The sequence below is a fragment of the Tinamus guttatus genome, unplaced genomic scaffold, assembly GCF_059628265.1.
Source record: "Tinamus guttatus ecotype Peru unplaced genomic scaffold, ASM5962826v1 Tinamus_guttatus_pri_ptg000246l, whole genome shotgun sequence".
NCBI classification, from domain to species: domain Eukaryota; kingdom Metazoa; phylum Chordata; class Aves; order Tinamiformes; family Tinamidae; genus Tinamus; species Tinamus guttatus.
In genome coordinates this window covers 9244132-9388310 of record NW_028288780.1, presented here as the reverse complement: position 1 = coordinate 9388310, position 144179 = coordinate 9244132, and the positions used below count along the sequence as shown (strand labels likewise).

Sequence of the window (144179 nt, the reverse complement as noted above, 5' to 3'; positions counted from 1 at the left end):
CAATAGGAGGTAAGAGGCTAAGGTGAAAAACCCCTGCAGTACACACAGACAGCTACCTATGTCACTGTTAAGACTAAGATTGTCACATAAGATATGGGAAGAAATTGTTTCCAGTTAGATAAATAGTTTGAGGAAGAGGTTATAAGTTGATAGAGCACTCAGTGCAGGGAGGATAAATCCTTTTCTGGGGACAGTAGAACAATATTGTCCGTGAGGGTACTGTTTATAAGACCTAGAAATCTCATGGTTAATGATTAACTGTGCTGGTTATAGAGAACTGAGAGACATATACATAGTGCCTAACGGGATGCACATTAAAATCCATGAAGGGAAGATTAAAAAAGGTATCCCAATATCACTTTTTCAAATAAGCAGTCATTCGATACCGAGTATTACCTTTGAAAGACCTAATTCTAAGGTTATTGCATCTGCCCCATGTCTGACAATCAGCACAAAGCAGGCTTAAAACTTAGTGAATTCAAAGAGCCAGGGAAGATGGAAGATTCCCCTGCAAGAGGGGATCCTCTTGTGGAATAGGAGAGCTGCAGCTGCTCCTTCCTCAGCTCCTGCTATAGGACATGCAGCTACGGCAGGTAGCAAGGCCTGGTGAGTATGCGGTACCACCACTTGAAATGCACCTGCCAGGAACTTCTGCAGAAGGCAAACACCACAAATAAGGTTCATAGGATATTTCTCTAAAATCAGAAGATCCATTTCAAGCGCTGTAGAGAGCATTTGTAGATATGCTGTGCAAATGCAAGTCCTGTTAACTTGGTGTTATAGTCACTCAAAAGAAAAAGCGCTGTCCTATTTCTATTTACCAGTTAAAGTCCAATCTTATGGTGATGAGCATTTTTTTTTGCTAAAGATTTTAGAGAGGCTTCTCTAGCAAGAGGGAGCACCCGCAGTTTTGTGTAATGTTGTTTATCTTCCACCCATCCCACCAGCCTGAATGTTCAGCATCCGCTCTTAACTGAAGCGGGTTGCTAGGCTTCCCTTAGCCAGGGATTTCTTAGTTCCCCAGCCTTGGATCCAATTGCTGGGAAAGCCACACGAGCTTTGTGCAGGCCGGCACCAATACAGGAAGAGCACTTGAGTTTCCAAGCCCTGTTACAGCCCCTGGACGCAGGCACCTGCGCTGCGGCAGCCACGCTCACCAGCGCCCGCTGGGGAGAGCGACGCACCGCACCGGGGAGCGCGCCGGCACCACAGAGCTGGAGCGTGAGCAACATCACAGCTCTCAAACGAGATTATGCAGGAGCCCATGGTTCTGCAAATTAGGCTCTTGATGGTATCCACCTGTCTAGGTTTTACAGCTCTCTTCAGTATTCATTTACACTTTGCTCTTCTCTATCTTGTTAGCAGTGCAAAGAAGTCCTGTTCTGGATTCAGCCAAGAACACAAGCAAAAAACTAGACGGGACAGACAGCAGAAAAAAAGACATAAACAGCAGAGTTTAAACATTTGACCTTAAAGAAAAAAAACATGTTTCCAGCTGAGCTGTGAATCAACCCTTCTTGGCCTCTATCAGCCTCTCCCTAGCTAAGGCTGTCACGTTCTAGCCCATCTGAGACAACTCTTGGGGAAAGAGGAAGAAATTTACTTGTGAGGGGACTCCACTGAGTTTGCAGGACTAGGCTAGGTGTGAATTAGCCCAAGCAGTTTATCCTCAAACAATGCATCCCGTTCTCAAACCACTGTGTCAGCCTCTGCCACCAAAGGAAAACTGACTGCCAAATCTAATCCAGTACTTTCGCCTTGCTGTGTACCATCGTGCTGCATCTTGAAAACCCATTCTGGGAGAAGGGTTGGGCTTGGAGATAAACAGGATAGGAGAGTTCAGTGCTATGTGGCCACTCCTCAGTTCCTTCCAAAAATAAAGCGCTACACCCTTTGAAACAAAACCTTGACCACGCAGGATACTGAAGCCCTGAGCTCGAGCACTCTTTGTGCGCGGCAGGAGGAGATGTTATCAGACGCGGGCGGCCAACAGAAACAACAGCTAAAGCTCCATCCTCTGTGACAGGCCCCTTGTTTCCGAACACCCAGCGAGAAGCAGAGTGGCTCCCTCCCTGCAGCAGAACCACCCTCGCAGCAGCGAGGCGCTGCGCAAACATCGTTAGCTACCAGCCAAAAGCAGAAAAAAAAACTCCACAGCAGCACTTGGGTTTATCACCCCTCTGCTATTCCCTCTCCATGGCACATCCGCTGCCCTCAGCAACGAAAGGGAAGGAGGCTGCATCCAGGCTGGAGCAGGATCCTGTGCGGCAGGACCTCCTGGAGGCAGGTTCACAGTTAAGTGAGGCAGCTGCAAGATGCACAGCAGGAACCTGCAGCCAGGCTGAAGCTCTGGCTGCATCACTACAGCAAGGGCAAACAAGGACGTTTATCACTCCTTGTGCAGATAATCTGTATTTTGAGTAATGCTGCCATTCCCATGCCTTAGGGCACAGAGTTGAGCACAGGCTGGTTGGTTAGTAGAGTAGGAAAAAAAATCCATGGCACTTAGAGATGGCTAACACCTACTGGAGCAAGAATGAGCCCCAGAGACTCACAAGAGTCAGGTGACTGGCCTTGAGCACACCATCAACACAACAAGCTTCAAGCAAAGCATAGGAAAAAAGCCACACAGAAACCAAACAAGCTACAGCTCATACGGCAGAACGAGCAGAGGTACAAACCACTCCTGTAACAGGAGAGTGTAAGAAGATCCAAGATGGAGCCGTCCCACCCAATAATGTGCTGCCAAAGTTCTAAAACAGGAGCTCGCGCGGCGCCCGCGCCACGTGCCGGCTCGCAGGGCGCCGCAGCGGCCGCGCTGCACGGCCAGGCACTCGCTGGGGCTGCTCCTCTCCCGCCTTCCAGCGGCACGACCCCGGAGCCAGCTCCGCTCACAGGCAGCTCCTCCACGCGGGTCTGCTGGGAGCGCTTGTTGTCTCTGCCTGAGAGTTGCACTGGGATATCAGCTCAGCAGGAATAACCCAAAGTGGTGCTGGGGCATCTGTGCAGGGAGTGAGGCTGATCCATCCCTCAGCGTTCCCTTTTTCCCTTAACCTTCCAAGACCAATCTTCCAGTAAAGAGGGTTCATTTTTAAAGCAAATTCAGTTTATTCCTCAAAATTACTTGCCTGAGCTTAAGAGATGGTTGAGCAATAAGCAGAAAACGCAATCTCATCTAGGAAATAACCTTCCTTTTCCATGAGTTGGGGTTCCTTGAAATTTCTATGAGCATCCTCCCAACACAGGGCTGCCCCAGACCTTACAGACTGACAGATTTTTATCAAGCTGGATAAGAAAGCCTCAGCCTGCTCCTCCACAAGCACCTTCCCTTTAAGTGCTCACATGTTTCCTGACCACTTTTTTGGCTTCTCAGAAACAGGAAAGATTTAAAAACCACTGCAGTGCAGCCAAGCTCATCCCCATTCTTGCCAGATGATGCACTGTAGGAGGAACTTGCTCTTAAATCACCTATCCCAGTTCTCTTCTCCCACGCACATAGATGACTTGTATCATAACTGGCACCTACTTCTGCTGCAGGGATTGCTTTACTGGCCCCAGCCACCTAACTCCCCTTCACACTTGTATCCTCCCACTCACACAGCAAGAGAAAACACGGTTCAAACCTGCAACTTGAGACAGCACCAGCTCCGATCCTTCCCCCACTGCATCCCAGCATCTTCTCTGCCAAAACCTACACTAGCTGTTCCACAGGTGTCTGTTGCCCTTATTGATAAAGCAGGGGCTGGTTTTCAGGGTTACTAAATGCTACAAGGGAATCTACAAGAACAGATGAAACAAGCAGTAAGAACAGTAAAAAAATCCCAGTTTTTAAAACATTTTAAGTCACATGACAGATGCCCCAAAATCAGAGCTAACAAGCTTTTTTCTGCTCAGTAAAACGGAAAAAAAAAAAAGAATGTGCCTCATACTCTGCTTTTGCTTTCCAATACTTGTTTGTCATAGACAGATAACATATCTAATTTGGTACTTTGCTATTTAATATGAGGCCTAATTAAAAGATTATAATATATCCAGGAAGCAACATACAGACCATGCCCTGTGAAGGATTTCTTGTAATGAGAGAATTAATTTTGTATAGGTCTAAAGCGATTAATGAAAGGAAGTTAGCATTATAAAAATAAGAAAGAATCAGAAAAATCCAGGAATGTTGGCAAAGACACGAAGAGGTCTATCAGAAAATAAAAGCAGCACAATCATCTGGGCTGAAAATAGTTCCTTAAGAAAATTTATTATCTTTGGTGCATTAATATAAATTCATTACACAGCATTCGGGAAATGGTAGACAGTGCCACTGAAAACACTGGTAAGAAAAACAGTGTGTACACAGTTTGGTATTCAGAGTGATCAGGTTCTTCATTGCAGAGTGAAGTAAAGATGACCTTGTTTCAGAAAACAAAAGTGGATTTGTGCTCTGTGCAGCATTGTTACTCATGACAGGCAAAAATAGCAGAGACCAAACTCCTTATTCCCAGATGTTCACCTGCAATCTCACACTCTAGTAAGCCAAACTTGTCCAAAGGGTCAAAACTTACAGTCTGAGGGGGCTAAAAGTCATCCTTAGCATCTGTATCAGTCCACTTTGATCCCTTGACAACCAGGAAAAGCAAACCCGGCACTATAACATGCTGGATCCTTCCCATAACATGAGCCCAAACACAGTGACGGTGCAGCCTGAGGCAGGTGCCAAGCTTCCCTACAGCTTGCCCCACAGGCCACAACGGCCAGCTCATCCCATGGCTCTGACCCCTCTGCTTCAGCTGGGCTCGGAATAACCTGTTACTGGCAGCTGGAGGCCGAGACTCACCCGATACAGGCCGGTCACAGAAGCACGAAGCAGTTCTAGGAGATGTGCTGAGGTCCTGGGCTTCGAACCCCGGAGCAGCTGCCCCTGCCAGAGGCTGCAGGCTGGGGCAGACGCGAATGTGCAGCTGCAAGGTGCTTTGCTCTGCAAACTCCAGTTAACACCGTGGACATCAAGCACTTTTTACTCTTCAAACGCCATCAGACTTGTACTCACTGTAGAAAATTCCTTACTGGAAAAAAATCTATATTCACTCTATCATGTTTTTTGAATAGTAGCTACTAGGAACCTGGATAGATAGCAGAAAAGCAAATGTATTTTTTTTCTTTTTTTTTTTTTTTTCATAAACAGGAGGAAAATTCAGCTGCATGAGAAAAACTAAGTTCTGGCTTATTTCAGTGACTCCACCCAACCAACTCCCTGCAGAATTTTGAATGGCTACAAACTGCACCAATTCTGGGCATAACAGCACTTGGTTAGAAAACTTCAGTAACAGCACTTCCCCTGCACTTTTTTCTTTTTTTTTAATACAGTGATCTTGTCTAGTCATCACTTGCATCACATCTAACTTTTTCCTTAAACTTTTGAATTATCAACTGTGTCTTCATCATACCAGTAAAAGATTTTCAGCTGTTTAGCACTTTTAATTTTTTTTATTGAACTAGTCACAGTCAGCTTAAAAGCTTTATCTGAACAGTTTAATACAAAACATCCAAGCTGGCAGGTCTTAATAACTCAGTGCAAGCAGTATGCAACATTATCCTCTTTATGGGCTTCTTAGCTACAAAAAGGTGTTAGCTAATCACATGGAGGGAATATCAATTTTACAACGAGGTAGGTAACATTTTTTCCAAAAAATTTATATATCACACAAACACAGATATTTTATAAAAGGTAAATGCACCTCTAACCAGCTAAGATATCTTTATAGCCAGGAAGGCATCTGTGCTTCCTTAAATCCAGCTTTAGAGAACACTCGTCAATTCTCCAAGTTGGGAAGCAACAGCCCATGACAGAGCAAAGTGGCAGCAAATTTGTGTTGCTAGTGGTACAAGGTGCTTTATGCAAAAAGCATGGACAGCACAAAAGGAGATTATAGTGAGCTGTAATAAGTATTTAGAGGATCCGATGATCTCACCAGACCTACATACTGCTATGTCTGCAACTCTTGCCTCAATCTGATGTTCCATGCCTGTGTTTTCCTAGAGCATTTGCAGGATTTTCCCACCGTGGTCTCAGCGTTAGACTGAATTTTTATTATCCTGTAAACAGCCTGTTGACTTCAGAATTGTTGGAAGTGGTCAACTAAATTGGGAAAGATTCAGATAAATCTATTTGCAAAAGTAGTTATGATTCAGAATTTAAGCGTGCTGTGCTAGAAAGCCATGTTTAAAATAAATTTTGCAAGACATACTGTCAAAACAGATATAAAAATGTGCTTACGCCAACAGAAAATTCAACATTAGATTTTTTTTAGAAAAATATCTGACTGAAGTTGGAATTTAGAGTGTGTTCCTGAATCCCTACTTGAATTCCTAAAAGCACGAGTGAATTGACAACTTTGTCAGCCAATTCTAGGCTGTTTTACACCTACAGTACACTTACTCTTCATCTTCACTCTCCTAACCTATATGATAACCCTTTGTGGCTGAGTCAAATCACAGTAAGTTCATAAATTCAACGGAAGAACTTGTGCAAACACATTTGGCAAAGATTTTAGAGCCTTCCTTTTGGAGGAAATGTGAGCAGAAACTTCACATGAGCAAATACTGGTAGAAACTAAGAAAAATAAATTCAAGGGCTTCCTGTTCCCCCCCCCCGCCTTTCTTTATACTTCCCGAAAAAAGTGGCGTTTTCCCATTTCTGCCATGTGCAGATTTACATCTTACACCATGAAGGGTGTTCCTGAGCTATAAAACCATGCCCAAGTGCAATATGGAGGCCAGCTGGGCTCTGTCAAAGCCTAAGCTGGTGTCAATCACTGCAGCTCCTTGGATTCAGCTGGGAGAACTAAGACAAACAGAGAATTTGGCCTTTCACACACTGCCCAAGAGGGAGGAGAGGTAAGAGATTCCCACAGAACCAGGGCTTCAGTCACATCTCCTGCCTTTCTTTATCTGTAGCTTCCCATGGGTCTATTTTATAAAGTTATGAAATGTGAGTCCAATTATACTTGCTTTTATTTTATATTATATAATCCCCCTCCCTCATGCTCCCATTAACAGTTGTCCTATGTGAACAAAGTAAAGTTTTGAGTATAAACCCTAGGACCTCCAGCATTTATGCACCATGACTTATATGCCCTTCTATTTCACAGTAACTAGCTGGCTTCTCAAACAGATGCAAAACACAAAATGACTGCAGAAGAACAACATATTTGAAGCTTCCCCTGCTGATAAAGCAGAACTATCACAGCAGAAACTAGTCTAGACTTGCAAAATAACGGTAGCACAGGGTACCTGAAGTGCCCACCCTACTACTGCTATGCAGTTTAACAAATACATGGAATGGCAAGAGGCAGTGTAATAAAAAGATACCTCCGAGGACAGTTCCAGGAACTAAACAGTCACTGGACCATTCCTGCAAACTGCAGGTTTTTTGAAAACCTCCATACAGAATCAAAGACTTCTGCATCAAATGTTCACTACTACAAACAATCCAATTTTTATATGGCTTCACATCCTAGGTGGAAACAGTCTCAGAGACCAAAAATCTCCTTTCACCGTATCCATTAACTCCTACTTCAGTTAGATTTTTAAAAAACATGTTTTTTTTAAAGGCTCCTTGCCATAATTGTGCTCATTTCACTTCCACAACTCTCAGACAGCTGAAATACTAGGTACAAGACCCTCCAAAACAGTCAATTACAAGACACGTCACTCAAAACACAGAAGTTGTTTTTAAACCCTGTCGACATTTACGGTTTATCATAGAGGCAGTCCTAAGCTCATCACTGCCCTCTCAGGGAGTGTCTGCACCAAGGCATCTTCCCAAGGAAGGCATCTGAGCTGGATCAGGAACTTGCATTGAGCTAATGTGAGCAGCAAATACATGAACAAGAAATAAGTTAAGCTACTAAAAATACTAAAGTGACCTCCTGAAGAGGAATCTTTAGAATTCTAGCACTTCTAAAGGGCAAAAGCATTTCCCAAAGCTTCTGACCTTTCTAATACATCATTTTTAGAGAAATAAAATAGGCTCACATGGAGTCATGATTATAGCCCCACGTGATATTCAGAAGGGCTACAAGACTGCATTCTAGATTGAAGAGAATTGGCATCTACTTTGTTCCAAAATCACTAGCGTAAAAACAGATGCAATTTCCAAACTTATGCTAAATTGTAGCCACTTATTCTGAGAACACGACCTTTTCTGCTGCCAGTTATTCCTTCTTCCCTCTGCCCCTTCTTACTTCTGGCACACAGCCCAAGACCGCATGCTACAGCTATGCTTTTGTAACACTCCAGTGTTAGTCTCCATTAAGTGATAAGAACAGCCAAAATGCACATCAGAGGTCCTTATAAATAGTTAAAATCTGAACAACACTCTTAGAAGGCCATATTGAAAAGGCAGCCAGGGGCTGGATCTCACATCACACAAGTTCAAGGAATCAAACTCAGTAATCTAATTATATTTCTACATTAATAGCAATGATTTCATTAAAATATTATACTTTGGGCAAACATAAGCATTCAGCAGTAGCAAACATATGTTAAACAACAGGCTAACAGTTTCAGAGGGATTCAGTTAACTGTTACTACATAGACCTTGTTAATCCATGGTTGCCTCATCCAGATGTCTAGGTATCCAGAAGGCTTAAAGTGTAAGCAAACCAATAGGTCAGCACTGCAGGCTTTTCTGTTAATCTAATAGGGGCTTTAAGAGCTATTTGGATTCTCCAGCCTTGACTGTCTAGTCATCATTTAAAGATTTTGCTGTCTTTTCATGCCAAATCTCAGATTCCTCCAGGACAAAAGTGCTGAAAAGAGCAACTTTGAATTAACTTATGGCTAAGTGTGTTTGCTGCTCTGCCTGCAAGCCCATTTATAGAATCAAAACTCCATTTTTTCTTTTCTTTCACTTTGAATAGAACAAAAACAAAAATAAAGATATATATTTTTAAAAATAGTGAACAGTATATAGGAGTGCACTATGCACAAGCACATTCTTGAACTTGGCCTGTAGCTGCTGAAGCTGCTTATAAGCAAATGCTAAGTACCTAATTGCAGCCTCTGACTCCCTACATGCTACCTGCAACATGAGGCTGCATGGAGCCATCCCTGGCAGTTTGCACAACTGTAGAGCTAATCATGAACAATCCATTTCCAGTCGATGGAAGTTATGAGGTCAAAAGAGGAATCACTTCGCACAGCCCTTGTTAGTGGTTCCCAACTGCTAACACATCCCCAAAAGGCTTAGAGCTAACCAGATACCACGGGCTGGACTCTGCAGCAGCTTCCAGGGTTGCACTTCCCATCCAGTTTCTATGGCAACCGGATGGTGAATCCCTGTGGGTTATTCCAATCACATTTGACAAACCTTGTAAGCTACCAATTCACATGTGATTGTTTCCTTGCTTGGCGATATGAAGTGCCATTTTCTAGGCTGCAGGTATTACCTGGCTTTTCACATGCCATTTTTTATTTACAAAGATCAAAAAACAAATACTTAAAACGGAGCTTTACTAAAGTGTTAAAGCACTTTGTTCAGTGTTCATTGAAACTTGGCTCCATACTAGGACCAGTCACTAGCACCTTATCTAACACAAGCATGTTTCCTTACAAATAAAAGGCATTGCTTTCATTCTAAGAAGCTTTTTTAGAGCAAATGTACTGCCTTTAAGGTATGGTGGGTATTTTCCCCCATTCAAAATCTTTTTTACTGACTTCAAACTATGAATTACCTTAAACTAATAAAGCTCAGTTATAACACTCCAAAATACTGTAATCCATTTAATAAGATTGTTAAATCAAAAGTGAAGTTCATGTGAAGCCCAGTCCTGAAAAAACACTATTTAGCAGTGTTGTGTATTTAAGTCATAAAATCAGAAGTAGTCAGATTTTTACAGTAATTAGTATTTGTAGCATAATTACAGTTTGCCTATCATTTTAGTAATCCTTAAAGAGCTCAGCTGCAAATAGAGAGTCCTTATCTAATGTACAAGGATGTTTCTAACCAGCACGAAACACTCAAAATCCTTTCAGCTACAGAGTTTAGAGACCCTCATGGGGGAGTGGGGGAAAGGGATATGAAGACAACTCACCATTTCCAGAGAGTCAAGGCTTGCAAAATAAAGTATCCACTAGCAGAGAAGAGATTGAAAACTTGATTTCAAAGGTCGTGTTACAACTGGATGATCATGAATCCTTCATTGTACCATGTAGTACAAAAGCTAATATTTACTTCAAGTTAATTTCCCCTTAAATGTGGGATATCCTTAAATTAAGGGCACTTGATAAGATACACACAGGGTCAAGGTTCAAATCATACAATTTCAGCAGACCTTATATATCAAGTATTCACTACATTACTATCTTGAATCTAACCAGAGAATTGAAAGGCAAAACAGTCTTTCTATAGGTGTTCTGCTTCTAGCCATAACATTTTGTTATTCCATGGCTAAAACAGTGCCTGTGCAAGACGTGAGAGATTCCCTTTCAAACACTGCTCCAGGGATGGGCAGTCTTTATTTTCTGCTGTCAATACACCTCGCTCCTACAAAAGCTGGATGTATCATTCTGAACCGTGGGTTAAACTTACCCCGTGCTACGTAGCTTGAGATCACAATCAAGGGCATCCAGAGATGCTCCACCATCCAGAAGTTACCTGGGAGAGCAAACATTCAGGGCTTTCCCAATACGGGGAAAGACTTCCCAAGACTTGTATAATGCCTACTGCTTAGAAACTCCTCCAAGTCAGGTGCTCAGCCTACCTACCTCAGAGGTAAAGTTGCCTCTGTGATAGCCTCTGGATCCAGATCAAGATTTCCAGAAAGCCCCTACCTAGAGCTCTGGTCTTGTTAAATAAGTTATTGCAGAGAGACACCCCCAAGCCCTATCCTGGGCACGATATTACCTGGAAGATTTGAGACGTGATAGTGTCTGCTGTCGGTTTACATATTAAGGAGGTTTTTCAAAGGTTTGTGGAGTGTCATTTCCTTGTCTGATTCAAAAGTACAAAACATAGTATTACCCTGACCTGTAAACTCAACAAGTCTCAAATACATCCATGAATTACTGCACCCATGCAATTTCTGCTGTTTTAAGTGCCGTCTTTGGAGAATATAAGAGGAATAATCTAACATAGTATGGTTAGTTTTCTTAAGATCACACAGAAGATCTTTTCAAGCTGAAATCCACACTGAGAAGAGTGTGTTCTGTAACTATATTTCTTTGTGTTCTTCTGCATAATTCTGTGAATTACTGAACAGTTAAATAATTCATTTTATGAATAAGACATTCCTCAAAATACAGGCCTTTTCACACAGGGCAGTGTAAAACAGTACAAATCTAATGTGAAGTCTGTTCAGAATAGTACTTTAGTTCCAGGGACAGATCTATTTTCATGGAGTGGAAATTCCATTAACAAATCCATGGCACTCTGTACTTCTGCTCCCTCCTAGTCTGCCATAGCTCTGTTACTTCAGTGCCTCTCTAATCTACAACATCCTTCCAAAAGCAACATTTCCTGCTGACCTTTGCATGTAGCATCAGTCTTAAATACCTAAAGGCAGGAACTTTAACCACACTGCAAAACTAGAGAAAAATGTATTCCTCACACAGCTTTTCAACAAAGCTATATAATTTGCAAATCAGTTTTGTTGTGCCAGTCTGAGTTGTGCTATTACACTATGATGTGTTGCGATGCATCCTGAAGTCTTCTAAAAAGAATCCTTTTCTCCATCCATTTCTGCAAACAGACTTCCCTCCAACATGGAGGGTTTCCTTCGAAACAGAAATTGGCTCTCAAGAAGCTCAAATCTCTCATTCTCTGCAGTGGCACTGCCTTAAAGCTCCATTGAGGGGAGACACTACGAGATCTCTGCCTGCTGCCCTTTACTTGGTTACAGCATCTGCAGTTAACCTGTTACAGCACCTGCTTTGCCATGCCAGGAAAGGCCAGCGGAGTGCTCTGGCCTGGCCCAAGACGTGTTCCTCCTGCGCTGGCCCAACAGACCCACAGAGCGTTCCCAACTGCTTAAGGGAACAGATCTTCTTGCAGCAGATGAACACCTAGCAGCATAGAGAAGTGTGTGGAGACAAGAAGGGACCAAACACACAGAAGTTAATGGCGTAGGCTATCACGTTTCCAGGAAACAGCAGAGAACCTTCTGCCTTTGCACCCTGTAATTCACTGTGCTACCAGCAAACACATTAGCAAAGATGAGAAGCAAATAGCAGAGATGGGACCACACATGAAACCTAAACTCTTCAGGGTGTGCTGACCTTGGGCAGTCTAACACTGTTCTTTGCATCATATGGGAATGAGATGCTGGCACAAACACAAGCTGCACAGCACCCTGCCTACCACCCGCTTCGGTTTGTTTGTTAGGACCACTTTACTCATCAGTCTTGCTCCTAGCAACATTGGATTCCACTGTAGTACAGAGCTTCCTTCTGCCACTAAAAAAATACCCTCTGTAAAAGGTAAAGTAGTCCTGTAATCTCAGATTCGCTCAATTTTAATATTTTTTGAGCATCTTTGGTGGAGAAATCTCTACTGTTTAATTAACAGATTCCATTTTCAGGTTAATTGCTACATTCATCACTTGTCTAACAATAAGCAATTATCAGAGTTTATACAGCAGACACAGGTCAACCAAGCAGACATTCTCTGCTTACAGCTGGCAAGAGTCCCCAGCACCAATTAATAGTTTTTGACAAACAGATGAATACCCTTGTCATCACTCAACACTCCCTAGCAGTCATCAAGACAAAGGACTTCATTAACAAACAGAAAGCTGTACCTAAACATTTGCATTCATCCTTATACAGAAGTGTCACAATAAGGCAGAATCCTTCAGTTCAGCCTGGCAGAAATGAAATGGGAAATCTCCTAGTCGTTTTTTCTAGTGATTCAATCTGCAGACAGAAGGCAACTAGGTGACCTCAATTCCAGACACAGGTAACACTTTATAGCACCTGTGTGGCGAAATTCTGCCATCACAGTCCCCCACAGAACATGGAATAGTGGTTAAAGAGTTATTAAATGTGTTGCTAAAGAAAATGATCAAGTGTGAGGCTTAACTTTATCTAGTATCCTTATTATATCCACAGTAGAGAGCGATTACTAAGAAGCAGTGATAATCACTATGCTAACTGTTACTCCAGCGGTTTTGCAGTACTTACCCTGGTTTTGAATCAGAAGTGCTGGGCATCCACAACTCCAGAGCTGAGGTTTCTCAGTCCATCTGAAAAATAAAGCACATAGTTACTGGACAGTTGCAAAATTCAGGCTTTGGATTTGACAGAGCCCACAAATGGCACCACAGTCAGTCAGTCTCCAACCCTTGATCAAAACTGCCACTATGTAGCGGTGAAGGGAGGGCAGACAAGCAAAAATGCGAGGCTGGGAAACGTGCTCAGGCAGCAGACTGTGTCATGCCATCCTCCACAGCTATAAGACTGAAGAGACAGGAGCTACAAGAGACAGGAGCAAGGGCTAAATAAAATAATTTCACAGCTCTAAAATCTTCCCCAGTTCCCCCTCCAACAGCTGTTTTCATACAAAGGCAATCTAAGGGGACAGTGTCTAGTACAGAATCATACATATATGTTCTCATTTTATAATATTCCACTGGTAAGATTATTTGTTAGAAATTAAGCTTAACTGATACCTAGAAGTCATTTCAATAACGCCTACATCAGCATACATAGGGAGATGACATGCCAAATTTGCCCTTTTGATTATGTTAAATTCAACAAACGTGATCCCAAATTCCAACGCTATCTCTATTTTTAGAAATAATTTGAGCCAAAGGTAACAAATCCAAGCTTCCCAAGTATTATACTGCTTAAAAGCTGTGTTATTTTGGGTTTCAAATGGAGCTGAGTTAATTGAATCACTTATCTTTTAGATAAATATATAATGGCAGATATAAGCGATGCCAAAACAGAACTGTATATTCCATGTAATCCTCAGTTATTTTTGGAAGCCTGTTAATTTCACGCCAGTAGAAACTGCATTTCCAGAACAGGACATTACAGCTAGATGAGACAGGGTGATATTTTTACTTGCTAATGCACCAGGTAATACTCAATCCAGAAACACACAATAGATAGTGTCCTTCTTCCCATCCCTCAAATTAGGACAGGCAGGAATAAACAAAATGCCCTAAGAGTATTTGGCTAATGTTAAAAATAGCAAGAAACAGTGCTCTGGGTGACACCACGAGCTCGTTTAGGATGTTTCCTGCAAGTGTCAACTTTGATCCCACTGCTTGACTTGGATAATGAACCAGTAGCCAAAAGCTTAAATCATTTCATGGGTAAAACAGCGTTAATATTGTGCCTAAAGGCCCCAGTGGTCCTCTGAGCTGCAAGGTCATTATTCTGAAGAGCTTAATTATACATATGACAGGAATAAAAAAATATTAGCTGCATTTTGTAGACAGGAAGTGAAGGCACATGATTATAACATGATCCCAAGTGGCTGTATCTCCATATTTCAATGCAAACGATAGCTGGAATGATGGTCCCCTCCCTTGGCCAGCGTGACAGGGACCGCTGTGGCAGAGCACGAGCCCAGCACAGCCAGTGCAGGAATGGCTGGGAACTCAGCACCCAGGTTGCCATAGCTAGGAACAAGCATCAGGACCATCTTTTGTGACCATGATTTGAACGAATGGAAAAATTATCCAGCACAAGATAGCATAAGATTGAAGGAAATGCACAGCTGGTTAACACTGTCACAGAAAAGTCAAGATAATTCTTTACAGGGCCCTAAACACATACAGAAGAGATTTGACAGGCAAGATTTTCTGAGGAACAGCAAGAATTACCAAGTAGTTAGGCTAAGCTTGCCAGCCACATCAAGGCTTCTAGCACACCAGCTCCTTGAACTTGCACATTCCCTTCTTTCACAACTTCATTTTCTTGCTGTTGAAATGTCTTGCACAGCTGTATTTCCTGTTGCAAATATCCTCAGGTTTTGCTTTTTATTAATATCAAGCAGCATCTGCAAAACTGGGGGCTGATGAGCTGACTGGTGATCTTAACTTAAACACATGCTGATATTTTGAAGATCTGTCTACATATTTCTACCAGCGCCTGGTACAGTTAAAAGCCAATCATGTATGTGGATAAGCAGCGTGGCCTTGCAGACAAGAAGTACAACTTGTAAAGTTCCTTATATGCTGCAGCTCAAGCTTCTCAGGTCCTCAGGATTACTGGGTGCAGCCTGGTGCACCTCATTATCACTATATGCTGCAGGAATTCTTTCTTGTTAGCTCTTAGCAGGGCCACACACTATCGTTTTCAAAAACTGCTTTAAAAAGGAGCTCAGGAGCTACTACATTTTGCTCTCCCTTGATATATAGGGAAGGCAGCCAGAGTTCAAAGTGCAGGCAAAAACGTTTTTGCAGGGACTCTTTAGAGAGCTGAGAATATCAGTATCACCAAGGGGAAATGTTCTGAATATCTGCATGCTCAGGTTGCATAACAGACTGGGGAGTGTGATCCTGGAATTGGTTTTCTCCCTCTGAGCACAGGAGAACCACCCAGAGATGTTTGGATTGAGGGTGGATCTATCAATTCTTCAGATATTTGTAGAGCCAACCCTCAGGCTGCACCCCTTAATGTGAAAACGGAAACGATGACATCCAGAAGAATGTTATTTCCTATTAGCGTTGGTGGTTTATCTAAAATTTCCTCCCTCCTTGAGAAAGGCACCATCATGAGGCAGAGGATCTTCCCATTCCTTGCAATAGTCTAGAAGGAATTGCGAGTGTGCTTTACTGGAGCCAAGAGCGCCAGCCTGCAAATCCAAACTAACTGAACATGACAGTTCCTATTTACTTGCTGTTACACATGTACAGAAATCCCAACGAGGCCCACTTGCTCCAAACAAAGTCCTCAGCACAACTGTAATAAAGTCATCAACTTTTATCTGGTCAGACTCGGTCACACATACAGAGAGATGGAGAGTTGATGCATAATCCTCATTTCTTTCCTCCTGCAACTCAATAGTGACCTAAAGACCCAGAGTTTGAGGCTACCCACTGCAAAATAAAGGTGAACTCCTTAATTGATCTCTGCAGGACAGGAATACCACTAAAATCCATCAGTAAAACAAGACATGTCAGGTGGAGCTAAACAGAGGAAGCAGCATAAAGCCATTAAAAAAAATGTGGTTTATTCAGCTCAGTGGCACCGGCTGACTTATCCTGATATTCTACTCGCAGGACCAGGCTAAGGCACAACAACTTTTCATGAAAATCCTCTTGCAATTCTGCACAGAAAACAGTTGCACACTTCTGAGTAAGATTTTAAAGACCCTGAACAGCCAGGCTACGCTTTACAAAAAACACAAAACCAAAAAAACTATATTGGAACAGTATCAACCTGAAGACTCTCAGGCCCAACTAGTTTCCATTGGGAGGGTAAGTCTTGGCTCAAAAGCAGATGAAATTCTTTTACTAGCTGGACCATTTTAGAGCTAGTGCACCAAAGACTTTATTGCCCTAAAACATTTCTCAAAACACAGTAACTAACTCTCAGTAGGAAAATTCCACTGCAGACATAAATTGCATAAATATGATCTGAAAAAAATGCTTAAAGGCACATTTGTTATTACCTTCTTTTAACTGAAGAACAAATTGACTTGGTTTCCTCCCAGACTTTGGTTATCATACACTGTCTCGCTGCGAGCTGCAACAGCAAAGCAACCTTTCCACTCCTAATTCAGTGCCCTTCCCCCTCACAACCAACCAACCAACCCCAGTTACACAGGATCACAGGTCCCCGGTGTGAGCACCCACCCGAGCCAGGCACACGGCTGTGTCAGTCCTTCCAGCTGACGGTGGGTTTATCTGGGCTAGAGCTGGACTTGACACCAGGCCTGAGAACACCAAGAAATCCAAGCCCCTCTTCAAGTGAGGACACGTACAGCACACAGAGAGCACCAGTGGAGCCAGAGGACAGTCCAACTTGGAGGAATTACTTAAAGCCAGGTCAATTGGAGATTTATTCCCCCTTTCACAGAGGCTGAGCAACTCCTGATATACATTGTACCAATAGCTGCATCCTACAACACATAGCTATGGTTTCATTCACTTAAAGCTGAAGCCAACACTGCAGTTCTTTACCACAAACCACTAAGGCTTCTTTAAATATAAGACAGAGAAAACCATTTCTCCTGCCAGACCTCACAAGGCTTGGAGCAGTAAGCAAACCAGAGCTCAAGTGCCCAACAGCTGCTCTAGGCAAGCTGGACCACAGGCCATTCACAGTGCAGAGGTCTCGCTCAGACCTACCCGAGCTGAACCCTGGCAAGCCCTGGAAAAAGAGCTTTCCTGCCTGTGTCTTCTCCTGAGGTTTGACTATTTCTTAAGCCCCACTCTTGTCTCACAGCAGTGCTGTGTTACCACATATTTAGCAGATATTGGGGTCAGTATTCAATTCCAAAGATATCTTCTCACCACAACAAATATTCCCTGGCCAGTAATGACACTCTGATTTGTGGTATGGTATCTGAGCACTGTGTGCTTTGAAAGCAAGTCCTGTACATTTAAGTGAAAAAAAGAAATGCTGTTGTAAAGTGATCCATCTTCCTCCCTCAACCCTATTCTCCCCTTATGAACTTTGAATTCATAGGACAGGAGCTACAGTCATGGAATGAGATCCTTGGATCCTGCTCCTTGGATTCAGCCACGCAGAGTTTAGGCAAAGGAGGGTCAATCTTTTTGTGCTGTTTCCATAGTGGTAGGGACAGCGGTTTCACAGAAGCAGTTTAGGCAAAGCCCCTTCCCACAGACCCATGAGCATTATGAGCGCAGGTACAGCCAGAGCAGCAAAGGGGAAGGAAAGGCAGCGCCGTGCAGCACATCAGAGCAGCCGGGACCATCCCAGGACGGCAGCTTTGGCAATTCACAAATCTCACTAGCACCTGAACCTTTATTCCTTGCAACCTCCAGCATCAGGCATGTTATGAAAAGTGCGACGAGAAGACCGCAGTGGAGCCTCCTGAGCCAGAGGGGTTCCCCAGTGCAGGCTGGCAGGCAACCCCAGTGCCTGCTCCGCAGTTTTCCGAGGGGAAGCAGCCATGGTCGACCAGAGCAGGGCTCCCAGCAAAAGCTGGAGCGAGTCCAGGACCTGGAGTGAGGTGGCAGCCAGACGAAATGTCCTCTAGCTGGCAGACCCGGACAGAAGGGACGCAGCTGAGCCACACAGCAAGTCACAACCAGACCAGGAAGCTGCCCTGCCCTTTTCTTGCTCCACTCTTCCAATTTTTAGCCATTCAGTCTAGTGCTTTCTAGTCTGAGCATCTGTTAGAGCTTATTTTGGCTTGGCTTCAACTCTCGGTCTTGTTCTTGGGAAGGTATTTTGCCAAATTAAATAGCAACCTTTCGGCTCCAGTGCTTTAGAGCAGATATTCAAAATACTGTTTTTGTCAAGGACAACTTCTTTTGATAGGCTGCAAAACAGCCAAATTCCACTTGAGAGATTATTACAAACATTATTGGAAGCTCTGTTTGCATTTGATTAAAAGACAGTAGAATCTGAAGTTTTCCTCCTAACTGAGCTTTCCTGAGCCTTTCCAAAATTTTAGCCAAAAGCATGATCTTCTCATATGGCAGAGTTGGACAAAGAACATAAACCAAGTGATTTAAGTGCTCTGTTTTGTTTGCATAGTATGACTTTTGTCACCATGGTTCAGCCAACAAATGTGTTGAGCAACAAGAAACACTCAAATTGCTACTTTTATGAACCGACAGAATTATGTCTTAGGAAAGGCTTACTAGCACACAGGAAATACAGCTCGAGTTCTCCTGCTGAATAAAGATGATAAAGACTGAACGACACCCTTAGTAAACCCTGTTAAATACTGGCCTATGTTCAAAGTCCCTATCGATGCAGACAGCCGTATTTTCTTTGTCCAAGTTCCTCACCAGAAACATTGCACTGAACTGCAGGTTCCAGCTGCAGGGACACTCTCCCAACACTCTTCACATGAAATGTAGCAGCAGTGAGAGCTTCCATCAGCTAACAGGCTTTAAAAAGCACCTGGATTAAGAGTTTAGGAAAAAGTTATAAAAAAAGAGAAGCAAGAAGTGTTCTAACTGCAAGAATTTGTGCAAAGACCTCACTAGCACCCTGTCTCTGCAGCTTGGAGGACCTTTATCGTGACATTCACAGGCACCCAAGGGTGATGGACATACCAAGGAGAGGGTTTCACTAACTTGCTGTAGCCAAAGAGCTGCAACTCTATAGTTCTCTACTATCAACTCATGTATTTCTATGAGCCTCAGTACACCTATAAAGTACACTGCTTACCACAAGAGGGAAAAATACCTTCCACAGCCCACCAGCTTGTCCCCACAACCCCCAGGCTTGCTACAAATGCTCTGTGACTTACCATTTGCCTACTACCTGCACACTGTCTGTGTTTTAGGAGATTCACACCAAAAATAGAATTAGCTGGCTCTAGTTACCATTATTCTTAATGAGCACCCTGTTGCATACTGAAGCTATCCACAGTCCAGTGCCTTAGAAAGGAGGCTGAGTGCATTAACTCAGAGCCTGGGATCTCTGCTGAGCAATGCGGTTTGCTCTCACGTTACTTCTATCTATCTGTGAAGACACATCCCTGCACCCCAGCCAGGGCATTCAGGGACAGCAGAGGCATCTGAGTTTGGGTATGGGGAGCAGTGGAGCACAAAAATAAGTAGCCTCCTTGAAAAGGCTGCGTTAGTGCAGGGATGGTGCTCCACTGACCCAGCTTCCAGCCTCTCACACCTCTGCTAGTTTGCGTAGGTCTGCACTGCAGTGTATTTGCCACGCAAGGGTCTAGCTGCAAATCTAATTTAATTGTTATTTTCTTCTCAATGACGTTCCTAAATTGGTACAAGCTTTTACCACTCAGATATCCTAAAGCTCCCCCAAATCATTTTAAAAATCAAGGTCAGTGTGTGAAAATTTTTGCACCGTCAATAATTGTTTTTGCTTTATAGTGCTCACATAGTCAGAATTTTATTCTGTAATACTAAGAATTAAAAGCATAATTTAAAAAGCTCTGAAAGATAACATTCTCAATCACTTGGACTCCAATGTCTTGCCTTCAACAACAATGACAAAAAAACACAATGCACCAATTATTAGAAGGCTTGGAACAGATCCAGTTGTTTGGCACGGTGGCAATACTGCAGTATGAAAAAAGGAGTCCAGGGCTCAGAACAGCAAATGGGTGTAAGTGCAGGTGCCTCAATGATTTTGATGCCCAGAGGCTGCTAGAAACTACATTTAGGTTTCACCTTCCTGTCACCTAAAGGCATAGGTAAGCCCAGCCAAAACCACTAATTCCTCTTCATTTCTATCTGGAATGCAAACTCTTTGGAGCCATATATGCCTTATGTCTCTATAGCTCCATCTGAGCAAATCATCCAGGCTGCCAAGGAGCCAGACTCCCAGCTCAAGAAGGCTACTGAACCTTTACGGTGCTACAATCCAAATCCTGCTGCCAAAGTGTGTTCCTTGCAACTGCCCTTTAGAATCACAAAGTCCTGCTTTCAATAAAGTGCTTTTTGATGCGTTTTATGCATTTTAGAAAAAAATCCTTAGTTTTCAGAACACTTAGAAGAGATTAAACAAAAGTGATGAAAATCTCCAGAAAGCAGTTAGGCCTCCCAAAAATTGATTGTTTACATGAATAAACCGTGGAACAAATAAAAGGCCAGGCTGACCACGGTAATTACTCCCAATGCTGATTCAAAGAAATGAAAAGCAAGCCAGGGAGCTTAAATCTAAATGTGTTTTCAATTGATCTTTGTTCCTGACTGTGTTTAACACTCAGCTGTTTGAGCAGCCCTTTGGGGTTCTACTAGTTGATTTCAAACTGTGAAACAGAAAACAGTACCAGAATTCAATGCTTTTCTTTTCAGGAATGGATTTAAAGTTTGCTGAAAGGTTGAAGATTGAAGGTCTGAGAAAATGCTTTGCAGAAGAAATGCAAAGAAGCTTCTTTCACTATTTTTATCTAGAGTACTCAACACAGGACAGAATATCTGAGCTTCTAACAAGCTTTGATTTTAATTATCATCATGGTTTTCCTGCAAAGAAATTGATGATATTACCGTATTTCAGTCTGATTTAGAAAAACCCAGAGATACATTCAAATAGGCAATATTTCACCTACGCCTCTGAGCTTAGATATGTTAGGTACATCTTTGAAGGCCGCAAGACTCTGGATGCAGAGACTGAGATAAACTTTGACCACTTGGGTACAGACCCAAGATACGAGCCTTACGTTTCATGGGAAGCTCACGGTAGTGAGGGGAAAGGAATTCCCATTTACCTGGGTTGAACACGAACTCAGCTCAGTGAAAAAGCTACTTACATTTTCTCATTCGAAGACAGTTCAGAGGCTGTTAGCTTCCCTCTCCTGCTCAGGTTCCCCCTCCACCATCACTGGGTGAGGAAACAGATTCCTCAGCTTCCTCTCAAAGCTGTTTGCTCAGAGTAAGGTCCTTCCTCAGCTGGTCATCCATACATACAGACCTAGTCAGTAGAGTATCATTAGCCACATTTTACAGATGTAGAAAAGAAGCATACATAAATGTTAAATAACTTTCCCAAGAAAGCAGTTTGGAAGAGCTAAAATGTTCCCCAAAGCACAACGCTCCTACAGAGAATTGCCCTCCACCTCTTATTATATTCATTCCTTTTCAACTCCCATTTCTGTAGGCAATTATCTTCTCCCTAATCCCCCCCCTGTTCATTTAATGCATCACAACACAGCTGCTTTATACTGGAAACAAAAGGAACATAGGATTGGAAGGAGACCTACAACACCGTCAAGCTCCAGCAGGATAGTCTAGATAATCCTTAGAGTCCACGAAACTTTTGCTATTCTACCTCTAGACAGACTTCTCTGCACTATCAAATAAAATATATATTTTCCAGTCTAGTCACTCCATCTGTGCAAGCAGATTCCACTTCAAAACCCACAGCAGATATTTTGCTTGCTCACATGGGTAATAGCACCAGCCCCACAGGTCCAGCTCAAGGCTAATGGGGTCAGAGGCCATTTTTGTCTGGACTTGGATGTACTTACAAGTACAGAAGCAAAGCTGTAAAATAATTCTCTTAAGAACCCAAGACTGTGAGAAGACTGGGTGTTTTCCCACAAATAAAACACTGATGCATTAGCAGTTATGAGAATTACAAGTTTCTAATCTTCAAGACCAGCCTGCACACGGAATTCACAGCCACCAGTGACATTATATCTCTTTCTTCGTGCATGCCAGCAGGTCTTCGGGGACCAGCACCGCTGTTGCGAGCGCCCTGAAGCCGAGTGCAGCAGCGGCGAGTTGGCAGACACGGGCGATCGGGCTCCCTTCCACACTGCCCCGAGACCGGCGCTTCTGCCCCAAGCTCCCCGGGAGGAAAGAAACGCCTCGAGTCCCAGGTAGGGTTCCTTCATTTCCCTCTGCACGGGCTATAATGTAGTATCACAGCACAAGGTTTGATCTTGCGAGGTGCTGTGTGTGCTTGTGACCCAGCAGAGCTGTTATGTTCTTAGCTTTAAGCCTATGAGTGGTCTTGTGAAATTAAATGGGAAAGAAGAATGCCAAGCTGTTCAGCATAGTGCAAAGTAAAGCAAGGTTTTATGGAAAAAAAATATGAATTTTATGAAAGGAAGATTATGGGTAACAAGGAAAGTATGCACCAGCTTTCTTTATTCTGCCTATGGCTACTGATAGGTGAAATGCCTCTCACCTGAAACCTGACTCTGAGCATGATTTGAGCCATAGGAGAACGGGCACAATCAAAGATCATCAAGTTACAGGAATGTCCTGAAAGATGTTGGAGGGTTTGTTTTCAAAGGCTGAAAACACTCTTTATTCTCATTTCGGCAGAATCAGGGGCTGTACGGCAGAGGCCAGGCCTGCACCTCCACGGCACCCCTATGCACAGCTCTGCCAGGGCTCAGAGCCGTGCGACAGGGCTGGCTGACGGGGCCGGCGCGCGCAGGCTGCCACCTCGCGGGCACCCGCCCAGGCCCGAGGGGAAGGAGCCGAGAGCCGGCTCTGCTTCCCGGGTCCTTCATTTGGTAGCCAAGAGTGCGCACGGCCTCGGCCACGAGCTGAAAGCAACCAAAACCTCCAAAAATCATCCAAGGGCTTATTCATGCAGTATAAATTCTAAGAGGGCTTTTATGAGTTCAGCCAGAGGCACAGTTACAAATGCGAAACAGATCGTGATAATATACTCCAATTCATCAAAGGAAGCAGTGGGACTGGTACACAACAGAACTCTGACAGCTAAATAGCACTTAGCACTTACCTGACATAACTGTATTTCACCATTTACTGTTTGCTGGGGCTTGGGTGCCCCACCACACAACCGAGCTGTTGGCTCAGTTTGTATCGCTGCTTCTTCCTCTTCAGTGAGGACAAAGCTCAGACTGTGAAAGTACCTCAGTACAACTGCTCGAGCACACCAGTCTCTGCCACTTTTGTGCAGCTGCCTTTATTTTAGCTAGAACTTCTATATTTTTACACAGCGACTAACAAGCACATGGCAATCCTCAGAGTGCAAGTTTTGAGCACCATCACCATGATACTTCCATCACCAGGCTCGCTTTAGAGAAGGTACAAGTCTGTGCCCATATGGCAGGCAATTAGCACTGGGCCTCATTTATTTGGGTAGTATTTGAATTTTCCCTCTAGCACTACTTCTCTAAGTCCCAGATACCAGTACCATTTCCCTCATAATTGAAGTAGCCCCATAAACATTATGCAAAAGTGCTCAAATTCTTCTTGCTAGCGTGGAGATAAATCACTTGCTGGGAATTATGCTAATGAAAATTATAATATCTCATTATGCTGGGAATGACACAGCTGCCAAAAACTGTCCTTCATCTACTACCAATCCCAAATGCATGGGAAGCAGACAAGTATCTAAGACATTCCATTCTGATTAAATAGGAGACAGAAAACAAAATAGAAAACAAGAGTAGCCACTGCCTGCCATGATACCACAGAAAGCCCTGGACCCTGGACTGAAGGTGGGCCCTGGAATTGTCCCTGGAAAACACTTTAACCAAGAGATTACAAAAGTGGTCTCAGCCTGGTATGCCAGAAAGCAAGGGGGGCCTGAGCACTAGGACAGCTGGAGACAGAGACAGCCAAGGAAGGAACCCAAAGCGATTCAGAAAGTGAGACCTGACATTCAGGCGCTCCTAAATAATTAGCATTATATATTACATACAGGAAGCTCAGCAACTGATCTTTTCTTGGCAGAAAAAACTGAAAGATTAACTTAAGAGTGCACAGTAGAAAACTGTTACACTAACAAAATAAAAGCCACTAGACCTAATCCCGTGAATCTAACCAGATAAAACTACTTCCTGAAACAACAAATAAAATTTGTAAATATTTTACTTTGCATGTACCACAGGAAGGGTTTTGCTTTGTGCTACAGATGATGTTGCTTCCAGTAATATAAGCAAGATGAGGGGACAGCTCCTGATCAGGAGATTATACGTTACTTGTGAAAATGCAGCTGATGTGACAGCACATGCAATATCAACAACACAACCACACATAAGAAAACAAAAAAGCAGAGCTAAAAGGTCATTATATTCACTGTCTAAAGAAGAGGGAGGGAAACCATGCAGCAAAAATTTGAAGTTGTATCTGTGGTACCACAGTGATCTGTGCTAATGGAAAAATGCATCTTTCATCCCTCTTTTGGGCAGCTAGATTTTGCTGCAATATCTAAACATCCTTATCACTTCAGAGATGGACATTAAGTTTTCAACAACAAGCAGCAGTGACGTGTCACTGTTAAGTGCCCATCTAAAATAAAAAATAATAAACTAAAAAAACCTAATGTTTATTAGGGAATTAGTTAAGGCGGCCTACATTTGCCTCCAGCCACACTAGTAAATAGTTTTATAGCTCAGACACCCTAGCTCCTAGCAGCAGCACAGGTGATTTTCCTACCATTAGGCAAAAAGATTTAAACATTCTTTGTACGAATGGGGCTTTTTGTGATCTGGTTGCTGATCTTTGATTTCTGAAATCCAAGCTGTCCATCCTTTATGCACCCACCCTGGCACACAGGTTAGCAGCTTGACCTCAGTGTATTAAGGAAGGCTGCCCCATGCACTAGCTTCAAAGCACAAGCACTGCTCCCAACCAAGCAGACCAATTTCAAAGGCTGGAGCATAAGGGTATAATAGTCAGGTCTTCAAGAGTCCTGTTGGCTTCACCTGAGTCAGCAGCTATGCCAAATTAAGCATAAAGGCCAGGCTGATGCAAACAAAAGCAGGCTGGAATAGCCGCTCGCTAAAACACCTCACATATTAGACTTCCCAATGACACATCAAAGCTCCAGGAACATTTTAAGACTCACGTGTAACCTTACAACCCATGCAGACCCACAAGGTTGCAGGGTGAAAGCCTAAGAATAGGAGACACAACCTTTACTGTCATGCAGACCAGCAAGTGCTCCTAAAAAAAAGTCAAGATGTGTGTGTTCCCAACACCAGGGCATAAACTCTCCTCTGTAGCTTTGATGGGGCACCCTGCTCATGTAAGAGCAGCAAAGTGCTGGCACAGGGGAAGAACATGCTCACCCTGCTGAGCTGCTCTGTGTACCTGCTTACATGGCCTTCAGCAACCACAGGAACCGCCTCTCATCTGCTCAAAATACCCTTCATGAGCTCCAAAAGCCTCCAGTCCTGATCAAATGCTTCCCAATGTTATAAGGGCTTTATCTGTTAACCCAGAATTGAGAAACTGCATCTCAGGAACACAGAGGGAAGCTGCATAAGAGTATATTTAAAAAAAGAAAAAAAAAACACTTCATGTAACCAGCACAGCACTTCTCCCTGTTGTATCTAGGAAACAATTACTTTGAAATATTCTGTTATTCAAGCATTCACTTAACTGACAAAGCGCTTGCAAAGAACTTACATAATTTCTTCCTGACATAGCTTTACTGGTCTAAACATGCTACCAGGATGTAAGACTTCCAGATGAATCATTAACATGTGAACAGTATACTTTGAGAAAAGAACAACTACAAACACCACCCAAAAAAGCTTTTTTTTTTTTTTTAAAAAAAAAAGTCCCTTAAGGATCTTCCAAAGGAGTTTCTGTAAGGAAAAAATTTTGAACTCAGATGCAGGGCTGAGATAAACATTTTGGGGTTGCGGTAACTTTTGAGACAATGGCTGTAAGCAGGAGGCTTCCAGGCCAACAGAGGGAAAACAAGGTGCCACAGGACTCCCATATCCTTCCAAGTCATCCCAAGGAAACAGTTTGTCTTACAACCATGCCTGCCCAACACACCCTGTTTCTGCCGAGGGTACACAACCAAGCAGTGAGAATGGACCCACCACAGCACTGGGCACAAACACCTCGGGGGCTACCTGCAGCCAGAAGCGACGCAGGCCCATAATGCGCCCCAGCACGAGCCCGGCGAACGCAGCAAAAAAGGGCGCGCTGCCGCGAGGGCCTGGCCAGCGCGAGGGCCCGGGCGCAGCAACACAGCCGAGGCCACGGGGCGGCCAGGGCCTGGCGGGCGCCGAGCTGTGACACCTACCAACCGCGACACGCTCCCGCGCTACTGAGGCGAGCCCGTGCTTCGCCTCCGCCTAATAACCGTGCGAGGGCGGGAACAGGAGGGCCGCAGCCAATAGCCTGGCCTCTAAGCGCTGACAGACAGCAGCGCGGAGCCAATGAGGGAGCGGTGGGGGTCCAATTGAAAAGCTCCCCAGTCCCGAAAGAGAGTTCCCCAATCAGAGAGCCCATTTCCTCACGGCTTTCCCTGGTTGGTTAGCGGACGCGAGGCGGGACTCGCTGGGCACGGCCCTCCCCAATGGGAGCCAGCGCTGCGTGACAGGCGTGCAGCTTAGCCAATGAGTGCAGGCGCAGCCCCCTCTCCTCCCTCTCTTCGCAAGATGGCGACGACGGCTCCCGCGGCGGCTCCGGTGGCTCCCGCGCCGGCGCCGAGTCCCCCGGCGGCGCCCGCGGCCCCGGCCGGAGGCGCCGCCCCGCCCGCCGCGCCGCCACCGCCGCCCGCCGTGCCGGCCCCGGTGCCGCCGCCGCCCGCCGCGCCGCTGTCCGCCGCGCTCGCGGGCCCCTTCCCCGGCGGGCGCGTGGTGCGGCTGCACCCGGTGGTGCTCGCCTCCATCGTGGACAGCTTCGAGCGGCGCAACGAGGGCGCGGCGCGAGTCATCGGCACCCTGCTGGGTAAGAGCCGCCCCGCGCCCGGCTGCGGCGCCCGGCCCGGCCCGCTAACGCGCTGCCCTCCCCGCAGGCACCGTGGACAAGCACTCGGTGGAGGTCACCAACTGCTTCTCCGTCCCGCACAACGAGTCCGAGGATGAGGTAGGGGGCGGCGGGAAGCGGCTTCTCCCTGCCCTGCCTGGCCCATTTGGCACTCGGTGTCCCCGTAACGGCCGCTGTCCTCGCGCATTTTCCAGGTGGCCGTGGACATGGAGTTTGCCAAGAACATGTACGAGCTGCACAAGAAGGTGTCTCCCAGCGAGCTCATCCTGGGCTGGTAAGTGCTCGGGCAGCCGTGCTGCTCTGCTGGGCGGCTCGGAACGCCCCGCGCTCCTGTCACAGGCCAGGTGCGACACGCGCAGCAGCGCGCTCTGCACGTGCTTGGCCGACCGCTGCAGCTCCTCGCACACAACGCCAGAGACAGGTACCTAAGACCACTGGAGGAGTCTGACTTCAGCTTGAGCATGGAGGAGTTCCAGGCTGGGAATAGGTGGAAATACTGCAGTAAGGTGCTATGGGGCCAGAGTCTTGGTCTGGGCCTCGGGGTATGCGGATGGAGGAGATAGTTTCTCAGTCTGTCTGTGTCTTCTCTGATCCTGGAAAACAGCATATTTCTATTCCTATGGATCATAATTCTGTAGGCACAGCACAGTCTCCTCAAAACCTTTTAATGGCACCATGACGTGAGTTAGTTATGCATGTGTTTTTCTATGCATAGAGGAGGCTAGTTGCGGAGCAGCTAAAAGATCTAGATTAACAAGTCCTGTCTCCAGCTCTCACATGTTCCAGTTGTGGAAGATCTACGTGATTGTTTATGGCTGGGTTCAGTTGGCATGCTTTGATTTACATTGAAATAAGGAGTTGGTCCAGAGCATAGTCAGAGATGCTTGAATCTTGAGGGTCTGATAGCAACTGTATTGACACTGTGGCTGCTAGTAAAACATGGGCCATAGGCAAGTTTCTGGTATGCCTGGGCTCACTCTGCAGTTCCTACAATTCCAGAGCAGCTGCCTATAAAGCTCCAAATTACCTGGTTGAAACACTGTATCTAGCACGATTCTGCAGCTCGGTGTTTGGAAATCAGTGTTTTAGGACACAAACTTGTTAAATATCCTCCATATACAACAAACCTTGGGAACGTGAGTGTTGGAAGCAGGGCTCCTTACGTTTGTGTTTCCGCAGGTATGCGACAGGTCATGACATCACTGAGCACTCGGTCCTGATCCATGAGTATTACAGCCGGGAAGCGCACAATCCGATCCACCTCACTGTGGACACCAGTCTCCAGAACGGGCGCATGAGCATTAAAGCTTATGTCAGGTATTCAGGGAAGCTTCATTTTTGGGAAGGTTGTATTTGGATTACTAAGAGGGACCACATCATGATAACAAGTGCAATGGGCTGCAGCGTCCCATGGAGACAGTGATGTGCAGTAATTAAAGTTGTGAGTCGGAGTTCATGGTTTTCTTCCCACTGGAATGCCTTGACTATCATTAACAAGCTGAAAGACCTTTCATAAGCTGGCTTTGTTAACTTTATTTCTGGGCATTTTAGTTATTGGTGTGATTAAAACATAATTAGTACAGCATCATCTTGGTTAGTCTTTCTAGCCCTTATCCTCTTCTGTTTTTATCCACTGATAATGGAGACTAGATACTGAGAAATGCAACTATTCCACCTCACTGTTCTTCCTTGTACTGAGTGAAGATCTCTTTCTAGAATAGAGGCCTGACCTCTCTTTGTAGCAAAAATCATCCTGCTGCCTAACTATGTCTCTCCAAAAAAAGCTGTTCCACAGCCTCTTCCATACTGAAAGCATAAATTAACTTCAGATAGATTGTAAAAATAACAAAGGTGTTAAGAGTGCGTCATAGCTGAATTTTTGTCATCTTTGTTTTTGTTTCTTAAGTGGTTTCTCAAAGACCACCATGGAGTATTCGGGTTAGTGTTCTTGCTCTACAAGCAAGAAGCAACTAGACAGTATTTAACTCTTCATGCACTCATACTGACAAATGTCAGGCTAGTTAATAATAAGTCCATGCCCAGTTCCTGTCCCCAGTCATCCTTTCAATTATTGATGCTGAAAACTTGAGTGTTTTCACCCTGTTTTTTTTTTTTCTAGTGCTCCAATGGGGGTCCCTGGTAAAACTATGGGTGTGATGTTCACACCTCTAACAGTGAAGTATGTTTACTACGATACAGAACGGATAGGAGGTGAGTTTTATTCTTGCTATTTCAGTCCTGGTGCTTGTTTTCTAGTGGGTTGGGGGAACCAGAGAGATCCGCAGTTCTGGCTTTTATGGTTGAGGGCTACATTACAAGGATTGCTGCATATTCATGCACACAGATGCTTCTACTTGGCTTTACTGCCCCACATAGCAAAGATCCTGTTTCTTCATGCTGTTGTTGTTAAAAGTTGTTTGGGCAGGGGTACCATCACGCAGTATGGTGAAGATTGATGGAGGTGGAATAATATTTTGAGTATATGGTAATATGACTGCAGAGCAGAGTCACACTGTAGTAGCATGACTATCGGTCATCAGTCAGGAATCAGTCTGGAAAAAAGACATGATCACATTAATTGTAAGGTGTGAGCTAACAAGATAATGTTAGCAAATGGAAATGACAAGTAACTGTAGAACTGGGGAGAGGGAGACAGAGGCTGAGGGCTCCCTTCACAGGGATGGTAGATGTATCATGTTTCAAGAAGTTATGAGTATTTTTTTCTGTTGGTTGTGAAACAGTGTTTGATTTGCTGATATTCAGGGATCACTCTCACTTCTGAGATTACTGTAAAGAAAAGGGATTAAGAGAACTCTGTGTGGTAGAGTAGGTCTGGCAGCAATGGGGGAAAAATGCATAATTTTTTTGTGGCAGTCATTTTTTTCTTCATTGATACCTCTTTCACTTTCAGTGGATCTTATAATGAAGACCTGTTTTAGCCCTAATCGAGTGATTGGCTTGTCCAGTGACTTGCAACAAGTGGGATCGGCCTCAGCCAGGATCCAGGATACCCTGGCCATGGTACTGCAGTATGCAGAGGATGTGCTGGTAAGGCAAACTTTTTGTGAGCCAGCAGACATACTTGGAGGAAGCTTGTATATCTTGTTTTTCATTTGTGTCTTTTCTTTTTTGTGCTTTAGTTTTGAGTTTGTGCCATGAGTTTTGCTCATGGTGTAGTTTTGTTTTGTTTTGTTTTTTTCCCATCTGTACCTAGTCTGGCAAAGTGGCTGCTGACAACACTGTTGGGCGATTCCTGATGGATCTTATTAATCAGGTGCCAAAGATTTCAGCAGAGGACTTTGAGACAATGTTGAACAGCAATATCAATGTAAGTTTGTTTTTTATTTTCTTCAGTGTATTGCCAGCAATTTTGAATGTTTGTCTTGCAGACCAAAGTTTATCCGTGCTCAAAGCAAACTATCTTTTCATATCAACGTTGTAATAGCAAATGCAGCTTTTTCTCTAGTTTTGATATTGTAAAGCTGACTGTCGATAAAGTATCACCATAATTCTGCTAACAATTGAGAGAATGAGTGTACTTAAGAACTGATTTATGAGCTGACTTAATGCAGTATGTATTTGAAGGATAATTGCTGTCTTGTCAACTCTATTTATCTGAGCAGAAGTTCTTCTGTCTCATATAATGGCCTCATTAGGTAACACTTTAGGCATGAACAAGGTTTTAGTGCTATCTTGTCTCCCTAACAACTTTTTACAAAACTAAGTTTCTGAATCCATTGTTCACCTACAGTCTGAAAGTCTGGAAGTAATTTTTAATTTTGCTCCTACCCTTTGACTTCCCTGGTTAACATGGATGAACTCAGAGTTAAAATTTCACAAGCAATGTTTCAAGTCCTGCAAATACCAAAACATTCTTTCTCCTAGGAAAGTATTTGTCAGGGTAGGATCTTGAGGACTAATTGACAATTCCTTTAGGTGTTTGTAAATTGTGCTAAAGGAGTTAGAAATTCACATCTTTCTGACAGGCTACTGTCTTTGCTCTTGCTAATACATGTATATTTTCCTTCTCTTTTTCTCCTCTCAGGACTTACTGATGGTGACCTACCTGGCAAACCTCACACAGTCACAGATTGCTCTCAATGAAAAACTTCTGAGTTTATAAAGACCCTTCTGCCATCCTTTACTTCAAAGAACTCGGAAGAAGAAGCAGACGCTCTTCTGTGGTGGTGCAAATTTTTGTTGGACAGTAATTTAATTACCTAAATGACTTGGTTTACATCTTTATTTCCATTTCCTGGAAAGTCCCTAACATGATTTAGGAAATGAATTGAAACTGCCTAACATTTATTTGAGCCAAGTGTTTTAAAGTGGAATAGGTGCATCTTTTTCTCTCTTACTTTATCTATTTGTATAACAAATACAGCTTTACTCTAAGAATGTATTGGAAATAAAAGTTCCATTCCATTGGCCAGAATGCCTTCTGTCAGTGATACCTCTTCTCACTTATTGTATAGTATCTTTTAGAAAGGAGGGAAAATGATTTCAGAAAAAAAAATAGATGCAAGGTAACTCAAATCTTGTAGATTTTTTTTATTCTTCTTCCCACAAACTTTAATACGCAATCCAAGTGTGGCTTCTCATCCTGAACAAAATATGCTTTTTGGGGGGGACTGCAGAATGGCCTCTGGGCCCAGCAGTGGTGCTCTGTATCGAGCAACAAGGTGGTGGCAGTGTATGAGACGGCAGAGTTTACACTGTGTTTACATTGTGGTATTGTTGCTATGCAAGTCTGAACCTTTGAGAAAGGGCTGCATTTGGACATGCTAAATGCATGTGACCAAAGAAAATTTGTGTTTACCCATGTGTCCCTGGGTAGGGGATGAATGTTGCGTTGCTGTATTTGGTGCATTTAGCAGACACTGTGCTGTTGTTGCTCTTTTCTCGGATTTCCAGTATCCACTATTTTTTTTAACCTCACAATGGAGTCTCTGAATCAAAAATTCAGTTTTTTCCTATCTTGGACAGCCATATCTTGATTTGTTTTAGGCATACTTAAATTAATTTCTGAGATTCTTCATGCTTTTGATTCCCCAGTCATCCTTTGGCTTTACTAAAGTTCTTGTTTCCTGCTCTTCCTGGTATTTATGTATGACCTGTTACAGTTAGCCATCAATACTGCAGCCTTTGTTTTGCTAGATTATCTCCTCTCTTGCGATGCACGTGTTAATCACGTAGCAGCCCACTTCATCTTCAATCCAGTCTTTTGGGAACTTCAGCTGATACACTGATATGGATATGGTGTTTATCAAGCAGTGGCCAGAAAAAGACATTAATACTTTTCTGTCATTTCCTTGTTTGCTTATTGGTTTCTGCTGCTTAGTGGGACGAATATCCTAATTCATCAAATCTCTTCCCACAGCTGTCATTTGCAGATCAGCTCCACTTTGCAGTGGAAAATATTAAATACATGACTTGGCATTATGACAGGTTTTAATTGAAAAATAATCTTTTCTAATATACTACAATCATGCCCACTTTTCTCCTTGTTTGCATTATTCTCAGTATTGGCAATATCTCATAGTTTTGTCAGCAGATATTGGCTTTTTCATAGCTCTTGTTATACTCTTTAAGAAAAAGATTTGGAACTGATACCAAACCAACTTAGCAGAATTCTACAAATTCCTATTTCAACATGGCCTGTGTTCTTATTTACAAGTTCTCTCTCCTTGTTCATGCTAATTTCTGTCTTCTCTAGTTTAACTAATTATTGGTTCTTGTCAAGTCTTCTGTGAATGCCCAGATAATTTATACTGAATTCCTCCTTTAGAATGTACATTGCGATAAAGTGACCCAGTATGTCCAGTGAGGGTCTTTGATAAGCCATATGTTTGGTTGTGAGCCTTCTAAAGTGGAAAAAACATTAACTGTTCTACTTTTAAGAAAAGCTTTTGTTGTTGTTGTTACTATTTGCAGTTTGCTAAATATAAGAAAAAAAAAAAAAACACCTTGCGGCCAGAGTTACAGTATCACTTACTGATTATTTCACTGTACTAGGATGAAGGTCACTAAGTTTGCCTTGCCTTGTTGAATCATAGATTTCTTTGCATTATTTTTATGTCTGCTACAAAGAGGAAGTAGTGGCATATTTGGCATATGGTTGTGTGATGCTGTAGGTATATGCCATGTATTCGTCACTAAACTTAAATGCACCGTTTTAATCATTAGGGTTAATAAATTGCTGGTGAAAACTGTTGGACATGCTGCTGTTTTCAGGAGTAAAGCGCAACCATCTGCTCTGCTTCCTTGCATGCCTGGAGAAGGGTGCGGTTTTATTTTTGGTGTGGTTCCACCCAACAGAACCAAGAGATCGGGGCTGTAGCTCAGCTGTAAGATCTGTCCCAAATCGAGATGTTGGCACTATAGCGGGTGGAGCCCTAACACGCTCCAGCGCGCAGTGACTCTCACTTGAGCCGCTCACCAAACACATGGCTCCTCCTCAGGTGATCAGAAGTTGCTTTACTCCCTGTTCCCATGGAAGGTTAACTCAACAGCTAACTTTGCCTATCCAGATTTTAATTACTGCAGTCACAAGGCAGTGTGACAGGGAAACTTTTTTTAGTACACAGTATCACAGCAGTATCCTGGTTGGTTTGTTGTACTTTGACCTGTGCTTCAAGGATGAACAAATCTTGGTGCTTACTGCAAAGTATGCTTTTTAGCTGCACTGACTGAAATACAACGTCCAAAGTAATGTTTTGTATTATTCAAGTGTTAAGCAATAATCCAACCAGGCCTATATAGCATAGGAAAGTACCATTGCAATGTCATCTATGCCCCACCAGGAAAGGTGCTTTGAAACAGAAGTTTTGTTTTTGCTCTGCTATTGATAGCACCCAGGATGGTTATTTATCTAAGAGAAAAATCCCTATATGCCGGAATTCTGTCCAATATCATATGTCTCAGCAAAAGATATGAGGATATTCCAAAAGAGAAGAGCAGGAGTGTTTGTTTCACTAAAGTGTTAAGTTTTTCAGTAGTGGAAGCTTGTCTTGATTCTCTGCGGGGACTTCAGCAGCTTTTCTGAAAGTGCTGATTTGAGCTATTGTAGCAAGTCAAGGGCTTTCCCTGAATACAAGGAGTGAAGTTAGACAACCAAAATGGTTCCATTCCATGCTGTAAAATAAGTCATTCTGGGAGATTCTTGTTAATACATAATCAGACAGTGCATTTAATACAGACTTTTCAATTTCTCAAATTACTCTTTTTAAATGTTTTCTCTTGCTTTTTTTCTCACTTGTTTGTGGAAACAGATTCCTTTCCTGAATAGCTCAAATTCAAGCAGTCTACTAAATCAGATAAAGAACAGCGTATTTTATACATGTTTTTGGTTCCCAAGGAAACCAGGATTTGAACATATACCTGGCCTGAAATAAGTGAGCTTAACAGAGGGGAAAATAGCGTAGACACACACTGGGAATGTCAGTTGAAGAATGCTGCAAGGATTATTAAATTCTTAAAATTGTTGCTAACATATTCTGGGCAAACAAGGGAGATAACAAGCCCAGTGGTGCTGAAGATAGGTCACTGTTCAAATTCTGCTGTTATGATGCTTTTCATCTGAAATGGGCAAGCATGGTAAATTATTACCAACCTATTTTCTGCTGCCTGCACTTAATGCCATTTTACAGACAAGTAGTACAGTGGCTGTTTTTTTCATCTAGCACTCATGCACAGCACCAGATTATGGAGGAAAAACAGCTTGCTTTTTGCATGGTCTCTGAACTGCTTGCGTATGTTTATCATAATATATAACAAAATGCAGAGAGATATTGCCTTGAATAGTTACAAGCATAATATTATGGGTGCATCTTTCATAAACTGTATCTTGCTGCTCCATTTTTCTTCTGAGTAATTAGCCATAAGGTAAAGGAAGGAATAATTACAGGTATTGTAATGCTTATTCATATTATACTTAGAACAGAAAATAGATTTAAAACAGTAAGTGCACTTCCCACAGTAGTTAGTCATATACAAAGGCCTGCAACTGAGATCCCTTTCTAGAAAAATCAGTCTAGTAGTCAGGACAGTCCTACCTTTATGCACTGTGGGACATAGGTGGTGATCCTCATCAACTACATAAAAAAAGACCAACTCTTCCAGCTCCACTAGTGTCCTTGATGCGTTTTGCCAGTTAGACACTAGTGTGGGGACCTGGATATCTTGGCTGACTACCTGTCAGTTACTGGAGGACAGGCCTGATTTACAGCCTCATGTGTTACTGGATAATAAGACCTGACTTAAAGCCTTATGCAGAGGGCTTGAATTTCATTTCAGTGGTGTTGTAGGGAAATGGCAATGTAGACTGGAGATACTCAGCACCGCCTGGATGTGATTCTGTGCAAGTGCTTGAGCAGGAGAGTTGGACCAGATGCTTTCCAGAGGTCGCCTCCACCCTCAACCTGTGTGCGAGTGATTCCTTTAGAAGGGAAGGTGAAGGGACCCTGGTGGATGTAGTGTGTCGGGTGCTGAACGCCTCCTGGCAGAGCTTTGCGCCGCGCTGTGCTGCGTTTCTGTGGCACTTGTGCATGGCACTTACCTCCTCGCCGCGAGGGAGAGCCGGCGCCGCGGCCGGGGGCAGCCTGCGCGCTGCAGGGGGCAGCGCCGCGGCCAGCGGGGCCCGGCCCGGCCCGGCCGCGCTCTGGGCGCGGCGCCCCTGCCCGGCAGCGGGGCCCGGGGCGGGCCCGGGGGCGGAGCGGCCGGTGCCGCCGGCCCCACAGCCTCCATTTTGCAGTGCAGCTGCGGGAGAGAGGCCGGAGGCTCCGCAATTTCGTTCAGGTGAGGCAGCGCCCGGGAGGAGGGGGAGGTGGCAGCCGGGGCGCGCGCGTGCCCCGCCGTCCGCACCAGCCCAGCCGCCGCTCCACGCACCGCCCCGCCGGAGCGAGCGGCTGCGGGGCGCGGGCTCCGGGGAGCGGCAGGTGCCCGGAGTGCTGTGCGCTGCGAGCCGCGTCCCGGCGTTCGCGCCACCCCGGCGCAAGGGCAGGACTAGGTCGGTTTGTACCTGCCGCGGCCGCCTCCGGAGCGGGGCCGCTCCCGCGCCGCCGCCCTGCCCCGCGCCCCGCCGGAAGGGCGAGGAGCTGCCGCTCCGTGACGGCCGCGGCGGGGGGCGGTAACGGCCGGCGCGCGGCGGTAACGGCCGGCGGGCGGCGGTAACGGCTGGCGGGCGGCGGTAACGGCCGGGGGCGCCGCCCCGAACCTCGAGGGGCCGCTTCGGACTGGCCCCCGGAAAGGGCAAAACCCCTGAGCGAGGCGCCGAGCCGAGCCGGGCTTTAAACGTCCCGAAGCGGGCTTGGCCAGGGCGACCTGATGACTCACTGGGCAGGTCTTAAAATGCCCCAGATGTGCGCAGCGCAGAGCCGCTTCGCGTGACTGGCTCGCTGCTGAGGAAAAGCGGCGTGGAAAAACTGAATCTGTTCAGAACAAATTCTCCTGGGCAAATGTGTTCTCGCTTCGGTTATAAAAGTAGTACTGGTAGAGCCTCTGTTTTCCTTCTGGGTACACTGAGATAAGTGAGGCTTTGTGCTGTGGAAGTAGCTGGATTATAGCTGATAAACATTTAATATTGTGTGATTTACTTGATCTCCTGAAGAGCACGTGTGTATACAGAGAGCTGTTTCAGTAATTCTTAAGTAAGAATCAAAAATATGGGATAGCTCTGATAGCTTCTTGATTGAAAATGAAATGTTGGAAACGTTCACCTTAAGCATTTTACATTATCTTACTAATAAGCCAAAACTTCAGTGTACTTAAAAATGTAATTAAAATGTAAAATCAAAAATGTAAATTAAATGAAGTTTAATTTACAGCCTGCACAGTTGTACTTCTATAAAATCTTGTTTCAGTGTTTATTTGAAGTAATGTACTCTCATTTTCAATGTCTTCCACATTAATTCTGGGATGTTTACTTCTCGAAACAACTGTTGCCTTCATGGTACACCACAATAAGAACACTGTTTTCAGATCTGCACTTTGGTTCAGGGAATACCTGTGAACACTGAACAATCATTAGCTGTATTGTGTCCTTTCTTATTTATCCCGTTTCCCTTGATTTGTGCAGATGTTTATGTGTTGTCGTATGAACATAAAGTAAGTAATTTCCAATCCCTGATTGGGGGATCTTACTGGTCAGCATTAACATGATTTTTTCCTTCTGCCATTAAGTGTTCATTAGCTGGGCTGATGACCTTGAAACTGCCCAAACAAATGGAAACATGGCCAAGCCCTATCCTCTCCATTCCTTCTCTCTCGAGTCCCTCTATTAAAAATGGGCCTTACTGTCAGGAAACAGACGTTTTCTACACAAATGGAATAATACTGGGTATGGCAGATAAAATATGGGGTAAAGGGGAATGTTTTGGAAGTTGACAAACTGGGTTTACCCTGATACTTCCTGGTTCATTATTTCTGTTCAAGCACAAGGGTGTTAATATTTGGAAGTAAAAGAAAAATAATTCCAGCTGCACAGAGTACTCATAAAGAGGTTAAACTCACTCCTTGTCCAGGAAGAGATGATAAAATAACAGCCCTAGTGACCTTTAAAGAGTCTTTAAACAGAGAACTGACCGTCCCTTCCCAGCCCGAGCAGCTCTCCACCACTTTGAAGGTGGTTTCTGTGCAGGGATCTCTCCACCCCAGCATGTTTTCCACTCACTTTCCCTCTCCAGGGACCCTTAGGTGAGAAATGTGAATGTTTCCCATGTAGGAGGACATTTTTGGCAGAAGAGTCAATTAAATGATGAGATTCATGCATGCTGAAAAAGCAGGCATTTGTCTTTTGCCTGAACTTTTTCTCCCATTTCTTGCATGCCTTTCATGTAAGTTTACGTTACGCCGATAGCTTTAAATGCATATAGCTAATAAACTGGTATTTATGTAGTTTTCTTATTTTTATATAGCCACTTTGAATTAAGAGTCAGATCTTTACACCCCTTTTAATAAGGCACTTAGCATTCTATGGTGCAGTTTAATTCTGCAGGAGGCTCTGTGTTGGTTACAGAGTCATTTCTTTAGTTTAGCAGGAATCAGAGGGATTGTGAAATCCTGAAAGTAACTTAAAGTTCAAAGTGACTGAAATAAGGTTTGTGAGTCACCCTGTCCCTCGCATGCTTGAGCACACAGTTATGACTTGGTAGTAAGCCTATTCTGATGACGTTCTTGTAACAGCCGGGCTGATTTTTGCTATGTTTGTTTTCACCCCCCAAATTGCACTTCACTGGGTGGTTTCTGAACTCCAACTAATCTCATTCTGTGAAGCTTCTCAGATAACCATTCTGCCACAGCCCAAAGCTTCCTTGCAAATTGCACAATGTAAGCATTATTCTACTTTTTGGTTTAATCAAATTATTTGATCTTTCTAATTGTTAGTCACTATTTAGCACTGCATGCATCTATTTCATAAATGTAGACAAAAGCAGTTAATAATTAAAACTACATTTCTATCAAATTACCTTTTTACACGGGAATAGGTAGGATGCTACTCTTCCAGGAAATATTCCCATGAAGGAAGGCATGCAGGGTGGGAGAAAATGAGTGCTCAAAGGAAGGGGGAAACACCCAAGCCCTATGGTAGAACAGAAACAGAAGTGTTAGACTTGAAAAAGGCCCCACTTCTGCCCTGCCTCAAGCACTTCAAGGTCCATAACCCCATATTTCAGAATTTTTCGTGGAGGCCTCTTATGATACTTAGGGTAATTAACTGACCCTAAGCAAGGATGGCAGGTAATAAGAGAATTGATGATACTTCTCTTCTGAATCCTGCTTGCTACTTGCAAGCTTGCTTGCCATTTGTGTAAAGAAAGGAAAGGTTTTTGTGGGGTTAGTAGCTTAGGAGTACTCCTGAGTACTACTGAACATACAAATGTATTAATCAAGTGATGTAACAGGTAATTAATTAGAAAGCAATCAATTCTACAAACTCATATATAGTACTGTACCAGTGAAAATCTCTTTCTTTTCCAGAATGTCATACCCAGGTTATCCCCCTTCAGGCTATCCTGGTTTCCCTGGTTATCCTGTAAGTATGGTTCTTAAATGTGTTGCATTCCTAATATACTTATATACTGTGAATACCCACTCTTGCTGTGCTTGTGTAAATGCCAGCTGTCAGTTCACACAAGGTATGTGCCCTGTAGATTATGCTCTTGCTTTTCATTCCCACATCCCTGAAGATGACTTCACATTTGAGATGAGCCGGGGAACTGGAAGCAGGCTTTTCTCAGAGGTGCAATGTGAAAGAGCAGCAGGCAGCAAGCATGGGCTGCAGCAAGGGCAACTGTAATGGGATTCAGGAAAACCCTGTCCACACTGGAGTGGTTGAACTCTAGAAGCAGAGAGGCTGTGGAGTCACTGTCCTCGGGGATTTCAAGTTCAAAACTTGCCATGGCCCTGAGCAACCTCCTCTAACTTTGGAGCTGGCGCTGCTCTGGAAGGGGATGGGGCCAGCAGCTTCCAGAGGTGCCTCCCCCTGCAGCTCCCTCTGAGTGGGTGCAAGGGCTGTTTCAACCAGGGGGGCACAGCAGGAAGCCCTCCCGTGCAGGCCCTGGGAGTTCTGCTGCTGCTTCACGTGCTTAGTCTGATCCCATGATGATGTATGCAGACGTTTTGGTAGCTTGAGCAGTTTTATCCTCATGTCCTGTTAACAGATACACAAACACCCCATTTTTCTTCCAGCCAACAGGTCAAGAGTCTGCCTACCCGCCAGCCGGCCAGTACTCCTATCCGGCCGTTCCTGGAGGATACCCTCCAGCAGGAGGGGGGGCCTATCCTGCGGCCCCACCGAGTGCCGGCTATCCCGGGGCAGCAGGATATCCCGCGCCAGGGGGCTACCCCGCGCCCGGGGGCTACCCCGCAGTGCCCCAGCCTGGAGGAATGCCACCTTACCCTGGAGGTAGCGTCCCTCGGCGGCAGTTCTGTTGTAGCGGCTCCCTGGGGCCGGTAGGAGGAGTGAAGAAAAACAGATGTGCTCAGTAATCACCTCGCGGGGTAGTGGTTAGACAGCCAGGCAGACTGACATGCACCAGGAAACACTTGTTCGTTGACAGCAGGAGCTTGACGCCTTTGGGTTGCTGGCCACTGCAAAGACAGAGAAAAGAAGTGATAGGTTGCCATTAATCTCTTGCCTAATTCTGATCAGTAGCCCAGCTTATGGGTGAAACAGTGTGCTAAAATCTTTCCTGTTCTCCCAGCTCCTGCAGGCCCCGGCTTTGGCGTGCCTCCCACTGGCCCTGGCTTTGGTGGCTTTCCTCAGCCTCCGGCCCAAAGCTATGCTGGAGGCGGACCAGCACAAATCCCAGGTACGGCGTGTGTGTCACTATTCTAGATAAGAAATTTTAAGCATCCCAAGTTGCAGCAGGATATTCCAAGATAGGCAGTTACAGATTAGGCCCTCTCTTCTAGCTGGTGAGGTTCATGTGCTGTACATGGCCTGTCACCTTACTTGACAAGACTTGGTATATCTAGGATACCAACATTTAATGAGGAGAGATCCTACCAGCTACCATGGCATCAGTAAATTTAGCATTTTTAGCATTGCTTTGCTGATGTTTATACCCGAACGCTTCTCTAACTTGTACTTCCAACCCTTCTGAAGGGCAAGAACTTCGGTTACTGATCATTATAGGTTTCATTACTCAGGAAATTTGGGGTTTGTGCATTGCCACAGCTATCACTTCTTAGTCTATAAATTGTTACATTTTCAATCAGATAGCATTTGCATAATAATAAGAAACATAATTAATTCCTTTTATCTTATTTCTAAATTTCTTTTCAGTAGCATATGGTGGGGGACAAACACCATCACCAATGCCTGGCCCGGTATGTGCTGTATCCTCTTTTACAATCAAACTTCTGTGGCTTCTGTAGTTTTCTCACCTTCTGTGGCTTCTGTAGTTTTCTCACCTTGTTATGTCTGCTGGAAGAACAGCATATCCACAGCTGGTTGTGTGGAGGAAAGTAGGGACAGAAGGTAGGGATATGGGCATGGTCTGTGTGATAGAGGATTGTATTTCTCACTGGTTTTACTGAGGCTTTTTGTTAAAGGCAAAAAGGATAAAGATGGCCCAGAAAACTAATTTGTTGCTACTGCTTTCAATAGGGTTTAGATTTACTCCTTTCTAATCTGCAATTTGAAAACATAATTACATTTAAGCAATCAGAGTTGCATACAGGCAATTTAGCATAGCTTTTCCCACAAAGTTTGGTGGACTTGGAAGAGTATCAACTGGTCCTAGTTTTATCAAATGGCTTACAGAGGGACCAGCTTTTCTTTAGTGTAAAAAGATCTCTTTGCAGCAGTGAAGTCTGACACTGCAGCTAGGAAAATGAAAAACTATTTGGTCTGTTCTGTGTCAAGATTTTTCAAGCCGATTTAGATGAAAATTATTTTCTGTGAGCTGCAGAACAGTTCTTTTCTCAGACCTGCACTGAGAAAGTCCAAATGTCACACTCGGAATACAACCTGAACCAAATGGTAACACAGTATCTGTGATACTCTGCAGGACATCTTTATCCATAGCACAGATAAGCACCGTCAGAAGCAGGATGACATGCAGTTTTGCTGACTAATGTTTGTATTAGAAAGGAAGCAGGGAAATAAGGTTAACTCCTCCAGCTGAAATTGTAAAGTTTCAATTCAAATTTGTATTGTGAAGAATAACCAGCTATACATGCCTGCCTTATTCTCAGCCTGCAGCAGCAGTTCAGTGTACCCAGGGCACAATTCAAGCTGCTCCAAACTTTGATGCTGGAAGAGATGCAGAAATTCTGCGCAAAGCTATGAAGGGGTTTGGTAAGTACGTAATAGAAACGTACACTTCTATTGAGCTAGTGTGTTTATTCCATTTTCTTTCTTCAGTTTTTATTTAATCATATTTGAGCTTTTGAGTCAAAATGACTTGGGTTCTTTGGCAGAATGCGTTACTAAGATAATTATGGGAAAAAAAAGAGTAGCCATGCATTTGTATAACTATGCCAAAAGGTATAATTACAAACTGGACAGCCTTGGAGGGTTTATTGAGTTCTTAAGTGAAATTGCCCTTCCGTTTGCAAGGAACGGACGAGCAGGCAATCATTGATGTTGTGGCGAACCGCTCCAATGATCAGAGGCAAAAGATCAAGGCAGCTTTCAAGACTATGTATGGCAAGGTATGGTCACTAGCTTTTTGAATCAGTAAATAAAAGCATAATCCAGCTGCTGCTGCAACTGCCCCTTCAAGTAATTTCTGATCAATGAGCTGCCCCCATATTGTGACTCTCTTCTTGTGTTTATAATTGGACAGGATTTAATTAAAGACCTCAAGTCTGAGTTGAGTGGAAATGTGGAAGAACTGATTCTAGCGCTTTTCATGCCTCGCACCTATTATGATGCCTGGAGTTTACGTCATGCAATGAAGGTACAGTTTTACTGTGAACAAATTAGATTAGAACCATCTTAAAATGCTCATCTAGAAAAAATAAGTACTTCATCCCTATTCAGAAATGTGGCAAACAAATTTGGGTACTGTGGGGTTTAGATGTCTTTACTGCTGCATCTTCCAGTTCCAGCGAATTCCTGCAGGCCTGGCTGTGGGGAGCACGGCTCCAGCAGGGGATCCAAGCGCTGCAGCACTAGGCCTTAGTAGGAGTCTGGGAGCAGTTAACTGTGTATAAATTGAAGGTATTGACCTCTCCTTGCTAGGAACAAGCCGCTGGTTTTGAAAATATTTCTAGAATATTCCAGCTCAGCAGGATGCTAAAAGTGTATTTTCTTCTGGTCAGATGATGAATGGCAAGAGCCATTCTTGCCCTCCCTGCCCCCCCCACCCCCTCCTTATTTTTTCCATTTCTAACACTGCCTAGAAGTCCCCCATAGATCCATTGCTATCTAATCTGTGCTTGAATAGAGATGACCATGCCAACATGATGTGAAACAAACAACAGTTAATTTCTATTCAGGGGACAGCGAGGCATCATCGAAAAGCTCCTGGTGATGCTCCATGTTGAGGAAGCAGCCATATTTTGAGTCAGGAATGCATTTGTAAACTGAGTAAAGCAGAATTTAAATGTGTATTTGCTTTAAGTTTGTATCTGCCTTAAAGGCTACCATAATGCTTTACCTTGCTCCAGCACGCTCCCAGAATATGACTGCCAAAGAATTTATCTCCTTCCTATATCATCTTTCAGTTAAATTTGGCTGATACCATCATTGTGGAAGCATATTATGTGGGTATTTTTTAAACTGATGCAGAACTGAATGGTTCAGAAATCTTAATTCCATTTTAAATATACAGAAAGCCGTGCATTCACACTGGAAGGGGGCTGGTCGACACTGTAGATTATACTAGTCTTTAAAACAAAAAATGCCTGCTTTATTTTACTGTTAAACATACCTGGGGAGGGAGTGCTCTGCAGCTTGCCTTCTATTCCTCTGTCTGCAGGGAGCTGGCACTCAGGAGAGGGTGCTGATCGAGATCCTTTGCACAAGAACAAACCAGGAAATTCGAGAAATAGTGAACTGCTATAAATCAGAATTTGGAAGAGACCTTGAGCAAGACATCAGAGCTGACACCTCAGGACACTTCGAACGATTATTGATATCCATGTGCCAAGTGAGCTTTATATTCTCTCTCTCTCTCTGTGTGTGTATATATATATAAAGAATCTATCTGTATAAAGATATATCTATAGATAATATATATTATCTATTATCTGTATGTATTTTTGTTTGTTTTGGTACAGTAATGATGAACAGTCTGACTTTGCATATATTCATAATTGCTGCACAAATGAATTGCCTGTGCATGCTTAGCCAGAGTCAGGTTCTGTAAAAAATTAGCACTGGCCCATTCATTTCTTCCCTCGTGACCAGATCGGGTCCTTTAGTCCCTCTTGAGGGATGAGAGATTTTTCATCTAGAAATCTGCAATGAACTGAGTAACCTAGTTAAAACCCCTGTATTCACCTCAGAGAATGTATTTTTGAAATACTTTGTTATGCAAATGCAATCAAATGGTACTAGAAGAAAAGCTCCCACATGCTGATGTATGTTTTTTTGTGCGTGTACTTTATAATATATGTATATTTTTTAATCATTTGGGTGTATTTGATAGGATCAGCTTTAGGCTACGTAGAAACGGGTACGGCAGGCCAAAACTACCTGCCACATCACGAGAGCCTCCCTTTTTGAGATCACTAGAATTAGGTGTGTGCTACTGTTGAAGTCCAGTGAACTGGGGAGCCCGATTATACTGTATAGTTTACTGGTATTCTTTTAGATAAAGAATAGAAACAACAGTGTTTAGAAAGATACATGCAGCAAATACATCTTCCCATATTTCTCTAATAATCGTCTCCATTCACTGCTGAAATTTCTATGACACTTCTCTGTCTTGTTTGCCTCTACCTTAGTGAGAGTTCAGCTCATCACTAGGTATTTGGATTAAAAAGTCAAAATCCACAAGAAAGCAGAACTTGAGAAGCTCATGCTGCTAATTTTTATTTTGATAAATGCAGTACTTTACAGTAACTGACAACCACATCAATTTAAATAATGTATTAACCACTATAGATACCACAGTACTTGAGAATATGTATTAAGTCTACTTGACCAATATATTTAGCAGTATCTATCCATGCATCAATTAGCGAAAAGACAAACCTCGAAGCACACAAACTGTCACATAAGCTCTGCTGCCACATTACAAATACAGGAAGTGCTTTCCATAGGCATTCTTACTTGAAATGGGCAAATTCATAACAGAAGACCTGAGCTAGCTGAGATGTGCATATTCAGTAAGATAAGTCGTTAGTTCATTTGGGAAGATTTCTTGCAACTTGAAGCCTAGAAACAAATCGAGAGAAAGTTTGTATTATTAAGAGAATAAGAGAATTTAGTACAGTTCCTGAAAAAAGACTAAAATTAGGAGAAAATATATAGAGGTGAAACTATCCTGGTCAATATACCTAGTTTAAAGCATGCCCTGGAGACAGAGAGTTCCAAGACATTTTCCCATTTTCTCTTTGTAAGAAATATTGAACAAAAGAGTAGATGTAAAGCAATTTAAAGTATTTTAAAATGATGCTATTCTCTCAAGTTGCTTAATTTTTTGAAGCTAACGGCGTGGACGTAAAGCATAGCCTGCTCTGGATAACTTCATTCCACCTCTGATGTCTTTGCTTCAGGGTAATCGGGATGAGAATCAAACTGTGGATTATCAGAAAGCTCAGGAAGATGCTCAGCGTCTGTACCAAGCAGGAGAAGGAAAGCTTGGGACTGATGAATCTTGCTTTAATATGGTGCTGGCAAGCAGAAGTTTTCCTCAATTGAAAGCAACAGTTGAAGCATACTCCAAGGTAGGGGTTCTGCATTGATTACAAATGAATTTGGCTGGTCTATTTTGAATTAAAGTGTCATTTGTTATTGCATTTCGCTAGTCATATATTCATTTTACTTGTTTTTAGATTGCTAATCGGGATTTATTAAGCAGCATTGACCGAGAATTTTCTGGAAATGTGGAGCGTGGTTTGAAGGCTATTTGTAAGTGATAAGTTTTTCCTTCCCCTTACTCCTTAGGTATTCAAACATCACTCCCTTCTTTAACATCATTGAGGAAGAATCCCACTCAGCGCTGGCCATACAGAAAAGAAATACATAATCTGAGAATCTGCTAATAGAAAAGTAATTTTGATTATTCAGATTACTCACTTTGCACCTAATTGGAGAAAATAAGTGTTCATTTCATCCATTTTGCTGGCTTATAACAGTAAAACATTTTAAACGTAGCATGATTTACTAGTAGTTCAGACAAGCGACCAGTACTCTATGGAAATCAGTCTTGCCAACACTTATGAGGATGACACTATAGCTACAGTTGGTAGGAAACCACTGAATTAAAATTCTCTAGATTATATTCTACAAAAGAGTTCTTTTGGAAAAACTCATCTCTGAAGGTCTTGTAAGAGAACAGAGGCTTGTGTTTGGATGTGAAAAATCTAACTGGAACAAGATCTTTTCATCAACTTTATACATCTGTACTTGTATTTATGAAACTCTAGCAATGGAGCATAAATAAAAACCTTCTATCATTATCCAGATAACTCCCTCCAGTTATCCAAGGAGAAGGACTATTTAAATTCATATTTGGGAATAAACAATTTCAGCAAACTTTAAGAAGCTCTTCCAGAAAAGTTAGATGTTAGTAATGATAACTTCTCTAGGAATGGAATCACTTGGTCAGCTAGAAACCAAACCCAACTCTATAAACAATTCCTGTTACCCATCACAACAGGATCTTTACCAAAACCGAGCTCTAGCTGTCCACAGTAAAAGTCCTGAATTGATCTTGCCAACTATCACCACACAGCATGCAGTACGGAAACTAATCTTAAAAATTAATTTTATTGCAGTGCAATGTGCTTTAAATCGTCCAGCCTTTTTTGCAGAAAGACTTTATTACTCCATGAAAGGAGCTGGCACGGATGATTCTACACTTATCAGAATTGTAGTCACTCGCAGTGAGGTAAGAAACTCTCTCCTCTCCAGAATGCAAAGACTTTGGATTTAGATTTCCCGTGTAGCTAAAAGCCATCTAAATAATGATTTACACTTAAGCTTTTATTCTGTTCAAGACTGATGAATGATTTGCTTTAAAGATTTCATGTAATAATTATTTCTGGCTAGTAATTTAATTTCTATTCACTTCCCTTCCTGTTTGTGGTGGCTTCTGCAATTAAGCAGAAGCTTAAAGGCTTCTGAGCTTGAAAGATCCAACTACTCAAACTGGGGACCAAGGTCCAAACAAACAAAGCACCAACCGCTGGACCATTGGCTTTGGGAGCTGCTTGTCTCTCTTGAGAGGGAAAAAACACAGCTAGTAAGACCTATAATAAACTGTGCTTTTGGCCTCTGACGTGGTCCACGAAGGAAGTAACATTTGAGAGAGGACAGGCAGGGTGACTGGGAGTTAAAATCAGTGAATGCTCAAGCTTTGTGCCTTTTTTTTTTTTTTTTTCCTTCTTCGCACAGATTGACCTTGTGCAAATTAAACAGATGTTCACACAAATGTATCAGAAGACTTTGGCCACAATGATATCAGGTGATACAAGTGGTGACTACCGACGTTTGCTGCTGGCAATTGTTCGCCAATAGAAGATTTTATGTTGTTTTTTTGTTTTCTTTTTTAAAAGAAACTGAAGGACATAACATGTTTTATGCAACCACTGACTATCCATGTGTGTAAAAGAATAATTTTAAACTGTGTAATCAAAAATGCCTTCTTGATGATTCAGAAAAGCTTTTTGCACTTATATTTGCCTTAATTTACAGCACATAATATTCTTTATTGTACAATAAAAGATGTATCTTGTCTACTAGTCCTATATCTTAGTGCTTTTAACCCAAACAACACCCTCCTCTCTGCCAAACTCCTGCATTATTAAACTAATTCTCAGAAGAATCTCTAATATTCAGCAGATTTACTGAAATAGCTAAAATTTCCTGCTGAGCTGACATAGAAGACTGAGGCTTTGATGTAAGGTATTTTACAAAAACACAGCCCCATTCTCTAACAACCCTCTTTAATACAAAGAACAGCTTTGAGTTGTTTTTCAGAAAGCCAAACCGCATCTGACTTTCAGCTATAAATTTATCGGGAGCTTGCAAGGTGTGTCCTAACATTTCTAGCAAAATATTTATCAAATAAAGGTAGTATTATAAGACATGCTTACAAAAACACTAAAACTCTGTCTTTATTAAGCCTCAAATGAAAGCAGTTAGAATGCTTAGAGTTAATTCTACTAAAGCAGTAATTCTAGTAAAATACTATTTCTCGTAAAGCCTTTCACAACTGCAAGACAAATAATACATGTTTCTACAAAAAAAAAGTCAAATTTACTATACAAAAAAGTAAGTATATTAATGTTCTGCCATAAAAATGAAACTTTTTCTGATGTAAAACTTAGAAATATCTTTCAATTTAAATGTGCTTATTAGTCAAGTTAATAGCCTAAATAGGGACAAAAAAGGACATTGTAGTAGACAAGAACATATTCCACTGTGTGTGACTTGGATCATCACTGACATGGAATCAGTAGTCACTGTGTCAATACATTCCCAAGCTTAACCAAGATTCTTTTTAATTTTCTTTCTTCAATCTTGAGCAAACTTCTTTGCAAGTTAAAAAAAAATAATATTTAATTAGTAAAGCATAGTAGTGTATCTACATCTTTCTATGTGTCAATAAAAATATGCCCACCCATTTACTGGTCATTCAAAGCAGAGTACTGAAATCTGGGTAATGCATCCTATCACTGTAAAAAATGGACACTTCGGGCTGTATTTGCTAATGCCATTCCTCTGTGTTAAGGCGAGATGTTCAGTTTTGCTGACACACAAGCAGCAAGCTGGGCTGCTGCTGCGTGCTGGGCTCAGCAGGTGGCAGCACCGAGAGAAAAACCCGCTCCCTCCTGCAGCAGCTCGGGCCTTGGGGCCGGCCTCCCGGGCAGGTGAGCGGCTGCAGATAATGTTTGAACGCAGGAGTCCCGGGGAGGAAGGGGCACATCCCCCCAGACCCACACAGGGTCCTGCGAGCCCCCTGCGAGGACGAAAAGCTTTCACTGCTCCACTCAAACCAGGAACCGACCACATCTCCTGCGGCGGTGGGTTGTTCTCTTAACGGCACAGAAAGCTTTTCTTCCTTCCCTATAACTGAAAGCATAAAGCAAACAGCCCAGCACTTACCGTTTGCTAGGAGGGAGGGTATCATTTTTGCTCGCCAACCATGCAAGAATTAGAGACAGCTCCAGACTCCACCTTTCAGAAACAGTAGCAAAAAAAATGAATACGTACTTTTCACCCAGAGAAAGGCACAGATATAACCCCCTGTTACCTGACTGACTTCCTGCTGAAATAGCAGCAGGGATGCAGCGTGAGAAGACTAAACAAGCTGACAACCCCTGCTCAAGATACTTTACTAGGCATCTCCCTTCACACCCAGCAAAACGGGCAAAGACGGGAGGTCCTGCAGGAGGACCCCAAAGGCAGCACCGCTGCAGCGGAGCGCACAGACCAACACGTGTCCGCGTCTCACCAAGTCTTCTCCACAGACACAGCTCCAGCCAGTCACAATAATCGAAACTACGTATCAAATCATGAAAAATACTGTTTTAAGAGAGCTGGGAAATCTTCCCTTAGCACTGTCAAGGAGAATGGTACCATCATCATCATGCAAATCTTTCATTGCACTTAGACTGTTCTGCTTTAACACAAGGTCATACAAAGAGCATACGGCTCACTAATATGATTGTGCTTTATAAAAAGGAAAAGAAAAACTTACCATTGTATAAGCTGGTCTTCTGCACTCAGACTTTAAGAATATTATTTCCAATTAAAATGCATCTACAATAAAGTAAAATCAAACATTAAAACTCAAATAGCAATAGTGTATCACTTTCTTACAATTATCATCTTACTTTATCATCGTTCTTATCCTATTCAGCAGCTTCTCATATTTATCTTTTAAGATACTATACCAAAAAGACTAAATTATCTGCACTAACTTCAAACAGTATTCTCTCACCCTAAAAGCAACCTAAACACATTTCTCTGGTCTCTTCAATGCTCACTGCAAACCAGTAACAGAAGAGAGCTACAAAGAACAGCCTTTCTGCAGAACCAGCTGATGCTGCCCTTCCAGGCTTGTCCAGTTTAGCAGAAAATGCTGAGAATTAAATTTAATTTCTGAGAATTTTTAAATGCTAAGAATGAAATTTACTTTAATTAATGAGAAAGAACTCAAAAGCAGAAACAAACAAAAGACCTCTAGCATTCCTAACTGGCTGTCATTTACCTTACATGCTAATTCTTTGCTAGGTACAAGTGACTTTCAGAATTTTTGTTAGCTCAAATTTTGAATTTCTAACTAGTTTTCTGGGTCAGATTAGACCCAAGGATTCCAAATAAAAGCAATACACAATGATAGGAGCCGCAGCCCATGCACAAAATTTATTGTGTGCTACTGTTTATAAAATACTTGAATAGTTCAGAACATGCATAAAATTTCCAACTTAGACAGGGGCATGTACAGATCGTACTTTATGGCAAACAAAAAAGGGAGATGAACTCTAGTGAACTTAAGTTTCAAGTTGTGTTCCAGGGGATGAGAAGGACACGTAGCAAATGCCAAAATATTTAACCAAGTACAGTGGCAATCGGTACAGTCCATTATTTGTGAACAAATCAGCACAGGGCTTCAATTTTTATTTTAACCAAGCAGTCCTGTAGATACCAAAATACATGCAGTCTCAAGTTTACACTTTCACTAATGCCTTAGCAGTTGAACAGAGCAATTGCTTACGCGCTGCTTTGCCTAAACAGAAAGTATGTCCAATACAGTTTCAGTTTCCTTTACAGATTTAAAAATAATAAAAAGCTTGCAGCTACTCAGGCCAGTGATTATTAGCTATTTATGCAACTGTAATACTCACAATAAACTAAAAGTACTCATAACATCTACATAACCTATAGATGTACATCATAGGTCTATATATTAAATATTTGCAAAATGAAAACATGCAGACACAAAATACAATGCCAAGCTTTACAGACTTGATATGAATCAAAATTTACTTAGACATAATGTACAAAGTTCAATTAAAAGTACCTTAAAATTAACATTTCCATATTTTTCTTACTTTTAAAATTAGTATATATAATATTCTTTTTTTAAATTCAAGGTTGGGAGGAGTCTTGAAAAAGCTGGGCAAAAAGTTTCTGAATTAAATATTTTTTTTAAATCTGTGTTCAAGTAATAAACATTCCTACATAGAAATCTTCTGATAAGCCATAACTAAAAAATACAGTGAATACAATATTAGCAACATCTAAGGAGTAAACCTGAGGTCAGCATTTTACAGAATGACCAACTGAGATCTTTTTTTTTTTTTGGCATTTTTTCCTGTCTATTTAAAATGCAGTTTCGCAGCCTCAGATATTTTAAGACCATTCTAATCTATCGTTTTAAAGACATTTCATGAAACCGATGTCCATTAATAAATAGTTAGCTCTTAGGGTTGTATTTGAAAGTCTGATTAAAAAACAAACAAACAAACAAACTAGCGCTACTAAAAAATCCCATTTGTAAACTTAAAGTGTTGACAACGATAAGCATAAGATGCTAAGTCTAGATGTGCTTTAGTGATAACAGCCCAATCACTTCCCCAGATGTCAAGATTGAGCAGCCAGCAGTGGATTTTCTGTAGATGCACGAAGGGCGCTCCCAGCACATGGGGTCACACATAAAGAGAGGGGCTGTTGTCTCAAAAGCAGGATGGTTGCTCTTCAGCGAGGTCAAGCTCGATGGGTTTCCACCTCACTTTAAGTAGTCACGCTGATCCCCCTGGCTGTTCCATCTGTTGTCACATCAAAAAGCAGTAATGGAGGAATTCTCAGGCAAGACAGAAGTGAGTAAACCAGAAGCTGATGTGGTCACTGTGCATTGTTGTTGCCAGTTCCATTGTTTCCGTTGGCATTTGTTGTGTTAATAGTATTAATACCATCTTGTTGAAGAGCATCTTTCCTTGGTGGCATTCGCTCATTGATCCTATCCAAACCTTTTGCCTCTTCAAAACTGCAGATTTTATGTTGCGGAGAGAATCCTCGTATTGCTTAACAAAATGCAAATTTGAAATGTCAGTAATGGAAAAATAAAATGAAAGCATATACTTTTTCTAATCAATGATTTTTAAAAATAAGTAAGAAATCAGCCAAAGAAACTTATGGCTCTGTATCTGTATTAGTAAAAGCTTGTCTAATCTCCTTTCCTGAATCGTTCAGTGGCAATCATGATTTCAACTAAGGACAAAAGAACAGAGTATGGCAAATATTCTGCAAGGAGGAATCAAGGGGCTTCGACCCCCTTGATTGCTTCTGCACGGCCCTGCCGTGGCCAGCTAGACACCAATCGCTTTTGCTGCTGAGTGCGTGGGGCTGCACGTAACATCCCCGCGGGCCTCAGTGCAGCGGCAGCAAGACCTAGGCAGCACAGCAAGTGCGGTGGAGGCAAAGCAGCAGAGAGTCACAGAGATAGGAACAGAGCTACATCCTGCACGCGCCGCCTCATCCTGCAGTTTCCATGCAGGCAAAACTGCGGGATACGGGTCACGCGCTGTGCGAATCGTGTGGATGGCTGAAATGGACACAAGCACAGCCACCGGGTCAGGGCTGCACTTGGAAAGGGCATCGTGTAATCACCTATGCATTTAAAGTATTGCTTTGCTACTATTTACTTGAATGCATGAGGTCTGCGGTTGAATTTAGACCTGAAAATGGTTGGCCACATTGTAAGACTGAAGTCTTTGGGACAAAATTACTGTTTGCAGAGTTAAGACAACTTTACACACACAACAACAGAACTTCTTGCACATGTGTGTGAGAATGGAACATGGCCTGCTGTTAAACTTTTGAAGATCTGAATTCCTTAATTAAAAAAGCAAACATACAGTCATTAAACAGTGCTTTGTAACCAAATCTGGGAACACACTGAGGTAGCTCTCTCTCAGTTGCTATGCTGTTTGTCATTCACTTCACTTAATACTGAGCAGTAGGAAATTAAGGTATCTATGGAAAAATGTCAGTGACAATCTGAAGTTGAATAATTTGAATATCAAATAATTTGATGGCATTCTAGTCAGCACCACTAACAAAGGACGTATACACAGCAACATTTTTTAGCACAGCAGCACTGATAATCCATAGAATTTAATATGCCTCTTACTGGCAGATTGGCATATATGCTGGAAGCAAATTTGATCATGAAATTATGTTAAAAATCTACAGGAAAAGCAAACCTTGTACTTATACATCTTGCACTACCAGATATGTTATGGAAAATTTTAAAAAATGATGTTTGAAGCCATTAAGAACAAATTTTATAAGAGGCATGCATAAACAACCCTCCTTCCCTGTATTTTCCCCTCCAAAAAGGAAGAAAAAAACCCTGCAGTTGAATGCATAAAAAAAATTAAACACTACCATTTTAAAGGACTTCAAGACAACACCACATATCACAACATGCTATTATACAAATAAAAACAGAAACCTATGCATATTTTGTATTGAAAAAAAAAAAGAAAAAAAAAAGAAAACAGAAAAAACCTCCTTAAAATATTAATACAGGTAATCATCATCCTAAAGCTACAAATGAATGTTACATGTAAAAGGGATGAATCAATACAGTTGATTCATCTCTGCTTGTGCAAGTTGAAAGTAAAACAAACCCACACAGAATACTTTTGAATTCCCTCCCAGACACCACAGATCTCTGCCAATGGCAAAGACTCTGATCATACCTTTTTCAGCCTCAATTGCCTCTACAGTGGCTGTACAGAAGTGAGCAGATGCATGCAAAATGAATGAGAAAGATGAAGAGTGTAATATCGCACAGCAGAAAAGGCAATGATCAATTTAATATAGTATGCTACGCCAGATTAGATTACAATCATTTTAAACTATAATTAAGGGGCTTGGGTTTTATTAAGCTATTGTGAAACTTTTCCTATAATTTAATTAATACAATTTATCAACTACAGGTTTATCAAGAACAGCACTAATTAACTAGTACTTCATTTACTCAACTATACACTTCTAATTTTTTTTAATTTAAAACAGCACCGTAATATTTGAACTAATGTTGAAGTTGTTTTAAAAAAAGGAACTATTTGAAATTTGCTCTCTGATTATTCAAAAAGCATTCAAGAGCTTCATAAAACTACCAATATGGACGCTATACAAATAAAGCTATCGATGGTTCTAGCAGGAAGAAAATATCTTTTGCTTTATTTATATTTTCTCCATGAAGTTAAACTAGTACTTCAAATTTTGCATTTTTTATCTCTGAGAAACGGAACTTGCAAAATGCAACCATAAAGGACAATTCTAGAAGTCATGAAGTCTCAGAGGATTGTTTAAGTGGATCGAAAACCTAATCAACAGCAGGAACAGGTCTGAGTTTAACATATCCTTGGTAGATGAATAGATATGAATATAGAGGAAAATCTAGCTTACTGCTCTTTTGAATTAAGTAACTATGACAAAAGCTGCAATTTCTAAGGTGTAGGATTTTTCAATTGTTTTAAATCAAAAAACTGAAGCTTTTATGTAAGGTTTTAGACTATCAAAATCATCTTTTATCAATGCAGACTTGCTGAATAAATCATGTGCACCTAAAACATAAACTGTAGCTAATTCCAATAATAATTTCTTACCTCCTCTAAAGTTTGTCATACCTCTAATTCCATAATTTATTATCAGTGAATGCTATACATAGTATTAAACCTGTTTCATACATATTGCTAACAGAAAAAAAAACAGTATTAAAGTGAACGATAGGGAAAGTAGATACATAAGAAACCTGGGATTAGATAAGAACAGATTTCTTCAAAGCAAACAATTATTTACTTCTCATTTTCTTTTAAACATAGAACAAACTTAACCTTTTAAATATAACTATTTTAGACTATATGAGCAGAAATAAAAGATAATCGTATTAGCGTGGAGTTAAAAATACTTTGAAATACTTACGCATAATGCAGTATTTTAACTTTTACAAACTGCATGGTTGAAGTTACAAAAAAAAAAAATCCCTTTCCTACCCCTAAATCTAAAGAGACAAGGGCAAGCCCAGAATTAAAGCTAAAGAGGCACTTGAATTAATGCATACTTTAAGGGAAAAACCCTCTCTCAAACTGAGATAATAAATTAGTTTTAGATCTATTTTAAAAGGCCAAACACATACTTTCATACTATACATCATCATAATCTACTGCCATGTAATACAAAGCTACACAAAAAACACCTGTTTCTACCATTTCCTCCTACCTGGAGAGGAGGAGGGGGGCAACTTTCTTTTCTATCTTTTCCTGAAAAGATCACGAATCATGATTTATCTCTAAATTATGTAGCCTTGCCATCAACACAAATTCGAGAACTTACAACTAATTCATTCTACTTGCACTACTGTTCTAGAAAGATCTTGCAATACACACAGCAGTTGAGAAAAAGAACATTTTCATCTTGAAATAAATGAACAAACTGACTGGAAAATACAAGAATAACAAAAACAGCGTAAGGTGGGTTTGGGTTTTTTTTTTTTCCAGGTATCTCTAAATTAAAACTCTATCCCTTGTAAGCCCTGCTAAACGTTAAATAAACACTATCCTGTATTAACAGAACTCAGATTCCTGAAGTCTTTGCTCAGAAAATTCTCACCTTCACAGCAAATTTTAAACAAGGCTGTTGCAAGGAAACCACTGCATGGCTTTGCCCTCCTCAAACACAGCTCCACGCGCCTCCTTTAACTAAAGCCAGAACTGATGTAAAATCCTAAGTGTCTTACTACCACTCTGATTACCAAGGGCAGCAGCTGGTCTCCAATAGAAAATACTGGCTAGTTTAACTGACTTCCATGGAAGGACCTACATTTTTTAATTTAGGTTTGCATTTGGAATGTTGCTGACAGGATTCAGACTTGGTAAACATATGTTTATGGTTTAATTTTATGGAATAAATCACTAGGAATAAGTCACAAGGAAATTGCTCTTTAAGGGGCAATTAAAGGGCAAGTATGGTTCTCAATATTTTTGCTATTTTTATGCAAGCAACATGTTACTGAAAGCCATACACCAACATTAAAAAATAGAAACATACATAGGCCAGGACTGCTGCAAGCCTAGTTTTATCCTCACACACTAAAGCTATCTAGAAACAAACCTTGATCCCTTTTTCCAAAGTGTGTCTATATATTTCTTGACTAACTCATATACTAACTTGTTCTTCCACAGGATGTAGTTTTGCACTATTACATATTTTTTAATCTATCTGTCTTTGCTTAGGCCTTTCCCTCTACTGTTACAATTTCAATTTTACTCTTGACCACCTCTTTAGCAGTAAGAGTCTTGTTCAGTAATTTTCCATACGGTAATTGTGTTTCACTGCCTAGTGCTTGTGGCACTGCTCTGAATTATGCCCATGCCAACAAGGCATCAATGGTCCCTCTGAGAGCAGGGCCAGCTCCTCGCAGGGCACGTGCGGCACAGCTGAGCCAGCCCCTGCGAGGGGAGAGGCACTGGCCAAGAGCACAGAACATACTAATGACACTAAGGATTAACTGCACTCACATAGTGACATCTCAGAATAAAGTCTTTTCACCACTCAGATCTTTACTGTCCCAAAATGTGAAACTAGGTCCAAATTACACTTCCTAAATTTGAAATTACAGCAACTTTAAGCCACCATTATACCTGTAAGGAAATGCCATTCTTGCATTTATGCCTACACACACATTGGCACCGATAAATTTTCTGCCCAGCTCTTTAGCAAAATACATATATATATTCTCCACTTCTTATAGTTTTCACAGCACAAATAAATAATTTCTGAATTAAGCACTGAGGAAAAAACACTCTAATCCTTGGAAAAAACATGACATATTTGTGAATTTTGTGAACTTCAAGTGAATAAAGCAGCTGGAAAAGGAAGAATACTGCATCAATCCATATTGCTATTTTATTTTCTCAAACCTAGGCTAGTTTAATCTACTGGTAATATATCGGACAACATACTATAATATACTTTAAAAATGACTAAATATTTGTAATAAGAAGCCCTACTATAATATCAATGACTCTATTCTTACCAAGAATATAAATTCACTGATATTGCAGTGGTTTAGAAAAATATCATTCAGTGAAGTTTTATTTCATTTTTGCTGCATTTCTACCTCGGCAATTGAGCATAATCATTGGAAAAATTTACTTTTTTGAAGACTGAAACAGTAAAATTTTCCATCAGTAAGAAATACGTTACTGTAACTTAAGCAGAACTAACATTTGCATGAATTATTTTGAACAAGTAACACAGCTAAAACAGATGAGGTATATTAATGTAATGCATCAAGGAATATTGCCATCAAAAACTCTAGTCAAAAAGAAAAACACCCAGAATAATCCAAAAAGCATTTTCCACATTTTCTAAATGCTTCACATCTTCAATAATGGTAGAATGTTCTATGCCTTATGTTAACATGAATTTTCTAGTCAATTTGATCCTCTCTAACATTTCTCATGTAACATGGATAAGAATCCGTGAAATGCATGAGAGGATTACAGACTCACTCTTATTAAGCATAGAGGGTCTTATTAAAAATGATGCAAATTAAACTAGAACATATGCTTTTGGAATAGTTGGATGAATTAAGAAACATACACCATTTCTTGTTATAGACATTCACAAAACAATCACATACACACACTGGACATATAAACTTACTTGTAGACATTATATGTCCACTGAAAAATGACTTAAAATGTGACATTCGTGTTTCAAAGCCATTAATGAACAGCTCTGATCATTTTATAGAAAATGCAGTAGAAGGTTTTTAAAAAATCCTATACAGAAGATTTAAATTTTTCAAATAAACAGCCTAAATGACTAAATGAGAAAAGCAGCTACTCTTAGAAAATAGATTGTGTAAAAAATGCTATTCAGTTAATCAATACATCACAATCTTTCAATGATTATGAAAGTCCATGGTCAGATTAACAATTATACTGCCTATTAAAGCCTGGAAATGGCGAATAAAAAATCTTGAATAACTTATGCTTAAGAGTGCTGCACAGCGATATGAAGTCCAGTTTCAAATTTTCGTAATTTAGTTCTCACCATTGTGCACACAAACCTGGACTTCATCCTTTTAATATGTTTGGTACAAGCTCATAGCATTCTCTCTAAGCCTAGTTAATCATTTATGGGTCTTCTACAAAAAAAAGATTCAATGATTCAACAAAATAATAATAAAAAAACCTTTTACAAAGTATTCAATGAGCCAGATTACAGGTATATTTTGTATATAGTTCTTTTATTTCCATGCAAAAATATATGCACACTTAATAACACCCTTTTGATTTATTTACAAGTTTTAAATTCAATCTCTTTATTCTCAACTGACTTTATAACAGTAACTGAATATTTTTCAAGTACATTATTGTTCAAAATGCACAGACAATGTGCAGCAGCAAATGCAGCAAACCTCAAAAACAAGGTGCTACAACGTTGCTTCTACATCAAGAGACAGACAAGTGTCTGGGATAGTGGTTTAATTTTCACACTTATACAGACATACATCTATACCTAGAGAGAGACAGACAGATCTAAGAAAGCAGCTACATCTGCAGAGGAAGGAAACAGCATGTTACAAGGACAATTCAGGGAGGTCAATTATACATAGAACATTTGACAAACGACATAGAGAACAAACTTTGGCATTAATTACCAGGGTACAAAACGTAGCACATTTTGATCTAAAAATGGAGTGTAATATGGAACTCTGCAGCCTGCAGCTGTTATTACTAACATCAAAAAGTATTTGACGTTATCAATTAAAGTACTAACACATCTGTGTTAAAACCATTTTAATGAAAGGCAGACAAATAAGGATGCAAAATTACACTGCAAATTTGTATCTGTAATGATCAAATAGCTTAAGATTCCATTATCAAACCTGCGAGGTCACCCCACCTGAGGCACCTACACCACCTGAAAAATTCTTAACTAAGGAAGCTGAAAGTCTGAAAAATGTGGCCTGACGCTACTGCACTCACTCGCTTTCGGTTTTATACCCTGGTTAAGGATCCATTTCACATTGCCTGATTAACACATAACACTTGCTTGTATCAGCCGCTAAGACAAGAACTGAAAAGCATAAGAAATTCCCTGCATGCATTATGTGTAGTGTTAGCAAAAGAGTGAGATGTGCCCCAGTCCATCTGAGGCACAGCAAGTTGCATAACATCATTACCACTTTGCAGGGTCTGGCGTCCTCCAGCCAACACTCCACTAGGTAACATTCCAGTGGGAGTCAAACCCTTGAGTGTCAGCACGCTTTCACTCTCCTCCCTGATACAGGAAAAAACAACAGCAGCAACTTAAATAACTGCTTATGAAAAATATAAGTATTAAAATAAGGGTTAAAGTCTATTTTTGCTGTGCTTTATGCACATCAAGGCTGAATGCACATTCAAGTTTAAATTTTTAGAATGGAGGAGATAATTCTTGTCCACACCCAACTTTCCACTCTGTAGGACTTAGAAAGGCAGAGCCAAACAGTGAGCACTCATTCACACACAGGCTCACTGGCTTTGAACTTGGTACTGATGCCTCAGGAGGCACTCGGCATGTCTCAGTGCCATAGGGGGAGGAAAAAAAGTAATCACAATTCACTCAACAGTGTCTGTGCTTTGGGAAATACCAACTTTAAAATTATTCTAATTTAAACAACTATGGTATGTGGAAAATTACACCTTTCAGTGAAATGTAAGTATGTCACCTCTAGCTCTAGATAGGTGCAAGAAAAAAGCATGTTTTTTAAAGTTAACAGAAAAACAGTCTTCAACTTTCTGGCATGACAAAAATTTTTATAGATTCTGGACCTTCTCTTTTGCAACTTTGATACTGCATTTCAGACACTTTTAGTTAAAGGACTGAGCAAGTAACTTGCAAGTTAAAAGATCAGATACTATAATTTATAACCTCTAAATCATTTCTTGACACCATTATGTCTCAAAGATAACTTAAAAATACCCTTTATCCAAAAATTCCAGCATCATGGGGGTGCCTAGCTATGCACAAGTTTCTGAAGCATACTGGTCTACTTGAAGAACGCTTGGCAGTTCTTCCTTAAAAAGAGGTTCTTTTTTCCCCTCACATACAGAACAAGAGGGTTTTAGGAATACAGAAGTCATGCAATTACCTGAGAACAGAGAAGACTCGTGCCATCTTGCCAATTGCACGGATTTTGTTTCTGATTATTTCTTTCCGCGCTGCAGCTGTACCTACTTTCAATGGAATAAGAGAGAGTCTCAAGCTCATGAGTATTCACCGAGCCACCATTTTACAGAGCACATCGAATTCAACACAACTGTTTTAAGTTCAGTACCAAAACACTTACAGGCCCACAATGCTAAAAAATTAAGGCTTCAGAATGCCCTCAAAATCATCACCACCTCTGTGCCCACAAAAAAGACACAAAGTTTAGTATGTTCACAATAATTTGCTAAGGCTATCAAACGCCTAAGTCACTGTCACTACAGTGTAATAGCTATGATACTCCATTCAAAATACATTTTACATTTGAAATTATTCACTGGCATCTGTGCATATCAAGTTGTAGGTTTATAGCTCCATATAGAAGCCAAAAAGACATTAAAGCCACAAAAAAAACCAAGGTTTGGTGTTAATTCTCAGACAGCAATCCCAGAGAAAAGAGTTATTTCCTTGTCTTTATGTGAACTCCCCAAAACACACACACACAGCTCAAAGCAAAATACCAAATACTTGCAGTGTTACCTCCCTTATCACCTAATACTATGTTCTGTATCACTGTAGGTTTGCACCATTTGCAGAATTTACAAATACCAAAGTTCTGTAATAAATACTGCATATTCCACCAAGCAGAGAAACACCATTTGTGACATACAAAAGTGAAAATAAAATTCAACAATGAGGCTTGGGTTTTGGAAGGAGAGCTACTTTTGTCTGCCTTTATCCTGCAGAAAACAGAAGCTACTTTCTCCAATGGTAATTTAGGTTACATTCAGTGTGGACAGAGAAGCAAAAATTACCCTTCCCTCCACCCTCTTTTCCTTTGCTGAAGTCCCAATCCCAGTAAACAGCACAGGCAGACGGGGAGATACCAAGACCAAAAATCAATGCAAAATTCTTGTCAGTCATTGGGGAGGGAAAATTTTAATCACACCAGGGTAGAAGGAACTCAGTCATGCTTTGAATTCAACCACAGGTGGCCAAAAGAGTGGACAAACTCAGGCAGCTCTGTCAGGCGTCCAGATCTTCCTTATGTCATTGCTCCTTAATGCAGGAGAAAAGCGCTTGGGAAAGTCGCCAAACGAATTAGCGAGGCTGCAGGGGAACCCCAGAAGTGCACCGTGGAAAGCTGCATGTCTGCTCCCAACCAAAAAAAGGGCAGAAGCCGTTTTTCTCTGCTGCTCGGTAGTACGTAGCTTCCCCCTGCGAGCAGGCAGGCCCTAGCAGAGCAGGCACCGCGTGGAGAACGTGGCCACGGCGGGCAGGACGTCCCGGCTGGGACACCAGGGCAAGGCACATACAGAAAGGAAAAGAACGGGTGGAGCGGCTAACAGCAAAAAAGAAACAGGTTGTGGAGACAAAGAGAAAAGGGGGGAGGAGAGGGGCTTTGTATGAACGTGATGAAAGAGTCCCAGGGAACGGCAAATATCTGCCAATCTATTTAGAGGAAAATAAACAAACAAACAAAAATCTAACCAGAAAGTACTAAGGAAGGATTTTTTTTTTTTTTTTTTAGACAAAGGAAAGTTTTAACGAACTGCACACACGAAAATTTTAATGAACTGCACACACACACACAAAGGAAATAAATACAGAGAAGGCCCAGTAAAAACATCTATTAGGATGTGCTGATTTTTTTTTTTTAAGTTAAAATTTAACTTATAAAAAATCCTGAAGGATTTTCCTTTGTCTCTTTGAACTATTTAATCAACATGGAGAAGACCTGGAACAAGAAGGGGGCTCTTCCAGGGTTTCTCGAGGAGGCTGGTCTGGAACTCGGGAGCGCAGCTGCTCCGGCAGGTCTCACAGACTCTCCCTCCCCGCTGGCCGCGCTCCGGCCTGCCCAGGGCTGCGGCGCTGCCGCGTGCGGCCCTGAGCCCTTCAGGCAGGGCCAGCGCCCAGGCCCTAGCTCTGCAAGGGCACTATGCTCTAAGAGGTTTCAGCCCTAAAAAGGGCTGATTTACAGTATTTTTACGGAAGCTTTCACGGTCTGAGTCCTTTGGAAGCAACAGAGCTGACCAAGCCAAGCGGCCAAAAGTGCATTTCCTCAGGCTGCAACATTGTACTAACGTGGCCACTAAATCTCTGGCAGAGTCAGATGGCATCTCCTTGCAGAAAAGGTAGTCTTCAATATACCCTAAATGATAGGAGACACAGCAAAGTACTCTCCTATTCCCCACTACTAGTGCCCATGCAAGAAAAATTTGAAATGCTTACATTATTATGGTAAAATAAATAAATCACATAACCTTCAGAAATACTCTTATAAACTAATGTGTTTCCAAGTAATAAAAATACTCTCTTGAAATGACAAATTTATACAGCAAATGATTATTAGATAAGCAATATCGGAAGAAATTTTCCGCATGGAAATACCTACACTGGAATTTAAGGAAAAACAACAACAAAAAAACGCACACAGGTGATCGACTAGAAAGTCTAGCAGACTTCTTTGTAAATTTTGTGTCAGCCCATCTACAAAATTGCACATACAATAAGGAAGCATCTTTTTGACATCTCAGTTGAAGGAAACTAAAAGTAGTAAACAAACCAGGTTTGGAACATTCTATAAACACATTCCATGCACAATCTTGAAAATATGCTCACAATAAAATTATGGAAGAGTACAACAGACAACTGAACGCTCCCTACACATGCAGGGCCAGAGATAAAATATTAGAAATAGGTAAAAGAATGGAACTCTACAAAAAAAGGAATGAAAGAAAGGAGAAAAAACTCATGCTCAGAAAGACAGATGTCTTGGAATATGACTTCTGCTAACAAAATATAAAAACAATTATAAACATCCCATTAAAATGGGCAATAAAATAGAAAACTACATAAGCATATCTCTCCACAAGCAGATATTTTCTGCACTAGAACTTGTACTGTTAAGTTCTTTTAAGTCATATTTCAAAACATTCCTACTCTGTCTGGTGTGTACCTTTTTTATTGCCATATATGAGTCGCTCTTCAGATGGAGAGTCCAGAAAAAAAGGAAGTGAACGATGGAGAAAAAGGCGAGTGAGACAAAATAAAGATATTTAACTTGGCAGTGATAATAAAGAATGAATGGAAAAGAAATGTGAAAAAAAGAAAATGGAAAATTGCAATACTCAAAAATGCATTATTGAATAAGTGGAATTGTTGAGTATATTTTAAAATTGGATGATAAACAAGTGAAAGCTTGTCAACAGTTAAAAAAAAAATCCATTCACATAGAAAGCGTAGACAGTACCTAGGTGGCATTAAGAGATATGCATCAAGCAAAGAAACTGTTAGAGGAGACAGAAGAATAAAATAATTCAACTGTGCAACTACCATACTAAAGACAGGGTGTATACAATCAACTGATGAGTGCATTTATGCTGGAGAGCCTAAGCTATCATCTTAGAAAACCACAAGGCCCGGTGCTGCAAATAGTTCAATTGTTCTATGACCGGATGAGTAGGATTGCTTGTATGAAAGACAAGTAACTGTTTGAAGAATCGCATTTGAGACTCTCTCTCTAATTTTTCATAACTCTGGGAACAACCTAAATGGCAGCAAAGTTCAAGTGGCTCCTAATGTATGCACTGCTGTCTAAAATATGCAGCTCACAGCACAGCATGATTCTGTTTCTAGTGACTACTGAACACTAAATAATAGGGTAATGTCTCTGAGATCTCTTACACGGGATCTTCAGTGCTTCTCAAGGACTGCTGTAAACATTCCTTCCTCCTCCCCAATCACCAAACAATCCAGTAAATCTAATCTATTATTGAATAAAATGAACCAAGTCTGAGACCGTTTCAGATGTTATATTAAGCATTACTGTAAAAATAAACAACTAATATGCAGTCATAATGCTATACCCATCTTAACCAGTATCTTAATACTACTTCTTAATCATCACAATGCTAAAAACACCTCCTTATCAATGCAACATATCAGTTTGCAAGATAAAAAGATGCATCTTACATAAATGTTTATGCAAGATGCATATAACAACTCTCCAACATCTATGCTTTAAACTAAAATGTCAAAATTCAGACTTGTATTTCATATTTTAAGCAGCACATAATAATACTGCTATCCCAAAGTACTATTTCCGACAAACATATGTTGACTCTAAACTGAAGAAAACACATTACAAAAGAAATGCAAGACCTTATGATAAAACCTCTCTAGAGTACTATTGTACTATTTAGATATTTATTAATCTTGTATCTGAGGTGTACTTCTGCAAGTATGGTTAGTATGTTAACTTTAAACACTAAACACAAGCCTGTGTTTACCTAAACACACTCTGAAGATAATTTTCTTCCAATTCTGGGTAATAGTAATACGTCTAAATATCAGATATGGTACTGCAAGTATTTCCAAAAAGAAAGAAAGAAAAAAAAGCACCCCCAAACCTTTTATATCTAAAAGTGACCCCTACCGTCAAACTGATCTTCTCCCTCTGTCATCAGCTCATCATCAGAGCAAATGCTCAGAACATTCACCAACATTTCTGTTACTGTGCAGGAGAGAATAAATATTAATTAATTGCATAAGTTTAAATATTTTCATGTACACAAGCCGTAACTAGTCACCTATAACTACAGTAAATCAACCTCCCACATCATAGTTGTTGTTCAGTAATCATCTTGAAAATACGTACTATCATAGAATTTTAAAACCTCATAATAACAGCAACTAAAAATTGCCCCATCTAGCAATCAGACATTAGAACATCACAGAACTCTCTCTCCTTTCTTACAAGCAGTTCTTCTAGACAGAAATTATTTTCTTGTATATCAGTATTTCTACACTAGGTGGATTTATTTCAGTTCATCATCATTGGCACTTGGGTCTTATGCAAAACTTACTTAAATACAAAAGTATTTTGTGTGTTCAAACTCAGGCACAAAGGGAGAAATCTGTTCCACTCCTGGCCTCTCTAGGAGTTGGTTTAAAACAACATGACAACCCTATACTGGGTTGTCCCAAAGGTTCACCTAGTCACAGCACCTTGGCTTTGCCAGTGCCTAACAGCTGATGCCTTGGGATGACATAAAAGCTTCTAAGCAGTGTTTCTGCCAAAACACTTTCCCAGCTTCCAACACTTGGATGCTCAGGGACTTCCTGGGTCAGAAATGGTATTCCTGGGTTTAAGATTCCTCTAAGACTTCCCTCTTGTGATAATGTCCAGTAGTTATATGAATAAAAATCGTCCTGGAGGACGATTCAGCAGTTTAATTATACATGTGAAAGATGATCTCATTTTGCTTGTATGGAATTTGCTAGCAAATACTTAGACTCTTATTTTTGTATCAGGAAAACACATGTTGAGCAGCAGAAAGGGATTTTTCTGCCTGCAGTAACAAGATCAAAATAAACAGTTTCTACAGTTGCAAGAACAGAGGGTTATCTATTGCATCTTTTAAAAAACATATAAATAAATAAAAAACCTCCTTCCAACAGTCAGTTTTCCTCATCTGGAAACCATAAAAAAATCAATGTGAATGGGTTAACCAAACCAAAAAGTATCTTAATTATTTGCTAGATTTGTTTATGTGAAGTAAATACATCATCTCAAGGTACTTCGGAAAAAAAAAAAATAAAAGAGCTTTCCAAATCTCTTCTATGAAAAGACCAGTTCCGGTTGTGGAGGGATTTTAAACACATCCTTTTAGTCTCTAACCTCATTGTTTTTTTTAAACTTAAGATTATCTGGAGTCCTGGCGCCCTAGATTCAGAGTTATCAGCTCCAGAGGGAAAAAAAATGAGGATCTGTGCTAAATTATCTTTTCTCAAAAAAGACCTTCAGAACAGATAGCTATCTAAAAAAGTTAAAATTTTACAGGAGCATCTCAAAAAAAAAAAAAAAAGTTTAATAATTCCAAAAATGCAGTCCTTGGAACATATGATTAACAAAAATATAGAGCATAGCATTTTGCAGAACATGAACAGAGGTTTTAGATTAAGTTCAAATTCTGAAAACCTACTGACGTTCTCTGTCATAATGCTGATACAAGTTCTCAGAATTATGCTTTCTTTTACTATGTCTATTAGATGCAGCTTTATCTTAACAACCATAAGCTATAGAACAGGTTGTACTTCAGTCTTTCCTCTTTCAGAAATGACATCTCCACTTGCCAAAAAAAAAAAAAACTCCAAATAGCTGATAATTCTCCCAAATCCTCTTTGTAATTAAGTGCCCAAGAGGTCTGCCTCATGAAGACGCACACAGATAACCACCACTTTCACAGGAACTTTGTAATTAACTTCTCTTTGGTATACAAAAGAAATCCTTCCAATAAAATAAAACCGGGAGAAACAAGAAATAAATTCACTATTGCCTACCTTTTTCTCCAACGAATGGCAATGACCACGTGAAAACATCCATAAAATTTGGTAGCCAGTAAGGATGAGGGGAACAATTGAACTGACGAATATTCATCACATTGTTTTCATATTTTAATACAGCAGCTACAATAAAATTCAGACATTTCAGAAAGAATTCTTAAAACTAGTAAGCACCACAAACACAAAGTCATAGGGTTCTTCTTAGCACTATTTTGTTCTACATATCCAATATACCCCCCCCAAAAAAAACTTTCTCTCTTTTGATGGTATTCATACAACAGATTTCTCATAGAGAACTATAATTATATCTCACTGAAAATGCCGAGTGTTAAGGTACTGTATAAGTGTCAGCATGGTTTTATCCTACCCTAAAATAGGTCAATAACAAACACAGATTTAAAAGGCTCATGAAAAGGTGTAATTTCAGCACCTTGAACAAAATCCTAACTCAAAACAGCAATATTACCAGGTTCAGGTTTTATCCCTGTTATGTCTTTGCCCATTTATTTTCTGGATTCTGTGACTTCCTTTCATACAGAGAGGAATAAACTCACAAAAATCCAAAAGGGGAAGCACAGCAAAATGAAGTAGAAAATCATCAGCATTCTAAAGCTAAATAGATGTTGACCACATATTCCCATATTTATGCATTGGAACACCTTGTAGGTAAAAAAGATTCTTAAAATCAATATCCACAGAGAAAATGAAAAAGAGGGAAAAGCCAGTTGAAGCTATTTTTTAAAATTATTATTTTTGCTTTACTTTAAAACCAGTACAAATAACAGCAAAAACTCATCTTTCCCTATATACAGTTTATCACTCCACATGACTGGTGTAGGCTGGGTGGGATTTTTCTCTTGTGAGATGGGTTGGAGGAGGTAGGAAGAAAGAGGGAGAAAATACACAGTAGACTGAATTTAAGAAAAGAGGAATAGTGTTTCAAAGGAACACTATTTAAAAAGCTGGATCATACATTCATGGCATACTTGCATGTCATCCGTTTCAGCAGGCTTTATTTTTGTTTTAATTTTTTCTGTTCTTGAACTTCTGCAGGATAATAGCTATTCACATTAAGGTCTCCTCTATAATTCGGGTTTGTTAATCTTTACCCACGCTAGTAATCAACTCTACAATTTGCACAAGATGATCAAAAATTAATTCCCTCTCTCTGCCAGCATTTCCAACCAGCATTTCCAGAGGTGATCTGTATCTAGATTTGCATCTGCTCTTCCCTGACATCCTAAAAACTGCCATTTTTGGTCCTGTCATATCACAAAAGTTGGCATCTTCCCTGACTCTCATTTTCTTCTCAGTGACCATTTGTTGATGAATGTTGTGGGCTTTCATGGTCATTTCCTTACTAACTTTCTTCATCAAAAGAAGCAAGCAGTAAGCATGTACTTTCCCCTAGCCATAATTAAAGACTCTCAGATGGCAAAAGGCACAACGCAAACTGCATCATGCACAGACTGCTCTGTGATGCCTCCCTTCCTTCCTTAGCTCACAAACTAAAGACAACAGAGGAGTGATTTACTATGAGCACGTGAAAGCCTTGCCGGACTGGGAAACACCTAGTGATAAACTCATAAATACTGAACAGCATCAATTTTAACAAATATTTTTTCCCCCATATATAGGATATAATATCACATTTCCCAGGATATCATATCACATTTCAAAATTAGTATTATATACAGCTATTTTCTTTATAACAAGTTCTTACCTTTATTATTGTAGACATCAAGGTAATTAGGTGCTGAAAAAATTGTTATTAATGACGGGAACCCTGTAGTTTGGCTTTTCCTGTACATTCTATAACTGTAAAACCAAACAGATTATTTTACAACATACAGCAATAAAGAGTTAATTTTTATTTTACATTGTGAATAATCTAAGTACACAAAGTACTTACCCTGCATCTTGTGCTTCGTGTGCTCTAATGATTGACAACAAATTATTATTTTGCAAAAATTCACAAACTGCTGGATAGCTGTGAAATGGAAACAATTATGAGTAAACATATGGAGCAAGGATTAGTAGTAAAACACCAAATGAAACCTAGCCTACTCCTACCTATAAAAGTAGGAGCACCCTCTGACTGTATTGTGACTGAAGTGCTCTTGTGAATTTTCATTTCCAAAATCTTCTGAAGGATCTGACCACAGTAAATCACACATTGGTCCAAATGCTGGAGGCTCTTTGAATCTATCTAACTGTTTGAGAAAAAGCAACAGTACAAAGATTATTTGAATAGTAAATGAGGAAATGTTATATATTTGTTATACTACATATCCATCAATACCAGGGCTTTACTGAATAAATCCCAACCACATCAGAGAAGCAGGTTCTGTATTTTTTTTTCCTCTCCTCCTCCTCAAAAAAGGCAGAGGCCAAAATAACCACACACCTGTTAAAAGCAATAAGATCTATTAGTTCTGAGAAGCGAGATGACTTCCAGACTGATGGATATGTGTAATATAAGATGACCAATTTATAGACAAGGAACAAAATGGTCCCACCCATCTGAATAATGGAGTGTTTAACAATGTAATGGAGAGATGACTAGCTCAGCTGTCTGTAGACATTTTTTTCATAAAGGCTTTCATTTCTCAGTTATGGCCCTGGGGGACAATAAGCATTTTTAGAGTTGTCTTTTATTTCTCTTTCTTTTTTCTCTTTTTTACTTCTCTCTCTTTTCTCTAGATGCTTCATTTCAGATGTCCACTTAGACACACTTACTTCAGCAGCCTGTTACTTTCCTAGTAACCATGGCAAAAACGGGCACAGGGAAAGAAGAGAGAGCATCTGATAACACAAAAGGAAAATACCCTGTTTAGGTAACATTCAGTCAATTTCTGATTTCCCAGAAGTGAAATTAGATACCCCAAGTTCAATGTAAAGTTTATTTGATCTTTATGTAGCTGGAGTTTTTTCACAAGATGATTTTATCCAAGAAATGTAGGAACAGTTCTTTGATGGACAGCGCATTAATCTCACTTTACCTCCCATACCAAAGCAGATGACTTTGATGGTACTAGAGAACACTTAACTCTTCATGACAGGTTCGAAGGGAGGTTTGGAGAGCACCTGGTGAATTAGAGTCTAACGGTCCATAGGAATCCATTCAAATATGGAACCAGCAGTAGTGCCAAGCTCTCTCATGCCCTGGAAAATCAGAGCTCCCGAGGCTGCCACCTGTAACATAAGTGGAGAGGTCCAGATCTTTACAAATTCCTGCCAGATAATGGCTAGGCAGGTATTAACTGAAGGTGCTGTTGGGACTAAGTCCATATTATAAATCCAGTGGTTTAACATTTCCCACACTGGACGATAAACCCATCATGGAATATTCATTCCAGATTGAAGAAGTCAGTCCATCAACTTCTGCAAGTACCTGAATTTCTGTAGATTAAACCATCAAGTTTCTAAACCTCCAGCAATAAATTTGGGTCCAGGAACTAACTGAAGCATTTATACAAGGACGATCCAATTGTTTGCTGATGGATGTTTCCTGCAACATAGAAGGCTGAAAGTCTAGAAAGCATTTCTAATAAATTTCTGTTCACTGATTCTTTAAGGATTTTCCATATGACTTTGGCCAAAGGGTTAGATGAAGATGTCATAAATCAAAACCTTTGTTTGCTGAAAACAATGCACCTCTCTCCCAGACTACTTTCTCAAGGCCTTCAGAACAGTAGTGTAGTGAAGTAAGGAGGGCTACCGACACAGTATACTTACTTACACCTCAGATCAGTGTCTCCTTCAACAGATAAAACCCCAGACTACCACCTGGCCTGTTTCTCAAGACATCTCAAAATTTAAGGAAATGCCACTGCATTCTACTCAACCCAGATTGCATCAGATGCATCAAATCAGAATAATAAACTTAAAAGGTTTCTCTACATAACGATACCCAAAGTTAACAAAGAACATGAGTTAATTCAAAACACTTGTTATTTGTGAATAGGTTGCGACGGTGGCAAAACAGAATCTCAATCCGAAATAGCTTGATCAAGGTAACCAAGAACACGATAATTTTCTTGTAGAATAAGAAGGTAACTGAGAACAAGACAATTTTATTTTAGAATAAGAAGCTCTACTCATGGTGTTTCTCAGATCTAGGTAGCATATTTTTAATACATACCTTAAGATACCTAAATATAAATTGTATTATAAGTCAAGGCTACCAAATAAATTTACTACACTACTCCACACGGATGCTTAAATTCAGAAAGAGCAAAGCCTTGGAGGTAGATTAAGACACAACAAATTAATATTAGTGTACATTTGAAGAAAAAGCACCTTCACAGAACTTTGAGTTTACTTGAACTTACAGGCAGTGGTTTTAACTAACGTGCCCTAATTTTCCTGTGTACTCTTATATAGTAAAGCCCTAAAAACTATGTGAGGCCCAGTGAAGAATGGCAGGCATCTTATATTTAGCTAAATACAGGGAAATTTCAGCTAACCTCAGAAAGGAAGTAAAGCATTATAAAAACAGTTCCACAGTTTTCCTTCTCTCTGATATTTAGATCTATTTTGAAATAGGCCCCAACACACCTTGTTCCACATGTATATAAACTTATTACTTCTTTCAGTCTCACTTAAAGTACTGAAGTTTTCTTTGAATAAGTTATTTACACTTTTAAGTTTAAATCAACTAATCTTCAGCTGTTACTAATTATAATGGAAATGTACCTAGCAAAACACAAAGTCATCACTCACACCTCTCAGAAGAGGAACAGAATAGGAAAACCAGGAAAGCACTTAGGCAAGACTGCTTGCACACAATACAAGTGTAAGTTCCTACAAGGCTCACAGATTATGTTTTATCTTTCAGCTTTTGAAAATCCAGAATGGGTAACAAAACCCTCTAACAATTGAACAGCACTGTTTTTACACTGTAAATAAGAGATGAGTAGTAACAGTAAGACTCCCAGCTACAGCGATTAAATCCCTCTATTTGACCTAAGTAAACAATTTCCAAGAAAATAACTAAAGCAGGAACTTATGTTGGCCAGTTGCATGTCAAAAGTTTTGTTCCATGTCTTGTTCAAATTTACAAACTTTTGGTCTCAGCTATGGGACAGCACGCATGCTGCAACCTCACTAAAAAATCACATTACATTAGATCTTCCAAACCCACCTGGATGCCACCCTGTGCCACATGCTCTAGGTGTCCCTGCTGGAGCAGGGAGGTTGGGCTAGATGATCTCTAGAGGTCCCTTCCAACCTCGACCATCCTGTGATTCCATAATTAGTGTACATTATACCTTTTATAGTAGGCCCATGAAAAACCTATTCACTTTATTAAAAGTTCATCAGGGATATAAAACTAGCAAATCTAATCTTACCGTCAGAATAAACTTAATCAATTCTATGCCAAATGCAACAAGTAGATTTCCTGCTAGAGAATACTTTTGTAGAGCCTCAACCTTTTATTTCATAAAATAACATTCATTCTAAACTTCGGCTTCCTGTATCACAACTTCCTTTAGAAAGTATAATGTGAATTCACATTAATGACAGGAAGAATCATGACAAGGGACAGAACTCTGAGGACTGTAGTCTGAACACACAAGCTTCAGAACATTCTCCCTAAATCAAAAACAACGAAGACCAACTGCTTTTGTGAAGAAAAATTCACAATGCAGAAGAATAATTCCTTTTCATTTTACTTTCCTGGTACGGTAAGTATTTTGAAAATAGTATTTCCTTCATTAGATTGCAAAAGAAACTGGGGGAGGGAAAAAACAGACATCATATTCAATTTACATAATTAATGCAGGAGTTAATTACACCAAGACCACTTTACCAGAGGACTTGGTCTGATATCTAAAAACAGCAGCATACTCATGACAATTCTGCAACTAACTTCACTATAGCATGTAAAACAATGATCTACTGTTACCCTTGTAAAATATCTGCTGTTGCGTCTTTAACGAAGAAGATACAGAAATACACACGGTTTTATTATTTCCCTAAGTATATAAAAAATAGCACATGGATGACTATTGACTCACAGATGACAAATGACGATCACCTTCCATGAGGAAGAAATACTGGAGTATTCTGGCAAAAGTTCTCAACCTCACAAGCGATAAAGATTTTAAAGCAGTTGCATCTTTATAGCAGTGGCCATACTACTAAAGCTGTGTTAGACCTGCCTGTTCAAAAAGCCTTTTGTCTCGTCAGAAGTTGTTTCCTTAGTAGAACCAATTTGGTACTACCAGTTTCTTCTAAAATTTCAGAAATGGCAAACAATAAGAAAAAGGACAAACTCGGAAGCTTTGAAAACCACAAGCAAGTCCCTCGTGCAGCTGGCTCAACATCAGCTGGAGCCTTCTTCCCTCCCACCACTTCCCTTCTAGAGAGGCTGACATTACCAGTGGTGACCAGGGGAAAACAGATTCCACACAACCCAGCAGCGGATATGATTTCAGTTCTCATACAACCAATGATTTTTTAGATTCTACACCGAGTAATCAAAATTTTGAAAATAAGTGCCAAGAATAACACATCACTCCTGTCACGCCCCATGTTAGTTTCCCAAAGTCTGCTAATTTGACTCAAGTCAAAAAGGAGTGCGCAAAAAAAAAATTAAGCTTGAAGATTTTCATCTGATACAATCTTCTCCTGACATCAGCGCTCCATACGGACTACAACCAATTTAAAGAGTTAGATATGTGATGTCATTACAATCTCCTTCCCTTTAAACTGCATGCTACTGACTATTTAGTTTCCATTGTTCTATTTTTAAAACTTGTTTTAATCCATCTTACCAATATATTTATTCGTCACATTTACTACAGTGCGAAGGATTTCACAGCAATTAATCAAATGCCTACTAAATTTCCCATTTTAAATAACTATGAACTTCAATTAAGTGTGGCAACTTCACAGTCTCTTTCAAAAAGAAAAGATCCACATGATCAAGTGAGTGCACTTTAAGGGAAGTGCACCATCACACAAAAACACACAAACTAAGTAACAGCCCAGCACTCACTTTATAGGGCTTACAGAATTTATAAGAAACACTGAAATATGATGTTTGATATACCAATTGATTTTAAGACTATGGTTAACTTTTATGAGCTCAATCCTGATAGCAATGAGTGTTCTGGATTCTACCTATTTAGAAGTATTAGGCACTATACAGACTGCATATAAAGCTCTTTACACATACCGGGTATCTTCGGAAACTTGGTGGACTTATTTTGTGTGTGTGTGTGTGGGTGCGCGCACTTTGTCTCAGAAAAATCTCCTAATAAAAAATGCACTAGGCAAGCTAATTATTATAATAATTAAAAAAATCTTAGGCTGAATTTCAGTTCCCGAATTACACTTCCAAAAGAGACAAGATGACAAAACAGCATACTGGCAATTTTACAAATGTGACTTTGTATAGCATCATGTAAATCTTCGTATTTCCACTTATTTTCAAATACATAAAATACTCACTCTCCTAATGTCATCTAGTGTGTTTATTTCTGGTGAAAGTCCACCATGAACACAAAGAAACTGTTGATTTAAAAGGGCAGCAAGAGGAAGGCAATCAAAAGCTTCCATGCAAGCATCATAGACTCTTTCTGAGTATTTTATTTTACCTGGAAAAAAAATATATAAAACATCAATAACAACACATTAGATGAAAAAGGTAATATAATGGATCTTTAATTTAAGATTCATACTCTTCTAAAACTACAAACTTTTTCATTTCTTCTTTTATTGTCTCAAGTATGGATAAACTATTTTTGCTTTGTAAAAAATTAGAGAACTATTTTGCATTATACAACTATATAGCATACCTTAGTAAATAAAATATTAAATATTACTGAAAAGTTTGTGGTCTTCTCATTAGACTGAAAAGTCAAGAATTGCCTGTAGATTCTATTACATCACCTTCATCTACATCAAAGAGGGTTTTTTTTTTTTTTTCACCAGGGCAGCTGATCCTTGATCAATAGATCTATACTTAACAAATCTCCAAATGGAGGGATAGCATGCATCATCAAAAGAGTCATCTCACACTAGCATAATTAAAATCACTTCCCCAAATTGAAAAATTAAAGTAGCAGTAGGACTTTCTTACTACCTTCACAATAGCCAAGTCAGCTAGTAGAGACCTAGCCCTTGCCTATGCTTTATTTAAAATTATCTTCCTCTCTCCAAGATTTTAAACTTACTCCAAAATGTACCTTTATTGACACAAGTCTTTCATGTACTTAGACACCAATACCACGTCTAACAACTGCAAACAATTCTACAGACATCAGTGGGCTCAAAATGTTTGCAAGGCCTTCATTACAGTTAGAGACAATCATCTCCCCAGCAAAACAAGAAAGCCAAACAAAGATCAGGGGGTGGAAGTAAGCTTATTTTACTTTCTTGGACAGTACTTACATTCTTGCTTAAAGGTAAAATATTCTGTTAGATGTCTGCATTCATGGTTGCCTCTCAACAGAAATAACGTGTTTGGGTAGAGAATTTTCAGGACCCATAAGTACAGCACACACTGTTGAAAAACAAATATATCCAATAAAATAAACAAGTTAACTAGAACTTTAAAAATTGAATAAGAAAACATTGAATAAAAATCCTTAAATGCACCATTTAAAAATGTTAAAAACACAACTTTGTACATTTCTAGAAAATTTCATATTCATTTTGCTATGACATATTTGGTATCCCAAGCATTATAAGTAAAAATTATATTAAAATCATGTGAGAAATGAATGTTTGATGTAATTATTTTTCATAAATTACTGAAGCAACCATTCCTGCTATATCTTGAGTTTGAATACTAAACCTGTAATCCCAAAATGCACTGAGCATGTCCATAATATTCTACATACATGGTAACATAATAATATTGAAATAAAGCATCATATAATAATGTAATATCCTATTTCAAATTGTAAGTTACTCTATCTTGATACCAATGAAGAGATTTCAAGCTCAAGCATTTCTCAAGTTGGCTCCAAAAGAATAGATAACTTAGAAATCATTGGCCTGAAACCAACTGATTATCCAAATATGTGAATCTCTCTTGAATGTAACAAAACAAATATATTCAAATGTTTTTTGAAGGATTTGAATGCAAAATACTGAAAAAAATAATAGCAGAAACAGGTCATCCATATCTGTAACCACCCTCAGAATTTTAGTAAAGAAATATATTAATAATTATTAATAATACTTTATTACATAAATAGGAGTCTAATTTATACAAGTTAACAACTATCATAAAGAGTTGTTATTGTGAGCAAGACCTCCCAAAATTACTCACCTGTTCTCCAAAAGCCTACAAATGCACCCTGCTAAATATTACAAGAGAAGCAAGACTATACAGAGAAATGCTACTGAATCAAACTTTTCTCAAAAGTAAGTAAAAAGGAAGAAAAATGAGCAAGTCTTATGGTTCCCACAGGACAGGCTGAACAGCTGGTCAACATCCTCCTGTAAAAGGTCTTTAAAATAAGAGAAAGCAGAGCATGGAAGAATATATTCACATGCTAAAGCAACCTAAGATTTCATTTGAAAAGAGTCTGTGAAAGTGTACTTACAAAAATTTAGGACAAAGCAGATTAATATATTCAGTTACCTCTATACTAAAATAACCTCTGTCTACATAGTCACCAAGGAAGAGGTATCTTGTGTTAGCAGGGGATCCTCCCACTTCGAACAGCTTCATTAGATCAAAGAACTGGCCATGAATATCACCACATACTGCAAGCAAAATAAATGTTCAAATTAATTTAAAAAAATCCTTTAACTAGAAAAGTTACTAAATTTTTAGTTACGTAAATAGCCATAAAATATCTCTAATAAAGAACCAAAAAGGGAGGTATAAACTAGGAATAATAGAGCCTTTGTTCAGCTTTCCCCTCTGTTTGTCACTAAGATATTTTCCTTACCTATGACAATACTGTTAATGAGCCTATTTATGTCTGGCAGTTTGTGGAAGATTTTCCAAGAGGCCATTAGCAGTCTACTGTCTTCTCCGAGGCCCTGGATATCTTTGCAAGTTTTCCTTGGTATGTGTACTTGGAAAGGGACTACAGTTCTGTCCTGCAGCAATTTGTTATATACTTATGGAGCTGAAAAAAAAAGCTGGGAGTAGGTCTTTGTTCCTATGCCAGACTAACATACCTTTTAATATTATCAGATCTTCTCTCTTCTCACTTATTTTCTCCTTCCAATAACCATGTTCACTATTTCAACAGTGGGTTTTTTCCTTGTGTTTTTAGAATATGAAACTGGACAAGATCAGCAGTCATCAATCTGAGGCAGAAGTGCCAAAGATAGTAGATGGAATGACTTGGAAGAGCATGCAGCAAGGCCAGGTATTCCCCTAATTTCAAGAAAAGCATATGGAAGAGAAGACTGCTCCCAACTCCTCAATCCCATAGAAATTTCCAGCCTAGCTGGAGTCAGAAGCTGCTTTCTTGCTCCCACAGCGGGTATTGCTGATAGCAACAGAATTTTGAGAGGCTGTGGCTTCTTCCATTGACGCAAAATGTCAATAACCATCTGACCAGCAGCAACTTCTGCTTGCCGGTGTTTACCAGCAAATCTGAGGGGAAAAAAAATCTCCCTAATTTGTGGAAGTGTGGCACACCACACTTAAAAGGTTATGAATTCCTTGGAGCAGGCTACTGAGTCATCATAACCTATGAAATATTAGACCTAATATTATTTGCCCTCTTGAATGCCACTTTTCTTCAGATCTCTACTCAAACATTGCAGGAACTTTCCTTCTTTTTTCATATCTATTAACCAGTTACTCAAGGTAACTATTTGAATAAACCGAAATATAAAATTCTAAACATATAGAAAGCACTCTTGCTTTGAGCCTGTTGGACCTTCAAAAAAAGTCTGAGTTCGAACAGTCACTTAATGGTCTCTGTCATTTCAGCAGTTTAACTTTCTTAAAAATAAATAAATAAATAATGTAACATTTAAATGTTTTTATTTACCAAGTCAAAAAAAAATTACCAGTGTCAAAAAAAAAAAAAAAAATCAAAGCAAGCTGATGCCCTAAAAATATTTCCATCTGAGCTCTTTTTTTTTTTTATATATATATATAATTCCAGGTAGCTATCTTTATTCCCACTTAAAACATCACAAGAATTAGAAAAATCACAATTCATATCTGCAGTTAACTACTTTCCTCTTTTCAATGTTAACCAATCCTACTATTTTTTTCCGAATTTAATGCCTTTACTATGTACAACACTGTACAGCATACTTTTAAGATCAGCTGAGTAGTGTTAAACAAATGCAAAGTTGAGGAGGGATCCTGTCAGCTTATACAAAATTTTTATCTTAACAATTTAAAACAAGCTTTACAACTGACAAACTCTTCTTTTTAAATTTAGCTACCAGTGAAATAGCTAGAACTGTTACCTGTAATTGGAGCTTCAACTTCTATCATAGTTTTTTCCCTCCGTAATATTGCAGCACCCTCATTAATGATTCTAAGTGCAATTTCTTCATCTACTCGACCTTCCTTTATTAAGTGGTTCTTCAAAATGTCAACCCTGGGTTTTCCATCTGTGTCAAATACTTCTTCAGAAGTCAAGCGATGCGTTGGTGGAAAAGGGACAGCTGTAATTTAAAAAGAAACACATAAATTACAACCACATTATTTTAAAAACATACTCCATCATACTCCATCTAAGTGGAAAACTGATCTATCATACTGGATAATAAGTTCTGTCTAAAGTAGCATAGAGACTACTGGGCAAAAGTCTTTCAAACCATAAGTCTGATGACATCAGTAGCAACATGATGAAATTGTGCCAAACCAAGAATTCATCTTTGTACTGTATGTACTGAACAATCTTATCTCTATAACATGCAAATTTGTAGAAGCGATAGAAACAGAGTTAGAAGATGCAATAATATATTTAACATTTGAAAGAGGCAAAGCTGCTTTGGCACAGAGATGCCACACATCTCAGATACAAGAGGTACCCTGCAGGGCTCTATAATCATGGGAACACAGTAATGTATTTTGCGAGTCTGAGTGAATATTTGAAAGAGTTCACCGTCAAAAGCCCTTAAAATGAAAAAAGGAACGAGAAAGGATAAAGAACTCATTAAAGAATAAGAAATAAAAAGGAGGCAACAGCCAGCACCTGAAGAGAAGGAAGGCCACCTGGGCCGCCCCACAAGGATCTGTGCTATTCAACATATTCCTGAATTACACAGTGCAAGAGACAAGGTGTGGAGCGAGACACTTTGCTGATGATAGTAAGTGTCCTGCAGAATGAAGAACGAGACAGACCACAAATTTCCTGCAGGCTCACCAGTCTGGGCAGAGAAGCTTGTTCACCTTATTTTCCTGCTGCTCTGTCTCCAAAAGTCACACTCCAAGGCTGCCCAGAAGTTGCCTGCTGCCTCTTACCCAGCCCTCACCGGCTGCCGTTGTAAGCTCAGTACTGCCTCTTAGCCAAGATGATTTGGACAGAAGCGCCTGGGAAGGACGCACACGCGCAGCCATGCTGAGAGCTCGGAGAGGGCAGTGGCCTTGGGCAGGACGGCCCGCTCCCCCCCAGGCGGGCGCACAGATTACGCGTCCCGCACGCGGGACAGGAGGCGGCTGACGACTCCCACGTGGCGCAGCATCAAATCCCATCATGCTCAGACATGACGACAGGAAATGTATCTGAAAATTTATCTGAAAAAATATATGTACAAGCGGGTATCGAAAGAACGAAATAAAGGAGTAGAAGAATCAAAACCATTCACTTTCTCTCCATTTAAATATTACTTTAAAATGTCTAAAAAATCCCATATAGTCCATCTGTTAATAAATTCAGTGTACTTAAGAATTCAGAAACAACCACTTTAATTCCATGTGAAAAAATTGTTTAAAAACATAAATCTGACTACCTCTGAAAAGACAAAGCCATTGTTTCAACAAGGCAATTTATCTATTGAATTTTTAGAATTTAGCCATGGCCACACAAATCTTAACTCTAGCAATCACCTGATTTGACTTCCTAGATTTCATATTTTTAATGATATTTTCTGCATAATTTGGAAATTTACATTTATCTCTACATAGTTTTTAGACAACTTCTTTTTCCTTAACACAGTATTTCTACTACAAAGAAAAAAAAACACACCACATAATAAACTGCAGGTTAAACAAATATTAATTAAATAATTGCCTTTGCTTCTTTTCTTGACATGTTTTGATAGGAATGGATTTGATGACTGAATTCTGCTGGGTTACTAACCCTGAGTCTATCATTGCTTAGGAGCACCAAGACTGTGATGCTTCCGATAATTCTGAAAGCACCTGAGAGAAGAACACTGCCAACTTTCAACATACAAATGAGCAAACTGAGAAATAAAACAAATTTGAGAAGTGAACCTGGCAAAAGCCATAAGATACACCAGTTACAAAGTTGGACAGAAAAGCTACCTGTGTCATTTTAGGTCAGTCGCAAATGCAGCAGGGCCAAGGACACAAGCACACACACCAGGAGAGCACGTGTACAAACGCATACAGCTCCCAAAGTGAGCTGAGAAAGTCAGCGGGGAAAGAAAGAGAGAAGACAGATGTCAAATTGTCCACAGCCTGAGACTGTTCAGTGCCCTTTGAAGCAGGTTGAGGAGCTTCCTGTTGCACTAATTTCTTCTTCTTCTGTTGTTTTTTTTCTGGATTAATCACAGCACCACTGATCTATCAAGCCTTATTTGTTTCATTAGACCAAAGAACTTGAAGGGAAAGCTGCCTGTGTGGACACACTGGAAACAAAGGAGCTCAGAAACAGTTACAAGGAAGATCAATTCTCCAATCACTCACTTTGCAATATTATTTTGATCAATCTTTTTAGAACATGGCCATTGTTCTAAAAGAACACTGTTCCAGAGGCCATGGCTCTACAACCTTGTTTTATGGCAAATTATTCCCTAGTAAGAAATTCACCCTCCCCTGACCCTTACTACTCTTTGTTCACATCTTCACCAGATGCCCCATTTAGTAAACACATCAGCCAGGATGTCAGGCAGTGGCACATGCAGCCTCCTCGCCCTTCACCCTATAACTTCCCAAGTCTTGAGCTCAACCTCTGTCATTTATTTTTAAGTTCTTATTAGGATTGGAAGATACCACCAAACTTAAACTTGAGAGGAGGTGTGACTGCTTGGTTAAGGACATGAAGGGTGAAAATGCAGTGTTCGAACACATTTGTTTGTCCTGAACATCTCATTCCTTTCCTATCAAGTTACTTAACTCATGGGCTGACTGGCAGAGAAGTAAAGGTCTCTAAAGCAATTGAGCTCATGCAAGTTTATAAAAGCAGGCAGTCCCTTGGAGGAGACAGGCCCACAACTGCCTTCAGCAATGCAAAGCTGAGCTCATTTTTTATGATACACCAGCCAACCCATGAGGGAGATCTCTCTCCTGCTCTAATTGCTCCAAAAGCTAGAGATCACAGAACCAAAGTCAATCAATGTGAGAAACAGTTCTGCGGCCACTTCACTACTACTCCTGCTATTCCTAGATAACCATCTTAAATGAAAGATGATCCTTTTTCCTTTTGGAGCAGAGAGAGGATGGAGTAGGGAATGGCCCATGCAGGTAACCAGCTGATCTTCCCTCTCTTATTTGCTAATCATTACTAAATAACTACATGTTACTGAGGGCTGCAGAACTTAGAAAGATGGTGCTAATTTCTCTGTATGAGATTTTGGAAATACGGAATGGGTTCTATACATACAGCTGATTAAATTTCCCTCCTTTAGTAAAGTTCTTACGTCCAAGTAATCTGTTTCTGATCACATTCTTACAAAACTGAATTCTGTATAATTTAACTAGCTATAGCTTTGAGTACATGTTACAAGTTACATTTTCTGTGAGGCTACAGAAACAGGTATTTCAAAAAACTCTGTATTTCCAGGGGTTATCCATAATGTCCCAATGTGGCACACCCCGATGTGGCAGCATCAAAAACAGCCAAGTATCTGTAAAGTTATATCGGTCTCCTGGAAAAACTGAAGTTATGTGTTCTTTACATTTAATAAAATCTTTTCCATGTATATGCATCTATTTTCCTACTGCTCAAGAATGATTTTTTAAGAATAATCTTCAGGGAAAACAGCTTAAAACACTGCTAAGAATTTAAACTGCAACACTGAATTGGAAGGAAACAGCAACACTTGCTATAAAACTGCTACTTTGTATTCGATACTTTAGTTTTTGTCTCAACAATAGTTGATGTATTAAAGCTCGTATCTGTGGAAAATACTACAAACAATGTAATTTAATACGTTAAGGATTTTTTTTTTGAAGCACGTAGACAAATTCTGCAAACTAATGGGTTTGATTAAACATTTGATGAAGTAGTAATAGAATAGTATAGCCTAAGGAAAAGGAATTGCAGCATGATGCGTTCCAAGACAGAAATATAATCCATGTTTCAAAATCTTTGTGCAAAACCTGGGCTCTGGGGACTGTAATGGAATGGTAATTAAAGGGATTACCCTAAGGAAATTATATGATATTGATCATTAAAGGATTCCCTTCTTCCCTTCCCAAAAAAGACAAGCATCGGACAGGCGTTTGGAGATGAATCTCTAAAGCAGTACACACTGTAATATAAAGCCACAGAGACCACATCCTATTAGTAATGGAACAGATCTTATTAACAAAGATAACATGCATCATAATTTACAACATATCCACTTCTCTAAAACAAACCGCTGTTTACTAGGCAAAATTAATTAAATGTATATATATAGCTTATGTCACCTATAGCTATTTTAAGTATATTGATTCAAAATTTTAAACAGTAATGCTTTTCAGACCCAGTGAATAGCTTTTGGGTTCTGTTAAGAAAAAGGTTGTCATGGATTTTGTTACTATTCATATATATTTATGAACAGGAAAAAAATAGATCTTTCCTTTACACTGCAGAACTACTTAAAATTGGGATACCAGAAGTAAAACCTAGAAACCTAATTCTACCCACAAACCTTCTATGAGCCTCTGAATATATTTATACTTTGCAATATAGCCTGTCATAAAGACCAAAAAGTTAGCACCAATCTGAACGAATACTTTGCCATTCCCAATTCATTGGGATAAGGCTGAGAAGCAGAAGCACTACGTTAGCACAGCACATTATCCAGTGCAATAATCCTGACCAAGAGGCACAGCGTGCCAACTAACACAACACACACTGCTTTTCTAGAGCCAAAGCAGATCTCTCACTGCCTAGTAACTGAATGCAACAGTGCCTGTTAGTAAAACACTAAATGTACATATTGCAAAGGTAAACCACACCGATATTTAAGCCTATTTTAATAGCCTTGGTTAAATCTGGCTTGTGTCAGGGACACCCTGTTGGAACAGGATACTGAAATAAAAGGAGATCAAAATCCCAGTAAAAAATATTAGGGAGTCACCAGACAAGGTGCTGCCACAAACAAAATATTTTCTACTCTTCAGAGCTTAAAATTCAAATAATTCTTTTTTCCTCTCACACCAAAAAAAAAAAAAAAAAGGCCATTTCTTGCCTTAAGTCCCATGTTCCATGAATTCAGCTTTGGCTGTAAAACTTCTCAACATCCCAATTTTGATTTTCTGCATTTTGCTTCAGACACCGTCTCACAGATGTTGTATTTATATTGAATTTCTCAATTTAGCACAAGATTTTTGATTTGTTTTGGGAATACGTATATATGAAACTATAAAAAGTTTATCTCTGTAAAATGATGCCATGCCAAGGACAGTTTTCTGTAAAGAGACAGGCTATTATCAGTCATTTTGTCAGCAGGCTTATGAGCACAGTAGCCCCAAAATGTTGGGGGGTTGTTTGGTTGGTGGGTTTTGAGGAGGGGAAGAGGTTGTTTGGGGTTTAAATGCACTTTTGATTATTCCTTGGCACTCAGTAGAAGCAAAAATCCTACCTCCCAGGAAATCCTCTTAGTCTGTCCTCAGAGTTTTCACCTCTCTATGCCAACATCTATAAAGAACGAAGAAATGTAGCATCCATGACTGCTATGAAGACAGAATATGTCAAACTATCCTTTTGGGTTTGGCAAGGCAGATTTGAAAAGAAAACTCATAAAGACATCACAGATGGTCTAAGGACCAGAAGCCATGAAAATGCCAGCTTAGCACAAAAAAAAAAAAAAAAATCAACCAAATCAAAAAAAGAGCATCTACTTGAACGAGAAAGCAAGAATTGATAGTTGTCAAAAGGTATGGGTTGCCCTATTCATATCAACCAAGACAGCACTGTTCCCGCAAATGCAGTTTCCTGCAGATTATTTTCCCAAAGCATCACAAAAATGACCCCTTTACTCAAATTTCTTTAAATGCATGGCACTTGCTGCAATGCCAAACATTCTAGAAGCAAGGAAAAACAAAAATGTTGATATGCCTAATATGCCATGTTGCAATCATCTTTTATGCTCTGCATGTAATTTTTCTATTAACTTAGTTGATGTTTTTGTAAGGGTGTCCCAGGAAAAACACAAGTAATTTTTCAGAAGTGTTCATCCCATTAAAAAGGCCATAGTGTTATACCAAAAGACCATTTAGTGCCTAACCATGTCTCTGGCAGAGGTAGATACACAGTATCTACTCCCTATTTCTCAAAAGTTGATGCTTTCAGCATTTCCTCTGGAGTGCAGGTTTCCTTCAGAGCTTCCTTCTTGCCTCTACTTCATCCTGTTGCTATGAAATCCAAAATTTTCATTACCCTATTGCTGTATGAAGTGCTTGATTTTTCCTTTATATCCACTTCTGCAAAAAGTCATTTAGTGCTGCTTTTCTCCTTCTCACAGTGAAATAAAAAGAGTAGTTGTTTCCTAACCATCTTTTCCATTACAGATACTATTCATGATGGATCTAACTCTACCACTACCCAGCTACCATTTTTCTAAGTCACACAGTCCTAATCTTTTCAGTTTGACCTCGCATGGAAGCCACTCTGTGCCTCCAACCATGTCTTTTCTGTACTGTTTCTCCAGTACAGAAAGATATAGTATATTATAGATGGAGACTATTAGGAAGTGGACCACAATTACATGCACTGTTCAAGATGTGCATACAGTAGAAGACATATACAACAGCACATACATAATGGCACCTAATGTTTCTCTCCTGTTCACAGCACCATTGAGCAAGGTCAAGGCTCAAGGAAGGCCTTTCAGAGTCTTTCTGTTTTGTCTTTATCAGCATAGTTTCTCCTACAACATCACTGTCTGGTCACTCAGGCAAATAAAACCCTTCTGAAACATCCCTAGAAGTTTAGTGCCCAGAGTAAGTATTACTATTTCACTATTCATTCTGTTTTCTAAACAACTTATGAGTACATTTGAAGAGCACAGATTCCAGATACCAACCATGGCAGGTTATTCCTCAGCCATGGCAGGTTATTTACTTATTTGCATGTTTTTTGTTTTTTGTTTTTTTTCCCAAACCAATTTAGATGCAAAAGTCTTTTCCTCCTTTAACATAACCGCTTACTTCATCAGTAGCTCTGATGAGGGAACCTGATGAATAGTTTTGTCTGGACCAGTCAGCTCATTGGCTCCTCCGAAGAATTCTAATAGCTTCTGCTGGCTTCCTTCTATAAAGACTGTACCAGCTTTTCTTTATGCACTATATTCCTCCAGGGATGTATTTAGTCCACGCTTTCTTACAATTGCTCTGAGTCTCCTTAAGTTAATTTTACAGCTCTCCACTTCAACCTGGAGCTTTCTTAAAAATGATGCTATGCTCCATTTCTCAGACTCAGAAGATGAATTAAGCTACAGGCTATGGAAAATAGATCAGCACCCAAAAATTGCACCCAAAAAAGCCAAAGAATTCTTTTAGAGGCAACAAACAAAGATCTTCAAATGTGCTGATAAGTTCTACATCCACTTACACTTCAGTGAGACAGTTCCTTAGCCTCATTTAGCAAAAAAAAAAAAAAAAAAAAAAAAATATTCCTGTGTAAGAAAGAAAGAAAGTCCTCTCACACAGTGAACAACACACCAGCAAGTAGTTGCCAGTATTTTCTGCTCTGGCTTTACCTTCCCAAACCCCAGCTGCCAGTCGGCCCTACTAAATTAATTAAATACTACAATGACTTATTTTTCTCCTACACGTATGTCACTTAGAGAGTGTCTATTAGTACCTTAAGATCCTGCTCAAGGATAAATGATGAGTTGCTTCTCTTCAGAATTCTCTGAATAGTTGTTTCAAGAAGCTATTGTTCAACATGTAAAAATGCTGCTTGCCAATCACACCCAACCATGACCTCTATCCGAAAGGCAAAGGGATGCTGAAATCTCCCACGACCAGAAGAACAAGATTTCATCTTCAGAATTCATTAAAAATGTCCATTAGCTCATCAGGACACATACCCAAAGCCTAGTAGCACTCACAGAGGGCAAAAGCGCAGCACCAAGAAGGACACTACTGCAAGTGTATCTGTGCAGTGCAGCTACTCATAGCTGAGTCCAACAAGCCCAGGTGTTTCTCGCTCAAAGAAAAGCCAGTGAAGGGCCATCCTTGTCAGTCACAAGTACTTTGCTCAAGGTGATGGAACACCTGCTTCAGTGGAAAAGATAAAATATACTGACAAATGTAAAGTATGAAAACCATACATGCACTCAAAGGTGTGGTAAACTAATTAATTATCAGTTGGTTAATTATCACACACACGAAAAAAATAAAAGTCAAAGGAATCAGACAGAGTAGTTAATTACTATTGGTAGTCAAACTTTTTCTGACAGAACTTTATAGAGAAAGACAGTCTTAAGACAGTAAATCGCTAGGTATCATTGTTTGAAGATGAATAGATCATCTTAGAAAACAGTGAATCAAGAGGACAGGTACATTTCCTGTATCTGTTTAAAAAAAAAGAAGAAAAAAAGTAAGTAAAGTAAGAAAAGCCCCGCCACACTTTTCAGGAACTGAATGCCACACGTTAACCTCAGATATTGCAATTTTGTAGCTAAGCATATTAAGATACGGCAAATTCCACAAGAACAAATTACTGGGCCACAATTTAAGTGAGCCATAAAAAGAGAAAATCTTAGCATTTTATGCACTTTCACAAAAGCAATCAGGACTCTGTGGTGATACAATTCACATCTAGAAAGGCATGCCAAGCTAATACAGCAAGACTGTACACACCACATATTTAAAGCCACCATTATACTTGTTATCTTTATGTCTAATACAAACACTATACCTGATAAGGTTTCAAATATTTTTTCTAGATACATACATTTGTATATATGCTGTTAATAGCCAATAAAATAGTTCAAAATACAACCAGGGACATACCCTAACTGTTATCCTAGCTTACCTGAAAAGCTCAGTTACTGATTACACAATAATTAAACCACTTTTTCTCGGGTGATTATTTCCTGCCCAATTTTACCAACATATATTATTTGTAGTAAAGGTTTTCATGTCTCATGTTTTCTTATTTTTCATTGTTTCTATTATTTTTTCATTCTTCCAAGAAATAAAGAAGAAAATAAAGCTATGATAAAAGTGACAACTGAAAAAAATACGAGCACCAGCTCTGTTCAAATCTTTTCCTTTTCTTTTTTGTTTAACTTCAGAAACTCCCAAAAGCAAACATTAAGTTGTGATTTCACATTTCCTCCCCCAAAAATCTAGTGCTTTCAGAGCACAAAAGCTGACACATGAAGCAATACTCTGCACAGGTGCACCAGACACCACACTGCATCCTGCTGCTCATGTGGCCATTCCAAAGGACTTGAGAGTCTTGGAAGAAGTAGAACTCCTCAGCAAGAAGAGATGGAAAACCTGGGTATCCCCAACATAGTTTAGCCTTAAAAACCACACCAAAACAAAACATAACAAAAAAAATCAAAACATTATTTTCCTACAGCAGACTACATTAAACAAAATTTAGACAAAAAATATCTGTTAAAATGAATTCCAAAATTCACTCCATTGCTATTCATTAACAAATAAATTGATATGTAGGAAAAAGAGTGATTTGTACTACAAATTCATAAGCACTAGAAAAGTTATAAGGACATTATTCAACCATTTAAACTGCAGACACACTGTTTCACCAGCACACCTGGCCTACACGTGTTCAGGCAAATATAGAAGGCCCAGCTATTTTAAGAGTATCACATCTGTAATATCTATATGTGAAGATATGTGTCCTATCCATATCATCATGTCTGCAATATCATACAAAAGATAAGAGTACAAGAAACATTTTTGGGTGCAAAAGATATAACATAGCTGTCAGATACTCCTACTCAGCCCTGGCATAACCTGCAATCCTGCACCCCAGGGCAGGTGTCTAGAAAAATATTTTAAACTGTATTGCACCTCACGGAGAAGGAAAAAGAAAAACCACAAAAAAAAATCAATGTTCTTCCTACCAAGAACAGAGGAGGTTACCAAGAACACATGCAGGCTTTCTACAGAAACCAGTGATTCAGCACGACAGGTATGGAAAAGACATGGACCAATGGAATGAGCAGCAGAATGCTCCTGTGTGAACATTTAACTAGCTTTAACAACCTCTTGTAATTATGCCTGATAAAGACATCAAAGCCTGATTAGCGTTACAATAGTTCTATATGCTGCACACCCAGGTTCAAAGAAAATCCTTAACCCCAGGCTACAATCTTGTTAAAATGAAGTCTTAACTAGGATTTTTAGCATCCAGGTGAACAGCTCACAATCTACTAGCTAAATAATAAAGTATTTGGAAATCGGCAGGTTCTCCATTGGTCTCTGAAGTATATACTCACCATTAGTTCCCTTGTGCTGTTTTAAGATCTTAAAATGATTTAGTATGACAAATTTATATAAAAGTAAAAAATATGACAAGCCTAAGCAAAACATATTATAACAGCTTTACATCAACAGTACCAATCTGTACAAGCTTCCAAGAGATGAACTGTAACATTTTCTACTTTTCCTCTTAAAATTTGTTCAAACAAATCAACAAGTTAAGCAATCCAAAACACGTAAGAACTTAATGTGAGTAAGGGTTTCCAGCATACTGGAAAACATGCTGATTTCCAAAGCATACTATGGGCTTCCAAAGCTGTAATTAAGACCTGCTGAAGATGAAGACATGCTTCTCATTTCTATAGATTACATATTGTATTTAAAAAACAAAGAAGCGGTTACACGGTGTGTTCTAGGAACGTCAAGCACAAAACCGAACAGCCCTGCACACCACCACCACCAATTTCAAACCAGGCAGCTGGGCTGCTGCAGAACAACGCCCGCGCTGCCAAACACAGCCCCGGGAGGGAAACGATTTTTTTTTTTTAACTGAAACCGGAGTAGAGAAGAGCTGCACGATTCTTTCCAGCATGGCCTTCGCTATCCTTTTAACTCGGGTTAGCCCCAACGCCCGTACTTCGGGACAAGGCGCTCGCGAGGCTTCTTCCCCCCGCAGGGCCCGGCAGCCCGAGGCGCCGCATCCGCCACCTCGGCTCCCGCGGCGGCCGCGCTCCCCAGGCGGACGAGCCGCCGCCGCCGGGCCAGGCCGCGAGCCTCAGCCGGGCGGCCGGAGCCCAGCGCGGAGGAAGCAGCAGCAGCCCCCGGCGCCGAGGACGCCCCGCGCGGCCCGGCCGGGCCCCGCCGCCGCGGTCCCCCCGCCCGCCCCGGGGCCGCAGCCATGTTGGCGGCGGCGGCTCGCGCCGGCCCGGGGAGCTCACCCTTGACGGCGCGCTCGCTGGTGCTGTGCGGCGGCAGCAGCAGCACCTTGCTGCCCTCCTTGGCCGACATGGCTGCGCGCTGCCGGGCGGCGGGCGGGCGCGGCGGAGCCTCGTTGCGCCCGCGGCGCCCCGCGGGCTGCGGGGCCGGGCGCGCGGCGCGGGCGGCGGCGGGGGGCGGGCGCAGCTAGAGGCCGCGGGCGGCGGCGGCCCGCGCGAACATGGCGGCAGGCGCGGCTCGCGGCTCCTCCGGCGGCGCAGGGGACAGTCCGCCTCGGGCCCGGCATGCACCGCGCCGCCACCCGCCGGGGGAGCACGGGAGCGCGGCGGAACTCCGCGCTCCGCCAGCGCGGCCGGCAGGGAGCGCGGCGCAGCCGCGGGGCCTCGCGCGGGGCCGGCCGCGCAGCGCCCGCCCCCCGGGCCGGGCCGGGCCGGGCCGGGCGGGACGGGGCCGGCGGGGCGGCCACCATGGAGAGCTCCGCGGGCGGCGCGGCCTGGCCGCCATGTTGGGTGGTGCTCGGCGAGGGGCGCCCGGCGCGGCCCGCACGGACGCGGCCCCCGCGCTCCCCGCGTTGTATCGAAACGAAGCGGGGTCTTTCCTGCAACCCCACTGCCCCTTAGACTAGCACCACCCCTCCGTGAGAAAGGGAGTAGGGCTGCTTCCCTGGGCACCAGCTTCATCCTCTCTCCTCCTGCCTCCTCGTGTGGTGCCAGGGAACGGTGGCTATAGGACCACACTGTAATTCAGCTCACAGAAAGCACCTTGGTTTAAAAAAAAAAAAAAAAAGGCGCAGAAAGAACAAAAGGACTTCAGACGATGAGGAGCCCTCAAAAATATCCAATTACTACATTAATACACACTAGAAGCATTTTTCAAACGAACGCCATGAGATCGAGCAAACCGAGCAAACATCTCTGCACCTCATACAAATGTTCAGTGTACGAACACGCTATCTACACGGGCTGCTTTACGCTTCTGCCGCTAATACAAGTCTTGTAATTATATATATATATATATATATATATAGTTGTACAAACTACTTCGCACCATAGATGAGGAAATTCAAGGAAAACAAAGCTGCTTTGAGGCAATAGCTTCCAGGAAGGTGTTTTCCACACGCCACTCAGGTCAAACGAGAAGGATGTCAGCTCCAAGGAGGAACTGGCATCCTGGGGAGCACTTTCGCTTAAGCACAGAAGCATTAAAATCACTGGTTACATGGGCATTCAAGTCTAACTTGATTTTTCATTACAAAGCCAAGCATGGTCCAGGCAAGCATTTTTGAATGAAATACCACTCTAAAAGAGCTCATCAACTGGTAAACGTGAAGGAATCAGAACCACAATCCCTGACGAAACATGTGAGACACTGAAATTTCAGAGAACAGAATTTACCAATTCTGTAAGCAAGCGCACAATGTGTGCATGCACACACCAAAAGAGGATTGAGATGCATAGAGCATCATCATAGTGAAATCATAGGTGAAAATTTTGGATTAACCACTAAGCTTTCCAGTGATAGGAACTGCTCCTTCCACAGCATGCAGGTCTAACAGACAGTTCAGAAGGTGCAGTGAGAGCACGGGATAGGTAGGAAAGTAAATAAATGTTGCTTCTATTGACTTAGTGCTAAAGTCAGGCTGCTAGAACAAGGGAGTAAATTCTGTCTCTTCTTTAGAATGAAATCGGATAATAAATGCAATTTAATGTTTGACAGCATGAAACACCTCAGAGATTCTCATATTATGAAGAAATTAATTTGTCTGTATTCCAAAGCAGATAGGGCACTTGACACCTTGTTGAGTGTTGTCAATAATTGCCTCTTTACCTCACCTGAAGTGCAGGTGCAAGAAAAATGCATCTTTTGGGTTCTTTCTTCCACTCAACTATTCTCGTTTCTCATGAGCCCAGTCTTATCTCCCTGGCGTATGGAAAGGGATGACACAGATAGAGCTCTGCTTGGGGTGGGGGGGTGGGGGGTAAAAAAAAAAAAAAAAAAAAAAAAGGGAAAAAAAGTGTAACATAATTTAATTATGATATTGTGACAGAAGGAGACATCATCAGTTCCTAGATAACATACCTAGTGCCTGCACACTGAAATGTTTCCAGTTATATCCGGACATTACTGGGGGGGGGGGGGGGGGGTGGAAGCACTCTCACCTTCAAAAGTTTGTTCTTTTCTCAGAAATATCTCAGGATGATGGGATAACTTTCCCTACACACTATACCTCCTTTAAACATTAAAAAATGGTATTTTGGATGACTATCTTTGGGATAACAATAGCTATAAGAGAAGATAGCTAGCAGTTACCTCGGAGGTTTTTTTTTTTTTTTTTTTTAACATTTCCACTTTGGTTCAATAAAACATATGGTATTTGCTTTTATTACTAGGACAATACCAGAATTTAAATTAAGGAGAGAGAGAAATAAGAGCATAGAACTACATTTAAGCCCCTTAACCTTTCACTGAAGATTTCTCATGCAATATTGTCTCTAAATCTACCAGAGACTCTGCAAGGCGCATTCACATTGCCTCCACATACCCACTATAACATCACAGTGGAAGCAAAGCCGACGAATTTCAATACGTCTTGTATTCAAGAAATGAAACAATTTTCACTAGAACCACAAGCATTACCATTGCAGGGACTTAAAAATATAGCTACAAATAGAAATGTGGCCTTGAAGGTTGAAGTCCGTGTTCCTGTAGATTACCATAAACCTCACACAAATAAAGCAAATAAAAGCATGCCTGAAGAGTGCTTTTTTTTTTCTTTTCCCTTCCTGTTCAGTTTTGCCACCAAGTGGCCATTCTATTCCATTCTAATACCTAAATTAAAAAAAAAAAGAAAGAAAAAGAAAGAAAGAAAGTAAAGAAGAAAAGAAGAAGGTCTGATTCCTATTCTGATATTCTGAGTGGTATAACCAAGCCTTTCATCCCACTAGATTGCTATTTGAAAAAATTACTGTCAAATCAGAGGGAAAAAAAATCAGCAAGATGCAATCCCAAGCCACAGCATGGGGAATGGGGCCATATGGGATGCAGATGATCCTTCCCTTACTCCCACTCCATCTCAAAGCAGCACATACTGGAGCTGTGTGAAAAAAGGTTTAAATTGAGAAGTGTCATTTTAAATCCTCAACTTTTATGACATCCTCCCCTGCAGCTCAAGATACAGTAGTAAATATATTTCATAAACAGTCATCTCAGACAGCAAGTGCACTTCAAGTCCATAGAGAGGTTAGATATAAAATAACTGTGTGAAATTCTGTAACTATCTCATGCAGGAGGCTAGATGATCAGAATGGTCCCATCTGACTGTAAAAGCTACATATCTTTTAAACTGGCACAACTCAGTGTCCCAGAATCATCTAATTATCCAACAAGGACTTTTTGAAAACTCTGAGAAGGAAACTGAATCACGAGAGATACGTTCCAGATCCCAAGAGAAAGATACATAGAACAAATATTGCAGAGATAACCAGGTCTGAGAGAGAAAGACATGCTATAAGCAGGAGAGTAAGATGAGAGACACAAAACTTTTAAGAGGTTGTCCCATTTCATGGATTCTCACTAGTGTATGCTGGGAACTCTCTGAATTCCCAGAAATGGTTTCACAGTGGTTGGTATAAACTGTAAGACTGCCTCAGAACAAGCCACATTTTTAAAAATGTATTTTGACATATTGCCACACCAACTTTCAGTATGAATACTTCAATATTTTCTCCTAAGAGGACACAAGATTTTCCTGTTGTCCCAAGCCTTTCCCTGCCCCCCCACCCCGTTTAATGAAGAACCTTATTATGCTTAACGCCAGGGCAGCATATTACTAACAGAAAACAATCTTGGGCCAGTTTTCCCAACATCATAAAAATCATTATCATTGCAATATATCCTCTAGTTGTCAGTGTCATATGTCAAACTGGTGAATTGGAATGGGGAGCAAGTTATTCTTTCTGCCTTGCCAATGCATTAGGGAATGTCAGCAAGGGAAAGGAAAGCCTCTGGGCCAGCTATGTGTTTGTTCTGTGCACACACACACACAAATGTCACAAGCCTTCACAGTTGTTCATCCAGTATTGAAAAGCTACACCCACATCAACAGCAGGAAGCAAAAATACCAAATAGCCACTGATAAAACCTTCCACAAGATACTCCCTATTACTGCTCCATCCCATTACACTCCCTTCCTGTACTCATTTCCTTGAAAATCTGTGTTTATCTATGAACAGGCTGTAGATATACAGAATCATTCTTTGTATTAAATCACAATTGTAAATAAATAAATAAATAAAATAAAAGATAAAGCAATGCAGCCTGTGCCACTTAGCCTGCTCCTAGGTGATTTCCTCTTACCATCCCCTATGAGCCCCACCTCTAACTTCAGTGTGGTACCTCTGGAGCAACGTGGTACCCAAAGCTCTACCCTAGCTTGCTCAAAACATTGCTCACTTTTTCTGCTTAAAGCATTCCTCCCCCTCCCTTATTATCTAGTTCAAACTTCTCTTCCTTAGCTTTAAGATATTGATCCTTCTCATACCATCTGAGACCAAGCAATTCCCTCCCTTCATTTATCTTCTACCTTGATGGTATTAATAGACTATGATGCAGTCACCTCTACGCACTCTAAAATTGAGTTCACTCTGCACTTTGCTGCCCTCCTTTGTGTTCTCTCTAGTTTTCTTACAGCTTCCACAAGCAAAAAGAGACTTAACTGACAAAATATTCAAGCTAATCAGGCCTATGTATTTGCATACCTTATTAACACAACCATTTATCTTGTTACCATAAAACTGAAGCTATGATGTATAAAGATGAATTTTGATGAGGTATTATCTTCCATGAACAAAATGGCCTGTAAGTCAGAGAAATACTGTTAAGTATTTTAAAAGCAAACTATGCTGGGGACAAACCAAAAAAAAGGAGATAGGATGAATCAGTCACTGAAGAGTAAACGCTATTCTACTCCTCTCCAACACATCTGGCCACTACAGGACAATGAAAGCAGGAATGCACCTTCAACCGAGCCCTCTGCATTCTTTTACCAAGCTGCTGAAACCAAGCCCCATTAAGTATTAACGTGTTAACAGGAAGTAAATGATCTACAGGGACTGCATAACTTAGAAAATGGTTGAGCCAAAATGACCCTCAGAATTGGGCAAGCCTTAGATCATGGTTAGGTTGTTAAACCAAGGCAGAAGACGATAATCCAAAGTAATCTCACATAAGTATTAGAATTACAAAAACACTGAAGAGATTTTTTTTCTTTCCTGAGGAAGTATGAAACAAAATGACTGCAACTGTGAAAGAACTAACACAAAAAGAATTAGAGATGAAAAAGGTTTTGGACTATGTGGTGAAGAAATGCTAGAGGCACCAAACACAAACAGATCTCATCCTTTTGCTTCCTGCCACCCATGGTTCTAAACAAGGAGAGCATAGTGATAGCGGACTCCAGGATGCATCTAACATAAATGAGAAATTTGTAACATCCAAGCTTTTTTTTTTTTTTTTTTTTATCTTTGCCCCAGCTGGTATAAACACTTACTTGGCCTTTACACTGCTTTCCTGATGTTTGTCTCTATCTATACACATAGCACAGGTTAATTTGCAATGGAATGAACACTATAATTAGAGAGTCCTATAGAACGCCTGCTCGCCAGAACACACGCTTCAGTCTTCCCTCCTCGAAGGCTTCCACAGGCAGACTGGTGCCGAGGACCTCTCTTTCCAGGAATCGGTCTATTAAAAGGAAAGAAAATTTAGATGCATCAGTTAGTGAGTGCTCTTTGTAAAGATGGAGGCATTTGATGGAAGAGACTCAAACATTCATTTAGCTCATCTTTTTCACCTATCCATCTGTTCCCTCCACTCTCCAATTCACTAACCACCTTCTTCTTTGGCTTCTCTTCTCCTTCCTCCCTCTTTTCTTGCCCCCCCAGCTAAATGCTCAGATCTGTCCATTTTTCATTTCAGTGCATGACTCAAGTTACTCAGACATGACACAGGTGGAAGGTTCTTTTGTTCTTTTTTTTTTCCTCCCCCTATTGCCAAAATAGGCAAGTGTATGAAGTGACATTAAATACAAACCTGCATTTAATTAACAATGCATGAGTGCCGGTTTTCTGGAGCCCTGTGTGCACTTGATTTCACACCCCAGCCAGCACTGTTAAATCAATGCAACTCCAATCTCAGCGACCACAGCAAATACCAGTAAGACAGTTCCCTCCCTCTTCCCAAGTTCCACCCATTTTAATGTGGCACCAGGGCCCTCCGTTTGGAAGGACTGGGCACTTACCTTGCACTTTTGTGACCCACTTCCTTAAAGGAGGCTTCGTTTTGATGAAGTCATTGATAAAGCTTCATTTCAGCTTGCTGGTATTGTACGCTGTAGCACATATTCCATTTCAGGAGACCTGCTGCTCAGCAACTCCGAGTATTATTCCCATAAGTAGCACGCACAAGCCAGGTAGTTACTTTTCCATACACACAAAGACCATATTTACACACTTTGCTACTGCTAAAACACCAAGTTTTTACATTTTATTACTATGTTTTTCCTCCATGTAACTGGATCCAAACTCTTGTTAAAAACACATCAGAGATCAAATACATTTAATGTTCTATTTTAGGGGAGCAGAAATTAAATTATTTTTAGATGTAAATTTTTATTTTAATTTCACTTAAAATTTCCACCCACTAACCTACCCTGAAGCTGGTGACAGGCAAAGAGATACTTTAGGAAGAAAACCTTGGTTACTTTGCATCAAAGCTTACATACTTAACAGACTAAGAAAAGGGCAATTGTTGAATTCCTAGGGAAAGCTGCTCTCCTCACCTCTCTTGTAGGCAACAGTGAGCTTTAATGAGCTACTAAACTAATACAGGACTGATTTTCTAGGTTTCAAGTAGCCAATAAATACCACTGGACATTTGCAAGTTATCAGTAAAGTCAACTGAATTATAGCATACATGTGAACTACTGAGGCACCGAGATGGCCAGCGATGCTTATGACTTCCAGACAAAGCACATTTCTCCCTCTCCTCCCCTGTCCCATGTATTTTCCTGACATTAAATATATTACTGAATCCCTTTTATTCTGTTCCAGTAACCAGAGCTGGTGGAGGAAAATACGTACAGGAAAAAAGAGGGAAAAAAAAGAAGTGTAACACAACACTACATAGTTGCAGGAGACTTAAAATAATAGACATAATAGGAATTATTTAGCAACATGAAACTGAGAGAAGACATTTATTATAATAAATGTGACTCAAAAATCTCAGACTGAACAGCAGAAAAGATAAAATTCCATCAAGCACTGAGGTGCAAATCCTGAAGTTAAAATTAATACACAGAGAATGATCGTGAGGCCAAAGTAGTACCTAGCACTAGAGGGCAGTCTAGACCTTCCACCGCAGGCTGAGCTGGCGGAACTAAATCTGCAGTCCCCCTCTCATTAAATTACTGCCCCCTGTACTGGTAACAACTCCAACTGCCATACCTGAATTGTCTGCGCGAGGCCAGGAGCGCCGCTCTTATCAAAAACACAAATTTCTCACCACAGTAGTGAATTCTCAAGACCCTTTTCTATGAGATTAAAGCTCTTAGCTGTGTACACTACCATCTTGCACATATTCCTGTGGTTTTCCCCCAACCATGAAATCACAAAATGCTTTCTAAGGGGCACTGCTTATTAGTGCCCATTAGGAGAGGAAAGTTAAGCACAGAGTAGCAACAAAACACATCAAAATGCAAAACCAGCAGCAGAATTACAAGACTCCTCATAACATCCTTCAATCTAACTATTTATTATATAAACTGTGTTAATGGACTATAACAAACAACTTGTTTTAGTTCATGTAAAAAAAATAATAATAAATCAGCAATTTCAAGACAACAGAAAAGGAAAGCCAAACAGCAAAGAAAGCTCATACACAGACAAGTAAATAGAACTATTTTCATAGATTTATTTGAAAAATACTTACAAAAGCAAGTATGTTTGACACTAAAATAGTTAAACTTATTTTGTGTTTACATTGGTATAATTAAGCGTGCAGCATTAACAGTCTTTTCTGTTTGAAGCATTGTTAGTTCGCCTTACGGAAGTGAGGAAATTTCTGGTTTACTGATGAACAGTGTCTCCCTGCCCCTTCCTCAGCAGCAACTACAGCTGGGATCTCTGCCCAAGATCTCAGCACACTGAAAACTGGGTTTGCCTCACTAACTGCCAGCCTGGCAAGTGTACATCTACTGGAGCCTGGAAGGTAGGTCAGCTTTTTCCCCTAGAAAGGAACAGGAAGGAGAGGAAAACAAAAGGACTAATTTTGTATACAAAGAATTTACCAAAGCTACATTTCATTAAAGAGTCCTTAAAAATCTCCTTTTGGCCATACTCCTTCAAAACATGCACATACTTAGAACTTACCCGTAACCAATGCCCCTTAAGCTTATCCTTCTTATAGCACTTTTTTTTTTTTTTTTTTCCTAGGAGAGGCTGGGACTAGTACAGCTAAGATTCCCCCCTCCAGACAGCAGTTCAGTAGTGTCAGAAAGAAATAGAGTGCAATTAGTTTCCACGTACTGTATAGCTACATTTTAAGACAAAACTGGCACAGATACCGACTGAAGAAGTTTGACGTCTCCTTATGAACTGCCCCTAGGCAGCAGCTATAGTCTGTTCACAAGGGGGTTCACCAGGGTGGCAGGGACCTCACCAGCCGTTCTTGTGCACGGTGCCAGCAGCTGCTGCTGCTCGGGCCAGCGTGTTTCTGTGCGCCTCAGAGGCGGAGGAGAAGGCGCCGTCTGCCACGTGAACCGGCAGCACTCGCCTCCGGCCAGGCTGCGGGGTATAGCTGCTCTGCCGCCAGTCTTCCTCGGGGGGCATGTCAACTCTCCTGGGACCCGGAGCCCTAGCATAAGAGGGGGGCACGGGACAACCTTGAGGGGCGCCAGGATCCCACGAAGGCTCGCGTGATATTCGTAAAGTGCTGTAGTCTGTGCTGGGTGGCAGCCTGCAGCCAGCGCTGTAAGATTCATGCACCTGGCGCGGGGGCTGGGGGAGGAGGCCTTCCTGCAAACTCCTGGCTGGCTGGCCAGGACGCCCGGCCCAGAGCGCCGTGCGCTTATCCGGCAACGTGGCTGTTTGTCTGGCAGCGTAGCTCGTGCTCAGCCAGCGGCCGCTGGCGCCTGATGCGCCACCTCCTAAACGCGCATGAGCAAGAGGCTTTTGTCCCTGGGAAAGGGTGCCTTTAGGTGCACAAGGTAGAGTCCCATAGCCTAGTGCCACACCTGGGTAGTCTTCACTTTGGAAAGCTTCACCCCTGTCAGGCACAACCAGAAGTTTCTGGATGATGTTCTCCTGATCTCCTGTGTAGGGCAGGCAGGGGAGGAAAAGGGGAGATAAATAAATAAATAAAAAGGTTCCTGGTTATATTTTATTTATTGCTGTTTCCTCACAGAACACAGGTGACAGAAAAAGCTAAGCTATATCACTAGTACTTCCAGTCAGATGTGCAATTCTGAATGCAAACCAGCAGCATCTGCTCTAACATTCACTTCCTCTACATTTCCTCCTTGCCCTACACTAGAACCACAGCTTCACAGAAAAGATTTCTTTAGCAGTAATCTCTCTGGTGTCATCAAAAAGGAATCCAACGAAATAATTCAAAGATGATAGATCAAACTGGCTTTGATGGCTTTCACAGGGGAAATAACTCTCATGCAGAAATTGGTTACCTCTGTCAGTACAACTGTGTGTGTGACTTACTGAAATTACTAGCTTATGGAAAAATTCTTGTACATAACTACATAGTGATGGGTTTTACTGCTACTTTTACACAGAAGAAAATACCTCAAAAATGTGAGCAGGATTTTTTTAAAAAATAATAAAGTAGTCGTCATGTTTCCATAAAGATTATTCCTTTCTGTTATGTCCAAATAGCATGGCATCACTGACCATCTCAAAAGGGACAGAGAAGGACAAAGAGAATGTGATTAATTCTTCCAAAATTCTGGAGGAAATCAGGCAGATGGTGAAGCATTATTATGAAAGACAACACCTGCAGAGCTGTATTTTAGGCAGTATTTCTGATTACAAAGGAGGATTAAAGTCCTGTGATTACCTGACGGTTTACGTGCCTTGCCCACCATGCTGGGCATCAGAACATCATGGGGTAGGTGCTGCACCTGATTTGGGTTGTGCTGGGGTTCATAGGGAAAGACAGGAGGATCATGAGGGAAAGGAAGGGAAGTGGAGCTGGAAGAACGGTGGCTGCTTTCCACAGGCATTTTCCTTGTGTTTGGTACTTCCTTTAATAAAATGAGAAAGGAGAAGAAAAAAAAAACATAAAATAATGAATAAACACAAAGCTGGGTTGAATCAAGCAACAATAGTGGTGATCCAAGGAAAGGAAAGAGTCACCGAAACAAAACCATGCATCTGTGTGTGAAAAATAAGCACCTCTAGACACCAATCAGGCTGTCGCTACAGTGGTGAGCTCTGTAGGAGGATCACATTGACTGACTGGAAATATACCATGGAACAGGAAAAGAAAGCCTTGGTATTTGGGTTCACACTGGCACACTAACAAACAAGTCACTGATGTGAGCCCAAAGACTAATTTGAACAGTAGCAACAGAGTCACCCTATCAGCAGTCTCTGTGGTGGGCTAAGAAGCGTGAGCAGAGGGACCAGTGGCCAGTTAGAGGTTTAACTTGTTTCTGCCACCACTTCCAGGTACATGTCAAAGCCCTCAGAAAAGTGGGTTGAGCAGCAAATAGTACGTATGCAAGTTTATGACTTTACATACTCCTGGCTCATGGCGCTCAGCACAGTTGGAAATTTATCAGCCTGAGTAAATGATTTTCTATGTTTATTAGGCAGTTGGTTTCAAATCAAATCTTAAGCACAATTAGTAAAAAGTTAGATCCAAGCCAAACCTTTCTATTAAGATCTGGCTATGTTGCTAAACTCTGACAATAATCTACTACCATTTTCCTCACTGGCAATTTTAACTTATACCTAAGACAGCTTAACAATGATAACACAGAAAAGTCAATTGCTATCTATTTTTAGTTGCTTCCTGTATGCAATTGGCAGCATTATGCACCATTACTTAAATTATCTTCTTTTTATGCTTACTTTCACTTAAAATTACCACTTACTGAATATATCCACAAGAGAGCAGCTGACTACTGTAATCTCTTTTTAAAGTTACAGATGTATTAATAATTTTACTGAAAAATAACTCTAAGTCAACTGAAAAAAATGTTTTTATACTGGATGACTTTGCATATTGGCAAGCAAGGCTAGCTTGCACGTTAGCTGCAACCGGTACAATTCTGTAGTGAGTCCTTAAGGAGACGTTATTTAAACAAAAGCTTGCAAATAAAAGATCTTTTTTGCTCTTCTTCTCAAAAGAGCAAAAAAGGAAAATAAATCCATAAACATGTCGTTATCTTCCATCACCTTGCTTATTATCCAGTTATCTGCTGTCTTGTTTAGTTATTATTTACTAAATGCAGTTAGAGAAAACAAGAATGCTAGATGCAGCTGATGGCTCTTTGGAAAACTGCACATCGTTCTACTTACAAAACTGTGAGAAGAGACCATGGTCTCTTCTCTGTTTGTGATGACTGTCCCACTGAGACTGCGAGCAATGCGACGGAAATTCTCTGCACTGTACATTTCCTCCTCTTCTGGTTCCTTACGTTCTCTGGTATACATGACCTGCAGACAACACCACACACTTCAGAAAAAGATCTCTCCATAATATCAGTTTTGTACAGTAATTACTTGGAAGAAATCAATCTAAATCTAATAGGCTATTGCAGTGAAATTCTAGGACTTTTTCTTTTCTTGAATCCTTCATTCATTCTCAGAGTGAGAGAAGCTAGCAGTAGCTGGAAACTTTTTTGCTGACCAAGGCATAGTACTATCCAACTACAGACTGTAGCAATTACCAAATTAAGTTTAGTGCTTCAAGAAACATAGTGAAACAGTCAACAAAAGAAAATACCAGTTCCAAGGCAGATGGTTGATAATAAATAATTTACGTAAGTTGCAATCGTAACAGTTCATGATAACAAGGTTGAAAAGCCCCAGACCCTTCCCTCCCCAGAGTGTCTTTGTAATGTGCCGTCACCTTGGAGACAGAAGAGACACTGGATCCATACAGACTGCGCTCGATCTCTGCCGTGGGGGTCTTCGAGAGACCCATGCCAGCCACAGCATGCAGCTTCTTCACGGGCAGGTTTGCAGAGACTGGGGAGGAAATGAAACGGCAGGGTTAAATTCCTGGCTTGAATTAATATTATGATACAAGTTTATCTGTCTTAGATCTGATTCTGGCACAGCAAGACTAAGCAAACAAAATGAGAAGTAATTAGAGATTCTTTTTTAATGCACAAGCCAACTCCTAGAATCCCCTAGGGGAGAAAGTCTATCCGGATACTCGCTCCTGTTTCACTTGCGCCTGTACAGGCTTATAGGGAACAGTTAAAACAGAGTTAAATATGGTGTCTCGTTTACCCCAAGTGCTTAAGTTATTGGTCCCCATCCCTGATCTGCTTGTTCCCATTCAGTGTTAATAAGCCATTTGTTGTGACAGTTGACTACGTAAACGTGTCATTTTTACATGAAAATGACTACAGTTATTTTGTTTCAGAGCAATCCCACTCCAATAGTAAGTCTGAAGCTCCTTAAGAAATATATGGAGGCAGATCAGTGGCCTAATTTAAAAACTCTGTCGCAGGGAATCTATCCACAAACCAAAGCTGAGGTGCCGACAGCACGACATCATCTGCATTGAGGAAGTGTTTGGAAGATTATCTCTTTGGTCCCTCAACCCTGGTGTAAATCTGTAGCAATAGAACTGTGACATTCTCACCATGATCCTGAATACAAAGGTCTGACAAAAATAATTGCTGTGGGTCAGAAAGCTTAAAATATATTTGCACATGAATAGATACCCGAGACAAAAAATGAGAATGAGCTTTCCCAGATCCATTTGGGTAAATTTCACCCGGTTCATTAGAGCAGATGAATTGGATCAACTCAAAATCTAATATTTTTTTTTAATAGAATTTTCAGAAATTAGGGAGAAATACTTGCAAGATGCAGCAAACCAGAAGCAGAGATCTCACTTTAGCAGAATATCTGTATCTCATCCCTCAATTATGATGTAGGAAAACAGGAGAGAGAGATGTCAACATAAGAAATGCAGAACTTGATGACAGAACTCTGGCTCCAGTTAATGAAGCCAAACTGGTTTTATCCTGTTAAATATCTAGAAAGAAGTTCAAAACCCGTACGCTAAGAAGGAACACCTAGAGACCTTCCTATCCAAGCCCATACAAGAGAGCACCAGTGATGTCAGATCTTGCCTAATACTGAAAGGAAACCAAGGACCCTGTATGAAAAAATGACCTCTTTAGGATGTGTTATCTGGTCTGTCAGCGTAGTGCAAGACAGAAGAATTTCATTTGAGCTGTTGAATAAAACCTGTTCAAAAAGGGTTTACTGCCAATAACTCCTCTGATCACAGCTTGGCTCCATCTGTCAAAAGAGATGAGGGCTCCAAACCCATGGGTACAGAGCAGGGAAAAACCTGGCTTGCATATATTTTGGAAAATATAAATCACTTTGATACCCATAAAGCTTTGGACAGCCTTGTATTTGACCAGAAAGTTTGCATCTCTAATGTAATTGTACAGAGCCTAGAGAAGTTGGTTTCACTTGCGCTGAGCAGAGAATCAGTGTTGCTCTACCCCAGGCAGCAGATTAGGTCAGTTTAAGTGGAACCAGACTGCTGGCACCAGGCTCTAGTTGACTAGGTGGCTCCAGCAGTGTCAGAGATGTTCTCACAAAAAGCAACGGAATATTTCAGTTTGCTTTTGACATCGACTAAGGTAAGGACCACTCTCCCAGGACCACTTTCACAAGTAATTTTCTAGAAGTAAAAGTAGGTGGTCTTCAGAAAAAAAAAAAAAAAGTTCAGCTTGAACTTCTCAAAGTTATTGGAGGTACAGATTAAATTCTCACATATTAATCCATTAAAATTCACAAATATGGAGAACATTCATTTCATAAAAAGTAGCTTAATAAACTCTACAGGTGATACAGGATTTTCAGACAAACTCAGTAGACTTAGCCTAAACAACTAGTTCAAAAGCTTTGCTCAAAACCTTTGCCATTCTGCAGATATGTCCTGTCTGCCAAGATCAGTGACTATTCTGCAGCCTCCCCAGGCAACACTAGGACAGGGCTTCTCTATCTCTATAGTCAGAAAGCTTACAGAAAGATTCAGGTTGCAGATTCTGAAATCCTTCACGCCCATTTGACTGAACTGCCCAGAAAAGATCCCTTCACCTAAGAATTGTATGTGCAGGCAGGTTAACCAAGAAAAACAGCTGCAGAATTCTTACCTGGTTGGTCAAATGGATACCTAGCACTGTCCTGTCTTCCCAAGAGAGGCCTAGCAGCCTGAGATGCCTGCAGACTAGTCTGATAGAGGGATTCCAGTTCTGAGAGCTCCTGTTCTGTGTCTTGATTCCACTGTGGATGCAGATGTACTGGGATCCTGCTCATGTCATCTCCAACTGCTCTCTGATCAGAAAGGGATGGACTCCTCCCAGGTACAGGAAGCCATTCAGCATTCTTAACATCCTTCTGAGAACTGTAATACCTAGTAACGTTATTCACCCAACAGTCCACAGGCATAGAGGCAACCATGCTACTAGCAGCTCCATCATCCCCCCGTTCCGTTCCTCCATCATGACAGTGCCTTTCCAGGTAGGCTGCAGGGTCTGCTATATTCTGTCCACCTCTTCTACACAGCTCTTCACTGGGAGGACAAAGACTCTTAGAAGCAACAAGCTGGGCACTAAAACCCTCCAAAGTAACTACCCCATCTCTAATATCCACACATGCGTGCAATTTTTCGGAAGACTGGCTTCTGTTCTCTTGGCCTTGATGGTTTAGCTGTCTGTAACCAGAGGGTGAAGGGTTGATGAAAAATTTTTGTATTAGGTTTGGAGACTTCTCATCCTGACACACTGCAGCAATCCAGCCTTTTTCATGAGTACCTTTGCTCTGGGAGACTGTATGCATTTTCTGAAACTGCTCTGCCAAGGAGCGAACATGTCCCTTCGTACTAAAAGCCTCAGATTTGCAACCTTCTGCTGTGCCATATTCATCCTGTGAGGGTGACAAAATCTCACGGCTGTTTGCTCTGGAGTACTGATTTGTTTGCTGTAAAGGATCCAGGGAGCACTGCAGTGAAGGGGATGAAGCTGCAGGGGTCATTGCATGGTAGTCCCCTAAGTGATCAATGCTGGCCCGTACTGGAGAGCTGGCAAGTTTGGAACAAGGACTGTGCTGGCCATCTTTTTCAGGAGATGCTGCTTGTGGTGGATGTGGACAGGGAAACAGTGTAGGTAAAGACCCAGAGTTTATTGTGTTAGCCTTGGTTTTGCACTGAGGTGTGAGAATAGCTGTTATGTTATGAACCTCTTCTAACTTGCTGCTGCTGCAGCATTCCCTATAGTCTTTTGGCCCTGTGGCTGTCGTCTCAACAAACTCCACCCGAAGGTGGGCATCATTCTCAGTTCGTGCAGACCTCTCTGCCAACCCTTGCCTATAGGGAAAAGAGGGAACTTGGTCATGAAAATCAGCAGAAGCAGACTGGAAGTTTGGAGAGGTCCTGTTGGATGGATTGCTTTCAGAAGGGGGCAAGGAGGAAGACTCTGGATATAATGATGAGTGCAATTCATGGCAGGAAGCAGGTGGGTGGAAGAAAGAACTGGACCCAAATTCCACTTCTTTGTTGGGTTCCAGTGGTACCTCCTGGCTCAGCAGTACTTGGAGCGGGCCAGTCTGTTCACTAAAACACACAGAAGGGTAAATGATTAGCAGTAGGCATTGCTTATGTAATCCCTAGGATGTAGGTCTTACACTACATGATACACACCGCAGCACACTTTTCTTCACCTGGCTGGATTCTAGAGAACTTTGTATTTATTCAACAGATACATACATATTAGTCCTTTGTGGCCAAGCCTAATTTTCTATCCTAATTGAGCTGTTGAATCCATTTAATAGGATTTTAAGAATATATTATAAATATGCTCTTTAAGTATTCTTGTGTAGCACCTTATGCACTTTAACCAGCAACTTGAATGCGTGGGTAGAGATAACTATAAGAATAATAAGTAGCATTTATAAGGAGAAAAAAAAAAAAAAAAAAAAACCCTTTCCAGCATTGATATCTTAGATATTTTTGCAAACATTCTGGACAAGTTCAAGACTTCAACATGAACTGACAATATTTCCCATAAGGTCCTCTCTCTTCAGGTAATTCTGTGAGAATGAGCTGAGAAATAGAAGGTTGAAATCTCTCTTCTATTATCTTTATGTTCTCAACTTTGAAATATTTATCCAACAAGTTGAAATTCACTAAAGTTCAAGTTAAATACATAACTATTGCTTTATAATAATTTACATTTTAAATATATTTCCACAGAATAATTTGTAATCATCTTATTTTCAAGTGCAAAAAAAAATATGTCCTGTGGTCACACTTGTCCTTGACATTTTTCTGCATTTAGTTGGTATTCTAATGTGTGAACAGCAAAAAAAAGCAGTGCCTGTGTTAAAAACAGAGGGATACAACAGCTCACATGGAACTTAAAATCAGGCCATTTTTCCAAACTGAAAACTTATGCTACTCAGAGCACTGTTTACTGCTTATTAGAGTAATGCATTAAAAAGAAAAGTTTGCAGCATTGACAGTGCACTCAAAAACTCAGTGCAATTATTTTTAAAGGATAAAAGGATTCACCTGTAACTATAACCTCATTGCTATTTTCCCTCCTTGAGATGCAAAGGATGAAGGTTACCAAGATCTAGCTGACATGCACAGTAGAATGACCTTGTCTGTGAGTAACTGCAAACTTTGCACTGTTTAGTGTTATTCACATCAATGCAAGAGTACAAAACTCTGGTTATGAATAGGTTTTTTTTTCATTGGCTACAACATTAACATCTGTTTCAACAGAACTTTTTGCAAAAGTATGTTCTTTTCACAGAGCAGCAGTCAGCAGCAGTTATCAACAAAGTTTAGAAAGTTCCCTTTTCTTTCATATTTTCTTAAAATCTGCCAAATGAGATAATTGGGGCTCTGCATTTTTCCCATAAAAGAGGACGTAATGGATCCCTGATTGACAAAAAGATCAGCCCTCATTACATACAACTGAACTACTGCAGAAAAAGAACATTTTGAACTATAGCCTGGCAGGTGTGCAAATTAACTGAATTGAGGTATGTAACTGTATGTGGCATTTTTAGAAAAGGGGAAGAAAAGGATTCTCACATGAGATGTCATCTAAGCATCTGATGGCACAGCAGATAAGAAAGGGGAGAGAGAGGAAAGAAAAGTAACAAGATGCAGCCTACAAATTAGGTAGGGATAGTCTAGTGTTTGGAGGGAATGGCATGGGAAGAAGGAAGATTAAGATGCATGCTAAGGAGGGCAGGAGTAGAGGATCAGTTAGAGCAGAGAATTCATTGCACTATAGTTAAAATCAGTATGGAAGAAAGAACCATGAAGAGATGCTGAAGAGGCTGCTAAAGCCAGGCTACAGGTGGCTGGGAAGCACAGAAAGAAAATGAGGAATGACACAGCATCAATGAGAGTAGTCAAGGTGATTGGGATCTGGATCCAAGAGCTGCACCACTAGAGAAGTGGAGTAGAAAACGATCAACGTATTTGACACCTTTCAGACCACAGGGCACTAGTACACAAGTTGATTGCTGTCCCCAACATAAAAGCTGCTATAGCAAGACTTTCACTCTAATACTCTTTTGCTGTTTGAATCCTAAAATTGCTGCTGATTTTCAACAGCTACACATTTCATCTTAATACGCATATCCCCATGCAATCAGGCTATTATCTATCAAATTCTTTCCTTCAGTGCACAAAACACTGGTGCTATCGGGAACTGCCTGCTAGAATTCACTGTCACAGGCCACATTTCGGACATGTGCACAGTGAACTATGCTACAAAAATTGGAAAGAGGAGGTAGCTGACCCTCCTAAAATGTGATTTAACCTAAGCAAGAAAGAAACGAGGAGTGACACCACAGGATTTGGGCTATCCAGGGGAACATATAGAGTTCACTATTTCTTTCCAGACCATACTGCTTGCGGATGCAGCTCAGGTCTGCTCTAGGTGAGATACTTGGACTACCTTGTAGACTGGGCCATGGTGCCACCCTGTGGTGGGTGGCAGGTTGGCGGCGGCAGCGGCTGCGATGGCTGGTGGTGCTGCATGCGATCCTGGAGGCTCCTGGCTTTTCGGATACTGATTTGCAGCTTCTTATCGACTAGGGCTCTGCTGTGAGTGCTAGAGCTGGCATCATGCATGGCAAGTCTTAGTTTAGCTAAAATGCAAAAGAAAACATAGCAGAAACAAACAAACAAAAACAGAAAAAAGGAATAAAATTCAAAAAAAGATAAAAAAAGATGCAGCAAAACGTAAAATATGGACCATGCAAATATTGCCATGAAGGAGTTCACAAGGATGCTATTGTTTCCATTAATGCACATTCAGCTTAGCCATGTGTCCAAACAAGTTAATCAAAACTAAACCAAAATGAAATTGCAAAAAATTATTTATGTTTCAGCCAAACTTCTCATCCCCCCTACACGGACTCTTTCCAACCCTACAACAATTGTACTTCACTTTTCATGTACACTTCTCCTGTATCTGAGACTTCTGTTATATGCAGAAATATGCAGCTGGGATCTGAAATCTAGCATGCATCTTGTTGAAATGGAAGCTAATAAATATAGCTTTCACAACAGCAGTACATTGCCCTTTAATCTGCAGCCTGAAAAAGCCAATTTCTAAATGCAAATGCACAGTAACTACCCGCTCTGTCTGCGACTATTCTACACAGACAGGTGGGAGCGTGGGGTGAAACAGCCAGCCAATCGTAATGGAAAAGACTGAAAATAAAATGAAACCATACAGCACACATTCCCAAAGGTCACAGAATGCATTTAGCACTTAAACATTCTGATTTTTATTCTCTCCGCTGAGATTTAGGTCCAGCACAGCTCATTCCTTTTACTCTAGAGGACTCTAGAGTGGGCCACCCTTTTCTTCCTATGCTGCAACCTCCTTGAGGATAGGCAAACTCAGTCCCCTTTGTAATTCAGCATAAAGACTGGGGAAAACTGTGAATTGAGTGCCCAGTGGCAGGAGGAATTGCCTAACAGGTGCTTATCAAAATGTACCATTAGCATCCAAAGGGACTCAGCAGTAATCTAGTGCTGTTGCTATCACAGAGCTGAACTAAGCAACTAAGGGAATGCTAACACCCAAAAAAGAAAAGGGATGAAGGGAAATAGGACCAAAATCCCCAAAAGGGAACATTTGGAAAAGGAAAGTTTCTGTCTCCCAACACTTTCCTAAGGACCAGCAGGATCCCGGTATTACCACCTGACCAATTAACGTGATTTCAATGTTACAGACTTTTTCTTTGTGATATTAGTGAACAGTGAGAAGCGCAATAGCTTAGGCAGTTAGGGTTACTTACATATAGCTTCATTACAGAGAGCCAAAGCTGCAGCACAATCCCCCTTCTGCTCCTGATTCAGCGACTCTTCAAAGATCGAGTCTGCCTCCTGCATGGACTTCTCAAAGCCATCACTCCTCCCTGCAACAGGCAGCACCCTTCATTTTGTTTCCATTCTTGGCAGAACACTTGCTTACCCTTAACCCCAGTGCTGAGCACCAAATTCTTCCACGTACCAAGTCACCTGGTGCATGACAGGGCTCTCAAAGGCTGCAAGTTCCTTAGATCACCTACTGTCAAATCTAAACTTCACTAAGCAGAAGTGCAAACTGAGCATGTTTAAAATCACACAAGCACGCAGTGCAAGCTGAAAACTGTGAGCCATTTTTTTCTTCAAATTTTGTTTACTTGAGAAGTTGTACTGGTTTAATACGCTATTTTCAACAACATAAACTGGTACAAAAGATGGTATGAGCATACCATAGACTCAATTCGGATGACTTCTGCCAAGTACAAATTGGCTTGAAATTATATCTAAACCAAAATGAACTAGAAAAAGAAATAGAGCAGGTCAGGGCTTTCCCTGAACTGCATTATCATGTGTCCCCTGACAAAAATCATCCGTCTCCTCTCCAGATATCCAATTACTTCAATACAGAATATCTTAAATCCAAAAAACCCGAGATGCTCAGGGGTCAATGCTGAGACTTGAGCATGAGTGTAAATGACTGCAAGACTCTCCTAAAAATGTGCATTAAGTGCACACACTCTCTGCTGAATGAGGCATTAGAGAATATGAAGCCCAATGGTCTTCCAGCTTTAGGAGGAAAAAAAAGGGAAAGGAGCTGAGAAGAAAGGATTAATGGTATCAAATTCTATGGTAACAAAAACAATGCTGAAGAAAAGGATAAATCATCCTTGGACACAGGGAAAAAAACAACAACAACACACCCTGTCCTGAAGAATTGAGACAAAAAAAATGCCTAATCTTGTGTCACTTACTAGGCATTCTGCAAGTCTTGCTGTAAAAATATATGAGATCAAAATGAGGCAAAGGGAAATAAAAAATAAATCCAGTTTTATTTTTAATTTCTGTGTTGTATTGGTAGAGAATGCAATTAATTTTCTCTGTCTAAAAGAGTACACTTTTTCAACTTGCATAACCTATATGCTGGGGCCTGGTCTGCTCTCTAGTGTCCTCATGCACAAAGGCAAACACAAACTTTCTTCTTCCTCGAACCCCAAAGAACTCTCAGGTGAAAAGCAGTTACTGCAGAGAGAAGGGAGAGTTGTTAGAGCAGAGAGTCAATCAAGCAGCACCTTCAGTTTCAAAGTCACAGCTACTAAGGCTCATAAGCAAGGCAAGTTTAACTGAAGTTAGCTTTCTCTGCATGGATTTAGCAATTTACTTGAGGGAAATGAGTCACAGATGTTCTGGAGTTCTGTGTACAAGCAAGCCTTGCAGGCAGCCAAGCAGCCTCATAATGTTAAGCTATTATATCTCTGACTGGGGTGGGAACAAATGAAGATCTTCCCTTCTCCCAAGTCAGTGACTAATAAACTCCTCAAACCTCCCACTAGAATCTTCTTGGCTTTTAAGCATTATTCTAGTTCATTTTCTCTTTAACAAGCAAGAGTGCAGAAATCTTTGCTTCTACCAGCTGCCTCAACATGAGATCAAAGGGGAACATCTTGGAGATCGTCTTGCTCTCTCTGGTGTGGGGAGAGTGGGAAAGCCAACATCCTTGGGCTCAATTTTCAAATTATTAGCATTTACACTACAAAAATAAAAACTGCTACTATTTAAAAGGTATCATTCTGCTTTGGCAGGCCAGATTTTTTCAACTGGATTTGTATGCTAAACTCTGTCCAGACCTTCAACATTAGTCCCAGCAGCGGAAATGAGAGCAGGAACAAGCAGAACTGATTAGGTCAGTGATGCTGCCAGAAAGGTAAATAACATGGGAGCCTAATCAGACAAGCTCTACTGGTGGACCTGGAGAGTCTGAAAAGTACAGAGTGCCCTACTGTTTTCAAGAGGTTGGGCAAAGCAAATTTGGCAAAATCTAGAGGTCAACTCTGGTAACAGTGCACGTAACCACATAAAAATGAAGAGGTAGAAATACAGTAGAAATATCTCTGCAAAAGACAACTTTACTTAGTAGTCTCCTTTAAGTCTCATTTAACAGTCCCCAACCCTCAAATAGTGTTTCCTGCATATTATAGATTGAAATTGATGTTTTTCACTAACCAAAGATTCAAAATCATGCCCTGGGGGAGAGAGAAGAGAGAAGCAGAGAAAGACAGTTACAATAGTTGAAGTTCAAAGGTGCAAAAACCTTCAGCACTACAATCCTGCAAAACATTCTCCACTCGAAGTTACCCTGATTCTGTAGTTCATCTAGATCCATGAACCTGCTGGGACGGGGATTAAAGCCCATTGCTGCCTCCATTTCCTTTTCTCGTTTCCGGCGTAGTTCTTGCTCCTGGGCTCTCCTTGCCACCTCCTCTTGTAATTCATCCAGTTCACTCTTCAACGGGGCAAGCATCTCCCCACCTTAAAAAACAAAAATAAAACAAAACAAAAACAAACAAAAGGTTATATTTGACAGGAGAAAATAGCCAAGACTTATGCTGACATCTCTTTAACTCCATTTTGTGGTTTTAAAGATCTCACTATGTATTTCAGACTTGGACTACACAGTTGAAGTGTTCTCCCATGATTTAGCTGGATGTGTAATCATATCAACCTAGAGAAAAATAATAGGTTTGTTGGCATGTGATGGTTTGTTTTGTTTTCAGACTCGAAACTGGATCCATATTAGGAAGCTATATGTTTCACCTGTACTGCTCTCTGATAGCAGTAAATGTATTATTGCATATCCATTTAAAAAAAAGTAGCATTAATTAGAAAAAAAAATACAGCTTACATGAAGAATAGCAGACTGACAGAGAAAGACCATGGAATTTCAGATTACAAATTTTGCTTTGTTAAGCTTTACTTTTAAAACGCAGAGGAAGGTGCTTACGAATGTAAATACAAATAGCTTTTTGTAAGTAATCAAGACCATCTGTACACTAACTCAAAAGCCTTAACTTTGAACATCACCTAGGGTACAGCCTTGATACCTGTAGGACCCGAATTCCCCTCCATAAATGTTGAAGCTGTTTTTATCATTAAACCTCACTAGAATTCTCTGCAGATTTCTCTGCTGGCACTGTCCAGCTCTGAGCTGCTGCAAACAGCACACAGCTTTTTCCTACATTATAAATACTCTATTAGTTTAAGTACACAGGAAGTACTCAAAGTGCATCTTTTTAAAGCAAAAAAATAAGCAATACTAAACAATATCGAGTTGTTACTGTTAGACCTCCTCTACTTATTATGTTCAAGGAAAGATATTTTTCCCTTTCTGCAAATCTTTTGTTCATTTCCTAGTTGCATCTTGCACACTTCGACAGGAATGTTGCCATATTGTGCCAGACTCCCCCCTTGCCCCTGCCCCAAGCGCTGTGGTCTCCACTTGCCTCCTCTCTGTTCCTGCCTGTGGTGGAAGGGCTGCAGCAGAGCTCGCAGCTCCCCTGCAGCACAGCCTGTCCCTGCGCCCACTGACCCGGGAAACAGAACGGAACAGAGAGAATCGTGTGCAGAAAGAAGACTACACTGAGGCTGAAACCTTGAGGCTTCTTCCCAAGCTTGTAATTTGTAAGCAACGCTATGCCAAGTTAGTCACATCATTAGCTTGGGTTTGTAAAACGGATTCCAATCTGCACAAGTAAATGAAAAGTGAAGAAAATAATCCCCTGTCAGTTGTGCGATACAGCAAAAAGCATCTCCATTCTCACTGCAACTATGGCATGTATTCAAAGTACCACCTCCCCCCTCCTCCGCTCCCTTCCCCTTCCTCACACAATCTCTGGAATAAAATATTTGCTTAGAAGGATAAATAAACAGAACGCATATCTGCAGAAAAGCTCAGCTTTTGCTCAGTCATCTTGTGACAATTATCTACTCTCATTTCTGACAATTTTGAATTTTGTACGCCATTATGAACTTCTTTTCTGGCTTCATCAGTTCTACTAAGTTTTTATGAGTTATTTGGGGGAAGATATTTTTCACTGATGAAAGAATACTGGATAACAGAAAAGGCTAGGAAAGACAACTCTAGTTTACCAGTGAAGTCAATGTTCAAAACAAGTGTTACAGCAAAATGAGCAAAGAAATATTCCAATAAAAATTGTGTAATCCTCTCCAGTAAACTGGAGTCATATTTGCAAAGCTATATTATATTCCATAATGCTTCTTTTCCCTTTCCTATAATTTCACTGTGAAGGTAAAAATGCAAAGAACTCCTCAAACACAATTTATCTTGCAGAACATCTGCTGCTGAAGTGAGGATATACATCTTACCATTTCCAATGGGGTGCTGGCTGTTTGCCCAGCTCCCAGTTGATGAAGTAGACTCCACTTCCAAGATGCTGCTGCTGTGAGACTTTGGGATGTTACGCCAGGCAGGAACGAATCCACCAGCTCGCTTCATATGGACATCCCTCCAAAAAGAGAGCAATCATAATTCATCGTCTTATTAATTCATCATCATTAGCTTTTCAGGAAAAAATGAACTCTGTGTTTCTCAGCACCACAAAAATACTTAAACTATCACAGCTTCATGGAAAACATTATAGGTTATCACAGGAAAACCTTGCGAGAAACAGAGAAAGATAAGGGAAACAGGTGGGAAGAGGAAGAATCTAAATTCCTCCATATGTTGTATTTTCCATATTTTATTCTCTTTGGATATTGCAATCTCTGCAAATCACTAATTGTAAGAAACATCATCCTTCTCTAAAACAAACTGCAATCCTCAGTCATAGATCTGTATAAAAGAGAAAAAAGGTTGTGAAGTCTCCCACACCACCTAGTTTTTCTTGTTCGTTTGCTACATACCTTAAACTCACAAAAGCATGAGAAGTCACAAAGCGGAGCAGCCTGGTAAGCGTGCTCCCTCAGAACAGCGTTTCCAGGTATGCCACTCTCTGCTATTTACCACAGGTCTAAATTGCTCAAATCCCCACAGTTGACAACTGTGGAACTTGATGAAAGTCCCTACTAAACAGAGCTCTTCGATTTCCTTGGGAGAACGTGAGAAGTAGTGAATATCAAAGACATACTCTGATAACTGTTCTTAACAGATTCTTGGACCTTAAAAATCAGTGCTCCAGCCTTAAATAATCTTAAGATTGCAATAGTTACCAAAGCCAAAGTAAGAAACACACTGTACTGCCTATTTTTACATACTAGAAGAAGATTGAAAATCTTCAGCGAAGCCCTTAAACCAAAAAGGTCAATCAATGATTTCCCTACAAGACTACTCATTTCTGATTTTGAACATGGATTCTACCATCAAAAACTTAATTGAAACAAAAGATCAGTCAGCTGTCCAGATGAGAAGTGAAGTTTGCTATTTTAATTGAGTTTTTAAATTATACTCTAAAGGTACAAACCTGGTTTAGATGTATCATTTTAGCTAACATTTCTCATTCAACTGAATTTCATTTTTTCCCTTCTCACTGCCAATATAGCAAGAAAAGCAATCACACGTGCTCAGATTCCTATTACCTATTCTCTCCTGCATAAAATCCTGCATCACAACCCAGGATCATCAAAACAAAAGACAAAAAAAAAGACAAAATAAAACAAAAGAAAAAAGAAAAGAAAACCCACCCTCAACAGCATTATATAGCAAAAACAAAGATACAAAGCTTTCACAAATGACATTTTTTAAAAATCTACCTGTGGGTGCTTGAGGTTTCAGACAAGGGCATGTCCAGACTAACTGGGCTGTTGCTGTTGCGTTCGCTGCTCTCATAGCCAGACTCCATCCTCTGTATCAGATGAGGCCGCTGATCTGACACATGCTGCGTGCCCCGGCCGAGGACACCGCGCTTGTATCTGGCGTTCGACTGGCTTGATCTTGGGTCTTGAATAGCACGTTCCTTCACCTCATTTGCCATAAACTCCTTACCTATCAAGATAAAATAAAATATCTTGGTAGAGAGTCCAGACATGACTCCAGTAAATTATCCATTCATATTTTAGCTTCTGAACTATACTTAAACCAGAAATGCTGCCTTTCACTAATTTTATCTGAACTTAGAAGACGCAGAAAAAGATTTTTTAAAAGCATTTCTGATAATACTAAGCAATAACCTACCCAAAAATTCCATTTCTGAATACCCTGTTTAGCATAACTTACCATATTCAGTTCACTTTTTTTTTTTTATGTAGAAGAGGAAGATTCAAACCTGAGAGGAAAAGAAATCCCTTTCTCCTCATAAGAGCTCACATTTGCCTAAGATCATTTTATAGTATACACAACTGTGTCATTAGTCTTTCTGGTTTACATTTGTTACTGTATTCTGTCATATCTACTTGAGACACTGCACTTTTTACATTGTTTATTTTGCCATTTACAATTCGATGTGGCTAACATAACATTAGTTCATGTAAGACAGGAAAAGTGGTTTTTGCTTCCCTCCGCCTTGCTGATTTTAACATGTTCCTGCTTGTCGTTTCCTACTTCACAGCTCTTTCTTCCTTTCCTAGAGTTCTGTTCTCTCCTCCATTCCTCTTCCCTGCATGTTTTGCTTGATCCTTTCCCCTTCCCTTCAACCTTTAGCTCCTTCTAGTCAGTTGTCACCTGTCCCTCTCTTTGTCCAGACCCCCAGATTTCTACAGCTATATCCCCCATTGACCACAAACCTAATGATATTCACACAAATCTCTTCCTTCTCATGCAAACCCCAGCAAAACACTGTAGCAAACAAGCACTGGAGCTCCAATAGCAAAAGAGCATATATAATGTGAACTGGTAAAGGTCTGCTCTCCATGTCCTTTATGGCTTCAGGAATAAAATTTCTAATGACAGGGAACAAAATACCACATTACATTTTGCAGACTGGAGAAAGGGGAAGCAGGGGGCTGTGGAAAGGGAGACAAAAGATGTTTACAAAAAAATTCACTGTCTTCAAAAAACTGCAAAACTGAGGACAAAGTCTCTAGATACAGGCTGAATAGCTGCTACAGTGCAAAATGGTCCCAGATAAATCACCCTTGGCAGCCAGGCTCTTATACTCATAAGAAGCCCTCAGCACTAATACATGAGGTACTCATCTGCCTACAGCCTGACATGTCACACAACAAATACTTTGATGAGCCAGATAAATTTGAGACCAAACAACAGACCATTCCAAGCGATGAACCTCCTAGACACTTAGCCTAGCCCTGGATCCATTTAAGCAGTGCAGACAGTAACGCTTCTCCTAAGTATGGAATTTAACAAACAAACAAAACTGGGGAAACGTATACCTGCACAGAAACTATCCTCAAGAGCATGACTCACCACTGACTTAAATGCCACATTCAAAACATCACTTTCCCATTCTACTTAAAAAAAAAAAAAAAAAAAAAAAAAAAAAAAAAAAAAAACAGATAGTGGGAAAGTTATAAAATTCACACTTAAAATACTCTGAAATAAATCTTTTGTCTCAACCTCTTACCTGCATCTTCAGAGAAGGGGCTAAGCTGGGTGTAGCCACAATGTTTTCTCTTGTCCTTACTGAAGATACTGTCTATGTTCAGAGACTCTCTTTTGGGTCTCCAGGTTGGCCGGTACTTGCTGGATGAGCTAGATTTAGATTCACTGCTGGTACTCTCCATTTCCCAGTCTCGAGAATGTGCAGAAAGGCTTTTTGAGGGTCGTATTTCTGTCTGATCTATACCACTCCCTCCACGAGGAGGGTTCTGGTTGGTGTGAGAAAGCTGCTGTGGTCTGCTGTGGATCATATTGCTGACTGTTTCTTTAAATTCCCTCAGTCTGCTGGTGCTGTTGGATGGTTTGGGGGCAGTTCTGGGGGCTTGTTTCTCCTTCAAGGTTTCTCCTGCAGTTTATATAAGAAACAGCAAAACAACAAAAATAACTTCAGATGAAACCAGAAGCCCTATTCACAGTCTTCTCACAGACTTAGAGCAAGCGAAACAAAAGACAGACCAAAATGTAGACGTAGAAAAAAAAAAAAAAAAGAGAGAGAGAGAAATGCTGAAAAACACTGAGAATCTAAGAATCAAGCAGAAAAAAGATATTGACATTTAAAATTAAAAAAGAAATCCTCTTGCCTTCACTATGGTATCCTGATGACTGTGCCTCATCCCCTTTTCGTCGAGACCGGCTAGAACTCCTTTTGCGGTCTGCCAGAGAGCCCTTCTTGGAAATATGCCTCTGACTACACTCACTGTCAGTCAGGTGTCCTGAAAGCACAGAAGAACACAGTTTAGATGACAAGAGCCTTTGGACTCAGTGTTCTGTGTGCTAAGAATAGTAGGGCCCTCCTGCTCCTCCAGGAACAGCAGACACTCCAACACTAACAGCCAGGTTTTGGTAAATGAAGCTTTTCCTTTAAATAATGTGTACCCAAAGGTTTGGGGGTTTGTTCTCTCTTTTTGTTGTTGTTGTTTGGTTTTTAAGTGAAAATGGAGCCATAATGCCCCTCCAAGGACTCTGACTAATGAGATAACTTATCCATAGGGAGAAAGAGAAGTTGACTGCGCTTTGTCTTCTAGCACTCCCAGGACAGTATTTTTTTGCCATGTGAATGCTCCTACAGCTCTCACCATCTCGGACACAAACCTCCTGAGCACAGTTTGCTTGACACTGCTCTGTTCAGTGAGGGCTCAGACACCCAAACAAGTTACCAGGTAATAACACACTACTACACATTATCAGCTGCTCTGCACTATCCATCTGCACCTGTAGCAAATACTAAAGTTAATCAAGTTAGTTTAGCCTGCAATGAACGAGCCTCAGTCAGTTCTCAAGGGCTAAGCCAACTAATTCACATCTGCAACAGCTAAGAGAACACACACAAACCATCAGCATGATTTGGCTGACACACAACCGTGTTCTCTTAACATAGCTCATGTGTCCGACTCCTAATATTTTCTCTTGCACACAATTTTATGCCCTTTTACCTCATATCAAATGATAATTGATCAAGAGATTCAGATAGGTATGACAAGCTTTCTGCATTACCATTTCCTAATTTTATGGTTCTCACACATTCACAGTCCTAAGCCTGCAAGCACAAACACAGCAGTGACTTTACTCACGTGAGCAGTCCGAAGCAGAGATGCAGGATAAGAAGGGAATTTATGAATAAGCTACAAAGACTTTTCTCTATAGTTTACACTACCAACTTCTACCTTGCACAGGATGATAACAAGTAAAGATCTCTACTAACCAACAGCTGATGAACAGTCCTCAGATGACAGAGGTGGTTGTTCTAAGCCTGCCCCCCTTTTCTCTAGAGAGGTCATACCATAAAAATAACATAAAACCCATCAATATTTAAAGCAGATTTTATAAATAAGATCATAACTTTGAGGCATATTAAAAAGTAAAAGAATAATTCGCTTCAACTATGGTTGCTACAAAGATATAACAATACACAAGTGGGAGGGAATCCAGTAAACAAGTACCAGGCAACACATGACTTACATTTCTATTCACTTGTGAAATGGAAAGCAATTTTGTACTTCAAACACTTTAGGAACAAACAGGCTATATGAAAGTAGAGAAACTAAGGAAATATGAGAAATGTTGGCAGTAGAGACAGGAAGATGTACAGTATTTAGATGATGGCATGAGTTAGTGCTTTGGGAGAAACACTTCCTTCCACAATATGGACATATCTTTTATGGACAGAAAGAACATACGGATTCTTGTACCTTTTAGAGGTACATCACTAGAAAGCGAATTTATGTTTCACTTGAGTGTAAAACTTCTCCAGTTAATATTTTCCCCCCGCAAAGATTTTTCAGCCTGAAAGAAGTGCTTCGTTAGCACTTTTCAAGTACTCTAACAGAAGCTGTTTAAACATATTTATTTCTGCTGGAGCTAAGGCAATCTATAAGCCCAACTTGTGGAATAAAAGCTGCTAGCTTTATTAGTATTGTCTCCTACTTCCATAAAGTGCAAAATTTGTCATTTTTTTTTTTTTTACACTGAACATTTAACAACCATGGAAGAGATGATAATTATCAAAAGTCTGCAGAGCACAGGCTATGTTGTCTTTACCTGAACCACTCTGATACAAAGTCTAATAATAGGTAATACAGGAATAGAGGAATTAAGTCCCCTGAAATATTAGTTAACAGTTTCCAAACATTGTGTTGGATTGACTGAAATAACAAGCCAGAATTTCTCTCCCAGTGCTTGACCACACACACACACTGCATCCCTTGCCGAATGCATTACTAAGTACCTCACATTGAAGGGATGGGATGGCTTCATAAGCAAACAGTAATACTCAAAAGAAAGGTTTGCTTTGGAGGTTTTCTTTGCAGGAGTGAATAAGGTAGGAAAACACATAAATAAAATGGACTGAAATCAAACAGTTTAAGAAAAATAAGTCCCCTGCCCCAACACTGAGGTTTCAGGTGTATGAGTAGGGCAGCCGGAATACGCACATTTTTGTCAGCAGCAGAGGTTGGTAGGAGCAAGAGAAGGCTGATGTAGCCACTCTTAATGCCCCCATCCTGAAGTATCCAGGTGCCTGTGGTCATACAACCCAACGGTGGTCCTTCCCAGGAGGACGATTTGATGGGATAGGGTCCATACAATTCTGGGCTGGAGGAGTGGGGTAAATGGCCATTAAAAGAAGATTCCTGCTCTTGCCCAGAATAATAGCAGCAACAGTTGATAGTGGTCAATATGGATAGCTGTTGTTGTTTGTTTGTTTGTTTTACAGCCCCATGGATCAGTACTTGATGGCTGAGCAGTTGTATAAATTGGCAGACTGAGTTTTTGGGGAAGATGAAAAAAAAGGGTAGGTAAAAGAAGGGGGAAATGCCCAGACAAGCAGCTAGCTAATGGGGTCAAACAAGCTACAACTAAGGTTGAATCAAGGAAGATGAGGTTGACTGAAATCAGGTGGTGTAAAATAGGTTAGAGCTGAAGGAAATAACATAGGATAGAATCAGTAGGAGAAGAAAGAAAAAGAAAAGGAGAAAGTCACTGAAACGTAATGGAACAAAACATTACATGCTGAACTTCACCTGTGCATATCCTGGCAACTATCCCCTATCCTCTTTTTCTGCTGTCTTCTGTGCGGCAAGGCCGGTTTTTGCAGGGAAGAACCCAATCCAATGTTTGTTCCACTTTCTCAAACTATATAGACCACGTCCAACCAGCATTTTCAATTTTTTTCTTCTCAGTGGTCTTAAGATCAACATAAATGCTGTTTGCACATCACTCAAATTCTGTTCCAACTCTCTTCTTTTTCATACTCTACCTAGAACTGGAAGCTATAGTGCTAAATATTTGATAAAATACTAAAATTATCTTCAGGCTACCTAAAGACAAGGATTTTCTTCATCAACAGTCCTAATAACTGATAAGAGTGCTGAAGGAAACTTAGATGATTTTTTTCCAGGTTTCAATATGAAAAGTATTTGTACTATAGATTATTTCCAATGGACCAGAGATGCACATATTGCTACAAGACAAGAGAGCAAATATTTTCCAAGCAGAAGGACAACAACCTGGTGGAATAGCTAGAGGCACAGTTCCAACAACCAGTTGTTCATTCAATGGTTATGTCCTCTTAGAAAGTCTTTTTAATTACATTTTTGGCTAAATTTAGCAAGTCACATTTCTGATGCTTGAAAAGCTTTGATCTTAACTGGTGTACTTTTTCAAAAATGATGCTGTAAGAAAGCACTAAATGTATAAACAGGCTCACTGGGGTCACTGGACATGAATAATAGAGCAGATCTAAACCTTCAGGTTTCCAGTTAACCTCCTTTCAACTACAAAGTCTTTGGGCACACTATAAATAGATAAATTCTCTTTCCATTACTGAGTCTCATTTAATTTGTCTCCACAGCACAGGCAAGAAACCATCTCATGCTCCTTGCCAGAGCAGTAAATACTACTAACGTCCGCTTACATACAGGGTCCTTAGTGACCAAGTAAGGGAGATGCAGATGATGGGAGCACCTTTTCCAGACAGCCTCAATTCCTGAAGTGAAGTAACTGCTCATAGATGAGTAAGCAGCTCACACCACACGTACCAACAACAAACTACAACGGCACCATATGGTGGACTCCAACTTACAGAATTGCAGGTGCCAGAATTTCAAAGAGCAGGTGGGATTGTGGCTAGCAGTAGTGAAATATACTAAAGACCCAAGGAAATACATCTATTTATATTTTTGCCTAGCGAGATACAGCTCTACCAAAGTTCATAAAACATTTAAAATTACGCCTATCTTTACGAACACAGTGGTTCATTACAAACCAAACAGAAAACATTTAGGATACAAAAAACTGTTTACCATTGTGTGCGTTGTATGTAAAGAGATTTTTCACTGAGCTCCTCTGTAATCACATTTATGACAACAATTACAACAAAACAGTGGATTCTGCTACCTGTGTCCCTGCTGCTCTGTGAAGCTGCGTCATTCTCCACGTTGTAGATGACCGTCCCCTGCGAGTCAGAAGAGAAGTGACTGACCACAGACTCATGGTGCGCCTGTTTGTTAGGATAGCTGTCTGTAGAGGAATCTGTCCTGGTATCACTGGAGATGGAAGGTTCTCTCCCTAATGAAGGAAGTAATGTCAAATTTCAGTCTTTCTCTGGGCTAAAAATCAGGAGAAACTAAAAAAAGTAAATGGGAATGGAATACAGGAAACTAAACAGAAGTTTAACAGAAAAACAGAGTATCAGATCCACACAAATTCAGATCCAAGAAGGCTAGAGCTTATGGAAAAGTCCTTTAGTTTGAAATGTTTTTTTTAAAAAAATATCTTCTGTAAACCTTTATTTTTTTCTTTCTGATTTTCTTTCCATTTAAATAAACTTTAGTGCCACATGGAAGTTTTCCAAGCCTGCAAAATGTAACTAAAATACAAAATTCCCTGCCCCACAGTCAAAGCTAATAAATCAGTTAATTTCAAACTATAAGGATAACAAGAATATCCTAAGCCATAATAGTTAATAACATTTTAACTATTATGAATTGAAAGCCTACGTAATAAAACTTTACACTGAAATTTTACGAGTCTAGAGCAAAGTAACATGCTCCTTCTTGAAAGAGCCAGGGCTGGTCCTACACACTAATGGGATACTGAAACAGATCAAAGATCGTGATTCAAGCCCAGTACACCTCTTCCTAAACTCATTGAAACAGGAGAAAAACACAACTTTTAGCCCCTACAAATAACAACCTGAACAGTTAAAAAAAAAAAAAAAAAAAAAAAAAAAAACGTCCCAGAAAGGTGAAGGCAGGCAACTGGAATTACTGCTCTGGGACTCCTGAGTACCAGAAAACACTCTGTAAACCAAATCCTCTAGTCATCAGAACGTCAACAATATTAAGAGGAATTATTTGCACTTTGCTTCACAGCATTCTATACCAGCAACTTTGGCAAGTTCAATGAGATCACATTATTAGATTCTCTTCATTTAAGCTCAGGAACAATATTGTGATAACAACATAAAATAGGTATGCTTTATTCGTATCTGAATTATGCACTCTGAATATCTGATAACATTGACAGCACCAGAAGAAGCTTAGCTACACTTAGCAAGGGGCAAAAAGGTTATTTTAAAGAGGTATATTAGGGTGGAATGTTCTCTGAACCACTTTCTTCCAATAACGCATTAGGCATTCTTTTTCACTCAGATGCTGATGTCAGCTGGATATCAACAAAGCCTAGAAAATAATTTCATTTGTATTTCATTGGAAAACATGCATAGTTAGCTTTCCCCTGGCACTTCAACCTGTAGCATCTTATAAATCATCTCATAAACTTTGTACCAGTGTTGAACACTGCATGTGACATGAGGAAGCCTTGAGGGACTCACCAAGGCTACTTTCAAGATGAAAAAGTTACTCGTTACAGCCTTCTGAGTTTCAACTAAAGGAAGCACCTTTTTATATTTTATACATAGATACACATATCTATGTATATATACAGATCATCAAAGCTTCTTCAAGTTATTTCAGGACACAAATAATACACTGCAGTGTCACTGAGCTGAAGGGTTATCTGCCCTTATATTAGGTTATATTTCCTGCCAACCAACCAGCAGAAGAGCAAGGGTGGTTTACAGCATAAACTGACCAAAGGGTTGTAGAGGTGCTCACTATTGAAAGATAACACAGAAGGCCCCTCATCTCCTCACTCCAGACTTCCGAGTTTTCTTCTGAACAGAAAATAAGTTTTTAGATTGCAAAGCACCTTTGCCAAGCAACAAGTGCAGGCTGCCTTGTCTTACTACTGTTTGTTTGCATTTATTTTAAGACATGCTGCAGATTGCTTTCATTATTAGTAGATTGTCAGGTCATAACAGAGGAGACAGCAGATGTTCCCTACAAATTCATGGACCAGGAAACAGAAGGACAGGGTAGTTAGCTGTGGCCAGGAAAACCATAAAATACTCTTGAAATTACACTTGTATAAATGAGCTAGATTCCTGGAAGAAAAATGTTTTATTTATGGTTTTAGCCTCGTCTTGTTTTTCTTGGCAACCTATAAATCCATCTTTTAACAGATATTTCCTGTAAACATCCAAAAATAGAAACAATCTTTTTTTTTCCAAAGTCATTACAATATAAATTCACACCCAGCTTTCAGGAAGTATAAATATGTTAAAATCTTCTTAGGTGTCAAGAGCTGCATGCCTACAGCCATACATGTTTTTTGACAAAAAAAGAGACGACAGTGTCGACAGGCAAACATGATCTAAGGGCACAGGCCCTTGCCAATCCGTTTACCATCAGCCTCATGAAAATTAGTTCTTATCTATTGTGTTACTTTACCTAAGTCAAAGACAAGCAAAAGTCTAAAGATAACCTGGAATGTTTTTTCTCTCAGATAAAAAAATATATTACTTCTCTTTCTCTTCTCCTAACACATCCTTTGACCACCCTACCAAAGACTTATTTATGATGTGGTGTTCATATTTCCTTTTTCCTAACTTCCCTCCTGAATTTAAATCTACAACTTCCTTGAATTTTAATATGTTTATGCATCTGTGCTCATGTACCCTTCCTGTTAAAACTGCTGATGGATTTGGATTTATGACCTTAGTCCCTTGAATTATCAGTTATTGTTACTCTCCCTGTCTACTCCACAACAGGTCTATAACTTCTATTTCCAGACTTTTCTGGATAAAAAGTTACTATCCAAACCATCAGCAGAGCCTGGACAAACAGAGAGATTCCAAAATGAAATACTGAAACTCCTGTCCAAAATTCTAGATGGGTTTTGACAAGTGACAAGGACTCTTGCTAACAAAACACATGCAAGACCAAAGAAAAGCTTTTCACACAGCATTACAGTGTAAAAGTACAAGGCACGTAGGTCAGATTGCTTACCCGAGTCTTCACTATCATAGCAGATCCTGCTATATGGTTGAAAATCCACTTGAGGGGGCAAGTCCTGCACTGACACTGGAGTTCCTCTTGGATCTGCATACAGCAGCAGCAAAGGCTGATAATGACCCTTAATGCACTTGGTCACAACATCTTTCCATTTTGGACCAATCTGAATTAACAACAAAAACATGCACAAGAAAAACAAGACTCTGTCATCACTTTTTTATTATTATTATTGGGTCTTTTTTCCTCCTACTTCTTTTACAAAGATTGTTTTTTCACTGACATTCATTCTTCATTCCTTCCAAATCCAGCACTGAACAGGACTCACCAAGAAAACTTTGTTGTTGGCCATATGCTGGAAAAACACTTCAAGTGGAATACAAATTCTAAAATGTAACTGAAAATACGACTGTCTTTTAAGCTGGCATTTTCATGCCTAAGACATTTTGTTTAAGAAAAAGGACATCAGCTCGTCAAGAACATAGTCTTAGAACACACTGGAACCAGCTCATCTAAAAATCAAGATATTCACCATGTTACAAATAAAAGATTTACAATTTCTGCTAAAAACAGAACTACAATAATATTTCTCCCTCTTCAGAGACTTTTTTTTCCTCAGTATAAAACTTTTCATCTTCTGAAATGTTTTACTGTTTATTTTCTCACCTCTTTGACATGAGCATCATCAAAGTACATCCACTTGCGGATCTTAGTTTGGAAGAAGAAGGTAGAGTAATGCTTTCCATAGTAACAGATCATTCCCACCAAATACAGCTCTGAATGTTTTGCTCTATCATCAGTTACTCTGAAAAAGAGCTTCAAGATGAGAGATAAGAGAAATGAAAGAAGAAATTAAAAAGATGTCCTGCATTTTACATAGTGCCCTGTTTTTGAAGGCCTCAGAATGCTATAAAGACGCATCAGGTGTTTTTACTTTAAGAGATGGAGAATGCAAGGCAATAAATACTTAACAAACGAATGCTAAAGCAAAACCCAGTGACACAGACTAGAAACTGTTTTCTGCCAACTCACCAAACACTCAAGAATTGAGTCAGTCTTGAATACTGTGGCCATCCTTTAAGGCAGGCATTTACAACAATGACATAATCCTGTTTTACAATCTGAAGCACAGTTATACTCTGAAAATCTTAGAAACAGCACTTTGTGTTGCAAGAAACTCCCTGTCTACTCAGCGTTATGCTTGCTGATTATATTAAACATGATTTTAAAATATTCTTCTTTCCTCTTTGCTCTGTAGAAACAATGCAGCTGATACAGCAGAGCTCACACTTATTCCAACTTTAGCAAAAAGAAATTTAATACAATAGCCACAGGAAAAAAAACAAACTGAAGACAGGTAAGTCTGCAGAATTTGGCACACAGAGAAATTGTTTTCTGACTTTTTAAATTACTATATTTTATTTAAAAATACACTAGACTCATATTTTAGTGCACTACTGCTCTAATATATAAAGACCATGCTCTATTTTGTAGCCATGTTTTGGTTTCTAGTCATTAACTTGCACTGATTTAATTTCACTATACACTAGTGCATAGTTTGGGTTTTGTTTGTTTGATTTTGTTTTTGTTTTGTGAGGGAGGAATGAAATACCTCAATGTTACAATAAAACTGTTGAAATGTGGTATACCAAAATCCAGCTCTCAAAATTCAGCTCACATAGAATGAGTAAATCCTCAGGAGACAGATCTCTGGAAGCCAAGTACTACTTAATTTAACCTATCATTCAATCACACGACACCAGCCACCATCTCTCAGACACTGCCCAGTTATTTACAACTTCTACGTGGTATGACCACATCTTCAAATTAAAGGAGGATTTATATAAGTTAAATAACAAACCAGGCACGGAGGACCGGCAGGGGGAAGGGAAAAAGAAAACACTCACATCTCCAAGTTTAAGGCAAGTGCCCAGGCTATGAATAACATCCTCTGCAAGATCAGAGTGGTCCGAGTCCCAAACCAAGCCAATGGTGATGATCTGTGGGGCGTTCATCAGCACTCGACGAATACGGATTTTTTCCCCACAGTTACTCTGAAGATAAAATAAATAAAACATTTGATTCTCCATTTAGTGTAATGTTAGTTCAAGGCATGTCCACATTTCAAAAGTATTATTTCCAAAGAAAAAGTGATGCAATACAGCTGATGCTACAATATGCTCAGTGTCAGGAGAGCTGCCTTATGTCACATGTGAGGAGCGACAAGAGGTGCCTGGCAATCATGAGCTCTAAAGTGAACACTGTGGATTCTCCCTCATACGACTGATGGTGCAGCACCAAAGATGCTTACAAACATACACAATGACGTAGAGGAAAATCTCACTCTCTTGATCAGAATCTGTGATTAAAAACGTGTTTTACACAGATAGATGCTTTAAATGGTTGTGTTTACTGGCCAGTTTCCCTCACTCTCTAGACAGAACACTTACCAGATATAAAAAATTGCTTATGAGGCCTATAGACCGACAGTGGTTCTTCCAATTCATTACACGTTGGCACTGTGGGCCTCATTAAAGCATCATGAAAAAAGTTAACCAAGAGATTACAACTGTAATCTTAGCAAGCAATTTATTATCATTTTCTTTTTTTAGGACAAAAACTATGATGAAGTTCCCACAGAGCACTCACCAGGGCAGGTCACATAGGCATCTCTGCAAAAAGACTCTCAGTAAAAAACTGTCTTTTCTAGAATAGCCTCTCCTGTCTACAAAAAAGGAGTTTCACAACTGGATCTAATCATTTTTGACACTGCAACTTGGGAAGAGATCATAAAGGGCTTTTCCTTTCAGCAACTATCTATAAAATTAATCAGAACTTCACTACCAATAATCAAAGAGGGGAGAAAAAAGAAAAAAAGCTCAAGTTTGCAAACCCCAAGGCAGGGAGGAGGAAAAAAGAAGAAAATACTTTTACATGTACAGGAGTGTGATGTTTAAATACAGACTTGAGGTTTTAATAACAAAATGTCTGTATTCATACATTTTACTAATACCATTTCAGGTTCAAGTGGTCTTGGGGATTACCTCAAAAAAAGCAAACCAATCTCACTTCAAATTTCCCTCTTCTTTGCTCCAACTAGCTAACTAGCATATTCTGCAAGACAGAAGGAATATGTAATCCTGATAAAAAGCCTTGCCTTTCCTGCATGACTTTTAGCCCACTTTTAGCTAAGCCTCAAGAGAAAAAAAAATACCAAATAAATAAAAGGCTTTAAAAAATACTGTCTTCTATAACATTTCCCCCTAAGTAAATTCAAGCCCAAAGAAAACTAACTTATTGATCCTTTTAACATTGTCGTGAGCTGAATTCTGAAAATATTCGTGAGTGACAAGTATAAATTCATATAACCTATTCATTTTATTTCTTTTTACCCCCACTGTAAGAAAACTAAGCCTACTAACCGGGCAGTTTCGTAAGTCTCCCATAGTGCTGGCATTCTGTAACAGCTCTCCAAACATATCTGGAGTGGGTTTCTCGCGTCTCTCCAACATACATATAGCTTGATTGCTTCAGTATAGAGAAAGCACGGAAAATTTAAGTTTAATAACAAAAATCTAACAACAAAATAAAATAAAAAAGAAAAAAATCATACATCCAGTAAGAACACTTAAATTTCATGACAGTGAAGCCTAAAATGTACAATATAAAACTGATTAAACATCAGCTTTTATCACTATTTTCCCCATCTTCTAATAAAGAACATTCAGATACAAAATGTCTCCATATGTCTTAGGTTATGTCTTTAGGACATAACCTAAAGAAAAACTGGAACAAGATGGACTCTCAGGTAGCAGCCACAAGGGGGAATGCAACCTGGGTTTACGGTGGTCTTCACACTGGTCAAGAGGTACCACTGGTGACAGAGATCTGCAAGAGAAGAGCAGCTAGCAGTTTCCAAGATAACCTTTTTCAGCTCTGCAACTACATGCCTCTCATCCAGGAAAACAAAGAGAATTTCTCACCTCAATACAAACTTCAGGAAGAAGTGAACTGCTGATTTCTGCCTTTATCAGATTCAGGCGGCTTTTAAATGAACAGCCATCTCCTAAGAGAGAGATGCACTTCTCTCCTCTAGAATGAAGGCAGAGCTACTACAGGGGTAGGGCCACCAAACTAGGGGGTGCAGTCAACAGGCTGCAGGCCAGGGCTTCTATTCAGAAGGACTGGGCCAGGCTGAAGAAACAGGCTCTTGGGATCTCAAGAAGATCACTAAAGGAAAATAGAGTCTTGCACTTAGAACAGAATACACTCAGTGCAAAGCACTGGCTGAGCACTCAGTGTCTAAGGAGCAATTTCTCAACCTGGTGGCCAAAAGGTCAGACCTAACTGTGCAGTGTGTGCTCACCGTGATGAACATTAACCAAATACTGGGCTTTAGCACACAGGTTGAGGGAGTGATTACTACTTTCTGCTCACTCATCTAGATTACTGCGACAAGTTTTGCACCTCTCCACCTCCTTTTCAGTACAAGAAAGATATGGATAACTGGAACAAGGCCAGTAAGATGGCCTTGCAGATGGAGCAGATGACTTGCAAGGAAAGGCTTAAAAAAATGGGTTTGTTTAAATCTGGAGAAAAGCAGGCTAAGCTAGGCGAGACCTAACTGCTGTCTTTTGCTAAAGAACTGAGGTTATAGACAGATATTGCCAGCCTCTTTATAGAGGGTAAAAGAGAAAGGAGGAGAGGCCATAGCCAAAAGCTGAGGGAAAGGAAATTCCGACCGGATGTAGGGGCAGAGTAGCTAAGCACTGTAACAGGTAGCCCAGAGAGGTGATGGAATCTCCATCTTTGCAGGTTTTGAAAACTTCACTGGACAAAACCCTGAGCGAACTGATCTAGCTTTGTAGTTAGCCCTGTTTCGAGCAGCAGAATGGACTAGATGCCCACCTAACAATCCTTCCAGCATAAATTATTCTGTATATTTTTTCTTTTCATATCTTGCTTCTCAACTCACCAAAGCTGATATTAAAGATCTTTTTAAATATGTATGAGTCCTTGCCATCATCGTTAAACAGTTTCAGAAATATCAACACTGATCCATACTAATCTGGTATCTTCCTCTCTACTAAACCCTCATGCTCTCTACCATAGCTACCAATCCTCCACCAGCAAACCATGAACAAACCCCATTTTGACACCAATTCTTATGAATGTCAGTATAAATAAGGCAAGTTGTCTTTCCTGCAAAAATCTGAACTCACCAAAGTGAGGTTGTAGAGATGTAATGTACCATCTGGATGAAAGGCAGTGGGTCAGAGGTGGCACCACAGCTAGTGCAAACACACTAAAGAAAAAACAATATATTGACAAGGTTAAACTGGTATTTCCACAACACAACTTCTGTTCAAATTATTTTACCGTGATAACACGTCTTAGGAATGAAAATATGAAACTGAGAATTGGTGATTTGAGAAAAGTAGATACTACTACCTCACCTGTTCAAACAAGGTCATTGCAAACTTCTGATGGGAAACACAATGTGGTGCAGTGCAAATATCTTCCTTCGTCTCATCTGCAATGTGGAAGTGAATTCGCATTAACAGGTTTTCCTAGTCCAAGAGAGAAGAAAAAGTGAAAAAGCATTAAAATCAACTGAAATGTAGACAAGAGTCAATTAATTATAAATCACAACTGCATCTCAGGTGCAACAAATAATATTCCAGTAGAAGTGTTATTCACAAAGACAGAAAGTTCTTGCAACTTTGAGAGTTGCTTAGGAAACAAATAAGTGCATATATTTAAAATGCCTACCACCTCTCTGATTTGAAATGCTACACCAAGTAATCAAGTATTTTATTTATCAGCACAGCTGAAGATTCTATCACGAATTTTTCAGTATCAATCAACAAAGTACAACAATCAACAAAGTTCAGTATCAATCAACAAAGTTTAACAAAGCACAAAAGGCACTGCAGCCCTGCAGTTTTAAGAACAGCGGGTTGCCACTAGCTAGCAGTTAACTGTCTAATTCTTCCTCATGGATACAAAGTAACTTCAATCAGTTTCTCTCTATACACTATACATTCTATCTAGGTCTTTAAAACACTGTAAGTGACATAGATTCTAACAAGAGAAGCTGAGGACACTTAATAAATAAAGAAGCAGATCATATTCTGCAAGAAAACAAAAGTATTAAACATTTTCTAGAAATTATTTCAGGCAATTCTATCTGCTTTCACATTCCCAGGAGTTCCTGCTCTAAATAATCTCCTTTTCCTCCCATGGCTGCCAATATATTTCTGAGGGTGCCAGAAGTCGACTGCCACCTCTTCTAGTGGCAGAGCTTTCATTATCAACTTGAGCTACCCAGATGGTTCCTGAGTCTGAAATAACCAAGTCAACATTAATTACTAGGTAAAATACCTCTGCCTCAGTACAACTTTATTTGAACTTTAGAATTAAAGCTTTTTCTATTATTTGAAATAAATTGCTGCCTCTAGAGCCAAAAAGGTTGACTAAGTGAAAAGCTATGGAATTATCTCTGCCTTGAAGCTTAACCACAAAAGTAAACTTGCCTATCAGTTTTAACTGTGATTGTGTCACCATGGCTAACCCAACAAAAACACGCTTGTGGAGACCTCCCTTACTGCCTTATTAGAGGGACTGTTTGGATCAGCATTCCAGAAACCAAAACTAAACCAGACGTTCCCATGCTCTACTACACAGAGACCTCTGAGTGCTGGGCCCCATACAAATCTTTGACAGAACTGTAATGACAGGAACTCCTAGATAGGTGGAACCGTTCTCCTAGGCATGTTTCCTATGTAGTGCAACTGTCAAATGAGGTAGGAATAGGAACTAAAAGATTCTTCAATGCTTGTGAGCTTTCCCTATCGCACACCATATATATATATATATATATATACACACACACACACACACACACACACACAATTCCTAACTACACCTAAGACTGCAAGCAGTATTTTTGCAAAGATTTACCTGAAAAATGGATAAGACTGTTATTTTCACTTCCAATTCACTGGTGACAGCTCTCAAGACAAAGAAACACTGTCTAGTGAGGTTTGAACCTCTGCTTCTCAGACCATCTTTCAGTTATACTCACAAAACACTCAGCAGCATCATCCATGATGCCCAGCTGGAAGCGTTGCTCATCCTGAAACGTTTTTGCAAGAGCAGTGCGTAGGGCATCAGAAGGCAATACCTTTTCACTGCTACATTGGAACTGGTTGAAAATACCCTATGAGAAAAAGATTAAAGAAGTTTATTTACTCTATTTTCCCCACACATGACACACTAATAATCTGAAAGCAAACAAGCAACCCTTAACTCATTTTCATCAAGCAACACATAAAAATATTTTTATTGTACAGGGAATACAAGAAAAAATCCTAAACATTCCTCACTTGAAATGATACCCTCTTTGTGGTGTTTTCCTTCTTTTCCTTTCAAAGATGACATATCCAAGGAAGAGATGGTGGGGAGTTTAGAGTAAGTTTCTCTATGTTATCACCCCTGGGTCTTCCCCCAGATTCAATTCCTGAAGTACATGCACTGGACACCAAAACATTTTTCATTTATTACTCCTATCTCCTACTCTCCGGCCATGTTTTCACTTGCATCCCAGTTGTTCTTGCACATGCATTCGTTCCTCTTCCAGTTAACTCTTTCCAGACTTCTTAGTCTTTGGCAGCCACAACCTGTTGCTTGGAATATTTCATGCGTTTACCGTCCATTCAGTCCACGAATCAGACGGTATCACAGTCAGCACACCAGAAAAAAAATGCTAGATGTGAATGGTACCTCCTACACACGGCCAGCTGTTCTGCTGCCATGATCTGCAATTTCATGCCTCTAACTCACTGATTATCTGGGCACTCATTTGTAAGAAACAGTTTTTCCATACAGACGCGTATCACCTAGAAGCATAAGTTATACGCATGCCAGTTCAGCACATATTCCCAACTGATTTAAACCTGCTTTCTGACATAAATATGTAGTAAAAATATATTTTGAATAGAGTTATTTACCTCCTTAATTTTCACAGTGTCTTCCTACAATGACTGGAACATAACTCTGTATGCAAGCTCTAGTTTTAACTAAAAACTTCTGGTTCTTCAAAACCTGCTTGGACGCAGTCCTGTGCCACGTGCTCTAGGTGACACTACATGTGCAGGTGGGTTGGCCTAGATAACCTCTAGAGGTCCCTTCCAACCTTAAGCATTCTATGATTCTTATTTTCACACAAGTCCATACTGTCCCCTCTACTACTCCATTCTATTTTCTACCTCATTTCATAAGACAAGCAACTCTCTTCATTGCAGTCTGTCTCTAATTCTGCTTATCCCTTTCTTTAAAACTTTCCTCATGCCATTCCCAAAGACTGGGAAAAAGTCCTTTCTTATTGCAAAAGAAACATATATACATGTGTGTATATATATATATATATTTATCATCATCAACTACACAGCACTTGGCTTTTCTGTGTTCTAAACTAGTCTCACAAGAGAGAGAAAGCAGGTCTCAAACTGGTTTACTGGTCTGGTTTTCTTCCCAGTTTATGAAGAGACTCAGTACTGATGTTCATCTCCATCACTTCTTGCTTTAATTATACACGGCTTCTCACTAGCATTCCTAGAATGTGTAGTCACTGGAAATAATCCATCTTCTCCTTTAACTATTCTTATTTGTTTCTTTAATCAGTAAATGAACAGTTAAACTGAGCGAAAGTTTGCCAAAAAGCAGCTTTGAAGAAGCTGAAAAATGCAGAACAGAGCTGTCATTACAGAGCCAACAAACCAACCTTAGCATCTGCTCAGGTTCTGCCCATAGGAATGATAGAATTTATAGTGCTGACACATTAGGTAACACACACAAAATCCCCCTTCCTCTTTAGTGTTGTTTTTATTTGTAGTATGGTTGTGCTTACAGTGCTCACCCCTGGGTGAAGGCCCACTGTGTTAAATACCACAGCAATTCTATTAGTGCATTTATTACAGTATCAAACGATGATGGGGAAAGTATTAAAAAAAGATGACTGCAGTGCAACAAATCTCATGCTTCACCAATTCAGACAATGCTGCTCTCACTTATTACCTTTCTCTTTATTTACAAAGATATTTCTCCATAAAAATTGAGAAAATGATGCTTTTCATAATTATCTTGACTCCAAATTTCAGGACAGGTTTTTTGCTCACCTTTATTTCAGAACGGGTCTGTCTTGTCTCTCTGCCTTGACAGAAAGGTGGGGCATTTCCTGCAGTTTCATCATTTTACATTATCTAAGCTGAATCTCTCTCCTTAATTTCAGATCTTGCCCTCAAGCTATGCTGTTAATCACTAACATTTGTTCCAGGCACAGGTCTGAAAGCCAGCTGGGAGCAGCCCAGGAAAGCACTGCTGTTTCTGCCCCAGGAGGGTTTTCATGCCACCTGTTTTCCAAGCGTTTCTGGAACTTAATGAGAACTGAAGGAATGAGACTAATGAGAAATTACATTTGAAACATTTGAACTTCATTCTCTTTCAAAAGCTTTTTTGCCAGAATTTTAAGATAGGGAGAAACCCCATTAGCGCATTCGCAACACTATCATAGTCTCTAAAGGAGGGAAACCTTGCTCAAATGAACGCTTCACGCAGCAAAAAGGTGAAGGGACACTGCTAGAAGTTGTGTAAAGAAGTCTTTTCTATTCTACCAGTTTTCAGTAACCAAAAGAAAGCGAGAAAAAAAAATATTGGCGTTACAGGAACTCTGACCAATTACTAACATCAAATTAGCAGCAGTGCTACAGATTTCTGCACGGATGACCTGTTCTCAGCACGTCAGGAGCTCAGCAAGCCAAGACAGGAACAGCATGAGCAAGGACTTTTCAGAGAGGAAGGATGCCCTCTAGCCAGGCTGCATTCCTGGGCTCTGCAAAGAGGCCTATCTCCCTCCACATCTCCTTCACTGCAGATCTTAAACAGTCTGAAAAGGGTAGCGCATCCGGCAGAATTAGACACACAAGCGTAGAAAGACGAGCTACAAAGGAGGCCACCTAGTCAATCCCCACAAACTAAGCCAAAATCAACTATAGTTACATAGCTGATCTTATGCCAACATGTTCTCCAAGGCATCCCAATCCGGAAATTCCTTGACCATCCCAGGCAATCCACTCCAGGGGATCACTTGGTTACTACAGTTCAGATCTGTTGTTGTTGTTGTTGTTTTTTTCCTCTCTCTCCCCTAATTTCTCACTGAAATCTTCTTGTTCTATCTACTACATGTTTGAGCTTCTGACACAGCAAAACAAGGTCTTCCAGAGTCAGTGCCCTGCCAAAATCTCTAGTTTGGGAAGTGCACAAATCAACACAAAATTTCTAAATCTTCAGAAAACAACATAAGGTCTGAGACAAGAGCCTAGCATACAACTATTTGAGCTAAAACCTGTCTTTCTACTATAAATTACTAAAATTCACATGCATCATCATAAAATGAGCTGCACTTCATTTGTTCAGAGGATGAAGTTAGTAATTAGCATCTGTGGTAATTTGAGCAATCAATGTTTCTGTCTTTGCATTTCACTTGGAAATTATCTGGAAGTTCAAATATCTCTGAACCTCCCCATAATCTACAGTATCTGCTCCAAATTGATTCTCTAACTGTTTGCAATGCTCTGTCTCTCTATGGAGAGCCATTCAATTATTTGGAGTAAACTGCAATCTGTAACATGCATTTAACCAACCCGACAGAACAAACCTCAGACTTGATCATATGCACATATGACTCCTTAATCAAGCATGTAGAAGCCGGCTGGCATGAGAACAAACGGATGGCTGAAGACAACAACTCCCGAATTAGATCGGTGTCTACGCGCTGGAAGTTTGAGTTCATCCTTGGCAGTTTCCTGGGGACTAATTCCCCCTCTTTCAGCATCGTACTGCCAGCACTGTACTTCCAGAACTGCAGCAGCTCTAGCACCATGAAGCTTTTTCTCAAAAAAATACATTCTTCCAAAAAGCTCTTGCAGTCTCTGTTTTAAACAGCTCCTTCATTTTAGCAAAAGTTACAAATATTAATACAACTAATTCTCACCTCTCTTCTCTTTGGTCAACATACCAGCATTTTTCTTGCTGTCACCCAGCTGGGACAGGATCTTTTTTTTTTTTTTTTTAAACTTTCTCTTTGACTTCAAAAGCATGTTCTCCTTACTCCATTACATTCACCTGACTTTTTTCCTTCCTGTCTACAGGACCTAATCTTTCAACCAGAACATCACGCTCTCCTCTCCTGATGCAGCTTCCTACTCGGTTCAAGAATGTGTTTCAAAACAAAACAAAAAAAATCTGTCTGCTAAGATCATTTTTGTGCCATCCAACCAGCCTCCACCCATAGTACTTCCATTAACTTCCGTTCCATCCTCAGACTTCCTCATGTTATACTTGCCTTCAAGGGCCCAAATACTTCTGGCCGTATATGCTTTTGTGCCTTTGCAGTCCTTGCTGAATCTCCCAGCCTGATTAACAGCAAACTTGGACACTCCATCTATTCCTTTCTTTCACAGACTTTTTCTTGCATTTTCTCTCACAAACATCCCAGCCCACATTATTTGTTAGGCAGCTAACTGCGCCAAGTGGAAAAAAAAATTGAAAAAAAAAACCCCAAAAGCAAAAAACTGGAACAACAAAGTTTTACATAGTTTTGCTACTGTTTTACCCTGAAATACTAATCCTGATTTGGAAAGAGCAAAAGATACAAGCATGATATTTTTGCAACTAATCTATTATTTATTCTTTCACCCATTTCATGAACTTTTCATAACAGATCTGTCCATTTCGAGTCAGTGTCTAATGAGAACCATGAATTAGAGTCATTCCTATTCTTTAAAGCATTCCGATATCCTATTGTTCTCAGTTTTCACCTCAGAAAACAACATCATTTTTACACAGAAAATTCACATTCTTCCTGCTTTTGTTGCACATGACAAAACTGCAAAAAGAACAGCCTTACTGGAATTTATCAATCAATAGAGCATTCTTTTTTGTGAACAACAAAACACACTCTGTCCTATATCCTGGCACTACAGAGCTCCAAGTACAATCCCTGGAAGGAGAACAAACTCTCCGTGGCAAGCTCAGTACAGTGGACGGATTTCCCCCTTCCTGCCCCCCTTCCAGCTGTGATAAACAAACACCAAAGCAAAGTCATGCTCTAGAAAATTTTAAAAAATGCAGTAGACTTCAAAATTAATAATAAATCAAAAAGCTGTTTCATGTGTTATGCCAGGCATACCACGTAGTGCTAAAGACAGCTGGTATACTGGAGAAAAGAGAAGGTGTATAATGCCACAGCTCCTTACAGAACAGTGCTTGGGATTTCCATACAAAATCTGCAGTCTTTCCTTGTCTTTTTACAGGTGTTCATACAAAATTCCTTCAAAATATTCAAAAACCATGTCTGGAATGATTTCAAGCTTCAGTCTATAGCCAAATTAACACGGCCAGGTAAGATGGCCAGCTTTAAAACTACTTCACTTCAGAAATTTATGCCACAAGAACCTTCACTAATACTTGATTTAGTATCAGACGCATTACTCAACCACCCCATCAACTTTCTTTTTATAACTAAAAGCAACTCATAACTATAAGTGTTCTTTTTATTTTTTATAAATGTCTATTTATGGAATTAGCTGAGCATTTACAGCAAATACTGTGTATGATATCAGAATTCCTAGAAATGGTTGCAGCAAGCCAAGTAAGCATGGAAAAAAAACTCTTTCAGTGCTATTCACAATGGCTAAACTTAGTTTAGTGAAGATTCTCTTCTTCTAAAATAAATGAGGAGAGAGGGTCTCCTCTGGAGACACCTGCAAGGGAAACCTGGTGGGGTCGGACACAAACTCTTCACCCCGAGCACTGCTGTTCCCCAGGCTAAGCTGGGATCTCAACATGCTGGAAGGGTTTGAAGAAGCTTAAACGTGTCCTGCTCCACTTTTGCTTGGGCTGGACAGGCACCTTGGGCAGGTCCCCGTGACACACTCAAGGGTAATGACCCTAACGGGAGGTTTTGGCCTGCTGGAGCGCTCCAGATTCCGGAGTCCCCACCGGCTCCAGACAAGTCTTCTCCCTCACCCTAGCCAAGCCCAAGGCTCTCTGCTCGAGAGGAAAAGCCTGTTGAAAAGGACATGGTCCAAGGCTGGGAAGCTACGCTAGATACTCCCCTGCCAGGACAACTGGTACAGCTGGCAGGGCACTTGTGGGAACACAAACAGGGAAGGGAAGGGATTACGCCCTGCTGCACCTGGGCAGGAAACACACATCGTAATTGCACTAAGAGGTAACTGCCATCCTTTATTACATGTCTTTATGCTAATACTTGGTAAGAACATGGAAACAGGGAAAATTCTCAAATACTCGTGTAACTGCACCAATATTTCACATAAATTAATAACAGTGGAAATTTGTCACTGCATCAGCCAGAGAAAAACCTAGAACTGTGAGGTGCTTTATCTGAAGTTAACAAACATGAAGAAATTAGGATTGAAGCAGTCCTAAGACTGCTAACAAAGTTTTCTACTCATTTTTTGCTCTTATATAATGTAAGAATAGATGTCTGAAAACTTTCTGGAGGTTCTGAAATACACTTGGACTGAACATGCTGAAATTTCCCATGAAGAACAGACTGTATACAGTGAAAACACCAGCATTTATGGCTTGGATTAAAGCCGGTCTCAATTTACTTACTTTGCCAAGTACTGGTTATTGCCTACATTCAGGAACACTTCTCAAGAAAATTCTCAACTTGTTTATGCATTAACTGAGACATTTTTATTGCATACTCTTAGTTTTTCAAGCTATAGGAATTCTGCACACAACTAGATGCAAGTTTTCAGCTACACAAAAGAACTTGAGGCATCTGGTGCAATGCAACAGCTTTGCTGGAAAATATGGACTGCAGCATCTTTGGGCTGAACACAGCATTGGTAAGAACTTCAGATAGCAAACAAAAAACAAACAAAAAATCCCTCACAGATCCATGGGAACAAGAGGACAGAGCAATTTTTCAAGTGCTGCATAATTTAGAAGTGAACATATGGCTGCAGGCACACAATTTGTGAATTCTGCCACTCTACCTGTCACTTACAAGTTTAAAATAACATATTGTACACTTCGCCAAGACACCAAAAGCCAGGATTTTATTAACTAAATCAAATATCTTCATCCTCCTTGACTCAGTGTCTGCTTTCAATGCACCTACTCCAAAGATCCTGACATCCTCTAGTCAACTTGCAGTGCTTTCCCCTTTCATTCTAGTACTGCTAATCCAGATGCATCTTTGTTCACTCTGTCTTTCAGTACTATATCCACAAAGTGCCATCCTCTTTCTTTTTCTTCCCTGCATCCTTCTCCCCCGCCCTGTCACTCCTTTTAAATGCTGACACTCAAAACAAGCTCTCAACTCTTACCTTTTTACTAAAACCTTACAACTCAGAAACCAATCAAATGGCAGGACCTGTCTGACCTCCTGGTATCTTCTTGCCATATCTTGCTTATGGCCTAAGTCCAAAAACAGCTCAAACTTATTTTCACGATAATTTTCCAAATCCTTTTCTCTCTGTCCTCTTCTTCCAACCAAGAATGGCCTCAATCATGCTGATAGCCAAGGCCACGACCTAAGAATTTGCTTCAACTCATCTACCTCACTGAACTGAATGAGCTCAGACCAGATCATGTCTAAGGCATGCCACTTTCCTAGAAGGTAAAAAGAGAAATATTTTATATTCCATCTTTCCTTTTTCTGTATAGAGGTATTTCACACTTAGGCTATGTTATTTTACTCCTAAACTACTTTAACAAGCACTTCTGACAATACTGCCGTCTCATTATTTCAACAGATAAGTCCTCATACAGCTTCCTCCTCAGAAGGAAATTTCTTATCTTCTTTCACATCTTAACAGTCTCAGCTTTGCTGTTCTTTTGCAAGGGAAAACCCCTCCGCGACAGTCCAAATGCTCACTAGATAACTCTCATTTCAAGCCCGTCTCTGCCAGAACACCTTAAAGCCACTTAAGAGTAGGAAGATAGCTACTATACTATAAATACTGCCTTCAGATGTTAATTTAATCCTTACACTCTCCCTCTTTATTTTGCCATATTCATAAAATATGCTGTCTGACTTTTTTATTACTGCACATGGAATGCATAGCACAATAAATTCTCCCACAACACATTTAAATATTTTGCTTAGATTTTACAACCTGCTTGTGATCAAAGAAAATGCCTCAGTTCCAATTTCAGAGAGAAAAATCAGTGCTCAGGTAGATTAAAGAAAGTATTTTCAGCAGCTTTGGATCACATCCCTTTCTGCCACCAGATTAGATGGTGTTGGGGGTTTGCAGCAGAAGAATTTAAAGAGGAAGGCACAAAAAATCCCAAGGCACTCAAAATTACTGGAAGGATACAAACGAAGATGTAGGATTGCACAGTTTATTCAGTACCTAGAATCAGAGGTGAACCAGCATCTGGCTCTTTCTATCTTGGCAATATCCCTGATAGTTAGTATATCTTAAAGCAGAGCTGGCGTTCTCTAAAAGAGATGCCACAAAGAGCTATCCATTTAATGCAGACATCAATATTTACAGTACTAAATACCTCCTAGCCTTACATCATCAACAGTCTGAGCAGAAAGGCTTAAAGTTGACATGCTGACATTAGAAGCATCTCTTAAGTAAAGGTAAATCTGAAGAGCATACTGACTGTATATAGAATAATACTTCTAAACCAACAGACAAATAATAATAAAAAAGCAGAAACAAATAAAACTGATGTTTTATTGGCTGAACTAATCTTTCTGACAACAGAGAGGCTCACAGTGATCCACATTCAACTGAAGAGACTCAATTTATCTGAAGTTTTGCATACAACAAGTGGCACTATCTTATGAGGCTCTGCTGCTTATATATAATCAGATTTACCCTTTTTCTAGCCAATTCCCAGATGCAAGTTCAATTAATTGCATGTGCTAATTAAGTATTTCTGTTTGTTCAATCTTTTCCGTTAATTTTTTATTTACTCTCAACATTTTTTTTTACCTTGAGAGCACAGAAGATGCAAGAATCACCCATACATTTGTGTGTTGTTATTTGTCGGAAACTGCGGCGAAAAATGTCCAGGTGCCAGAGAACCTGCAACACAAAAAGGAGCATAGCTCATTTTATGAATACAGAGAATAAAATACCGCATACACTTTTGATTAAAATTATAAAGTACATTAACGTCGATGAAACCACTTTTAGTAAAGCATGCCTTTAATCTAATCGCGCGTCACTCAACAACTGCAGCATTCTTGGGCATTAGCGGGTGGTCAGACTTGCTCTGAGCTTGCTGCTGGAAAGCGCCGTTCCTCGCCCGTGCCAGCCGCTCACACCACACGCGGTGCCGAGGGGCCGAGTGGCCACCGCGAACCTGAGCACTTCTGTCACCAGCACCCACTGGCAGCCAGAGTGCAGGATACTGCAACTCGCGTCCTCCTCGCTGGCAGCAACCAAGGGCAGCAGCCCCTACAGCTTGACAAGCTCATGGAGCTCCATCGGGAAGCTCCCGAAGCCTCCTCTGCCTGGTACTACAGGAGTACCCTCGGGCAGCGTGCACAGGGCAGGTGTCTAACTCGAGCCAGCACGGAGGCCTTCCTCACAGGACAGGCACTGCGGTGAGGATCCTCATGCCAAAAAGCAAGGCAGCTTTTATACGCCCAGCTAGCAAGAGCTGGGGGCAAAGCTGCCTCTTATAGCACCACGTTTTCTTCCTAGCTTTACCACTGTGCAACCCCAGGAAGTTACCTAACTTCATCTATAGCTTCATGTATAAAATACATAGCTTCATCTATAAACCAGCGATTATACTGACCTCTGAGGTGTTTCACAATCAGCTATTTTTATCTATATACCTTACTGCTATATAATTCAGCTTCAAACAGCAATAACTGGGCTCTCCTGTAAGTCCAGCCTCGGGACCCACCAGCCTTTGGGAAGGCAGAAACTCGCACTGAAAGAAGCCCTGACCTAAATTGCCCCATTCCAGGTTCCAGAGAGAACTGCAACGCTCGGCCCAGCATCTCACTCGCTGAGTTGCATAAACAGAGGGCCTGGACACTTCGTTTCTGATTAATTTGTCCCTAACGACTGGCTAGAAAAAAGCATTCTGAAAAACATTTGCACTCATTTCGCAAACTGTTTCCATCTGTAGCAGTTTGTTAACTAGTGAAATGCAGAGCACAGATATCACGCAAAGTTGCATTCAAAAAAATCCTACATGTACTGAGAATTCAATGGAGTGAACTTTTTTTCCCAAAACTTCGAAATTATCGCAGTGATGTTTATGCCCAAGGTCTGCCTATACTTAAGGATCTGTGAGGCAATATGAGCCTTTGAGCCATTCAGCTGTACATAGCATTCCTGAGAGCTACTGCACAATAAGAGAAAAATAATATATTTATTAAAGAGCTCATGTTTTTCCATGTAATTGACTTAAGAGTTTACCGTGAACTTTTATAGAAACATTTAGTAGCAATGAGCAGCAAACAGTCAAGAACCTCTCAGACTAATGTTTAATGTTAAAAATTGAAAAACACAAATATATATTTTATGAAATAAGATTTCACCACAAATATCTGTGGTATCCTATCCCTTGAGCTTTATGAGTAAGCAGTTAACACAGATGGCTCCTTGGAAGTCAAGTCCCTCTGCTTTCACCTGCGTGTGAGGTATGTTGCTGCCAAGCTCTGCTCAGTACTGACCAAAGCTCAATAACTCAACATTAGCCAGTAATTACAGCTTACAACAAGTAATTAATAGCAAACATCACCAGAAACCCCACTTTCCTTGCACCAAGTTCCCTTTGTTCCCAGTCCTGCATTTCATGCCGTATTAATCCTAGCCAGGGTCACTAGTGCTCTGTTTCATTATTTGCTACACAGGATTATCCTGAAGCCTAAACTTAGTTGAGAGCCCACAGTGACACAGCCTGCACTGATCACACAAGACACAGAAAGGAAAGGAAGCCGAAATGGAGAGAGGGCTTGAAACCCTTCAGCCAGAACAACTGAAACTCCAAGGAGAGGCACTCAAAATGACAATACAAACCAGCAGCCATAGCACTCCACTAAGTTTTAGTACAGGAAGTGTAATTTCTTCTAATCAAAGGTAAGGACTCATTCATCCAAACACAACTGCGCATCAGCAGTTTGAAAACTGTTTGGAATATACAAAACACATTTTGAATAGATACTATCAGCCCGGAGCATGACTAGCTTATAAAATTTAAATATACTTTAGGCAGTAGACATATTGCAAGCCATACAATATTTTAGTATTTTAAAACACTTTTTAAATTAAAATGGATATATTTTCATTTGTGGTTGACACATGAGAAGTTTACAAAAGCAGTACATAAAAGATGCATCTATATTAAGTGACGACTATTCAAAAACTGTCATTCAGTTTCATCATGCAAAACTGAAAATCAAAAACAACAAACTGCTTTCCCCCATCCCCTTTCCCACATCCATCAGTTACAGTAACACAAGAAAAGCAGACACTTTCCTTTTAACACAATTCCAAATAAGGCAGCTCAGGATTTCAGCTTCATTCTGTAGCACAACTAACCTGCATTTCCAAACGTAGCTCCATTCTATCTAGGCCTGCACACTATTATGCAGTCAAGCCTGGCTGCAGCACAGCTTGAGCTTAAGAGAATATTGCAATAGGCAGAAAGAGATGACAGAGAGAAGCGTGTGATATTCTGTGCTCTTACCTGCAACGCGCTGTTCAGGAAGCAACTGTTCTGCCCTGGTTCGTTGCTGAGACCTTTACTCGGGGCTATCGAGGTCGTGTTTCGTGGAGTAAACATACCCTGCACGTTCCCCCGACCGACAGAAAAATAATTTCTTTTCCAAGACATTTTCCAACTTTAGCTGTAGAACATGCAGGTTTTGGCTGGCAGAGTACTTTGGTGGATCAGGCCTTTCCTTTCTTTCACCAAAACTGAAAACAGGAACAACCTCCTCTCGTCCTTCAGTCGTAGTTTAAACAGAATTTATCACTTCATCAGGACACAAGCAGTTAGTTTCTTTTAAATCCAGCCCAGGATGCTATTCTTCATCTGATGCGTGTGTGCAAAAATCTCCTTTATCGGCAGTCACATACAAAAATTGCAGAGAGAAGGAATCCATGGTCTTCCAAGTTCATCTGTTAGGGTATTTCTCCTTTTTCTCAACAGGCAGTGACTTCAGAGAAGAAATGCCAAGTCACTGGACCCCAGACCAAGAAGGCAGGAAAAAAACAGCTACCTCCACTCCCCTAGACCCTCTCCACCACCAGTAAAAAGAAAAAAATAAAAACACCTTCTCTAATCTTTTTATAATCCTCTTGCAGAAGACGGGGAAAATCCAGTTAGAGAGAGAGCAGGGAAACTGAACCCAAAATAAAACCTTCACGACTCCCGTCCTGTTCCTTCTGTCCTGGGCGATGAGAAGGCATTCTCCTCTCAGGGAGAGGCAAGGAGCTCCACAGCTGGGGAATGGAGAGCCTGAGAACCGCGAAGCGTCCCCGACACAGTTCTCGCTCTGCGTGCAGTCTTCACAAGTTTCCTCTCCTGCTCCTTCTTTTGCAATTGGAATGCCCAGCCGCGCCAGAAAGCTTGAGAGAGAAAAATAATCAAAGGCTTGCGTCATTTAATTACTCTCTTGGTTTTGTGGTGTTCTGCCAAGAGCAGTGTTGCCTCACCTCCCACAATACCCAGAATCTCCAAGACAAAGCAAAAATTATAAACCTTCCCCCGCCCAAAAAAAGAATAACAGGGAAAAGAAAACAGAATTTGGAGAACAAGTGTGTTAAAGGGCTGAAATGCGTTCGAAGGGTTAAGGCGGCATTCAGATTACAAAAACACAAAACAAAAAACACACCCTAAAAACCACAAGCAATATTTACATGAACTTCATGCCACTTTTCATACATATCCTTCGCAATCTTGA

General features: G+C 40.5%; 4 protein-coding genes and 1 long non-coding RNA gene across 10 annotated transcripts; 2 read left to right on the top strand and 3 right to left on the bottom strand.

The window, feature by feature from the left end:
* The first annotated feature begins 26950 nt into the window (after window positions 1–26950).
* LOC104577470 (eukaryotic translation initiation factor 3 subunit F) lies at window positions 26951–31716 on the top strand. Its single transcript, XM_010224945.2, has 8 exons — window positions 26951–27242; window positions 27310–27380; window positions 27476–27555; window positions 28461–28598; window positions 29401–29492; window positions 30193–30329; window positions 30496–30609; window positions 31327–31716. The coding sequence occupies exons 1-8, from the start codon at window positions 26951–26953 to the stop codon at window positions 31402–31404; spliced, it is 1002 nt and encodes a 333-aa protein (XP_010223247.2). The 3' UTR covers window positions 31405–31716.
* Window positions 31717–36019: 4303 nt separating this feature from the next.
* Window positions 36020–47790, top strand: ANXA7 (annexin A7). Its single transcript, XM_088526453.1, has 13 exons — window positions 36020–36077; window positions 39258–39312; window positions 39969–40185; window positions 40484–40591; window positions 41071–41111; window positions 41982–42084; window positions 42346–42440; window positions 42575–42688; window positions 43712–43882; window positions 45456–45626; window positions 45735–45810; window positions 46680–46792; window positions 47299–47790. Exons 2-13 carry the CDS (start codon window positions 39259–39261, stop codon window positions 47419–47421), a joined length of 1386 nt encoding a protein of 461 aa, XP_088382579.1. The 5' UTR covers window positions 36020–36077; window position 39258; the 3' UTR covers window positions 47422–47790.
* A 1238-nt stretch (window positions 47791–49028) lies between these two features.
* Window positions 49029–89310, bottom strand: PPP3CB (protein phosphatase 3 catalytic subunit beta). Of its 5 annotated transcripts, none has more exons than XR_015913491.1 (14): window positions 89170–89310; window positions 77887–78087; window positions 76082–76206; window positions 74881–74992; window positions 73939–74084; window positions 68551–68690; window positions 68390–68467; window positions 68201–68295; window positions 66475–66600; window positions 64568–64645; window positions 60074–60158; window positions 59123–59220; window positions 49607–49668; window positions 49029–49083 (listed from the first exon to the last, which is right to left on the bottom strand). XR_015913491.1 is itself a non-coding variant. In XM_088526448.1 (14 exons), the coding sequence occupies exons 1-14, from the start codon at window positions 89237–89239 to the stop codon at window positions 51757–51759; spliced, it is 1563 nt and encodes a 520-aa protein (XP_088382574.1). In that variant the 5' UTR covers window positions 89240–89310; the 3' UTR covers window positions 51095–51756. The 5 variants fall into 5 exon arrangements, 4 of the variants coding, with proteins under 4 accessions (XP_088382574.1, XP_088382576.1, XP_088382577.1 ...); XM_088526448.1 differs by lacking the exons at window positions 49029–49083; window positions 49607–49668 and adding exons at window positions 51095–51935; window positions 53619–53648; XM_088526450.1 differs by lacking the exons at window positions 49029–49083; window positions 49607–49668 and adding exons at window positions 51095–51935; window positions 53619–53648 and having other exon boundaries at window positions 60074–60155.
* On the bottom strand, window positions 69561–70148 carry LOC148594447 (uncharacterized). Its single transcript, XR_015913492.1, has 2 exons — window positions 69872–70148; window positions 69561–69672 (listed from the first exon to the last, which is right to left on the bottom strand). It is a non-coding gene; the product is annotated as an uncharacterized LOC148594447 (long non-coding RNA).
* Window positions 89311–97870: 8560 nt separating the features above from the next.
* USP54 (ubiquitin specific peptidase 54) lies at window positions 97871–143672 on the bottom strand. Of its 2 annotated transcripts, XM_010224922.2 has the most exons (22): window positions 142961–143672; window positions 140242–140334; window positions 131280–131414; window positions 129649–129762; window positions 129415–129497; window positions 127615–127720; window positions 126100–126246; window positions 124859–125008; window positions 124190–124358; window positions 121236–121406; window positions 116924–117055; window positions 116308–116688; window positions 114542–114773; window positions 113159–113298; window positions 111131–111304; window positions 108769–108888; window positions 107415–107607; window positions 103593–105049; window positions 101312–101430; window positions 100759–100896; window positions 99290–99476; window positions 97871–98534 (listed from the first exon to the last, which is right to left on the bottom strand). In XM_010224922.2, exons 1-22 carry the CDS (start codon window positions 143105–143107, stop codon window positions 97879–97881), a joined length of 5244 nt encoding a protein of 1747 aa, XP_010223224.2. In that variant the 5' UTR covers window positions 143108–143672; the 3' UTR covers window positions 97871–97878. The 2 variants fall into 2 exon arrangements, with proteins under 2 accessions (XP_010223224.2, XP_088382573.1); XM_088526447.1 differs by lacking the exon at window positions 108769–108888.
* Between the last annotated feature and the right edge of the window lie 507 nt (window positions 143673–144179).

What these genes read in the sequence shown, in the direction of transcription:
- LOC104577470 (XM_010224945.2), top strand. Translation starts at nt 26,951, where the DNA reads ATGGCGACGACGGCTCCCGCGGCGGCTCCGGTGGCTCCCGCGCCGGCG. An exon ending in ACAACGAGTCCGAGGATGAG is followed by an intron (nt 27,381 to 27,475) that starts GTAGGGGGCGGC and finishes CGCATTTTCCAG; the next exon opens with GTGGCCGTGGACATGGAGTT. An exon ending in CGATACAGAACGGATAGGAG is followed by an intron (nt 29,493 to 30,192) that starts GTGAGTTTTATT and finishes TTTCACTTTCAG; the next exon opens with TGGATCTTATAATGAAGACC.
- ANXA7 (XM_088526453.1), top strand. Translation starts at nt 39,259, where the DNA reads ATGTCATACCCAGGTTATCCCCCTTCAGGCTATCCTGGTTTCCCTGGT. An exon ending in AATGCCACCTTACCCTGGAG is followed by an intron (nt 40,186 to 40,483) that starts GTAGCGTCCCTC and finishes CTGTTCTCCCAG; the next exon opens with CTCCTGCAGGCCCCGGCTTT. An exon ending in TTGTAGTCACTCGCAGTGAG is followed by an intron (nt 46,793 to 47,298) that starts GTAAGAAACTCT and finishes TTCTTCGCACAG; the next exon opens with ATTGACCTTGTGCAAATTAA.
- PPP3CB (XM_088526448.1), bottom strand. Translation starts at nt 89,239, where the DNA reads ATGTCGGCCAAGGAGGGCAGCAAGGTGCTGCTGCTGCCGCCGCACAGC. An exon ending in CACTAGATGACATTAGGAGA is followed by an intron (nt 68,691 to 73,938) that starts GTGAGTATTTTA and finishes TTTCTCAAACAG; the next exon opens with TTAGATAGATTCAAAGAGCC. An exon ending in GCCATTCGTTGGAGAAAAAG is followed by an intron (nt 64,646 to 66,474) that starts GTAGGCAATAGT and finishes TCTCCTGCACAG; the next exon opens with TAACAGAAATGTTGGTGAAT.
- USP54 (XM_010224922.2), bottom strand. Translation starts at nt 143,107, where the DNA reads ATGTCTTGGAAAAGAAATTATTTTTCTGTCGGTCGGGGGAACGTGCAG. An exon ending in CTATGATAGTGAAGACTCGG is followed by an intron (nt 121,407 to 124,189) that starts GTAAGCAATCTG and finishes TTCCTTCATTAG; the next exon opens with GGAGAGAACCTTCCATCTCC. An exon ending in CAAGGCACGTAAACCGTCAG is followed by an intron (nt 98,535 to 99,289) that starts GTAATCACAGGA and finishes TGCCCTACACAG; the next exon opens with GAGATCAGGAGAACATCATC.